Source organism: Cricetulus griseus, chromosome 3 (assembly GCF_003668045.3).
Source record: "Cricetulus griseus strain 17A/GY chromosome 3, alternate assembly CriGri-PICRH-1.0, whole genome shotgun sequence".
Lineage (NCBI taxonomy): Eukaryota > Metazoa > Chordata > Mammalia > Rodentia > Cricetidae > Cricetulus > Cricetulus griseus.
In genome coordinates, this window is record NC_048596.1 from 275,689,780 (window position 1) to 275,831,982 (window position 142,203).

Genomic DNA, 142,203 nt, shown 5'->3' on the forward strand with positions numbered 1-142,203 from the left:
CAATGGGAATCTTACTGATTTCCATTTCCGTGATCATGGTTACTCCTATTGGTAAAAAGATCTCAGCTTATATTCTCAGTATTTATTCTAACGATGTAAATAAGGGCATTCTGAGCTGTAAAGTTCTAAAACATGAAGTGTGAAATTTAAAGATAAATAGAGCACTTTCCCAGCACAGCTGGGGCCATAGACCTGCTTCCCAGGGGCTCTGGCTCAATCAGGAGTGCTCTTGGGGGCCTGCAGTTTGCAATTTGAGTGAGTAGCTTCATGCTGACATCCCCTTCCCAGACATACACACACACACACACACACACACACACACACACACACACACACGCATGCAACACTGCGTGCCAACATTGCCAAAGGTGCAGCAATGTTGAAAATGCACAGAAAATGCTTATCAACTGATCTTGAGGAGAATGTCTCTAAAGAGAAAACTAGACTAAGTGGGGAAAGTGTTGACACCACATGTTACCTGTGCCACAGGCGTCCTTGTTCCCCTGAAGGAACCCTCAGCAAACCTCAGTGGTCAGTAGGCTGGGCTGTTCCAGAACTGCTGTAGAATCAGGCTGTCTCAGGGCCTTAGAAGGCCGCTGGGTTTTGGTATTTGAGGAAGGAGATTTTGGGGGGTTGTTCGTTGTTTGTGATGTATTCTGAAGAATGTCATTTCCTACTTAAGGATAGCATGTGTTTCTACCCACTCACAGACTGCAGTTCCCAGAAAGGAGGCAGGCAGAGTTCAAGGGCAGGCAGGAGAGGAGATGGCCGCTGTATTTCAGAGGCCTGCGGTCAGTGCTTTGATGATAAGAGGGAAGGTATGCTCACAACATTTCCTGAGGCTTCCTCCTCCACTCTGCCATCCGAGAGCCAGGGTCTGGGGCAGGAGAAAACTCATTTAGGACGAGAGGCCCCTCCCCTCCCTTCCCTCATGCGTGATTTATAGGTTTGTGCAGTGAGGCTCAGTTTGTCTAGAAAAGCTTCTGCTGGGGACATGACATCTGTTCCTGCTACCATTGACAACTGGGTCACGTGACCAGTCCAGCCCTGTGCTCTGCTGTAGATTATTGAGAAGTGGGGCTGGGAGACCCCCACATCTGCCCAGGAGTCTCTCTGTGTAGAGACAACTGGGACAAAGAAGTGACAGGGACGGTTAAAACCCTAGGGAGAGAGTGGTGCTCCCAATGCCCCACACCTGGCAGCCCACAGTGCCAGTCTGTCCCATTCCCGACAGAAAAGTCAACGCCCCCCACAAGTACACATGCTCACACATCACCCCTTGGACTCTCAGAGAAAGTACAGAACAGTGAAAATGATGGAAGCGAAACCCAGAAGAAAATATCAGAAAACCGTTTATTGTGGTGTATACATTCTCTCTCTCTCTCTCTCTCTCTCTCTCTCTCTCTCTCTCTCTCTCTCACACACACACACACACACACACACACACACACACACACCACAGAAAAGGTAAGAGGAGATAGATTTGGATGTATTGCCTTTTCTTTTTATTTAGCGGGGAGGAGTTGAGACGGGGTTTCTCTGTGTGGTCCTGACAGTCTAGGAACTCACTCTGTAGACCAGGCTGTCCTGGAACTCGAAGAGATCCACCTGCTTCTTCTGCCTCCCAAATTCTGGTGTAGCACCATCAACCTGGCTTAATTTCTGAAATTTAAAGAGCTTCACAAAATTAAGATATTGTGTGGTACCTAAGCTCACCCTTGTAAGCCAGCACTAGGGAAACAGGGGCAGGACCATTGCTGAGAATTCAAGATGAGTTAGGGCTACATAGCAGGCCCTAGGCTAGCCTAAGCAACACCGAGGCCCTGTCTAAACCCTCCCCTGCATTGAGGTAAATTGCAAAATCAGAAAAATGCCTGAAATAGACATAACACAGAGTTAAATATGCAATATACAAAGAGCTTTTAAAAATAAGGAAGAGGGGCTGGAGGGGTAGCTCAGTGGCTGAGAGTGATTACTGGTCTCACAGAGGACCCAGGTTCAATAACCAGCATCCACACAGCAGCTCATACCCATCTATAACTATAGCTCTAGGGGATCCAATGCCCTCTTCTGGCCTCAGTGGGCACTGCACACACATGGTGCACTTAGCATACATGCAGGCAAAACACCCATAAATGTACAATAAAATAAGTAAACCTTTAAAATAAGTTTTAAAGACAGAAATCTGTGGTGATGTATTATTTATGATTTATAAAAGCTTGCCTGAGAATTCAGAAGGCAAAGTCATCCAAAAGCCATAGAAGGCAGGCACACACCTTTAATCCCAGGACTCAGGATTAAGAGGTAGACAGATCTCTGTTAGTTCAAGGCCACACTAAGCTACACGAAATTGATCCAGTCCTAAAAAGAAACAACTCACACAAAGATGATCTCAGCACTTAGGATCACATACCTTTAATCCCAGGACTCAGGAAAGGTATGTAAGACAGGAACAGGGTCTCAGAGCTGGCATTCATTCTCCAGCCACGTTGAGGTTAGGAAGTCACTGGATTCTCCAGCCACGCTGAGAAGAGGCAGCCATCTGAGGCTCGGTGAAGAGCTCATGGGTCAGCCCTTTCAGCCTGCACTAGAGGTGAGAGCTAGTGGCCAGCTGCCCTGCTTTTCTGATCTTCAGTTTGAAGCTTGAACCCGAACATCGGTCTCTGGGTCTTTTATTTATGCTGTTACAGATATCCCCAGTAATGAACTAGAGCAATAATCACAGATAAAAAGACTCAAATGACTGATGAACATTTGGAAACATTTAACTTCATTAATAATTCAAAGTTAGGTCTGTTCTGATGTGTAAATATTGCTTTTTTATACTTACAATGTTTGTGCTGACTTTGCAAAGCAGTTTGAAGGTGCTGCCCCTTCCCACTGGACAGAGTCCTTAATCCTGTATGGTTCAGTTTTCCAGGATGGGGGGATGGGGACTGGCCACTCAGGCCATTATGTCCCCCTTTATAGTTTTTACCTTGTGCATCTACCTCAGTTGCCTGATGACAAATGATGCATTTATTCCATTTGACATCCCATTGAGATGGATAAATATTTAATAAATAGAGTTCATATTCAGGATTTACTCTTAAGGGCTTTTATTCCATTTAACCCTCCTGATAAGCTTACAATATGGTCTTTGGAGCTCAGAGTGGTGACAGGTCTCCCAGGTAGCAGGCTGACGCTTTCCTATACCCGTCTAAACAGAAGCAAAGCCCCCTCCATCCTGAAAGAGGCTGTTTCCTCTCTGGCCTCAGGCAGCATAAAGCCTTCTTCTCTGGTGCACACCTGATCGTGGGTACATCTCAAAGCTATAAAACCAGCAGCTAAGTTAGAAAAAAAACTCACAATTCACTGGCTGGCCTTTCCTTTTAGGAAGCTAGTGTATTTCAGAATGCTACATACCACCAATGGATTCCCCGAGGATGCTTTCTTGTTTTTCTGGAAGAAACTACCATTTTTGTGTTGCTTGGTGTAAGCCAGGTAGATAATGCTGACTGGAGAGCCCTGCTAACTGAGGTTATAGAGCACATAAAAGGGTTTGAAGTGAAATCAAGCCAGTCAAAGCTATAATCCCAACCCTGGGAGTGGGGTGGGTAGAGGCAAGGCAAGCTTACGTTTGAGGCCAGCATGTGCCATAAGTACACTATCCCCTGCCTTTAAAGATAATCAAGTGAGACCATGTCGCTCCATGGGCTCCTAAGAAAGCAGGTAGGAGTTGCCAGGGTAAAGAAAACTGGTTCAGAGGCTTCCAGTTTGGGGAGAGGAGTGCGCACCGGCACCGGGGAACTAGAGAGGGCTTGAGTGACCATCTGTGAGTGTTGGATGCAGGGGATGAATGGGAAGGGCCCATGTTTGTGTAGAATGCAGATATTCTGTGTCCTAGCAATCAGCCTCCTCTGGTGTAGGACCCACCCAAAGCCCCTGGGGCAGCTGCTTTAAGGCTTTGGTATCCGGAAGGTCTGAGCTCCACAGCTCTGTGCAGTGCCTTTGAGCAAGGTTCCCAGTCTTACCCACTTCTCCTGTAAAACTGTGACGATGATGAAAAGGACTAATCTGTGGATAATGACATGAGTAAGAAAAATGTTTCAACACCAGTGAGATAGCTCAGCAAGAGCACTTGCCACCAAGTCTCAGGAGCCGAGCCCCTGGTACCCATGCAGGAGAGAACCTGTTCCCACGTGGCCCTTTACTCTCCACACACAAGGTAGTGATGCCATCTTCAGAAAGAATGGAAGATTCCTCCCACCCCCGGCCACCCAATGACACAGTCTTGATCAGGTTCATTTCCTCTGCCAGTTAAAGAATTGAAAGGTGGGGAAAAGACTGAAGCATGACAGGTAGCAGCAGGGAAATCCCCCGCACCACAGACAGAATGGGCAGCTGTGAGTGGCTCTTTTTGGGGGTGAGACATCAGGCAGACATCAGAAACACAGAGAAAAGGGCCCTCTGCAAATCAGAGGGGCTCAGAAAGCCAAAACGGCCTGTCTTCTCTTCCCGAGGGCTGGGCATCTCTGAAGAGTCTTCCTCCCTGATCTAGGGTTGGTCAGTTTGAAGAAAGCTAGGATGGTTGATTGGCCCAGAACTGCTGTGTGACATGTCCTTGAACTAATCCTTGTTGAGCTAGTCCCTCAGTGGTGGGCCAGCTGGTGAAAGACAAAAGCCCACATGATCTTTTTTTTAAACTGTCAGGCTTTTGTCTCAAGCCAAGAAGGTGAGGAAGAAGTCAGCCAACCTGGAAATTTCCCACCTTTATTACTTAGCTATGGTTCCTCTCACTCTGTCTACCAGGTATTCTCTCTTACTCCTAGTCTCTCACTAGTGTGTGTACACACACAGTAAATAAATAAATAGAAAAATTATTTTTAAAGAAACCTTTTTAGAATAGAGCCTGGCAGTATATATGTTTAATACTGATATTTCATAGACTTGACCATAGAAATGACCCCTTTGTTTATATCTTAATTGTGTTTTATACCTGAATTATTTTTAATAAAAACATTCTAAGCAGAAGTGCATATTTTCTGGGCTCATATCACAACATGCTGAGCACAGTGGATGGTTTTTGCTTACAAAAATGTTTAATATACATTGTTGTGCAGAGATGAGCTATGCAGTCTCTCCAGGCCACCACTTTGCAGTTTGTGACATGTCCTTCCTGGTTTGGGTTTTCCCCCAAGTGTCTGTCAAGTGTCACGGTGTAGGGATGCAGCATCAGGAGTTGTGATACTTGAGGGCAGCGGGTCATCTGCATGTGGCAACGTATTATTTATGAGTTTTTAAAGCTTGCCTGAGGATTCAGAAAGCAAAGTCAGCCACAGGGTATAGAGGTCAGGCAGTGGTGATACGTGCCTTTAATCCCAGCAATCATACTAGGTGGTCAGGCAGTGGTGACGCACACCCTTAATCCCACGACTCAGGAGACAAAGGCAGATGGATCTCTGTGAGTTCAAGGCCACCCAGGCCTACACGAGATTGAATCAGTCTAAAAGAGTAACAGAGCTTAAGCCTTTAACCCCAGGATTCTAGAGAGTGTTATTGTTTTGTTTAAAAAGAAGAAAAGAGAAATTGTTGAGACAGACATATTGACTATAAGTTTATTATAAGGCCCAGCAGAATGGGGAGACTAAGAGGAGGAACAGGGGTAAATGGCTGACCGCCATGGCCGGTCGCCATAGAGAGACAGAGCGGGAAACAGAGAGCGGGAACAGAGAAACAGAGAAACAGAGGAACAGAGAGCGTAAATGAGCAGGAGCCTATCTTTTAAAGGGGTCCTCTGCACCTGCGTGCAGACTTCTTCCCCATGGAACCTTGGGCTGACCAGGGTATTGCCTGAGTGGATTCCACCAGGTAACAGGGGCAGGCCAGCATAATGCCTGAACCTTTCAGAGAGGGATTTAAGACAGGAACAGGATCTCAGAGTTGGCATTCATTCTCCAGCCACATTGAAGATAGGAAGGCATTGATTGATTCTCCAGCCACGCTGAGGAGAGGCGGCTGTCAGAGGCTTGGTGAGAGCTCGTGGAGACAGGATCAGCCCTTTCAGTCTGAGGTAGAGGTGAGAGCTGGTGGCCAACTACTTCGCTTTTCTGATCTTCAGGTTGAAGCTTGAACCCCAATATCTGTCTCTGGGTCTTTTATTTATCGTGTTACATCTGCACTCAGGGTATCACTGTATAAACTGAGCACTGGGGCACCAGATGTATGAACTGAAGAGTGACCGCTCCAAGGTATGGTCGAGGGGAAGTTTTTTGTTGTTGTTGTCTGTTTGTTTGTTTGTTGTAGATACAAGGGAGAGTACAACCAGAGACATCTGGCAAAGTCCTGAACACAGAGAGAAAGTAGTAGATTGAGCATGGCCAGCAGACTGGAGTGGGCCTTGAGAAGGGGGATGGTGGTGGGGTGAGAGAAGAGGAGGAGAGGCCCAAGAGGGAGGAGACCGAGAGAGGGAACCAAAAGAGCGAGAGCACACCTGAAATGCAGGGTTACAAGGAGAAGGGAAAGCCACTGAGCTGGAGAGGTTTAGGGTAGGGGTGGAGCGAGGAGCTGAGAGGAGCTGAGAGGTAGCTGTGAGGACAGAGCGGGAGGGAGCGCTTTCGCTTTCGTATGCTAATAGGCACCATAGTTAGCCTTTTGTTTGTCCGTTTGGACTTGCTGGTCAGGCTCACCAGCCAATCTCTATGCCCCAGGCCTGAGTCCCTCCGCTATCCTCTTGACTTTAGCTGGTGTCTCCACTCTTCTCATGTTATCATTTTCATTTCCTCTGACTGAAAACCAACCCTGAGTTAGCGAGCATGCACTATTAGGCCAGCCCCTCCAGGTAGTTTGTATATTTATACCACCCAAAGGTGGACAGTATCCAGCGAGAGTCCTCGAGGAAGCTGACTGAGGAAACCCTTTTGCATCTCAACTCTTTAATACCCGGGTGAGTCAACCTGGCTAAGTCTCAGGGACCCTTGTGTAAAATAAGTTTCAATAGTCAATCCATTGCGTTTGCAGTTACTGGTTACCTGCTACAGGCTGAGCCTCACTCTAGGTGCTGGAGATACAAGGCAAACAGCCCTCCTCATTGTGTACATGGAGAAAGGTGGCAAAATATACATTTGGGAGTTAATTCCCGATTATGTCATCTGCTAAGTGGTGTGAGCACAGCCAAAGTGATAAATGTTGGCAGGCCACCTGTCTCCTGGGGTTATCAAGCCTGCAGATGGTTCACTAGAAGGTGTTGTAAACGTGTAAGATATGACATAAAATACGTTAATTCTTAGTGAACGGGAAGGTAGCCAAATGCTTGTATTACCAGCTGCTCAAGATTCTGTGCATCTCAAAGGGCAAGAGGTGTACTGAGGGGAGGAGGGCATTCAGTGGCATGAGCTTGAGAAATAAGGCGTTCAGTTGATAAAATCCCTTCAGCCTGTTTCCCCAAGTGAAAGGGGCAAGCTTTGGCTTTTGTCTTTCACAGAAGCTAGATGTGCTCCCATGAGTAAGAAAGTCTTTTGACTGACACCCTGCAGTGTCCTTGCATGGATAGACCTTCAGTGGCCCAGAGTGGCCCACCAGCCACTGGAAGAGAGCACTGGCCCCTCAGATGAAGTAAATCTGCCATGAGGGCACATGTGTTCATCTTGGCTTGGGTGTTTTGCTTTCCTAGCCAGACCTGGATAATCTTGGAATAGCTGGTGAAGCTGGTACGATTTCCCGAACAGCTGGGAAAACTGGGGCTGCTGGTGGCCATGCAGGTGGCTGGAGGCACTTGTGAGCCAGCCGCCCACCCCACCCCCAGGAGCTCAGAAACCACTGTGCTCGCTGGTCAGATTCTGATACTCACTGTGGTCTTGCCTGACAAAGGGTCTTCGCTATCACCCTTCCAGGGCTCCTTGGCCCCCTTCGTGGTCTCTCCCCGTGAGGAGCATGGGTCTTCCTGCCAATTTTTTTTCTGTAAGACAAATGCTAACATGTCTTCCCCAGCCATTTATAGAGGGGCATCACTGTAGATTCACACATGTTGTCTTATGTAGTCAGTTACCTCCACCATGAAGTCAAAGTTCCCGTTGCTTGCCTTACTGCCATACTCCCAGCATCAGGTACAATTCCCAACAAATACTGGCCTAGCCGTGCTTGGAAGAAGGGAAGGAAGGGAGATCAACGCATCACTTTCGTTTGATGTTTTAAACATAAAATAAGAACCATCTCCCCAGATACTATGAAAGCAATAAAATATGCAAAGCTGAAAGGACTGTGTGCTATCAATTCAATGATTATTCATCTAAACTATGAGCTATTAACTGGAGCTCTTTTGGAGGAAATGATCTCACATTGGATTGGCTTGCCTTGTTGTGATGCACTATGAACTAGAGCAGAAATCACCAGCAGATGTTTCAGGAAGCCTCAGGGGTTGACAACTGACTCTATTCTGTCTGGCCTAGGAAGCAGCACCATGAATGCAAAACCACAGTCGCCATGTGGCTTAGCTTTCTTCACAGGTCCCCATTACCAGGTGTTGGACCGAATCTGAACCTGGCCTGATGAGGCTCTGAAATGTAGGTTGCTTACTTTTTTTTCAGACCCTGTTTCTTCTCCTGTGTAACGGGATTAATATCTCTGACGACATTGGATGGCGAGAAACAGAGGTGGGTCCTTGTCCTTCATGAACCTGCATGAAAGAGTGTGAAGTGACAGAAGTCACAAAGGCCTGGTGACAGGGCATGCTCAGTGCTGTGCTTTCTTGTCCTTCATCTCTGTTTGCACCATGGATGAAGACTTCTAGGTTCACTCCTGTGTCTCTTAGCTGGCAGGACTTTGGACCGAAGCCACAGGCTCCTCCTGAAAGCATGGGCTTGGGCCAAGGGCAAATATGCAAGGGCCTCTCGGATACAGCCCACTCCCGGAAGCTGTGGGCTTTGAATGCCGTGCCAAACCTCCTTCCCAACTTTCAGCAGCAACTTCTGTATGTTCCTGAAACATACAGAAGAGAAGAGTGGTACACACACACACACACACACACACACACACACACACACACACACACACCACACAACCATATACATGCACCCTCCCTCTCCAGGATTCTGGCCTCTGGTCCCCATTCCTACTCCCTTTCTTCTCCACCCTCCCAGATCCGAGCTTCTAGGGGCCCCTTTGCCCTAAATTCCAGCGGGAAACAAACCAGCAGCCAGAGGTCTGACTTCTCCACCCCATTGGCACAGATTAGCCATCTTCCCCGAACACTTCCGGCCTGTCCTCTCTGTTAGATCTTTCAGCTTCTTCACGCTCCGTCTCTTTCAGCACAGACACAGGAACACCCCCTGGAAGAGAAGCAAGATGTAGCCAGCCAGGAGTGGGCAACACATAGGGGCTTTCTATGCCCTATCAGCCAGTGGGCGGTTGAGGTTTCCGGGAGGGTGGGTGTGGGGAGGGGGTCAGTGGGCGGTTGAGGTTTCGGGGAGGGTGTGTGGGAGGGTGGGGAGGGGAGGTGGGTGTGGAGGTGGGGGGGGGGAGGGTGGGTGTGGGGAGGGCTGCTGTTCCCTTCCTAGATGCATTTGTTCCTTCACTAAATTTAAGTCTAAAGAAGATTGGAGACTTTGATCAAGGATGAGATAATTAAACCAATGTACAACTTCAAGAACACAGGGAGGAAGAGAAATGCAGCTGCTGTCACATCAAAGTGTTTGATTGTGGAAAAACAAGAGGCCTGGAGGCTCTGAAGTCTGGAGTTGGGGCGCGGGCGGGGGTGGGGGGGTGCTTCCCTGACACAGAGCAGGGCATTTCACTCATTAGCTCTGTTGCTTCCCAGTCAGAGCAACCGAGGCTCTGCTGGAAAGGGAAGGACTGGCTGGGTCTGTTGCTGGATGGCAGAATGCGCCCGCCCAGTTCAGGCTCTGGAATTGTAACTGGTGTGGCTTGGCCTGCTTGCCTTCTCTGCCCGCTGTCTTCTGATGGCCAGGTAACCCGCTGCAGCCAGGCAGGAAGTAGCAGCCACCATGGGAATTTTTCTGTCTAGTGGCAGAGGGCTTTTGTTTTGTTTTCCTTTGCTGAGCTTAGCTTTGTTTTGTTTTTTCAGGTCATGCTGTGCAGCCCAAGTTGGCCTTGAACTCTCAATCTTCCTGTCTTGACCTTCCAAGTGCTGGGATTACAGGCCTGTGCCAGAAGGCCTAGGTTTGAAAAATGCACATGAAAGGAAATAGTGAGAAATGACTCTGCTTTCCAAGTTGGCACTTGGGGTGGTTTATGAGGAATGGAAAGTTCTTCAAGAAGAGCCTGTGAGCCAGATGGAGAAGCCTTTGCAGTGGAGTTGCAAGGAACAAACTCCAGTGTCCACTCCACCCATTCCTGTTCTCTTTTGGGCTTTCATCACATGCCTCTGGCTCTAGGGACATAAATCTCCATTCTGTTGTTTCTAAAAATATCACTTGGGAGAGTCATTGATCTTTGTGCCTCACTTTCTCGACTTATAAAATGGAGGCAAAGTTCATATCTGACAATTTCCTGGAGGAGTTATGTGAAGAATTGCCACAGTTAGCACATGGTAGACCCTTTATGGGCTTTAGTTCTGGCGAATTCTATTCCCCTTGTCACGGAAGGCACCTTCCTGTCTGTGTGCCTGTTAGGCAGTGGGTTCCCACAGAATAGGAGGGTCCCCTCTTCAGCATTTCCCATAAGGATCTTACCTAGATCTCTGTCCTCTGGCTATTTCAAACAGGAGAGATACTTCTAGGCCCTAAGGCCTGTTTACAAGTTCTCTGGTTTGGGAGGACATAGCCCTCTGCTGTGGTTCTAGCATGGCCATTAAAAATCTGTTGGAAGTTTGATCTCAAACATGGTGATATGGGTGGTGGCAGGCCTTTAATAGGTGTGGCCCATGACAGCCCCTCAGCCAATGGAGAAGCTGTCTCAGAAGGTGTTAGCATAGCTCTCATGGGACACGTGAGGTCTTTAGTTGTTGGGAGAGTGGGCCTGCCCTCTGACCTGGTCTTGTTCTTTCTGTTGGAACATGTGATCTCTTCCTTCCACATCGGCCTCCACCACTGTGATACCTTCCGCCGTGATGATGATCAGAGTCATCCTTCAAAATGACGATACAAACTGTCAGTTCTCAACGTGACAGAAACCTGGGAAGAGGAAACCTCAAATGATGAATTGCTCACACCAGACTGGCCTGTGACCTTGTCTGTGAGGAATTTTCTTAAGGGTAGGCAAAGAAGTGAGAATTTTAAACATTAGCAACACAGCTGAGACCTAACCCATGGAGACACACTTTCAGAGAACCCCAAAATCACAGGAGCTTGTTACATGGACTCTCAGCTATCTGAAGGGCCAAGGAGGAGAGTAAACAGTGCCCCCAGTGAGTCTTTCATCTTCACAACTGATGGTGTCACTGACATGGGAAACCAGAGAGTGTTGTGTGCCCTGTGGGGAGAGAGAGAGAGAGAGAGAGGGAGAGAGAGAGAGAGAGAGAGAGAGAGAGAGAGAGAGTTGGAGAAGGGATGTGGACTATCTACTGAGAAGGAAGATGCTATGCCCCCTTGTAAAGGAGAGAAAGGAGAGCTGCTTGACATAGCGGGTCTCCAGATATCTCTGTCCTGCCTCTGCCTGCCTCTTGGGTTTTCTCAGAAAAGGTTCTCAGATCCCCCCTCCCTCCCCACACACGTAGCTTTTTGTGGGACATCCCAGCCATTGTTGGAATGTGCCCACCGTCATGTGCATGCAGAAATCTTAAGGCCAGGCCAGGAATAGCGTTTTCTCTGTGTCTAAACATGCTCCTTGGTAAAAGCCAAGACAGCACCAGAACACAAGTGAGTGGTTCAGCTACTGCCAGTAGGAGTGAAGACTGGCTCAATTTTTTTGTTGTTGTTGTTACGGTATTTGGCAGGATTTCTCAAAACTAAGGATGCACCCATCCTTTAACTTACATCTTCCTTTTCTGAACTCTGTCCTGTGGGAGCATGCCCATGCAAGCACAGAGGCACAGGCACAAGCCTGTTCTTCACCCTATGCCAGCAATTCGGGAGGACTAGAAACAGCCATTGAGCTCACCCGGATCCACACATATGCACACATGCTCAGCGTGTCTGCCTTGCAATAGCAATGAAGAGCAAGACGAAGCAAAAGCCCCTGGTTGGAGCTGCTTATTATCACCCTGAGGATGGTTAGTGTGTAGTCCTTGGTAGAGGAGAGAGGCTGCAGGTACATGGTAAGAGAAAAGAGATTGCAAAGTGTTATGTGGAGTGACCTTAGGGGGTAGCAGATGCCTCAAAACGTCACCGGCATAGACAGACAGGAATATTTGTCCACTGCTGGTACCTTGAGGGCTGATGGAAGTCAGTAGGGATCTGGCCCTCTCCCCTCTCCCTTATCTCTTCCTGTGATGCTTGACTTCTGATGAACATACATTAGAGTTTTAAATTAAAAAAACAGGAAGAATGATTGAGGATGAACAAAATAGCAAATAAACCTGCAGGCTGGGGCTGTGTGGCACATGCCCAACCTGCAGGACATATGGAGAGGGGTTGGTTTCCGCTCTCCGTGGAGATCTCTGGTGGGCAGGAGGCATGGTTTGCCAGGACCTGGAGGCACAGGAGCTGAAGGGTCTGATTCTGATGGGGACTACAACACGCCAAGCACTGGCATGTTCTGCATTGCTCCGTGATATGGGAATTCTGAGCATAACATAGTGAGCCGGGCATCTGGATGCAGGGCCAGCCCTCTGCCTGTCTCTGTCTCTTCCCATGGATCTCTGGGCCAAGCCTGGCTCTGTTTTGTGAATGGATCTGTGTCTGAGCCAAGAGAGGAAGAGAGGCTTCCACAGGAGCCATCTCTCACCCAGGCTGGGAACTCCTGGCATCCGGGTCTTCAGTTCTCCCCTCCTCCCTGGCTTCCTAGAGATGCTTTTGTGCTTTCTCTGTGACCCTCTGATTCTTCAAGCAACTGAAGGTACCGTTGATCAAAGAAGCCTGCTCTCCATGGCTCCTTGCGCTCTGCTCCCTTCAGAGCTGTGGAAGCAGACTAGCTCAGTCAAGGTGGTTTAGGGATTCACTGCTCTCAGTTCCATAGGCTGGAAAGCTCCAAGATGAAGGCCCAGCAGACATGTGATCTGGTGAGAGGCATCACTCATAAGTGAAAAGGACGGGAAACTCTTGGACTGTGGCACTGAGCCTAATCCTGATGGAAGCTTCACGACCTAAGTTCCTCCAGGGGCCCCCCTTTTTATAACATCACTTTGGGGTGGTGGCATGAGGCAATATGGGAACTTTGAGGAGCACAAACATTCTACCCACAGCATCTGGCTGTAGCACGAATAATAAAAACCCAGAGACAGATATTGGGGTTCAAATTGAAGCTCAGATAAGCAAATCGGCCAGCCAGTAGCTCTTTCCTCTCCCAAGGCTGAAATGGAGATGCTGTCTTCCCGGTGACTGGAAACTGAATATCACATGAGACCCTTTGCTTCTTCCTTATACACCTGTCCAGTGCAGGAACTAAAGGCGTGTGGCTCAGGGTGCTCATGGACTCACAGACATCCATCTGCTTCTGTCTCCTGAGTCCTGGGATTAAAGGTGTCTGCCACCACTGCCTGGTGTCTATGGCTAACTAGTGTGGCTAACTTTGCATTCGGATCCCCAAGCAAGTTTTATCAAATCATAAACAATATATCACCACAGCTGGCTCTCACAGATGGGTGGTCTGGGTAGATCCTCTCCAACAAGACATGGGCTGCAGCTCCAGGGCCACTAAGCCCAGAGCCTCAGACGCAACTCATGCTTCTTCCCTGGTCACCTGGACCCATGGGATGTGTGAAAACTCTGTGGTTTCCTTAGTTCTGACCAAACTGAGAATGTCCATTGTCTTGGTTAAGGTTTTTATTGCTGTGAAGAGACATCATGACCATGGTGACTCTTATAATAAAAACATTTAATTGAGGTAGCAGCTTACAGTTTCAGAGGTTCAGTCCATTATCATCATGGCAGTGAGCATGGTGGCACACAGACAGACATGGTGCTGGAGAAGGAGCTGAGGGTCCTACATCTTTTTTTTTTTTTAAGATTTCATTTATTTATTATGTATACAACATTCTGCTTCCATGTATATCTGCACACCAGAAGAGGGCACCAGATTTCATAATGGATGGTTGCGAGCCACCATGTGGTTGCTGGGACCTCTGGAAGAGCAGTCAGTGCTCTTAACCTCTGAGCCATCTCTCCAGCTCCGAGGGTCCTACATCTTACAGGCAACAGGAAGTCGACTGCCACACTGGGTGGTATCCTGAGCATAGCAAACCTCAAAGCCCACCCCACAGTAACACACTTCCTCCAACAAGGCCATACCCACTCCAACAAAGCCACACCTCCTAATAGTGCCACTCCCTGAGAGCTTATGGGGACCAATTACATTCAAACTACCACATCCACCAACTGCAGACTGTAATTTTTTTTTTTTAGGGGGGGCACCACCTAGCTCCCAAATAAATACACAGGGATTTATTCTTACTTCTGAATGCCTGGCCTTAGTTTGGCTTGTTTCAAGCCAGCTTTTCTAACTTAAATTATCCTTTTTCTCTTTAACTATGTTTTGCCTCTGGGCTTTTTACCATTCCTTATTCTATATATCTTTCTTTCGTTCTTACTCCATGTCCGGCTGTGTGGCTGTGTGGCTGTGTGGCTGTGTGGCTGTGTGGCTGTGTGGCTGTGTGGCTGTGTGGCTGTGTGGCTGTGTGGCTGGGTGGCTGGTGGCTGTGTGCTGTGTGGCTTGTGTGGCTGTGTGGCCTGTGTGGCTGTGTGGTGTGTGGCTGGTGCTTGTGGCTGGGTGGCTGGGTGGCTGTGTGGCTGTGTGGCTGGGTGGCTGTGTGGCTGGGTGGCTGTGTGGCTGTGTGGCTGCCCCTGGCATCCTCCTCTCCTCCTCATTGTATCACTCCTTGCCCTCTTCCCTATATTTCTCCTTCAGTTTATTCTCTCTTCCTGTCAGTCCTGCCTACTTCTCTCTCCTGCCTAACTATTGGTCATTCTTATTAGACGAATCAGGTGTTTTAGGCAAGCAAAACAGCACAGCTTTGCAGAGTTAAAGAATGCAATATAAAAGAATGCAACACATCTTTCATCATTAAACAAATATTCCACGGCATAAACGAATGAAACACATCTTAAACTAATATTCTTAGCAGCAGACTGCAATGCTTCTGAAGGAAGGCTCTAGCAACCGAACAAGTGTACTTTCTGTCTGTCTGTCTGTCTGTCTCTCCTCTCTCTCTCTCTCTCTCTCTCTCTCTCTCTCTCTCTCTCTCTCTCGCTCTCTCTCTTCTGTCTCTCTCTACTTTCTGACATAGAAAAAATTCACAGGGTATCATGGGACACATGCTTGAATATTTAGAAAGCGATTGTAGCACAGAAAAAGCTATTACTAGTAACCCATGGATGCTAAAACACGCGCAGCCTTATAAATAACGGGCCTGTATTATGAGGGAGAGAGGCCATTTCCCCTACTGTAAGGAGTTGTTTTTCCTAGGAACAGTAAAGGAAGGAGCAGCAAGCCTTCAGAGCCATGTTCTCTCCCAGCATCACACAGGAGGCAGCCTTCATGAGAGCTGTTGATTACCGGCCACCCTGGGAATTTGGGCCAGGGTTGTGCGGAGGATGTTTGCTGCATTTCTTTATTTTAACAGGATAATAAAAAGATGAAGGAAGGAAGGAAACTGGGGCTCTGTGGCATCATTGCCCAACACGCATCCTGTTACAGGGCAGAGGAAATGCTTTGCATGGTGTCTACTTGGACCCTCAGAACTATTTTCTTTTCCGAAAATTCAAACTAACATTTTTATCATCCCAAAAGCCCAAATCCCCTGTGATTTCCAGAGTCTTTCAAATTTGCTTGAATTTCAAAGACAACTCTTCACATTTATGTTTAAAATAGGCTTTTTAAAAATCTGGGGCTTGTGAGATGGCTCGGCAGTTGGGAGCACTGGCTGCTCTTCCAAAGGACCGGGGTTCAATTCACAGCAATCACATGGCGGCTCACAGCTGTCTGTAACTCCAGTTCCAGGGAATCTAGCACATCACACATTCATGCAAGCAAAACATCAATGCACATAAAATAAGATAAATAAATAATTTTTAAAAAGTAGCAAATCTGTGTGATTCTCAGAGCCAATAGCCACACGGTAAGACATTAAAATTCTGGGATTTGGAGTCTAACAATTAACTCAAACTCACTTAAAAAATGTGACCTTGATCAGGACACGGTGGTGCACACCTATAACTCTCAACTACTCCAGAGGTGAAGACAGTAGAATCTCCGATGTGTGGCATACCTGGACCACACAGTGAGTCCCCATCTAAAAAAGATCTCAAGGGTCACCTCAGGTCACCACTGCTCTCAATCTCTGTTATCTGACTAAAATAGGGACAATAACAAAATGCTCACAACACATTCAAACTCGTGTTAAAAGTTCTGTGTTGTCTGCTTGTCTCATGGTTTCTTTAGAAACCACCAGCCACCCCTGAGCTTCTGATTCTAGATTTAGGACTTGGTGGTTGCTCCAAGTGTGGATTGCCAGAAAGTAAGGCGTCACTACAGGCACTGCGCTGTCATCCACAAACAAACATTTTAGGAGGGAGACTGAGATAGGATACGTCTGTGTTCTGAAGTCCTTTATGGACCATACAGTTAAGACCAAGGGGTTTCTGGCTAGAATTTCATGTAAACCCTGGCCAATGGAGCATGTCCCTCGAGGAGAGGAGGGGCCAGAGAGACTGTTGGCACAGGGACTGAGGCATCCTTGGACTCAGAGTCACAGCTGCAGAGCAGGGAGAGATGGACAGCTGTGGCCTTCGTAGTATATCACGCAAAGAGAGCATAGCATAGTGGTGTGGTCTATCAGGCGTGGGGAACGAACGACCAGGAAGAAGAATGCTCTGAGTCTCACTTCTCAGTGTTCAGTATCTGTCCACACTCCATGTGTGAGGAGACCTAGCACAGTTGGTTCCCTGCTGCTCTGTGCCCCAGGAAAGGGCCCTGACTGGCTCAGAGTTCTCTGGGATGGGACCTTGTTCATCTTATTCCAGTCACATCTACTGATGGCCCACTCTGTGCCAGGCCTGAGGTGGATTTGGGGGATGCCATAAGCAGTGGTGAACTCAGCCATCTACAGGCAGCAAGTCGACTCCAAGGCCAGTTTATGGGTTCTACCCACTAGCACAACGTGAATTGGTGTCAACCGGTATTTGGAACTAAGAAAAATCTGAGCTGTGCCCTAGTCTTGAGAAGCTCCCAGTCCCCGTGACAAACAGAGCAGGGTGTGAACAATGTCACTCCAGGGTTCCATCTGGGGTCTCTGAGAAGTTACCCACACACTGAGCGTCTAAGATGTAATTGGTGGCTCATGGTCATCTGAAAGGGCCTGGCACGCTGGAGAAATGGTGTGGATGAGGCAGTGTGAGCATCCTTAGGAGATGCTTTGGTTCCTGGTGGCAGGGGTCTGGCTAGGGTGTCTGAAGTGGCCCTTCAGCCAAGGGAGAGCATCGTGCTTAGGCAAGTGGGGTTTTCAGGTCCTCCTGACTGTTGGGCCGTTTGTGAACCTTTAAGGATGAAGCAGGGAGGCCGGGATGACTGGGGAAGCAGGGACCGCTGTGGTAATAGGAAGAAGGCTAGTACTTATGGGGAGTGGAAGAAACCCCAAGTCTGTGAAGTTCTGAGTGAATGTGTACCGTGGCTTTGGATATCGCCTCAAACACCACATCTTTAAAGCTCTGTCACCTACCTGTCCCTCACCTATCATCTATCTCTGCATCTATCATTAGCTACTGTCGTAGTCAGGGTTTCTATTGCTCCATGGAACTCCATGACCAAGGGCAAGTTCAGAAGGAAAGGGTTTATTTTCATTTCCACTTCCAGGTAATAGTCCATCGCCAAGGGGAGTCAGGCCAGGAACTCAAACAAGGCAGGAACCTGGAGGCAGGAGCTGGTGTGGAGACCATGGAGGGGTGCTGCTTGCTGGCTTATTCCCCAGAGCTTCCTTAGCCTGTTTTCTTATATATACCAGGACCAAAAACCTAGAGATGACACCACCCACAATGGGCTGGGCCCTCCCCATCAATCACTAATTAAGAAAATGCCCCACAGCCTGGTCTTATGGAGACATTCCCTCAACTGAAGCTCTGTTGCACAGAGTTTTCTTGTCCCACAGGCCCGGCAGCCCTGCTGCCACTGCAGCCCCAAATAAGCACACAGATGCTATGTTGGTTATAAAACTGTTGGCCGACGGCTAGGGCTTCTTATTGGCTAGCTCTGTCATAACTATTAACCCGTTTCTATTAATCTATGTATTTCCATGTGGTCTTATCTTATCTGAGAAAGGTCCGGACCTCTTACCCCTTTGTGGTCTACATGGCAACTATTCTGGTGGGCTCCCTCTGCCTACTTTTCCCAGAATCCTCCTCTCTCTTAGTTCTGCCTATCTTCCTGCCTTATTGACCAACAGTGTTTTATTTATCAACCAATAAGAGAAACATATATACAGAAGGACATCCCCCATCAAAGTTCCCTTCTCTCAGAAGACTCTAGGTCTAGTCAAGTAGACTTAAAACTTGCCATGTACCATTTACCTACCCTCATCATGCACATGCCCATGAAATTCAACATATTGTAAGCTCCTTGAAGACAGGAATCTGAAGTCTGCTGTGAAATAAACAGCTGTTTGCTCAGAGCCTGGCACATTGAAGTAGCTACTCTATCAAACTTTTGTTAGATACATGAATAAATGAGTGAATGAGTGAATGAATGAATGAATGAATGAATACGTACTTTCCAGATGTTCCCTTTCATTTATATACTTACAGAAGTTTATTGTTTGTTTTGTTTTTCCGTATCTGCCGGAGACCAGATCCCAGGCCAGATTACAGTAATACAGGAGGGAAGCAGCTTCCCACCCAGCCATCTCCAGTCTCCGTGTGTAAGAGCAAGCAGATGTGTGCTCCGAAAGCAGAGACTCCAGGCTGAAGGAGATGCTCCAGCAGGGGGAGTCATGAAGAACACATGAAGTGTGGAGCTGAAGGACAAGCGGTGAAGAGAGGAGCCGTGAGTGGTGAGCATGTGGTCTAGGGAGACAGAAGGAGAAGACAGAATGGAAGTCACGGGAAACCAGTGCAGAGGGGCCGGGAAAGCAGAGGAGAGACGCAGAGCTGAGGCGTGGAGCTGGAGGCCATGGCAGTGGTGGGACAATTCGAAGGGGAGGTTAGTGGCAGCGGGAGACACAGTCACAGGGTCAAGGAGGCAAGAGAGATGTGGCAAGATGTAAGGGCGAGGGTGGGGCAGCAGGGAAGGTGGAGAGGTGGAGATGGGGATGAGAAGGAGGAAAAGAACCTTCGTGTGAACTGTACATAACCATCAACACTGCTATTCGTGGGTGTACACACACACACACACACACACACACACACACACACACACAGACACACACACACACACACAGACACACACACACACACACACAGACACACACACACAGACACACACACACAGACACACACACACACACACACACACACACACACACACACACACACACACACACACACACACACACACACACACACACACACACACACACACACACACACACACACACACACGCACAGGCACACGCACGCACACACACACGCCTCTAATCGTCTTACTTGGAACAGATGAAGGGGAACCCATCTAGTTAAAGGAGTCTTCACTGGGCTGTAACCCTTTCTAGATTAACTTGTCAGTCCTTCAACAAGGGAGAAACAGAGTGGGGTAGACTCAAGTGCCTGCTAATTAGAAACAATGAGGATTACAATGAGAGCCTGAATAAACACAATAAAAGTGTACCCTGGACAGTATAGTTCAGTCTTGGCCATCCTCACTGGACAGGAGCCTAAGCGTCCAGACTGTCTGGTTCAATACTATGCAGACTCTCTGACTTCCTTCCTTCCTCAGGAAACCCAGACTGCTGCACACAGCTCAGTGTGCTCTTCCCTCTTCAAGCCAAAGAACATGGAAACATTGAGCTCCCCCCTTTGCCACATAACCCAGCCCTCTGTCACCCTCACAGACCCCAGGTCCTCCCCTCACCGTGACTCTCAGACCCCTCCCTGTGCCTCCTTGCATTCAGGCCGCCCCTTCCTTCGCTCACTCCTCATCCTTGGCCTGATGCATCCATCACACCACCATTTTATTTTGTCCTGGATCAAACCCAAGGCTTCCCTTGACAGACTCCCCAGGCTACGTACATGGGAAGAGAAGGAGAAAGAATTCTCAAGAGCGTCGGGCTCCAGGAGGAGGAGCAGTGGCCCCACCCACTTCTCATGTCCTCCTCCGTCTCTGACTTCCCAGTAGTAGCTGAGAGATGTTTGTAGCTGTGAGGCTGAATAGAGATGGAGACTTAGCCTGAGAACACTTCTCATAGTGACTTCCTCTTCAAGGCAAGCATGCTGTTTCCTAGGCAGAGCTGTCTTCTTGCTCCCAAGGACATTTCCTAGCTGGTCGCTTCTACTGTTAGGGTGCCAAGCGTGGTACTGTGTGCCAGGTCTGTGTGTGTAGGCACAGAGATGATCAAGCAGGGTTGAGGTCAGGTTCAGTGGAGAGTTTAAAAAGATAAAATAAAATGGAAAAAGAAAACCCATCCCTTTATAAGAGGCCCTTAGCTTTGAGGAACAATCATAAACTCTGAAAGCAGGCAAAGGGTCCTCTCAATAAAAACATTTACATTTGTAAAAGTGTACCCAGATTTGTGTGTCTTGTCAGTTCTCTACCATGGGAGGACCAGACCTTAGCTCCCAGTGGCAGGCAGTTGGGTACCTAATCCCTTCTTCATGCAGAAGGTGAGAGAATCCTGGCTTTGTCCAGGGTGCAATCCCCAGGTCCAGGCCAGAAGAAGGCATGTGAATGAGTGCATTTTCTGCCTTTCTCCCAGGCAGTCCCATGGGATATGAGCCCTTTCTCACTCGTGTAGTTGAAACTGGACTCTCTGGGATTTCCCTCTAGGTCACAGGTATGTTAGTGCTGTTCATGACATGGCCTAAGGGAGAAACTTGTCCCAGCTCCAGTGGGCTGACTCCTCACACAGGAACCTTCCCAAGTCACACTCAGGGATGACCCTTAGGGCATTGTGACAAGAGAAACCCTTCACAGGCACAGTACCAAGGACAAATTTACCTGAGCTCCAGCCATACTGAAGCACTGACATGAGTTCAGTAAATAAAGCCCTCAGGTCAAAATGAAAAGCAAGCCAACAGATCGGTATGTGGTGTCAGCAGGAACAAATGGTGCAGAGTGGGTTAGCTCAAGTCTTACCATTTACAGTGTTTGTAGCTAACTCCCACAGCCCCCACCTCATGCATAGAGCTTGTTTTGCTGTTTTGCTTTGGGGGTGTTCCTCCAGCACTTTTCCTTCAAGGTTGTTCTCTCAGAAGAATGGAAACAGCCGTTCAGTCCTTCCTTGAGGCATCCCTCTGCCTGCCTTCCCTGCTTCTCTCTCCTCACTCATGCTTTGTCCACCAGCTGGTGTCCAAGTAGGGGACCACAGCACAGCAGAGGAGCTTGCAGGCTTCAGGAAGGCCCACTAGGTGACTGATAGGTGACAGAGGATCTGGAGATGGCCTGAGCAGAAGTCACACGTAAGACAGTGGCACTGCCCCCGAAAGTTTGGATGAAGGCTTGTCTTAAGTAACTTCATCTTCCTGCCATCTCCCTCTCAGTCAGCACTTTCCCTGGTACCTCCTTCTCACTATAAAGGCCAGAAGAATTTGGTGATCACCGATGACACATGATTCAGGCAGGACAATTCCATGATGGCCTCAAAGTCCTGACTGACTTATCCTGTCCACTTCTGCAAGCTCCCTTGCTCTGCCTCCTCTGTCTGTCACCTGGAACTTTCTTTGATTTCTCTCAGTAATCACCATCATCCCTCATGTTGCTGGGGTCTGTGTCCACAGTCATCATGCTTAGAAGGCTCATCCCTATGCTACTCAACCATCCTCCTCCTTATTTACCCCTGTTTATTTCAGGTCTTCCCCTTATGCCAGCAGCATACCCACCCCTGGCTTTGCGGCTTCATTGCTCCATGATCCTTTTTATGCAGTGTGGCTATGTGGCCATTGCCCCGTTCCTCCAGCTGAGTTATGGAGTCTGGGGAGCATGTCTAGTGTTTCTTGTCATTGTGTCAGGTGTCCGTCACCACAATGCCACATAGTAGAGCATGAATAAAAGTATGTCCAGTGTGTGGACATCGCAAGTCAATGCGGGCCTTGTGTAGGGAAAGCTACCTGTAGGGAGCAGATCCCTGGCTCTGACTTTGGGTGCCGACCTAGCAATGGTGTCTGCTTCTCTCACAGCTGCCTCATCAGGACAGTGACCTGAGCACTCTGTTTCTGCATCAGTGCTTGGCTTTGGCCGTGTGATTGAAGTAGAAGCAGCCTACAGTTCTGGCCACAGCTACCCAAGTGAGGACTGATGTCCTCTTCCTGACAAACTGTGAGTGACAGAAGGTGGCAGAAGCCACTGCTTTCTTGGGAGGCATGAACTTCCACCCCACAGAGAGTGTTCTTTTGGGTAGTGGTGAACTACGGAGTTTCTCTTTAGAGTTCTAACTACCAAGAATTCTGAAAGGGCAGGAGAACGGGAAGGCCCTTCTGGAGGCTGTTGTTATTCTAGAAGCCTAGTGGCAATGTCAGCCCAGGGATCAGAAGGACATCACAGCTAAGGAAGCTCACATATCGCCACACCACCCCCTGGATACCCTTGTGATGTATCTCATTTGCCACCAGGAGCTCCTGTTCACCCTTCTCTCCCAATTTTAAGGTATAGAAACAGTCTCGTGTGAGAGCAAGGGGTGGTTACTGATGTCTTCTCAAAGCTTCTATAAGTCTCTAAATGGAGCATGCAGGAGCCACTTAGCATACAAAACTGAATCTAGAAACCGCCCTCCCTATTTGTCTAGCTGCGGGGGGTGGGGGTGGGGGGTAGCTTGCTAATGAAATGGTTCGTGATGATCTAGCAGGTCCAGCGCTTTTGGGGTCCCCAATTTGAAACATCATCTCATCATGAATATGAGGCTTGCTTGATACCAATTCTCTCACACCCTAAATACTTAGGGAGTCATGGATATGTGTGTGCACACGTGTGTCATGCATGTGTGTGCAAGCATGTGTGTGCACGTGTTTTTATTTACACATGCACGAATGCACCCATGCTTCTCGTTGCTATCTCAGTGATGATGAGATGAGTGGGGAGAAGGGGAAAGTTCTGTAGTTGAAAGGTTTAGTGCCACCAAAGGTGATTAGAAGAATAAACAGGGCGTAGGGACATTGTCTTAGGCAGAAGTAGAACAATCCGTGTCTGCCTTTTGTTGTAGTCTGTGAGAACAGGGCTCCTGAATGAATTGTTCTCTAAGCCATCCCAAGTGTCTAGCCGAGGACCTGACAATCAAATGTTTTATGGGGAATAGTGACTCATGTAGGACATTGCAACACCACAGATCAGAATAGAGAAGTGACTGAAGGCAGACAGGGGAGGGAGGCTCAACGGGAGAGATGGTGCCACTTTTAACTCACACCTTAGTTTCTATGAATAAATAGAGGAATATACAACACCATTTCATGACCATTATAGCTTCTGGCATATAACAGAACCTCATCAAGCGATCATAAGCAAGTATAAGCAGAAGTTTCTGTCCCACGTGGTCTGGCAGCTGTTTAGTCCCAAATAAACACACAGAGGTTTATATCAATCATAAACTGTTTGGCTGATGGCTCAGGTTTCTTACTGGCTAGCTCTCTCCTAATTATTAACCAATTTCTATTAATCTATGTATCTCCTCATAGTCTTGGTTTATCTTGGTCTTGGCTTACAGGTGATGCCTGGGTCTCTTGCTTCCTCAGCAGTTACATGGCATCTCCCTGACTCTGCCTACTACCTTTCTCTATCCCTGTTTGGATTCCCCATCTGGCTACATCCTGCTTGTCCATTGGCCAAAACAGCTTTATTCATCCATCAGTAAGATAAACAAACATTAACAGCACGCAGAAGGACATCCCCCATGAAGCAAGTAAAGTAAATGTTTTATAATTTGTAATCCTGAAGGTGGAAGCAGACGCCTGCTGCTTTCTGTTCTTAAGCAGGTCATCAGGGCCAGCACCACGCTGGTCCTCCAAGTTCACACAGACTCTCTGAGTCTGACAAGATAACCAGGCAGGGCTCCTGCTCCATCAGGACACATTGGAGTGGAGACATTTTGTGACTTTCTTACCATTTTGTTTTTCAAAAATCTGGGCTTTGGTGTTCAGCATACAGTGCAACAGTGCTCTGGGAAGTCAGGTTTGTGGAAGCCACACGTGTGACTGCCAGGCGTCATTGGTGCAGGTGGCCTCTCTTTGCTATGGAAACGTTACGTGGTCACTGCATGAGTCAAGAAGCCAGAGCTGACTTTGAATAGTTTCCCTAATTGGGTTCATCAGTCCCAATTGCCTCTAATGTGGTGTGATAGTAACACCCTCACATTGTCAATGATACACCCACAGGAGCATTAGCCACTGAGCAAAGGGGATGGATGAGTGGGTTTCACTGTGCCTTGAGATGAACATGTTGGAACACGGACTCCATTCACTTAGGGCCTTTAAAGCTTGCTCAGGGCCCTGGCCTGGCTGTTTGTTAGAATCAAGTTTATGGCCTACTTGCTCTGTATGACTTTGCCACCACCAAATGACATGGATTCTGACTACAAATTGCAATTATGTGCGTGAACGCATTTATTTATTTGTTCTTTTGCTTAGTAACCAATTCTTTTCCCAGCTCTGTTTGCAGAGTGGTGTGGCTCTCTAACATTCGTCAGATGATGCATAAAAGCCATGTGGTTGGGGTGGAAAGCTGACTATGGCTCTGTATTTGAGCCGAGAGGTTAGGCAGGGTGGTGCAGTGGTTAGACTCAGCTGAGCGTGAAGTCTGTCTCCACTGCTGAGCTACCTAGAGACGTCTGAGACCTGGCTTCCCTGAGCTCCCATTTCTGTGTCTGTGAATGGCTGTACAGCCATTGCATTCCACCACGTGACTGCTCTTCCTTTTACACACTTTCCAGGATACCAGCTATCAAGAGAAGATCTCTAAGAACCAGTCCGTCCTACAGAAAACCTGGAAAGAGATGGGTCAAGAGATGGGACAGTCATCAGGTCACCTGGTACTCCAACTGCAGGTGGTCGTGAGGTTTAACTTAACTCAAGTCCTCTGGAAGGCAAGCGCTCTGAACTACTGAGCAATCTGTCTCAAATGTGTCCCCAAAAGACACCTTTACAGCAAGGCCAAAAGAACCTAACAGAGCTGAGAGCCTACAGTCACAGAAATGTGGTGACTCTGACGGATTCTTAATGATTCGTGCTACAGTAGCCCTGGCTGTCCTAGAACTCACCCTGTAGACCAAGGTGGCCTTGAGCTCACAGAGATCCTCCTGCCTCTGCCTCACAAATGCTGGGGTTAAAGGCGTGTGCCACCACTGCCCAACTGTGCTATAGTTTCTTAATTAAAAAAAACAATAAAGATTGTGTTAGTAACTGTAACCGAGTTGTAAGTTTCCAGCGGTGTTCCATGAAGTATACAAGGTGCCAAAATGTGTGTGCTTGCTCAGTGTGAGACGACACTCACACACAAATGGGGGCGGGGCAAGATGTTACCTTATCTGTAGCTATTGCTAATTTTTATTCATAGGAATTCAAGGAATTTTGCATTTTCTCTAGGATTTAAAGTTTCTAATAAATATGCATTTCTCTAAAAATATGAAACTATAAATTTGGGAGAATTGATGTCTTCCTTCCTTTCCTTTTCTTTCTTTTTGAACAGGATTTCATTATAACCCTGAATTGGCTTTGAACTCATGGTCCTCCTGTTTCTTCCTCTGGAATTACCAGTTTGTACCATCACATCAGGTCCTGAAGGTCCTTTTCTGAAATCCATATTTCAGGAAGGGTTGTCTATGGTAAGTCTAATTGTGCTTGGCTTTCAAATGACTATAGTGAATAGTATTGTCATTTGGGGTTAGACCTTTATCGCAGGAAAAGTTCATTGCTTTGCATTTTCACAAGTGAATGGTCCAAACAAGGAGCTCCTTATCAGGACCAAGCATCTGCTCCATGGTGCACAGTTGCAGATGAAATGACAGGTTTGGTTTTCTCTTTTTCAGCTCTTACATGACATATTTGAGGAATCTGAAGACAAATCACAAGCAAGCATGCCCAGGAAACTGGGAGATGGGAGAATGGAAATGTCACTGGGCAGGAAAAGCTCCTTTGTATGATTTTGGACACCTCATCCAGCACAATCTCCATTGCTTAGCATGAGGCCTGGCACATAGGAGGCACTGTGTGTGTGTGTGTGTGTGTGTGTGTGTGTGTGTGTCTGTCTGTCTGTCTGTCTGTTTGTCTGTCTGTCTGTCTGTCTGTCTGTGTGTGACTGTGTGTGTGTGTGTCTATCTGTCTGTGTGTGACTGTGTGTGTGTGCTTGTCTGTGTCTATGTCTGGTGTTTCTGTATCTATGTGTATATCTGTGTATGTGTGTGTGTGTGTGTGTGTGTGTGTGTGTGTGTGTGTGTGTGTGTGACTGTGTGTGTGTGACTGTATGAGTGTTTGTGCATGTGTGTGTCTGTCTATGTCTGTGTGTGTCTCTGTATGTCTGCATGTCTGTGTGTGTCTGTGTGTGTCTCTGTATGTCTGCATGTCTGTGTGTGTCTGTGTGTGTCTCTGTATGTCTTTATGTCTGGTGTGTCTGTGTGTGTCTCTGTATGTCTGCATGTCTGTGTGTATATGTTCACGTGTTTGAAGGTGTGGAGGCCAGGGGTCGATGTTGGGCATCTTCTTTAATCATTCTCCATCGTGTTTGAGGCCAGGTCTCTCACTGTATTGGAGCATCTGATTCAGTTAGACTGCCTGGCAGAAAGCCCTAGAGATGCTCCTGTCTTGGGTCCCTCTGTGCTGGGGTTCCAGGCATGAACTGCTATGCTATCCTTCGTTCTTGACATAGGTGGGGGGGGGGGATCTGGACTTGGGTCTTGATGACTTTGTGCAAAATACTTTATGAACTGGGCCATCTCTCTAGCCCCGATGCATAATACTTTCATATTGAATGAGTCAGTGAGTGAGTGCATAAATGAATGAATGCTAAATCTAAGGACTTAATTTCTGTCCCAGGAAGAAGGGAGTCACACCCAGGTACATAGTAATTGAGGGCCTGCATCAGTTGTTAAGTGGAGCTTAATTACAGTGGGGTATGCAGACTTTGATCAAGTCTTGACCTGTGAGAAGTGAATACCGGCAAGGCAAGAACTGGATGTTCTCTGGGTGTAGAAGCGAGAGCCCCCGACCTACAAGTGGCAGAGAGAAGGGGAGGAACACAGATATGGCAGGGAAAGGCCTTTGTAGGAAATACACATTCCACTTGAGATGTTGGTTGATGAGGAGCAATTCAGTTCCCCAGCACTAGGCATAGCACCCCAGAAGTTTCCAAGGCAGAGAGATCAGGGATGAGAACACGAAGGCTCTGATTTGCATAAGAGCTTGTGGCACCGAGGATGTGAGGGATGGTGGGATGGTGCCCCTCTGGAATGGGCTGTGGGAAGGGTTCTAGAGTTGATCTTAAATGCAGTGAAAGAGCCTTGAAGGGCTTTCATTCGAGGGTGGCATCCTTTAAATTTTCAACGCTGGAAGCAGCAGACAGTCCGGGAAGTACATGATAGTGACCAGGGTTTGGATCTAGGGCTGATCGTCCACAACAACCATGGGGTGGATGGATGTGAGATAGTTCCCAAGTAGGACAGTGAAGTCTTGATGCTGTACTGAGAGCAGAGGGAAGCCATCTTGAACCAAGCGGACTCCAGCCACCCAGCAGCCTCAGGGGCTCTGCATCCCAGCACTTTCTCTCCCAGCCTCCCTCTGAGGTTCTAATTCCAAGCCAGGTACATACCACCTCATTACATACTAACAGTCATCTGCTTCCTTATTTAAGAAAAATGACCAGAAGAGATGGCTTAATGGTTGAGAGCATCCTGCTCTTCTAGAGGACCTGAGTTCAGTTCCCAGTACCCATGTTGGGCAGCTCACAGCCCCCTGTAACTCCAGCTCCTGGAGGGTCAGACGCATCTAGCCTCTTTGGGCAACTACACTTAAAGTGCACAAATCCATCCACCCCACTACAGTTTTAAAAAAACAAGATTGCATCTTTAAAAATGACCTATTTACGTAACAACTTTGATTTTATGTTTTATCTAATTTCTTATCCCTGATGCCTAAAGCATGCTTAATATCTGATAAGTGTTTAATAAATGTTTACCATCCTGTTGAATTTAGGAATAAATAAAAAATCAAGGCAAAAGCTAGGAGTTAAGCGTGGGGTGTTTTGGTCGTCGGTCACCACAGAGCAAATCCCTGTCTCTGTGCTGAAGAACCAGACTGGGTTTGCTCACCCGTGGGGCAGTGAGTGTGCTTGTGCACCCATCCGTCGGGTGGCTCCACACAGGAGCTGTTGGTATCAGCTCCACACCACTCCACGTGTCATTGGAAGACACAGCCTCCCTTGGGGCCCAGGCTGTCCTCAAACTTGAGATGTCCCTGCTTCTACCTCCTAAGTATTGGGATTCCAATGAGTGTCATGATGCCCAGGTCTGGAGCTGATCTAATGGGTAGCAAAAGACAGCATCAAACACATCAAACAATTATTGGATCGCATTTCCTGCCAAAGTCATCACGGCAAATTTGACTCCAAAGAGGCCAGGAAGCAAATCCCGTCATCACTAGTGGGAGATGCCACGGGCATTGATTGCATGGAGAGAGTGAGGACATGCAGATGTCACTTGAGTGACTGTGTGATAGCACCGCCATCCCCTGAGAGGGGGAAGACTGGAGCGGGACCAGGCAGCAGGGGCTGGACGTCAAATATCAGAAGGTCAAATCTGCACCTAACAATCCAGGGAGACTGCCGTGACACACTTTATAGGGGTAGAAGTGTAACTAGCAGAAACAAAAGGAGGCTGCAGGGGGCTGGGGAGAAGGCCCTGTGCATCAAAGTGCTTGCTGCTGGAAGCTGATGACCTGAGCTCGGAGTCCCAGAGTACACAGGGCAGCGCAACAGCAACAAAAAGAGACCCTGCCTCAAAACAAAAGTGGAAGGCAAGAACAGACTTCCAAGAATCGTCCTTGCGGCTGAAGTAGTTGGAAAGTCCAAGAAGGACCTTCAGAAGCCTCAGGTGAAGCTGCATCCACAAACTCAAAGAATCTGGCAGGAATTTGGTGCAGTGTTTTGTTCTCAGCTCTGCCTCTCTCTTTTGGCTTTGTTTCCAAACAGATTTCCTCCATGTGGTGTCAAGATGGTCCTGGTTAGCCCCAGAACCAGCATTCACAGCAAGAGACAGGGCTTCTTTCTCTCGACATCCAGACATCGCTCACTGACCTATGGGACAGTATGTGTCCATTAGTTTACTGTCTGCCAGTGGGCCATCCACAATGACGGAGATTGCTAAGGGCCTTTGGTAACTCCCTGGGTCAGGTGCTCACCTCTCAGACAGGCAGTGTGCACTGTGGTTAAAATAGGGGAAAAATGGGGTCAGAAGAGAGGTAGGAGGAAGAGCATCAGGAGGTAAAAAGGCGGAAAATAACCCTGCAACTACTACCCCATGGTAGGGAAGCTAGGAGGGGAGACACGTTTTAATGTCTGGAGTTCATTAGCCACATTCAAAATAGATACACGAGTTTAGGAATTGTGTGGCTTATTTCTAGATCAACTTGCCTAGCTTGTGCAGCTTCCTAAGAAAACACACTTGCCTCGTGTGTTCGAGTCTGTGTGTGTGTGCACGAATGCGTGTGAATTCTTTGTAACGGATGGTATCAGAGCCCCTCGAGTGAATGAGATTACCTATTATAGTACAGAGAAAAGACAATTTATTACCCTACAAAGTGAATACATTGTGCGTAACTAATGCATCTGCTGAGGATATTTTGGAATTTTCTATCAGCAGGAAATGGGTATCTTCAAAACAAACACCGTTTAGCATTTGCTCTGTGGCAGGCACTGTTCTGGGTGCCTTGACTGCGCCATGAGCTTAATCCTCTGGATGATTCTATTATGTTGCTACTCCTGGTATCTCCTTTTTATAAGCAAAGAGATGAAATTGACTAAGAAACCTGGTCAAGGTCAGCCCTCTTGTGATTAACATTGCACACAGTCAAAGGCCTTCCTGGAGACATGAGTCTTCTCTCCTTCCTCCTTCTCCTCAATCCTATTACACTCCCAGATTTCCACCTGCTGTTCTGGATTGGAAGTGAGGTACACATGTGGTTTGATTCCTGCGAGATGGCGAGATGGATGAGATGGCGTCTCTGAGGATGTAAACTGAGAAAGCTGAAGTGTGGGAGTTCGTGGAGTTCACTCGGGAGTATTTGCCAGCAGGAGACAGCAGATGCTGCCCCAACCAGGAAGAGACAGTGCTCTCTCCAAGCCCTGATGTGGAAAGCCTCTTTGTTTTATGACTCTGGGTGCAAGCAACCCTTTTAATTTTGTGTTTTGGATTCCGGCCATAGAAAGTCTTCTTTAATGTAGCAGATGGCTGGAGACAGGCAAGCCAGGTGCTCACATTCGACATGAAGCCGCCTTCCCCCGAGAGGATTGTCCTGATGCTGCTGCCGTGGAAGAGGGGGGAAGACTGTAACAACGTAGACACTCTCTTTGTTTACCATGTGTAAAGCTGCTGTCTTAAGTGTCTGTTAAGTATGTGGAAGTCAGGAAGAGTTTCGAGAATCTGGTGAAAGCCATGGACTTTTTCGTCAGAAAATCTGTACATAGGTACACACAAAAAATGTACTTGATGATTGCAGGGGCCTGTGGATTCTCTGTTGTCATTCCTGAAGCTTCAAAGAGTCTGCGGTTGGTGGCTTCCTGGGCTTTGAGCGGACACAGCTGTCATCTCTTCGTTTTCTTCTTTTTCCTCCTCCTCCTCTTACTGTGTTATGATTCCAGCTTCCAAGTTACGAAAAGAGATTTATCTCTGGGTTCCTTTTTATTTTTGAAACAGGGGCACACTATGCAGTCCAGGCTGGCCTTGAACTCACTATTCTCCCATGTCAGCCTATCCAGTGCTAGGAGTTCAGATGCGTGCTGCCAGACCTGGCTTACTGATTAGCGTGGATGCCTTCCACACCTGAACAGTAGAATTTTACTGGAAAATACTTTCAATTATTCTATAAAAAATCACTTTAGTGTGATCTCCTGTTGGTGTGACCCTTTGGTTTATTCTCTGTCTTTTTTAAGGTTTATTTTTATATTTGTGTGTGTGCATTTGCACATCTGTTTGTGGGTTTGTGCATGTAAGTGCAATTGCCCACAGAGGCCAGAAGAGGGCACTGGTTCCCCTGGAGTGGCAGTTATAGGTGATCGAGAGCCACTCCACTGTGTTCTGGCATCTCACTCAGGTCCTCAGGGAGAGGGGTTTGTGCTCCTAACTGTGGGCCACCTTCCCTCTCCTCAGGAAGAGCAGTTTGTGCTCCTAACTGTGGGCCACCTTCCCTCTCCTCAGGGAGAGCGGTTTGTGCTCCTAACTTAGGCCACCTCTCCTCTCCTCAGGGAGAGCGGTTTGTGCTCCTAACTGGGCCACCTCTCCTCTCCTCAGGGAGAGCAGTTTGGGCCACCTCTCCAGCCGGTTTATTCTCTTCAAAGAGAAACGTAAGGCTTCTTTTGACCATTTGTGCTGCACATGGCTGTGCTTCCCTGCTCTGGCCTGCCGAGTGTCTTCACTTGTCATTTCTTTGAGCCTTGCTGGCTCTGAAACTCTGCTTGGTTATCTGTACTTCCTACAGTTATTAGTAATAGGGTAGAGTAAGGCAGGGATCACCCTGCCAGCGGAGGAGCATGCAGAGAACTCTGAGTTTGAAACGGAGGTTTTACTCTGTCTAAGGACCCTGTCCAGAGAATGCATACAGACTTGGACATTGCTTCCTCCGATGCCTGTTTCTTTAACTGATTGAGGAAGGGAGGTGTTTCTGGGGGCTATGAAGATGCAGACATCACTCACGGATACTTCTGTTGGGTGACACCTCCAAACACTGAGTTCTTCTAGTTCCACTTGGTGTGTAGCTGTTATTAGTGACATTTTTCTGAGTTACAGCAAAGTTGCGGACTTGAAGTATTTATTAGTGATTTTCAACCAAAACCCATCTGGCCTTAATTGTTTTATACTTCAAAATAAAACTTAAGAAAATATGATCCATGTGTTTCACCAATTTTCCTGAAAATCACTTACTTCTTGGGTCTGGAAAAATTGAAGGTAGGAGTGGACATTGATAAACCCTTTAGGCTAATTCCATTTACCAAATGGCTAATTTTGTCAGCTATTGAAAATAATTGGAATTTAGGCCCAATTTCTTCCTAAAATGAACTTAATCAAATACAAACCATTTGGGGGTTGAGGTTTCTTTCCTCCACACTTTCACCCGAGGCTGGATAGTTCTCAGTAGAAAGAGGGCAGTCTAGACATTTAGGGTATTTTTATCATCTCTGAATTCTACCTGCTGCATTCCCGTGGCCACCCTGCCTGGAACAAAGAGAAAGTCTTCGAACCGCTAAGTGTTTCTTAGAGGGACAGTCATCCCTGGTTGGCAACTTCAGGCCTTAATGATTCTGAAATAGATTTCTCTCCAGTGAAGAAAAATCAAGCCCTGAAGTAAGTGTCAGATGATCTTGACCAGGTGACCATCTGAACTCAAAAGCCAGGTTTTCATACACCGTGATGTCCCACGGTGTGTATCTCTGCTCAGATCATCCTGTACTCCGTTTGTTCTTAAATCCAGATTACCCAAAGCAAGACTTCCTTATGCCTCTTGCCAGCCTGACATCTTGATGACTGGACAGTGAGTGGGCCCTCTGATTCTACACTCTGTTCTCTGGAAGAGTTCTGTTAGCTGTGAAAGTCTCCATACCTCCTTTCTGTGTCATTACCTCTTGCAACTGAAGGTCTAGCCTGAGTGCACAAAGCCACCTGGGAGCCTGGAGTCTAGTTGATTTGATTGCTACACAGATACACAGTGGAGGAAGTAAAACAGTTGGTTTTAGGGTTATTCACGTGATTCTGGAAAGGACTCCAGGCCTCACAAATTGTCCTCACAAATGTGCACAGGTTTGTTTGTGGAAGGATTTTTACTAGTTGTTTGTTCAACAAGGTCCTCAGCAAACACTGATTCTGAAAAAAAAAAAAAAAAAGGCATTCTCTTGGTATGGTTATAGGTTCTTCTGAGAGTTGTAAACTGGCACCAGGCTCCAGAATCCATGCCTTCCAAGGGCTGGAAACGTTAGAGACAACAACAACAAAAATCAGTAAGCATGACAGATAGTCAAGGCACAGAGAGTCCTCATTCACAAAGTTTATGATGTAGTAAAGAAGTTTAAGATGGAGACCCAAGATTGCAAACTGATGGCCAGCGGGCTAAACTGGAACCATGGGTTTATTTTATTTGGCTTGTGCCGTGGTGAGTCTTCTCAGCGTCAAAGAGAAGGGGAAGGGGAACCCAGGAGAGGGACAAAGAGGCTGATTGGCTAAATGTGCGATTTCCCTTTTGTATAAAAAGATATGTGTCCCGGCTGGAGAGATGACTCAGAGGTTAAGAGCACTGGCTGCTCTTCTAGAGGTCCTGAGTTCAATTCCCAGCAACCACATGGTGGCTTACAACCATCCGTTATGAGATCTGGCGCCCTCTTCTGGAGTGCAGATATACATGGAAGCAGAATGTTATATACATAATAAATTAAAAAAAAAAAAGATACGTGTCCAACATTTTTTGCAAAGCCAAAAGATCTGCCAATACTGGGCCCTTACTCCCACACCTATTCCTGCCGATGGCTGGCTACAATCAACAGCAGCTACCCTCCTGGGTGTAGGGGTGTAGGAATGCTCTTTGGTTCACCAGCTCGAACCCAATTCCCTTCTATCTCCATTTGAGACGTCTACATTTATTTAATCTCTTCCGCAGGGAAACAAGCCGTTGGAGCTTGAAACAACACGGAAACCGCCTCAATTTATGTATCAAGTGGCTTAGACCAGAAAGGTGGCGGTAAAGGTGACGAGACACTGTCAGATTTAGGATACACAGAATTTTGAATCTAGTGGTATTGGAGGATGGGATTACTTGGAAAAGTTTAAAAAGTAGTCCCAATTTATTTGGCAAGAAAAAGGTACAATCGATTTTGAGCACTTAAAAAAAAATAAAACGCCGAATTACTTAAAAGCTCTGCCTTGCTGCACAAACCGGGTGCCCTGGCACAGACGCCGCATGTCTGGGAGCGCTTTGGGGACTTGGGAGGGAAAGAGAAGCCAGGCCGCGGGAGCACGGCTAGCCCGTGGACAGTCTGTGCACCTCCACTTGCTGAAGCCCGGGACGCTGCCTGCTTCCAGATGTGGGGCGGTGTCCCTGAAGACACGCGGGCCGAGCTCCCTCCCGAGCCCGCATCTGCGGAGCATGCACCCCGCAAGCCGCGTGGAACCTGGGGTTTACACTGCACGTCACCGGGCGAGGCGGGGTTGCCGCCGAAGACGCGCTTCGACGCTGCCCGTAGGCTCGGGAGCTCCCCGGCCGTCCGCGGCGAGCGAGCACGGTCGTCCGGCTACACGGCGGGCCGGCGTCCCCGGTGCCACGCGCAGGCCTGCAGGGGAGCCAGGCCGCGGCCGCGGCCGCCGCGCATGCGCGGCCCTCCGCCGCCCCCTCCCCGCCCCCTCGTCATCCGGGTCCCGGGCGGGCGAGCGGGCGCCGTGCGCTTGTCCCGCGGCCGGGCTGCTAATAAAGTTGCGGCGCGTGCACAGCGCCGCGACGGCGTGAGGAGAGCGCGCCCGGACGGCGGGGAGGTGAGTGAGGGGCCCCCGGGCGGGCGGAGGCCTCGCGGGACGGGCGGCGGGCGGGCGGAGGACGGGCCGGGGGCGCCGCGCCGCGCGGAGGGGGAGGCCCGGCTGCTGAGGAGGCCCCGGCCCGCGAGGCTGCAGACGGCCTAGGCCGAGCCCGCGCCCCGCCGCTTTGTGTGTGCGCCAGATAAGGATCCGCGTGGGAATTCGACTCCGGCCCGACGCGACCCGCCCCTGCACCCGGCTGCCCGCCCGCCCGCTCGCCCTCCAGCGCCCGCCCGCACGCCCGCCCGCCCGCCCGCCCGCACGCCCGGCCGGCACCCTGGGGACGTCGCGGAGGTTCTCGCGCCCCGCCAAACTTTGTGTGAGGAGCCGAAGCAGCTTTTGTCCCGCGCCGGGTCCCGGCGGCTCACTTGGGCATGCGTGCCCGACTGAGTGCATCCTCCACCCCCTGCCCCTGCCCCGGCTCCCTGGCTGCGCCGAGCTGCGAGTGCAGTGCGAGCCTTGAGAACTCCCCGGTGGTCAGAGCATGCTCAGTAGCCGGGGCGTTTTGGTCGCCGAGGGAGCTGGCGAGCATAGTCGAGGTGTTTGGAGCTGTGCCAGCTCTCCGGAGCGTGCGTCCCAACTCCGGTTTGCATGGCAGCGGCGAGCGGAGCCCAGGCCAACCTGGAAGCCAGGCATGGCCGAACACTGCAGGCTCGATCCTTATCTCGGTTGTAAGACAGAGTTTCCTGAGCAGCTGGAGGTGGGGGCGTACTCCTGGCCGCCTTGGCGTTGCGATGGGTGTGGCGCGAAGTCTATCTTGTTTATCTTTCTGTGGAAAAAGTTTTGAAGTCTGGTGGAGTTTGTCACATCATGCCTGTTGCCTAGCGCTATCAGAGTGTGTTCCTACCTAGCAACAAGAGACTGGGATCCGTGGACTTTTTTTGGTTGGCTTTACAGAAGCTAAGAGAAAAGGAATACACGTGATGGTCTTTGCTTTCTGACAGGGTTTTTCAGTGCAGACCTTGAACTCCGGCCAATCCTCCTGCCTCAGCCTTCCAAGTGCTGGGATTATTACAGTGGCGAGCCCTCACCAGTCCGGCTGTGTTTTTCTTTTTCTTTTCCTTTTTTTAAACAAAGGGTGGTTGGATTTTCTTAGGGTATGAGAGTTACTGTTAGCGAGTTAGCTTTTAGTTTTAACTTGAAGACCCAGTAGGTTTAGTAACACAAAGTAGTTTAATGTTTCTGCTAAATGCCAATCCATAGTGCCTGTTGTATTGAAACAGTTTCACACTCAACTGCTCTGTCATGAGATTTATGTTTCAGATTTTGTAGTTAGTAGGTCATGGTAACAAATTACATTCTTTTACCCATTTGGTAACATCCTCCCCACCCCCCAAAAATGAACCCTGACATTATAAAAATCCAACACAACTCGGAAGAAACAGTTTAGCAAAGCCTAACCTTTATAAAGTTTGTTATATTACGCTCAGAAAATTGTTTTTGTAGCCAGGCATGGTGGCCCACACCTTTAATCCATCCCGGTACTTGGGAGGCAGAGGCTGGTAGACCTGAGTGAGTTCCCAGCCAGCCAGGGCTACATAGAGCCGCCTTGTGTGAAAAGACATTTCTGTCTGATTGCTTACCTGTGGTCTCCGTGGCTCCCCCCTTCCCTCTGCTGACCTCGGACTTTACCACTTAAGCTTCTGCTGTGTCTTTGTTGCAAATGCCATTCATTTTTGTCACTTTATTTAGTTCATAGAGGAATCTTCTCCACTGACTTCCTTCCTTCCTTCCCTCCTTCCCTCCCTCCCTCCCTCTCTCCCTTCCTCCCTCCTCCCTCCTCCCTCCCTCCCTCCCTCCCCAGACAGGTAGCCTAGGTCGGCCTCAACCTTGCTATGTAGGTCTACCTCTCTACCTCTCAAATGCTAGGATCACAGGCCTGCACCATCACACCGGGTTGCTTATTTTGGTTGGCTGGCTTGCTCTTTTTGCCTGCTAGGTTTGCACACCCTACCCCACCAAACACTCAGATTAAGTTTTCCATGCATCCATGGGATATGGTATAGTTGAGAGAAGGAAGAAAGCAATGAACTTGGGGGAAAGTAGAATGTTTTTGTAGATTCTCCTCAGATCTCTGCGTACCTGGTTCACTGTGGTGGACTGCACAGAAATGGGTAGATGGAGGTGTTGCCTTTCTTTTCCCTGGCAGAGTCAGCCATTAATTGCAGTGTGAGACAGGCAGAATGTTGCTAATGAGGTTTGAATCAGATTGTTGTATGTGTTGGTTATGTAACATGTTGTGAGAGTGTTATTAAAAGTTGCCTTCTGTAGCAAGGAAGAGAGGCAAGTAAATTCTGCTTACTCTCTTCTTGGGCTTTAATTCCTGGCTGAACCTGAAGGCACATTAGACTACAGCTGTAATTATACCTGGGCAGCCTGTTTCCTGTTTTTATGATGGACCCAAACAACATGATTTGCAGTGATGAACTCTTGTTCTTTGTGTTAAACAGGCAGCATGGTTTCCCTACTGAAACAGATTGGCAGTTCAGTTGAACAAATTTCATTTTAGTGTTTTGAGGATAAGGCAGTAAAATTATAGTGTTTTACTTCTTAGTAACTTGTATCAAAAAGATTTAATATAAAAATCACTTTTATATGCATATTCTTTGTTTCTTGTGTAAGTTTTAATTTACCAGTAATTGCGTGAATCAAGAAAGCTCTGTTGTTGTTTATAACTTATCAATGTTTATTGTTACCACACGTATATGTTGGTTTGGGCAGTGAGACTCACATCAGGGCTCATTCAGAGCCTTCATTCCCCTGGTTTATCGTTGTCTCCACGTTACATTTGTTTCTGTTCTATGTTCTTACCTGCTAGTGCTTTGTGTTAAGAACGGGGTATCGCTTCAGGTGTCTAGGCACCTGAGGGTCTGTGGTTTGCCAGCGTGCCTTCAAGAGGTCAGGCATTGGAGAAGAGTCCCTTCCTGAAATGGACAGTAGTCGCCTGAGGGATGATTCTTATCTTCACTAGGTGTCATGCTGGAGGAGAGCTGAGAAAGTAGGATCCAAGGAAGCTGTGCTGCACAGACAGAGTCAAGGTCCTTTCTCACCAGAAAAGATGGTGATGAAGGCCTTTCCCCTCAAGCCCCTGGAAGTTGACGTGTGCCTTTTCACACCTGGTTTTTCCACTTCTGAACTTAGTAGAAATATTAGCAATTGCCACTACCATAGATCTTACTTTCAGCCGAAACTTGAATATGGTGTGTATGTTTACTAAATGAGACGTCAGCATTTAGAAGTCTTTCAGAAGAGTTGTTAAAAACTAGATTGTTGTTAGAATCTCTCATTTTTCAATCATTTATTATATTGATTTTTTTTTTTGAGGCAGGGTCTCACTATGTAGTTCTGTCCACGAATCACTCTGTAGACCAAGCTGGCCTTGAACTCACAGAGATCCACCTGCCTCTGCCTCCTGAATGCTGAGATTAAAGGCGTGTGTCACAGGTCACATATTTTAAGTCTTTATTGTTTCATAAACTGGGAAGAGGTAATTATACAATAGTAAGACTTTTTTTAATAATTTATTTAACTTTATTTTTTGTGCAATGGTATGATGGTGTCAGATCCCTGGAACTATAGATACAGACACAAGTTGCCATGTGGGTGCTGGGAATTGAACCCAGGTCCTGTGGAAGAGTAGCTAGTGCTCTTAACCATTGAGCCATCTCTGCAGCCCCAGTAAGACTTTTCGTAATCAGCTAGTTCTGGGCTCTTTGTGTAGCTTTGATAGATGTGTGAATTTGTCCACACACATACCACACATACATCAACACACGCTATTTTTTTTTTTTTTTTGCCTGCCAGCCAGGTTGGAGGTTTTGGTTCTATTTTATCAGAAGTATTTTCAGTAGCTTTTTTCCCTGCTTTTATTTACTGTGTCTTAATTTTGTTGAGTTTTTTTTTTCTTTTTCTTTTTTTTCTTTTTTTTTTTGGAAGAAAGAAATTCCTTATTAGGACAGTTCTCTTACATGATCCTATAATTTTACTTCACTAGTTACTGTTGTTACTGTCTGTTTTGTAGTTAGGGTTTGTTCTGAATCCTTTGTGACCACTGTCTTTGCCTGTATTGTATCAGTATGATACAATACAATGCCTGTATTGTATCGTATTTTCTAGTTTGGAAGTATTTTGATCACTTTTCCATCTGATTTCTTATTTCAGCTTTGTTACACTGAAAGTAATGAAAACAGTGACAGCCACAAATATCAGTGTCCTTTCCACTGTCTAAGAACATGCTTCAGGGTGCTGACACTGTCAGTGTCCTTTCCACTGTCTAAAAACATGCTTCAGGGGGCTGACACTGGCAGTTTAAGTTTGCTCTCTTAATATATGTGTGTTCATAAGGTTTTTGTTCTTCCTGAAGTACTGGGGTCTGCCTTTTTTCCTAAGTGGTGGGCTGCATAGCTTGAGGTCCAGTTACCCTGGTTTGTTTTCCTGGGGAGAAGGGACACTGCAGAAACACGTCAGTGCTGTCTGCTATCTCTCCATATTTGCATCTTCCTGTTCTCTTAGGTGAGAATCTAGTCAGCTCATTGACTGTTTCCACTCTTCAGCGTTGAGTGCAAATTAAATGATGGCCAGAACAGTTTTGGTTTGTTGTTTTCTTCTTTCCTACTAAGTGGGTACTTGTACTCTCAGGTGCCCATAAGGTCTGGAGGACAACATAGCCAACATTGGAATGGGTGTTGTAGATATCAGCTAGTTTTTTGTGCTTTAGAAATACATAAAGAGCAACAGTGATTTTGTTGTAATTGAAAGGATAGCACTGTGAACTAGACTGGCCAGCTCTGTTGCTGGCCTTGTGCCTGCAAGCCTGTACAAGCACAGTCTGCTTCTAGTGGTAAGGCAGGGAATCCCGCAGGCTCTGTAAGGGTGAGTGAGACATCTAGTTCAGGCTCTCCTTAATTAGAGGACTCAAAGAAGCAGCTGAAGCTTGAAGAGTGATTACAAACTGGGAAACAGAAGTCTGGATGTGGGCGATTCAAAGGAAGCATACCTGGGGAACAAAGAGAGTGAGCAAGACTATGCTTCCAGAAGTGTCAGGACCCATGTTCACCACCAAGGGCTGTGAGAGCTCTTCAGAACTGCAGATGTGCTTCTTAAATGTGATTTTTATGTATGTAAGTGTTTTCACTGCTGTACTTGCCTGGTTCCCAAGGAGTCTAGAGGATGTTGGAACTGGAGTTACAGTTTGGTTGTGAGCTGCTGTGTAGGGTGCTGGGGATTGAACCTGGGTTCTCTGCAGGAGCAGCAGTGGCTGTGCCATCTCTCCAGCTCATTTTGATGTTTTGAAATTGGGAGTTAGAGTTGAGGAATGTGGTGAATTTTGCCTTTCTCTAGGAAAACAGTTGGAGTGTCCATGTGACCTTTCTTCTTTTCAGGTGTCCCTGTGAAGAGTTGGATTTCTGAATCTGGAGGAGCTGTGGATACTTGCTTTCTGTTTCTCGGCTTTTCTGCCAGCAATCATAGCTGCAGCCTACCAGTTCTAAAATAACGGTATACCTGGCTTTAGTATTGTGGAGGCAGTGGAGGTGGGTGTTGTCCCTTGTGAACCTTGGTAGCTACTGTTCATGTTAGAACCAAAGGGTAAGAGGTTTTTAAAGTGTCATCCTGGCTAACCTTGAAAGTTAAAGCAGCTGTGTACTTGCAGGTGGCTTGCTTATAGCTGCCTGATTCTGAACTCGTTGGTTCCCAAACTTGTTACCTAACCTGGGATTCCTATTGGAAATGTGGGGAAGTTTTGTTTTGTTTTTGAGACAGGGTCTCACCGTGTGGCCCTAGCTGGCAAAGAAATCACTGTATAGACCACGCTGGCCTCGAGCTCACAGAGTCCATTCTGCTTTCTGAGGGCTGGGGTTAACACACCCCGCTTTTTTTTTTTTTTTTTTTTTTTTTTTTAAGATCCCCCCCCATGTGTCTGTGTGTGTCTTTGTGCGTGGCCATAGGTGCCTGTGGAGGAGGCAGAAGAAGCTGTTCTATCTTCTGGAGCTGGAGTAGTTAGGGTGTTTGTGAGCCACCTGCTGTGTGTGAGGCTCTCCAGCAAGAACAATACTTGAGCCTCTGAGCCATCTTTCCTGCATGAAGATGCCCATAAAGGATTTGGGGGGGAAATGGTATTGTAATGCTGCCTTTCATAAGAGAATTCATACATGTAGAAATGTCTGTGTATTTAAGGAGCTTTCTTAACCCTCGTTTAACATCTGAATATACATGTAGGTGAGTAATTCTGATTGTGAAGAGTAAAGGAAACTTTTGTCACGTGATGAACCTATCTCACATCTGTAAACTACAGTTAAAGGAGTCTGTGAAAGTGAGTTGAATAGAAAACCTTGAAATGGAAGCCAGGCCCTCTGCACTGGACGCAAATACTCCACGTGAGACACTGTATAGAGCTAATGCATGAGTCAGGGGGGTAAGTAACATAGGCTTCCATTCCCAACCCCTGGTGAGGGCCGAGTTGAAGACTAGCCTGACAGCACACTCGAGTCTGTGTGAAACCATCAGCTGGAGTTGAAACTCAGATGGCATCAAAAACCCAGTAAGGATGATGAAGTGCCAAGGGAGATGCTGACTTTCTCTTCAAAGGTGAATAAGAAACCCTGTAAATGCAAGGGTTAGGGAACAGGCATTCAGCCACACCCCCACATCAGCAGGCATCAAGTCACTCAGGAAAGTGAGGACCCAGCTGTTAAGAGTTGGTCTTGGGATGTGGCACCCTGGCTTTGTGCTTGGGAAGCTTGTCATATATGGGTGTTTGTGATGGTGACTTGTGGGGTCATTGTGGAACATTGGTTTGCATGGGGTGATGTTGTCAACAGAGTTTGCTTTGTCTGTAAGCTTTGGGGGAAATTTGAGGAATTGTTTTGCCTGTCTTTTATTTTGGGTTGAAGAAGTAAGAGATGTTGGAGCAGAAAGTGAAGGCGCTGCTGTTGGCAGGAATTTAGAAGTTTGACCATGAACTCTGTCTGGGGGAGGGCGTTGGAGAGTGGTTCTGTTGGTCAAGATGAGGGAAATGGCTCTGTGAGGGAAAAGCTTGAGTAGTCAATCTATGTCAGTATGACTTCATATGATACTCGAGTCTTGGAGCTTAGCAACATTTTCTTCATGCATTTAGTGTGTACGCCATTGAAGTCCTGGTCTTTGTTTTTCTTCATGCATTTAATGTGTACGCCGTTAAAGTCCTGGTCTTTGTTTAGACTGCGGATCAGCCTTTCCTAAGTGAGTTGGTGACAAGCCCCATTCCTCCAGTTGCAATCACTATTGACTCTTGTTCTCACACAGCTGCTATCTCTTCATCGGGAATCCTCTGTCTGCTTCTCACCAGTGCTGTCCTCCTCTCACTTAGATTGCTTCAGCTGTCAGCACACTATAGCCACAGATCTCCTTAGGGTCTTTCTTTGCATTGCCTTATTATAATGGTTCCCCTTGTTTCCTTACAGTTTTGGTTCATTTGGTACCAGTGAAGCCCAGCCCAGTCATCTAATTATAAACAATACCTCTCTTCACACTTCCTATTAACCCATCTCTGTCCCCCCTCTCCCACAATCTGATTTTATTTTTTCCTTTCATAGCAGTTTTGGATTTTTGGTACAGGGTGTTGTTAAGTAGTCCTGGCTGGCCTGGAACTCACTGTGTAGATCTACTCAACTTTGAACTTGTGGGCAGTCCTGCTGAGGATATAAGCCTTCCTCCATATTCTGCCAGCTGTTGCTTGTTAAAAGTCCTTTTTGTGTGCGTCCCACCGCTGGGTTGTAAGTTACAAGAAGACAAGGGTTTTACCACCCCCCACCTCCGTTTCTCTGTATGTCCCTGACTCTGTAGACCAGACTAGCCACAAACTCGAGATCCACCTGCCTCTTCCTCCTCAGTACTGGGATTAAAGGTTGTGCCTCCAAACCCCTTTCACTGTTATGTTCCCAGCTCATAATAATGCCCTAATTGAATTAATGTTTTATTATTAGTTTGAATAAACTATGTATGTAGTAAATGGTAACTATGAAATTAGTGGGTTAAAGAATTTATTTTTAACTATTAATTTCGTTTTTAATTATCTTCCTTGGGATGACAGCCAAAGCTTAAGTCTGAGATAAGAGATGGAATTTAGTAGTTAAAAACTGCATTTGTAAAATCAGAGAACAAAGATAGTCTATAAGGAAATGTGGTTTTCAAGAATTGGGGTGAGGGACATTGTCTCTGGAGCTTTACTGTCTTGAGGTGTAGCACCTCATTTGTAATGAGGATGCGCTGGAAGTGCTGGGAGCCTGCTCAGAGGCTCTTTCTTGGCCCCTCTTTGTTTCTTGACACCTCACATGTATCTAGAAAGAATTATATAGTTTACAGATGAACTAGTGTCTGCTATGCTAAATTATTCTGAAAGGAGATTTTGGACCACCTGCATGATTCACTTTCACACTACCTTTGCAAGTGACGTAGAAAAGGGGGCCCTCATTTTCTCCTACAGCCTTGTGTAAGGAACAAACTGCATTACCTGGCTCAATCCGGTGATTCCTTGAATGTCGAGTGGCGGCTCCTACATAAGACACCAATAAAGGTCTAAGGTGATCCCTGATGTCTTCAGAATCAGGTGGCTCCTACATAAGACATCAATAAAGGTTTAAGGTGATCCCTGATGTCTTCAGAATCAGGTCCATGCACACAATTTTATTTTCCTATTGGTTTAGGATGCAGTATTCACAGACATATTTTCCATTCTCTTCTGATTGATGTTTCTTAGTCTAGAAATTTACGTATCCCTAAATAAATTAGAGGGAATAATTTTGGAATAGGAATGTCTTCTGATAATGTAAGTGTTCTTAGTGAGGATTTTGAGATGACTATGTCTGTACTTAGGTTTTAAAAAGTTACATTTTTCCCCTTCCTCTCAGAAATACATGTTAACTAAATTATTTATTTACTTTTTGTGCAAATGCCCAGCTATATCTTGTACAAATGTCCAGCTATATCTCCACCCCAGAAATACGTTATCTTTTCCTTTCTGAAAAAAAAGTACATGTGCGCGCACACACGTGTTTGAGTTGTGTACACATGTGTCTGCAGGTATGTGTGTACATGTATGTGTAAGTGCACATTTATTATTGGATGTGTAGTCCTAAATGAAAACAAATACTATTTTTCCTCTGGAATTTACATTCTCTTGGGGCAGATAAATGTAAGAGAGATGGTATACCTTAAGTCTAATAGGGGAGTTTCTCCTGGAGAAGAGGTGTTTGATTTCAAAGAGATGTATGTGAGAACTTTTGTGATGTGTCTGTAATGTAATGAATTTGCAGTACATGAACACATGGTTTCTCTCTGCCACTTTCTCTTGTGCTGGAGATCAAACCCACCCCAGCCTTGTGATGGCTCTTCGTTTTAGAAGGTTTTCACGTGTAGCTGAGGGCCAGTGCATTTCTCCAATTTCTGAGTGATGTTCTTAATTTAGTTCAGTCACTAGTAGGAGCACTACAGAGGAATTCCAGGGAGTTTAACACATCCAGAAGTTTCTGTATCCTACCATCCTGGTTTTTGTTTTCCAGCTCTGACAGAAGAGCTGGGCGGTGATGGCACATGCCTTTAATTTAATCCCAGCACTTGGGAGACAGAGGCAGGCAGATCTCTGTGAGTTCCAGGACAGCCAGGGATACACAGAGAAACTCTACCTTGAAAGAGAGAGGGGGGGAGGGGGAGGGAGGAAGAAGACATCAGTCAAGCTGTATTATTAACATATCAAGATATCATATATATATACATATATATATTATATATCTTCATAAGTCAGAGATAAAATACACAGTGCCTGCTGCAGGCCATGGTTTTATAGTTGGAGTAGCACGTGTTTCTGACTATTCTGTTGGCTGTTTCTCTGTGCTTGCTTGGATTATGCTGAAGTACTCCAGAGACTGCTTGTGGTGGTTTGAATAAGAATGGCCCACATAGGCTCATATATTTTGAATGCTTAGTCACTAGGGAATGCCACTGTTTAAAAGGATTAGGATTAGAAAGTTTTGGAGGAAGTGTGTCACTGAGGGTAGGCTTTGAGGTTTCAAAAGCCCCATACCAAGCCTAGAGACTCTCTCTTTCTATAGATAGGAGGATCTGACTCTTAGTTACCGCTCCAGTACCATGTCTACCTGCATGCCACCATGCTGCCTACCATGATGACAATGGACTAAATCTCTGAAGCTGTAAGTAAGCCCCAATTAAATGCTTTCTTTCACATTAATTGCCTTGGTCATAGTATGTCTTCACATCAGTAGAATAGGCACTAAGACAGAAGTTGGTACCAGGAGCGGCTGTTGCTGTGACAGCCTGGCCATGCTGCTTGCTGTCAGAATGTGGACTTCAGGGCTTTGAATGAGGAATGCAGTTGGACACTTTAAGTGGGGCTTAATGGACCATCCTAGGAGGAGCAGGGAAGACAGTGGTGCTGAGAGGGATGTAGATCATAACAGCCCAGCTTAAGGGGTTTCAAAGAGGAGGATGAGTAGTTAAGTCGCCTGGAGACCATTCTTGTGATATTTCGGGGAAAAAAATTGTAGCTGCTTTTTGCCTCTGTCCTTATAAAATGCTTGAGGTAAATTGAAGACTTTTGGATCTATGGCTTTAGCAGAAGAGATTTCAAGGCACCCTAGCTATTGACGGTGTCCTTTGGTTATTAGTAATCACTCTTATGCAGATCTATAATGACAAGGAGAAGGCTGGACGAAGAGAAGTACAAAACATACAGTTTGAGAAGGAAAGGAACAACAGAAAGTGTAATGGGGGTAAAAAGTTTAAAGAAAAGCCTGATGCTAAGTGCAATAACCTCAGGGCAATAACCCACTCAGCTAAGCTTCCATCGTGTGAAAAAGAATTAAAGAAAAGCTTCAACGTGAGGAAACAACCTAAAACAGAATGTAATTGAAGGAGGGGACCATGTTTCAGCCCTAGCAAGTAGCAGAATTTGGCAGTTTCAGCCACAATATGGAATCTCCCTCCACAGCTAAGGAAAGCTGTTGAGGCCAGGTGTGTGTCAGGCATGTCCCTTCAGAGAGGCCATTGTTTGAAGTTGTGAGGGTAAAGCTTGGTTTGTTTTGGAGACCCCAAGATGCTGGAGATGCCAGAGCCATGGTACACCTACAAAGGAGAGCTTGTAATGGTGTAGACCCAGTCCAGGAGAGGGAAATACGTTTGCAGTCAACAAAGCTGAAAGGAGTTGTAGCTGTAAGAGTGTTTGACATCAAACATGGAGATGCAGAGTTTGGAGTGTGCCTTGTTTGGTCCAGTGTTTCCTCCCGTTTGGAATGGTAACATATATGTTGTGCCATTGTATGTTGGAAGTATGTGATTTGCTTTTGATTTTAATTTTACAGAGGGTTACAGTTAAGAGATTGCCACAAGTCTCAGAAGAGACTTTGGACTTTGGATTTTTAAACAGTGTTGAGACTGATAGACTGGAGACTGGTGAAGCTGGACTGAATGCAGTTTTGCATTTTAACAACAGCTATAAGCCTATAGGGGCGAGGGAGTACAATGGTGGTTTGAATAACAATGGCCATTAGAGGCTCCTATATTTGAAAGCTTAGACACCAGTCAGTCGCACTATTTAAAAGGGTTCGGAGGTGTGGCCTTATTGGAGGAAGTGAGTCACTGGATGGGTGAGGTTAAGTGGGTCTGATGGCAAACAATGTAATCACGTGTAGACAAAATGGTTGTCTAAGTTTTTGGCAAGACAAACACAGGGTGGTTCAGGGAGATAGATGGGAGCCCATCTTCCTCTGGGAAGCGTCCCAGAGACCCAGAAGCCCCTGTCCTTTCTGTCTTTCTGGGCCTATCCTGTGTGTGTCCATTTCTGTGTGATAAATTTGCATACGTATTCTGAGTTTTGTGAGTCACTCTCAGATTAGTCAAGTATAAGCAGCATAATGAAAATCACTCCCTCTGAGATTTTAGTTGACCTCAGAGGAAAGGGAAATCTATGGTTCTGAGCCCTAAACCTGGCTGTCGTCTGGGACAGTGTCACTGTAGTGACTTCTGCAGCTCTGCTTGCTTGGATTGTGAGGAAGCCCTGTCCCATGCTTGGTGACCCCAGTGTGTGGGTTGTAGGATGCACAGAGGAACTTGATGACTTTTCTCTGCACACAGGAAGAGCTTTCATTTCCTGCCGGCTGAGTACATATGAGGGAAGAGTGGGTTAAAGTGATAAGATAGTGAGATCTATTGTGATAAATGTTGTAAAACCCAGTTTGAAGTTAAACATATCGAAATATAATTCTTGGTCTCTTAAACTATATAATCCTACTTTAAAGCAATAAACAATATTTTAGAGAAGTCAAAGAAATATAAAAATATTTTTTAACATAAAACATTAAAGAAAATTCTCTGAAGTAGAAGAGCCTGGCATTTGAGTGTGCCATGCCATGAACAATTTTAAAGATATAAACAGCTTACTGAAATGTAATTTATGTGCTGAACATTTCACCCATTTGTAAAGTGCAATTAATGAGATGTTGATTAGGATTTACTACAAGGAATTTTAGGATATCCAGTAATAATCTTAGAACATTTTAATCTCTTTCACACAAAAAGTGTGCATTAGCAGTCAATCCCAGCTGCCTCTTTCTCCAGACCCTGCTGACTCCTGGTGCACACGGTGTCTCTGGGTTTCCCATTTGTTTCATAGAGGCAGTCTTCTTTCATTTAGCACTATGTTTCAAAGTTATTCCTGGCATCAAACTTTTTTTAAATGCTTCATTTGACTTTCTTCATACCTGTATTCCACTTCAAAAGACAAACCTAAGAATCAACCTCTTGGACTGATGTGTGTGACTATGTAGAAGTGAAGTCTGCCGTGTGCCCCATTAGCATACTGCCGTGAATGTCAGCAAAGCAAACTCTCCCTTACCTGGCCTCTGGCAAAGGTAGAGCAATGATTGTACACTAGGGTGATGCCATTAGGTGAGAACTTCGCTTCATGTGGTCAGCTGCCACAGAAATTCCCACTCAAAACTCACAGCTCCAAGTCCATCAGCAGTGGTGGCCCTTAGGTCAGCGTCACCCCTTCCACAACAGCAGGTAATTATAGTCAGTCAGGCTTGTTGGCAGCAAAGACCAAGCCTGAGTCTTTGTGTCCATCAAGTTACAGGCAGTTGTGAAGCTCTAGATGTGCTGAGAACCAAATTGGGGTCCTCTGCAAGAGCAGCAAGTGCTTCTGAGCCCCAGCAGTTGCATTCTTAGGAAAGATCCTGAGATTCTTGAAATAGCTGTGCTCTTTTTAAAAAGTGCAAAAACTTAACCTTGTGAGTAGCCACACTCCTGCCGGTTGCCAACAGTGCCGTACTCTCTGTGCCTTCTAATGGATTGTAACCTTGGCGACTGTGGAGAGAAGCTCTGCTGTGGTGTATGACCACTCTGTGACAGTGGTAACTGGTCAGGAAAGTGCTTATTTAAAGTAAAAGCACTGCTTGGATTCTTTTTCTTTTTTGTTTTAAGAATTAGGAAATACTCCTTCAGTAGAGCATTTTAAAATTTATTTCCTTTTATTTTGTCTGCATATGTCTACCTGAGAGTGTTGGGTGCCATGGAACGGGAATTACAGACAGTTGTGAGTCTCCATGTGGATGCTGGAAATTGATCCCCAGATCCTCTGAAGAGCAGTTAGTGCTCTTAACCACTGAGCTGTCTTTCCAGTCCCCACTTCTTGGGTTTTTTTTTTCTTTTTTTTCCCTGTTTTGGTTTTTGGGGTTGTTTTTGTTTGTTTGTTTGTTGTTGTTGTTTTGGTTTTTGGGTTTTTTTGAGACAGGGTATCTCTATGACAGAGCCCTGGCTGTCTTGGAACCCGCTTTGTGGACCAGGCTGGCCTCACACCACAGAGATCCTCCTGCTGCTGCCTCCAGACTACTGGGATTAAAGGGGTTCACTACCACACCTGGCCACTTCCTGGATTTTATTGTGAAAAGAAAATGCTCAATTTGGGGGAAGACATTAATTATAAACATGCATTAATTATTATGATAAACAGTGAATGGATCAATGTGAATGAATAGATTTAATTTTCCTCACAGAATACTTAGCAAAGCATCCCTCAACATAGCATTTATAGCATTAGCATTAAGTCTTTTTCAAAAATGTGTACAACATCAACAGTCAGTTGGTGTTTATGCTGCTTGCTGTGCTAAGAATGATCACATCTTTTATTTCTGAACTGGGAGACACTTAGGTCCCTTGTCAGCATGCAGAGAATGAACTTGGACTAACCTAATTGATAGTAGGACACTGAGTATTTCATGTGATGAAGCATACAGAATTTACAGGTATTGTAGCCTTATACCATCACCCAGGTTAGGTACAATTTCAAGTCCCACAAAGGACTCTTGGGATTCCACTCAGGGCCAGTGGAGGTCTCTAAAGCACTCTTAGTTTTGGCTAGTTTTGAGTGTTATATAATTGTAATGATCTATGTATTCTTTCTTCATTTTTATATCTGAAGTTCAGTCATATTTTGTGTCTGGAGTGATGTATTATGTCACTTGAATTTGTTTCTGGATTTGGGGCTTTTACATACTTGGACATATGCCTGTCTGGTTCACAGCATTCATATATATTGGACATATACCAGGAAATAGAATTGTTGGTTTACAGGGATCATTGTTTAGCGTTAGTGGATGCTGCCGGACATTTTTCAGAGTGACTGAACTGCAATATAAGTGAGTCCCATTTGGTCTGTATCATCGTGAATGTTTAATTACTCCCTTCTTCCTCTTTGGCATATTAAGAGCCCTTTGGGCATAGAGCTTGTGGTGGTATAGCTGGGTCAAATGGTAGTTTGATATTTAACTTTGATCTTTAGGAACCTCTAGTGATTTCCATGTGGCTGTACCAGTTCACATTCCCATCTGCAGTGAGCAAGGGTTCTTCCTTCCCAGTGTTCATTGACAACAGCCTTTCTGTCTTAGTAGGGTAGAATCACCAGGTAACTTAAGTTTGTATTTCCACGATGGGTGAGGATGTGGAACACTTAATCAAACATTTGTTGGCATGTGTATTTCTGCTTTTGAAAACTGTCTATCATTTCACCAGCCCACTTTTTGATGGGGTGATCTTTCTGAAGTTATTATTTGCAGCTCATTATTCTTGGTATCAATCCCCAGTCTGCCGTGCACTTGCAGGTCTATCTCTTGTTTTGTAGTCTCTCCTCACTGTGCTGATTGTTACCTTTGCTGTGCAGAGCCTTTTAATTTCACAGCATCCCATTGGTGAGTCCTTGGGAATGTTTCCTGTGCTGTTGGAGTCATTTTAATCAAGTCCTGCCTGTATCTATATCTTGATGAGTTTTGTCTCGATGGTTTCCTCTAGCAGTTTTAGAGTTTCGGGTCTTGCATTAAGATCTTTAATCCATTTTGAATTGATTCTTCTGCATGTTGATATGTAAATTTTCTGTGCTATTTGATGAAAAACCTTTCTGTCTTTGAGTATATCATTGGTTGTACCTGTGTGAGTTTATTTCTGAATTCTGTATTCTACTCCATTGACCTACATGTCTGTTTCCTGCTGGTATCATACACATTTAGTTCCTCTGACTCTATGGTATAATTTGAGATTGAGTGGCTTTTTCTGCTTAGGGTCCTTTGATTATTTCAAATCTTTGGCATTTTGGTGTGAATTTCAGGATCATTTTTTTTTATTATTTTTGTAAAGAGTGTCATTAGAATTTTTATGGAGACTTGTGTAGTATCTGTAGATTTGGGAAGGGCGGCAATAGGGCCCTTTTTGCAGTATCTTGAGGCTGTAACTATCTATTCAGTTTCTTCAGTGTCTTTATAGTTGTATTTTTAGAGATCTTTCACCTTCTTAGTAGGTTTATTTCTCATTTTCTTAAAACTATTGTGAATGTTTCTTTCTCAGCAAGTTTGCTGTTGATACAAAGAAAGCTACTGTTTGTATTGATTTTGCATCCTGCTGCTTTACTGATGGTTTAGAGATACAGAAATTTTTCTGGTGGAAGATTTAAAATTTCTTAAGTATAGGATTGTGTTGTCTGGAAATTGGGACAATTTGACCTGTTTTTATTTGTATCCTTTTCATTCTTTCTCTTGTCTTACTTGGCTAAGACATTGAATGTTGTATATCACAGAAGTGTGGCGAGCATGCCCTCTTGTCTTGCTCTCAGCTCAGAGGAAATGCTCTGAAAATTTCCCACTTTAGTAGAGCGTTGACTCCAGGTCTGATGTGTTTAGTCTTTGTTATGTTCAAGTGTGTTCAGGCCTTTACTCTGCAGGGATGTTGTACGTTGTCATCTCTTGAGGTGATTGTGTGGTTTTTGTCCTTAAGTCTTGTATGCTGTGTTACATTTAACACTTAAATGTATGTTATTGAATCATGCATCCTGTAATGATACTACATGCATTCTTAATATGTATTCTTGAATTAGGTTTTCAAGAATTTTGAGAATTTTTGTCTAGTGTTGAAGGATATTGGTTTATATAGGTTTTTGTTTTGTTTGTTAGGCTCTTACCTGGTTTTAGTTTCAGGTAAGACCTCATATAATGAGTTTGTAGTGTTCCTTCCCATTCTTGGTTAAAGCAAATGGACAAGCTTTTTTCTTTTTTCTTTTCTTTTCTTTTCTTTCTTTCTTTCTTTTTTTTTTTTTTTGAAGTTGGCTTTCTTTTTCTAAGCATTGTCCTGCTATTTATTTCACAGTCTTACTGTTTGTAGTTGGCACTATAGTGATCTACAGGTAATTTTACCCACTCTTAGCACTAAAGCACCATGGCACAGACAGAGCTTCCTCTTGCTATTTCCAAGGACTTCTTGATAGAGCATCTTCCTTAACTAACATGTTTAAATATAGAAGCCAGTAGTCAAATAGTCTTTATAAAGTACAAACCGACATTTTGAGGAGTTGAGTAACATTTTGTATCTCTTCAGCACTCCTCATTCTAAAAATAGTTGACACTTTCCTGGTAGTGATATGTGTTAGGCTGTGTTTGATACTCTCCTACATCTTGTGACCTCTTTGTTTTGTTTTTGTTTTTCAACACAGGGTGTCTCTGTGTAGCTTTGGCTGTCCTGAAACTCACTCTGTACATCAGGCTGGCCTCGAACTCAGAGAGATCTGTTTGCCTCTGCCTCCTGAGTGCTGCTTATGACAACTCTTATCTGGCTTCTTTCCGTCTTAGATGACTCTTTAAACCTTTGCTTTGCTGCTGAACTATTTGTGTTCTGAACAAGGGAGTGAGTGGCTACAGGAATTTTAGAGCTATTTTTATTTTCTGGCTTTATGCATTTTGTTTTACTTTGAATACTTTTCTACTTTTATGATAACACTTTTCAGTTACGTTGATTAGTGTTCTTAGATTGAATTAGGCTCCTTTCCCCGTCTCTTTCAGGACTTGTCCGAATGAAAGAAGCATATGGCACCTGTGAAGTTAAATGTCTCTCCTCCTCTCCACTTGGGCCTTCCGCTGGAGACCTGCCTGTGACTGCACCTGTGACCCACGCTTTTCCCGTCTACTGACTTTGGTTACAGGAAAGCCTCTGAAGATTGCTGTCAAAATCTCCTGACTTTGGTTACAGGAAAGCCTCTGAAGATTGCTGTCAAATGACGTCAATGGCCAGCTTGTTTTCTTTCACTAGTCCAGCCGTGAAGCGATTGCTGGGCTGGAAACAAGGTGATGAGGAAGAAAAATGGGCAGAAAAGGCAGTCGATGCCTTAGTGAAAAAGCTGAAGAAGAAGAAGGGTGCCATGGAGGAGTTGGAGAAAGCCTTGAGTAGCCCAGGACAGCCCAGCAAGTGTGTCACTATCCCCAGGTCCTTGGATGGACGCCTACAAGTTTCTCACAGGAAAGGCTTACCCCATGTTATATATTGTCGTGTTTGGCGTTGGCCAGATTTACAGAGTCATCATGAGCTAAAGCCATTGGATATTTGCGAATTTCCTTTTGGATCTAAGCAAAAGGAAGTTTGTATCAATCCGTACCACTATAAGAGAGTGGAGAGTCCAGGTAAGTTTTGCCCAACTGAGAAGAATTAAGAACAAACAAAAAAACCAACATGTCTCTCCGATTTGCACATAATTAGGCTTATTATGTCAGCCTTTGTTAAAGATTTCATCTTAGGAATACTGGGTTTTAAAGTTAACATTTTTTGAACATTAAAACTCTTGATTGGCTGTTGGAACTCACTGTCTCTAATAACACCCATTACTTTTCTGTGGCCGACATCTCTGTCATGCTAAATACATGTTCCATGTTCACACTAGACCCTACTCCCTCCTGTTTGTTTGGGAGCTTTGTTGTCAACATATCAACTATTTTTCTGGCTTTACATCTTCCCTGTCTACAAGAGTCTGTCTTTTTCATTAAAATACGTTTACTTTTTGCATGGTGTGTGTATGACAGCATATGTGGCAATCAGATGACAGTTTTGGGGAGTCAGAAAGTCTTTCCTTGATCTTACTCATTATTCATTTTTCAATGCCCAGGATAATACTCTTTACTAGTTGTTAGTAGATATAGTGGTCAGTATTTTTTAGTTTTTTTTTTTTTTTTTTTTTTGTGAATTGAGTTATGTAAGATGATGTCTTAGTCCCTTTATTGCTGCTATAGCAGAATACCACAGCCTGGGTAAGTTCATTCTACTGAGAAGAATTAAAAAAAAAAAAAAACCCACATGTATTTCTCTAATTTGCACATTACTAGGTTTATTGGCTAAAAAGTTACATTAGCCTTTGTTCAAGATTAACAGTAGAAGTCCTGGAGCATAGAAAGTCCAGGATTAAGTGACTGTCTGGAGTGGGTCTTATAACTAACTCTACCACAGAAGAGTATATGAGTGTGAGTGACGGAGAGGATAGAAGGAGGCAATAACATATATAAAGAAGCCTAGTTCTATTTTTCCTGTGGTGCCTGGGATCAAAACCAGAGTCGTGTGCATTTTAGGGGAGTGCCCTACCATGGCGCTACACTCCAGCCCAAGCAACCTGTTGATGTAAGAACAATTCCACCTCTACAGGGCTACAGTCTCGTCACCTTTTGTAGGCCCCATCTCCAAGTACTGTCATGTTGGGAATTAAGTTTCTGGCCCATGAACTTCATAAAATTTCTCAAAGCAGTTAGGTTTTTTAGTTATCTGTTGCTACACAATAAATAGCCACATGTGTGGTAGTTTAAGCATAGCACACATTTACTACCTTATAGTTTCTGGGGGTCTCTTGTGAGTTTCTCATCAAGGCGTCTATCACAGCTGGGTGCACTTCAGATAGGTAAGGGGCAGTTACTCTGAAGCTCACTGTGATACTGACAAGACTTAGTTCCTGGACAGGCGGTTGGCCTCTGGCTGACTGTCAGCTGGAGACTCCTCCACTTGCTTACTGTGTGGCCTTCTGCATCAGTAGTTCACCTGTATATTTGTTCTCGTCTTTTTTTTTTTTTAAAGATCTTTATTTATTTGTTTATTTATTATGTATACAACATTTTGCTTCCACGTATATCTGCACACCAGAAGAGGGCACCAGATCTTATAACGGATGGTTATGAGACACCATGTGGTTGCTGGGAATTGAACTCAGGACTTCTGGAAGAACAGTCAGTGCTCTTAACCTCTGAGCCATCTCTCCAGCCCCTGTATATTTGTTCTTATGCTGTCATTCCCTTTCACAATGTTACATTTTCTCTCTCTACCAGACTATTCCTGAGAGCATGCGTGCATGTTATGTTTCTTCTTCAGAGCCAGTAAGGGCGTTTTCCTGCAAGAGGACATTGAATTCTTAGGGAGCATGACCACACTGCTGGTTAGGAACAAGTCCTCAGCTGTATGCTGAAGGGTCAGGGTTGTCTGAGCACATGAGTACCGAGAGTGTCTTCCCTGCTGGAGGGGTTGTGAGCCTGATGTGCTTGAGTGTGGAAACTGGTTACATTGTTGGTTAGTTGCTGGTTCATATTTGACAGGGGTCTGTTTCTTTGGAAGCCCAAGGAGAACCATGGTAATTTTACTTATAACATCTGAAAAAAGATGAAATAGGATACTGGAAATATTAGTGGTATGTACTTAAAATTAAGGAAATAGTTAACTTTACTAAAAACCCTGCTCAGGAGGAAAATGCACAATATACTTGGCTCCACAATGGGTTTTATATGTATTTTTTAGGAATATATAGCATGTGGGTATGAGTGTGTATAATACATGTATATGTAATAAACATTAGATACCAACTGAACCCAAATTTTAAAACCACGTGTTTATGTGTGTGGGTGCTTTGCTTGTATCGTGTGTGTGCCTGGTGCCTGAGGAAGCCAGAAGAGGGCATCAGATCCTCTAAAAGTGGAGAACCAAACCTAGGTTCTCTTATAGACAACCAGTACTCTTAACTGCTGAGCCATCTCTCCAGCCTCTTAACCCAGTTTTCAATATATTAGGAAAATAGAAAGGGCTAGAATAATATAAGAAAGATGCCTCGGTCAGTAGTCATAGCACTTGGGAGGCTGAGGAAGGAAGATTACTGTGTTTGAGGCTAGTCTGTGCAACAAAGGACCCCGTTTCAACCCCTTCCCCCACCAACACAAACAGTTGCTTCATTTGCTGTAAGAGCAAGTCTACTAATGATGTCATAGATCAGTAACATCAGTATAGCATAGTGCTCAGCAATGCAGAGTCAACAAGAGCCGAGCAGAGTTAAAATGGAAAAGGGCTCGAAACCGCTTGCATATTGCCATTTCTTACTAAATATGTTGAGAGAGCAGTCTTGCCTCTTTAACTCTCCACATATTTATGTGAAAATAAAAAATTATAATCATTTGCATAGACAGTATACAAATGAGAGGGAAAGCGAGGATTTTACCTATGCCTTCAAAAATACCTTGGCTGAACTGAATTTTTTATTTTACTGTTTTTCAGATTGCTAGGTAGCTAAACATAAATCCTTACTGTTTTCTCTTCTACTCTTTGATGGCAGTTGCCTCATCTTTGTCTAGCAATAGCAGTTATTAATATACAATAGAGCAAAAATAATTGTTGTGACTTACATACTTCCTATACTAATTCAGTAAAATTAAGGTAGCAGTACAAAATACTGACCACAGACAGGACCCTCTGGTTTCTTATGTGTGTACATTGTGACGTCAGAGAGGGCAAGTCTGACCTGGTTGACATAGATACTTGATTCTGTTGGTGCTGCATGGTAATAGAATCAAATTGAGTTCTGGTTTTTGTTTCTTTGTTTTGTTTTTCTGAAATGGAGTTCATTGACAACTAAAAGAATGTTGTAAAATAGGCGATTTGGTATGTTTAGTTTCCTACAGAGGAAAATACAGCTACTAGTCATTGTAGTTGAGGTCTTTAGAGAAAGTAGACATTTGAAAAAAGGAAGGTACTGATTTAAACTCTGAGCGGTTTCTGCATGTGTCCCGGTAGTCATACTTAGAGGGCTTTGCACTGTGGAGGGTTGTCCTTGATGGAGGAGAGCTGTGCCAGTCTCTAAATGCTAACCATGAGCTCTTATGCTCACAGTTGGGAATGCTCTGTTCCCAAGATACCACACTCGCCTCAACTTCCCTCCCTAGTCTTAGCCTCTGTCTAGATCAGTGCCTAGACCACCTTACTGTTTCCTCCTCCTGTGAAATCCTGTTGATCTGTTTGGTTCCCTGCTGGCTGGGCATGCTCATTTCTTGAATTCTCATTAATTGCTTTAAATGCTGCTGCTTATGGCTGCTTTTAAAATGGCTTGCATGGAGAATGGCTCCCTTTCTGAATTTCTGCTTCAGAGTCCATGCAGGCTGAATGCTGAAGGGCTTTGGATTAGTTCTGATGTAAATACAAATTCAGATTCCACAAAATAGCCTCCCCAACGGTAAACTTTAGTTACAGCTTACATGAGTCTTTCCCAGCAGCCCCCTAGGGTTCCTGACTGACTGAGTTTTGTTTTTCTTTCAGTCTTACCGCCAGTGTTAGTGCCTCGTCACAACGAGTTCAACCCACAACACAGCCTTCTGGTTCAGTTTAGGAACCTGAGCCACAACGACCCTCACATGCCACACAACGCCACGTTTCCAGATTCTTTCCAACAGCCCAACAGCACCCCTTTTCCCTTGTCTCCTAACAGCCCCTATCCCCCTTCCCCCGCCAGCAGCACATACCCCAGCTCCCCAGCAAGCTCTGCACCAGGAAGCCCATTCCAGCTCCCAGGTAAGACTTCACTGATATCTCTGGGAATTGTTGTAAGTGCTGCTCTTTGAGTGAGCTTGCGTTGATAACATTTCCTTTAAGAATTTATTTCCACAAGAACTAGAGTTTATTTTGCAAGTTCCATTAGCATGAAATACCCATTGTTGCTTGCTGTTCAAGTGACCTTTGAAGGAACATAGTTTTAAATGACACTGAAGAATGAAACGATGCCAGTAATTAGAAATGTACCTGCTGTAGTGTGTGCCATGGGTGACCTGTGACCTCAGGTTGCTGTGCAGCAGTGCAGTTTCTTTGAACACAGATGTCTTTAAAACAAAGGAAAACCACTTGACCTTGGGTTCCATTTTAGTGTTGACCCTGGTATCCTGAGTTACTCAGGGTCTAAGTAAATACAGGCTTGCAGCAGGTATGCAGGAGACGTGTGTGCTGTCTTTCCTGCTCTGCTCTTGTCCAGTGTCCTACATCTGTGTGTGCAGTGTTCAGCAATGGATCCTGCTGACAGCCTTGTCAGTTTAACATGCTCTTAGAGTAACAGCTTCATTTCAGCAGAATGAAGAGCGTAGTCTCTGAGGAGTGGCTGTGTCTCTTTCTCTTCTGTTAGCTGATACGCCTCCTCCTGCCTACATGCCGCCCGAGGATCAGATGGGTCACGACAGCTCCCAGCCCATGGACGCCAGCAGCAGCGTGATCCCCCAGATCGTGCCCAGCATATCCAGCAGGGGTGAGAAGAAGCCTCACTTTCTCTTTTGTTGGTGCTATTTTTATTTCTTTTCACTTCTTGGCCACTTTACTTTTTTGCAGTGCTAGGAATCCAATCCAGGGCCTCCTACTCTAGGTAAATAACTCCCACTGAGTTAATTTCCTGATCTTGGCCGCTTGTGCAAACACCTTGAGTGGAGTATGATTGTAAAATCAACTGTGTATGCAATCCAGTAGCTATGACGTTTTGGTTCAAAATGTAGTTTAAAAATACTGCTATAACCTTTCCCAAGAGATTTCCACCCCATCCTGGGCTCAACATACCTCTATTCTTATACAGATGTTTTTCTGAATGTTTCATAAAAATAGTCATGGGGACAGTGAGATGGCTTAGTGGGTAAGAGCCCTGCTGCTGAGCCTGATGACCTGAGTTTGTTTACCGGGAGTCACATGGTAGGAGAGGAACCCCCTCCCAGATAAATAGATGTAATATAATAAGTAGAGTTGTATATCATACCTTTAAAAGATTCATTTATTTTTGTTTTGTGTGTGTGTTTTCTGCATGGATGCGTGTGTACCACGTGCATATCTGTGGAGGCCAGCAGGTGTCAGATCTCCTGGAACTGGAGTCACAGTTGTGAGCTACAGTGTGGGTGTTGGGAACTGAGCCCAGATCTAAACCACTGAGCCATCTCTGCAGCTTCCGTGTATAATCTCTTACATAGTGTTGTCAAGGTCACCTGTGGGTATAGCGGTAGTTAGCAGACACTTGAACTACTTGTAGTTTTGATGAGTGTGCTGAGTAGCAGTGCTCTTAGGAGCGTGGTGTGCAGTATTTGTGTGAACATTGTTGTTTTCCTCTCTTGGGTAGATGTCTATGAGCAGAATTTCTGGCTCATATGATAACTGTAGCCATTTGACAAAAATTGCCAGACTTGCAAAGTGGCTGTGCCAGTGTCTGTCCAGCTTCTCCATGGCTTCCTAGTACTGTTACTGTTTAGCTTTCTAAAGATTATTGCACTTCATGAGTGTGAAGAACTCACTGTGTTTAATTTGTACACCCTGTTGAGTAATGATGGTGAATATTGAAGAATTTCTTTCTTTGGTGTTACTTTTTTTAAAATCTTCTGCCCATTGGCTTGGGTATGTCTTTATTGGAGTGTAGAGTTTTTTATACATTCTGGAAATGAACCACCCCTACCCTTTGTTGTGGTGTGATTTAACCCAGGTCACAGTGGTGGCAGTATATTAATTGTTTGCATGAAGAAACACTGTTCTAGATTAGTTTTTCTCTATTTAATTGGCATCTTATTAAAAATCTCATTGTGAACTTGGTTTGTTTAGAGACTTAATTTTGTTAATCAGTCTTTTATAACTGTACTGGGTAGTATCGGTTACTAAATTTTATAGTAAAGAATCTGTATCCGGTTTTTTATCATGGCAAAGTGCTCATAGCATAAACATTACCATCTTACTACTCTGAGTCCACTTCAGCGACAGTAGTCACACTCTCATTATTGTCTCATGACTTCATCATCAGCACCGTTTTACCTTGTGAAACCGATTCTCTATCCATTAAATAAGTCCTTACAGTCACTTCACCCTTCACCCCTGTAACCACCATTATTCTGTCCCTCTATCTAATTTTGATTACCCTTAAGTACCTCATATAAGTAGAGCCATACAATACTTGTTTATTATGGCTAGCTTATTTCACTTAGCTCCATACCCTTGAGGCCCATGTATGTTGTTGCATCTGTCAGAGTTTCATTCCTCAGGTGAACAATACTCTCTTGTGTGTGCCACCTTTGCTTGCCCACTCTCCACAGGAGGTGCTGTGCTGGTCCCATTTTTGCTCTGCTGTGTAAGGTACAGCCAGCACATTCAGAGGCTGGTTGGTTAGAGTGTTCAAATTTTGTGTGTCTTTGCCTGTTTTCTTTCTAAAATTAAAAGATTGAAGTCTCCAGCAGTTAGGGTAGACTTACCTATTTCTTCTTTCAATTCTTTTGATGATTGCTTCATATGTTTAGGGACTCTTGTCAAAACATACAATTCAGTAATACTAAATACATTCAGCATTGTGCAGCTCTTGTCACTGTTTCCAGAGCTTGTCATCCTCCTATACAGACTCCGTGCCCATTAAAGATCTCTTCATTTCCCTTCCTCCAGCCCCTGGTCAACAGCAGTCTACTTCCTGTCTGACGTTTCCTGTCCTGGGTATCTGACCTAGGTGGACTCTCCAGTGTCCAGTACCGGCATTTCCAAGGGTTCCAAGTGTATATTCAAATCTTACTCCTTATTAGGTCTGAATGACATCTGTGTTTGTTCCTCCATTTGTCTATTTATGAATACTTGGCTTTACTCTGCTTTTTGACGGTTGTACAGCAGACTGTTACTTGGGTCTCTGTACAATCCATCTGTCTGAGTGCTCTATATATTTGGGAGTAGAATTGCTGTTATACACTAATATAACTTTTATATTTTATATATATAACTTTAGAAACCCCCAAACTCTGCACAGAGCTCTATCCCTGTGTTCCCAGGGGTGCTGCATAAGCTATCGAGTTCTCCACATCCTCACCAGTTTGTTTTCTGTGTTTGTGTCATTGTCCTTGCTCTCCTCATCACCTTATAATGGCTGTTCTAATGGCTGTGAGGTGTGGTTTTAATTTTCAAATAAGAAATAGCGTGCCCCGCCCCCCCCCATGATGTTAGCACTCTGGTAATGCCTTACATTGGCACAAGTGTTTTACAGATCATATGCTGTCATTTTAGGGTTAGGGAGATGTATGTGTTTTATATTTGTGATAATAATCCACCGCTAACCCCATACCTGATGGTTAAAAAAACTAAAATCAGTAACAGGACACCTCTGCAAGTATTCCTGGTTTGCTTAGACCCTCACTTAGTTCTTTAACCCGTCTTTTTGTTTAGAATAATGCTACAGATATTTACATAGTTAAGTGTTTTAGTTACTAGAAAAGAATTTTATTTGACTAATTTAAGCCTGTATTAGTTTATGGTAGACCTACTTCAGAGGTGCTATTGCGACTGCATTTGGAATTGTGTCTTTCACAAATGATGTGTGGAACCCCTAAGCTCCAGTATGGTTGTATGTATAGAGATGCGGGCTTCGGGGAGGCAGCCAGGTCTAAATGAGGTCATATGGATGGGGTCCTCCTGGGGAGGTGAGTGGGGTCTTTATAGAGTCCTGGAGCACAAGCCAAGGGCAGGTTGTATTGGCAAAAAGCAGGAGGATAGCTGTCTACAGACCAGGACATGACCCCTCATTAAAACTAAAGCCACCAGGAGAAATAGAATTCTGTTGCTTACATCACTCCATCAGTGGTGTTTCCTAGAGCATCCGACACCACCTGAGACAGAAGTTGTGCCTTTGTTTAGATCTCTAAAAATAAGGGTGTGGTTTTGGAATCAGTGGACTGGAGAAAGAGCTAGTGAAGTGACAGATAATGTGGAGTGAGGAGCCCTTGCGTCCCTTAAGGGACACTTGACCTTCATGTGTAGAATCCAGTGCCGAGGCTGATGCTTCTGCACTTTGCAGCCTGAATGAGGCACACGGGTGATGGAGGAATGGCTTCCTTGTAGCACACTGGTGGGGACTTGGTTGGATTGTGTTGATGTTCTAGTGTTTTGTGGAGGGTAGAACTTTAGAGATGCAAAATCAGTTATTTAGCTGTAGAGATTCTCGACTGGTTTCTCCTGATTACTAATAGTAAAATATGAAAAGAATGAAAAGAAAGATTAAAAAGGGAACAGTTACTTTAAAAAGAACTTAAGATTTCAGAGGTTGTTTTCATCTCATACACATTGTAAATACTAATGTGTGTTTGGAGGGACACTAAGGATTTGTTTACGCTTGATAGTGTATTACTATGGGTGTGACGTAGGGACCTGACGCGTCCCCTCCATCAGGAACAGAGTTAATTTGAGAGGACAGAGTAAGAAGGCTGATAGACTTATGAGACAGTACATTTAAGCTATTTGGTTGTAAGACGAAGAGCTGGTCCTGAGGGTGATTGTTTTGTCAGGCTGGATGAACTAACAGGTGAGGATGCGTGGTCTGCAGGCATAACTTAATGCACAGTTCAGCCGTGTTACAGCTGAAGAGGCATTTTCCTTGAGAAATCTTCTCTAACTTAACTATGAACCTTACAGTTTTTGCTGGTATGAATTAAGTCTCTGGGGACTTGGGAGGTGGGATTTATGTATTTTTTGCATGTGAGACAGTGGTGAAATAGTAAAAAACCTAATTGTTAGTCTCTCCGATTATGTTGAAACCTTAACTCTCAGTATAATGCTGCTTAGAGATAGGGCCCTTTAAAAGGCAGTTAAGTTTAAGTAAATTCCTGAGATTAGGTTCCTTACATAATTAGACACAGAGGTCAGGGAGATGGCTCTGTGGGTAAAAGCACTTTCTTGGGCAAGCCTAATGACTTGATTTCAGATCCCTGGAACCACCATACCAAAAACTCTAGCATGTCTCTGTGACCTCAGCACTTTTCCAGTGAGGTAGGAAGTGGATGCAGCCTGGAGTGTGTGGCAAAGCAGAAATAAGAGAGACCCTGCCTCAAAACAAAGTGGAAGGCAAGAAGTACATGTGTGTGCACGTGAGTGTATGTGTGCGCACACACATAGACACACAGAGTATGCCCTGAGGTAAGGCCTTATGAGCACACAGCAAGAGGGCAGCTCTCTGTTTATAAACCAGGAAGTGAGTCTCCACTAGACAGCGCATCTGCTGACACCTGATATCTGAGCCTCTGGAATAAACTGTGAGACATAATTGTGATGACTTTGTTATTGTTGTTTTGTTTTGAATTTAAGCCATTCAGTCTGTGGCATTTTATTACAGCTATCTGAGCAGACCAAGATGAGTTGCCTTGGACTCTAATGCAGGAATGTCAGTGAAATTTAAATGAAGTATCTATTTTCTTTGTCATGTAATGCTTGGCTAGGCTAAATGGTAAATAAATAGTCAAAGACACTGGCGGGTCAGATAACCAGTTACTAAACTTCCTTTCTGCTTTCAGATGTCCAGCCTGTTGCCTATGAAGAGCCCAAACACTGGTGTTCAATTGTCTACTATGAGCTAAACAACCGAGTTGGGGAAGCTTTTCATGCATCTTCTACTAGCGTGTTAGTAGATGGATTCACAGACCCTTCAAATAACAAAAGTAGATTCTGCTTGGGATTGTTGTCAAATGTTAATCGTAATTCAACTATTGAAAATACTAGGCGACATATTGGAAAAGGTAATCTTGTCACTTCATTCCTTTGAATTAAGTCCTTTTCTATTTTTTTGTACAAGTCATTGCAGAAGGTACTGGAAACATCCAAAAAAATCTCAAGGCATGGCTTTTACCTCAAGTTGCAGATGTTAAAGAATGTGATCAAATAAAGACTCGACCAGTCCTCTCTTCTTTATCCTGTTTGGTTTTTCTTTCTAGTACTGACTATTGAAGTCCTGTTGTCAGCTTCTTCAATGTTTATCCTAACAGTTAGGGCAGATTAAGTCAGGGCCTAAGTGGAATGTCAGAGACACAGGGATTCACCTTGTTCACAGCAGTGTCCTCAATAGCTAGAACAATGCTTGGCTCATAACATATTACAAAAATCTTTGCAAAATATATGCATGTTGGTGAAGGATTAGAAATGTAAGATTATTGCATTTGGAGTGTTTTCTGTTCTGAGATTAGCACAGTATTGGGAAGTGGAGTTTGAGGCAGAAGTAGACGAAGAATATCAAGAAACTTCATTCAATAGAGTTCACTTATAATCTGCCAGGGAATGTAGTTGCTAGAAAAGTATAGTACTTTGCGTACTGCGTGGAATGCCAGTGTCACACATGAGAGGCGGCCACCTCCGTAGGCTGCTTTGCATGTCTCTTGAACAGTTTTGCTTTTACATCGCTGCTGCTCTGTGCTGCTTTGACTCGAGTGTTAGTCAAAGATAGTGACAATGGCAGATAATAATTGTGATAGGCTTTCTTATAGGAAAGATTCAGAAAAACAAGCTGAAGCTGGGTGAAGTCATTCACACCTCTCGTCCCAAGTCTAGGCTAAGGTCACGGTGGGTCCCAAGTTGAAAGCCATCCTGGACTACATAACAAGACTGTCTTTAAAAAAACAACAAAAAAACCCAAAATGTTTTTGAGCAGTTTCTACTGATTTCATTGTCAACTTGTCCTGATCTTTTTTGTGAAATGTGTCTCTTTTGTGTGTAGATCTTCCAGTCCTTCCTTTCCTACTACAGTGAAGATAATTTAAGGGCTTCTCTTTGGTCAATGCTAAGATCAGTTTTCCCTTATTGGCCAGTATTCCCACTCTGCAGTCTTTTGAGCCTGCTCCATTTGTGTTTACTCAGAAGCAAACCTCGGTTTTTAATACCATATGTTGACACAATTCTGTTAATTATATTTGGGCAGAGATTTGCATCTATGTAGCTCTTGCTAAAAGGCTGTGTGTGTGGTCACGGACAGTAATGGCAACTTGTTCGTTGAGAGTGGTCAGTATTCTCTTATCATCTAGAACATGGCATGCTGTCCTGTGAGTAAGGCAAGAGTGTGTGCTTCTGAACAACGGTGACTTATTTAAAAATAAAGCAAGGTTTCCGCCCACAGACGCACACAAACATACTATATAGGAACATACATGTAATTTAACCTGTGCTGCACGTTTAAAAGGATATACACCAAGTTCAGAGCAGTGTCTACTTAATGGGGATGGAAAACTTGAGGTAATTCTTAGATACATTGGAGAAGTATCTGGTGGGTGAGTTAGCTTTTCAGCAGTTTAGCTTAAATTTTACTATTAGAACTGCTTTCTCATAGCTTTTAAAAGTATATTTTTAGAAAACTTTTAAGAAGTTGCATTATATTATTTTGTGTGTATAGGTATTTTACCTATGGGTATGTCTGCACTACATGCATACAGTGCCCTCAGAGGCTATAAGGAAAGGGATCTCCTGGGACTAGAGTTTTAGATGGTTGTGAGCCGCCATGTGGGTGCTGGGAATCCAGCATGGGTCTTCTGCAAGAGCAGCCAGTGCTCTTAACTGCTGAGCCTTTGCTTTAGGTCCAGGGAGGGAGGGAGGGAAGGAAGGAAGGCAGAAAAAAAAATGAATCTGCCATTTGAAAGCTCTTTCTGGAGAAAAAAAAAAAAAAAAGGAAGCTCTTTCTATAACCTGAAGTCAAATATGTGTGTGTGTATTTCTGTGGGTGATGGTTGAAATGCTGTGGTCCTCTTTGCTAACAAGCAGTGGAAAACGTCACTAACTTACATGATCATGGTAACTCCAGGCAACTCTTTGAAAGCACTCATAGAGTGAATTTTTAAAGAGCATCTTTTCTTTGGTAGAGAAACAAAGATGGTTGGAAGAGCAAACGTGAACCGTGGGAGTAGACATTTTAATCACCCTGCCAGTTGCAGCCCTAAGGATCTTTCAGAGTTAGGCTGATTACTTTTGGCTGCTGAAGGCCATCTAGTGGTGATTGTTGGCGTTTGCTGTGCATTTCTGGGTGCTGTGGCTGGCTGCACGTCTGTCTCTTACAGTGCATCACTCCGCCTTTCTCGGTTGCCTCTCTTTCAGGTGTGCATCTGTACTACGTTGGTGGGGAGGTGTACGCCGAGTGCCTTAGTGACAGCAGCATCTTTGTGCAGAGTCGGAACTGCAACTTCCACCATGGCTTCCACCCTACCACTGTCTGTAAGATCCCCAGTAGCTGCAGCCTCAAGATTTTCAACAATCAGGAGTTTGCCCAGCTTCTGGCTCAGTCTGTCAACCATGGATTTGAGGCTGTGTATGAGCTCACCAAGATGTGCACCATTCGAATGAGTTTTGTCAAGGTGAGTGGTTTGATCTATAATATGACTTCATGCAGTATAAAAAATTATTAGATGAAGATAATCACTACTTCTGACCCGATTTGTTATATTTTAAATGAAATTCTTAAATTTAATATTTTAACCAAATGACAGGCTATTTCATTTTGTAATCTACACATAAAATCCTTGATAATTTTGATATTAGGTAAGGATTTTAAAATATTTCAGTTAGGAGACTAAATTATTGGTAAGCATTTACTATTGAAATTGCATTTTGAGTGCCTCACATTCCATCACAGTGACTTGGGAGACTTAACTATGGTACTAACTTACTTTATGTGGCTCAGCCCTGTGCAAAGGATTTAGAAAGCCTGTCACTTACTTTGTTTCATTTTGGTTTTTCAAGACAAGGTTTCTCTCTGTAGCCCTGGCTGTCCCGGAACTCACTAGACAGGCTGGCCTTCAGCTCATAGACATCTGCCTGCCTCTGCCTCCTGAGTGTTGGAATTAAAGGTGTGCGTCACCATCACCTGGCAAGAATGTCATTATCATTTACAGCCTGCTTTTATTGAACATTTCAAAGATTGTGTCTCATTAGCAAAATGAGAAAATCATAGTGGTGGAATTGTGCACGTGGCGCTGTTTCCCCTGGTCATGGAGGGTTAGTTCAGGAAGAGCAGCAGCTCATACAAGGGCGAGTCTGTTTGCTTGCTCATTTTTTGTTTTGCTTTTTGGCATTTAATCCCAGTCTACTGTTTTTTTGTTGCTTATCAATTATCTGAATTTACTTTCTGTTCCCTCTTTTGAAATGTGGCTTTTTTTCTATTTATTCTCCAGTTGCTCTGCCTGCACATTTCTCTCTATAACCTCTAGTTTCCCTGAGGCAAGGACTAATCAAAAAAACTGAACTTGATAAATCAAGAAAATAAAAGTAAAAAAATAGATCAGTTTTTATCTGGAATTTACTTTATCTTATTAATTTCTCATCTTTAAGGATAATGCTTAATGTGATTACTACAGAAAATAAAAACAACAGAAGCCCCCCAAACTCTTAAAAACCTTTTTTTGTGAGAGATCATAGTCTGTGGCTTTTGTAAAATTTAAAAACATTCTAAAATAAATATATTTGGCCCCATGGGTCTATATCAGAAATTTTGTTATTTATTAAAAGTTTATAGCTTTGAATAATGCAAGGATTTTCTTTTAGTATCGTGGTGAATGGTGATTGGTTTTCTGTAGTTGTTCAGTTTAAGTATGTTTTTATTGTTACAGTTGGCGCAGTCTGCTGACTGTTGAAGAGGGTTTGACTGGCTTTCTGTCCATTTTCAGGGCTGGGGCGCAGAGTACCATCGGCAGGATGTGACCAGCACCCCCTGCTGGATTGAGATCCACCTCCATGGGCCGCTCCAGTGGCTGGATAAAGTCCTTACTCAGATGGGATCGCCTCTCAACCCCATTTCCTCTGTCTCATAGTGCAGAAGCACTCTTCAACTCTATCTTAGCGGACTTGTTTTAATTTTAGAGGAATTTCCAGTACAGATACTGTGAGCTGATATGGAAAAACAGATATTATGGCTTATTTTTTCTACATAATTGTGACCAACACATTTGTATTTTGTGATGAATTTACATTTGTTTGTATTCATGTTCGTTGTGATTAACTTTCAAAAGTATTGTAAACAATGTTGAGTATTTTGCCCCCATTGAGAAGTTTGGCATTGACCTTAAACTGGAACATGCTTGTGTTTATTGTCCCAAGAGTTTTTAATTTGTTAATTTTTTACAAAGTAGTGCATCACATAATGAAGATTTATCCTGTAAGAGGGCAAAAACACACAAAAACTCCTAGGTGATATGTTTCTAGTAATTTCTTTGTCCTATCACCTTTGAAAAAGCATCGTACATTGTTTTGCAAAGACATGGTAGAGGCTTAAAGGAAACTGTTGACTCTAATTTGAAGGACACTGTGCACTCCTAACGTGACGTTCAGTGACAGCAAGATGGTGGATTTCTAGATGTCATACAGAGACATTTAATATAGCTAAGTGTTTGTCAATGTAATGTGACTTTGTGCTATATATCATTTGTAAAACATTTCCTTTTTAAAAATCTCTATTATATGTCGTTTACTCAAGTTTGTCATAAGTTTTACTTAACAGTTACAGTGTGTGCACGGCCTTGTTCAGCTGTGTTTGCTGCTTTGGGCCAGTGTTTCAAGAACTCTAATTTTAATGTGCATTAATCTTTTCATTTTGCACTTTTATGGGTGACAGGTTTTAGTGTAACCTCTGGTAACACGCAGTCAGGTGATCTGGTCTTAGATCTTCTCTTTCCCTCCTTGGCACTCCTTTGCATCAACACTGCCATTTAGAGACTACAGTTGTAGAACATGATGCTTTGCTAGCTTTTAATTTTCAACCTAATTTTGAAGGTGTTATTCTGTAGCTCCTACCAAGGTGCCTGCTAACTCCCTACAATGTTATGGGTGTTATTAATGTTGAAAGGCCATGTACTTAATACCACTGCTCTTACACCAGACTTCTCATACAAGGACCTATGCAGTGTAGCCGTCAGAGGCTTTTGGTTGGGCCCCGAGGATGAGGCTGCTTGCTGGTGTGATTGTGAGTGAATCATCAGAGGGGTTGGGACAGCTCATTTCAAACTTCTGTAACAAAGAATGTAGACTTGTCTCTCTTCGTGCCGGTGCTCTGCCTTTTCTTTTTTATCCTTTTAGAATCCACATCGATGCTAGTCTCCAGAACACCGACTTCTCAGACACAAGACGGGGGTGCTGTAAGACACCTGCTCAGTTCCCTATGCCGTTGGCCTTAGGACCCGAAACCACTTTCTAGGGAGCAAAGGAGATGGATGGTTGCGGCCTAAGAATGATCAAGAAGAAAGCGACCTGATTTCCCTGTCAGAATGAGAAGCTTGGTTTTCTAACGACATTTGATTCTGCTGCTGAGATTGTTATTTTGGTTTGACTTTTTATAGTGCCCTTCCTGCCTTAATGAGGAAGGCATAGCTTTTTTTTGGGGGGGGGGAGTCCTTTTGTTTTCTGTGTCGTTATTTATTGCCTCTCAGAGTATAGTCATTTGGATGGCTTTGCTCCTTCAAAGGAAGTGCTTTGCTGGGTCTTCAGTATAAGTATTCCATAGCATATATTTTCAGATTTGCAGAGTGTATCAGCCCCATGAAAAAGAATATCTGCTTTGTAATTGTTCTTTTATTTAGCAGGCTCATGGTACAGTCTTTAAGAGCAAGGTTGTAGGAAGCCGTCTGGAGTTGAATGCTAGGTCCATGTCAGTGAGCTCTGCTGAAGTCTGGAAGCAAGTGCCTTGCTCATTCCTTTCTTTACCAGGGGGGTTATGTGTTGTTTCTCCAGAGTCATCATGTCACAGCCTTCCTGGTTGCAGGGTGCTATGTGATCCGCCTTCTGTGGAATGGCAGGACTAAAGCTCTTAGCTGTTCAGAGTTTCTTGGAGAAGTACAAATCTGTTTCTTACAAGATGTCAACATCCCCTGTGATCTGTAAATGAGCTCCTCTAGTGTCTAAGGATATACTTATGTCTGTGTAGAAGAAGAAAGTGCTCATAAGGTAAAAACAAAATGCATGCATCTCTGGCCTGCCAAAGGCAGTACTTCTAAAGAAGCTATTCGAGAAAAGTGTGGCTCTAACTTGGTGTTTGGTGCAGGAAATGTTGGCCATCAGACCCAGAACAGCAGCACTGGTACAGTCCCTCTGTGATGAGTCTCATGTGGTCCAGGCTGGCATTCAACATACGAAGTTGCTGAGGATGGCCTTGAGTTCTGATCCTTCTGTGTGTACCTCCCAAGTGTTAGGATGACAGACACCCACCATCATACCCAGCTTCTGTGGTGCTGACGATCAGACTCAGGACTTCATGCATGCTAGGCGCGTGCTCTGCCAACTGAGTGACATCTTTAGTTCAGTGTTGACATTTTTAGCATGCAAAATACATTAATATATGCCAAATAAAAAGATAGATTTGCAAATAATGAAAATTGCCATCAGTTTGGTGGATTCTGCAAATGGCAGAATCAGAATCTCAGTCACTAGAAAAAAGCAGTACCTGAGAGGTCCATTTGACTAGTGTATCTATCTACAGGGTAGCATGATGGCCTGGTTGTTGTTAGCAAACTAAATTTATTACCTGTAAACTAGTAGGCATGCTGTTGGCCTACCAGAACCACTACTATACTTGAGAGAAAATTGTAGGAAGAAACAAGTTTTAAAATAGCAAACAAATAGAATATCAATCTTTTTTTTCTGTAATGTTTCATGGTTGTTGGTATGAAAAAAGTTGTTGTAGAAGTATCTGGGTTGCTTATGAGACCAGTATTAAGATTGCTAGATATAACCCTCAGCCAGCCACACTAATAATGCAGGTAGGAAATGTGCCGTTGTTTATAACGATTGAAAGTTAAGACACCTTTGGGGGATATAAATGACAGTGACATGGCAATATGAAATATATTGTCAAAGTAAAACCTGGGGGGCTTACCTTGCACAGCCTCTCTACTGCCTGAGAGGACCTGTGGGAAACAATTCCTTCCCTTGCCAGTAGTGCCTTTGGGAAGAGAGAGATATAAAACAATCTTACTGTTGGAGAGAAACCGAGACAGGTGGGCATGTCAAGTTTTGTGCTTGCACTCCAGAGAGCACCAGGGCGGCTCTGAGGGTCCTATCTCCACGTCCCTAGTCATTTCCCTTGGAGTACTTGGGTCGTTTTCCTATCTCATTAAAAGTTGTGTCTCTTTTGCTTCCTGAAGATGAAAGACTCTTGAAAATCATTTTTTATTTATTTCTTTGGGTTTTTTGTTGTTGTTTTGAGACACAGTCTCTTTGTATATCCCTGGCTAACCTGGAAATTACTGTGTAGGCTAGCCTCAAACTTGGGGTAATTCTCTTGCCTCTGCTTCTGAAGTTCTAGGATTACAGGCATGTGCCCCAGGTATAGTGCTCTCTGCTGGTTTGTAAAGTTCAGCCCCTGCTGATGGTTTGCATGGAGACCTTTGAAGTGCTCCGAACCCCTTTCTTTGTCTTAACAAGTCAGTCCTCTGCTACCTGGGGTCTCCGTAAAAATGTGTGTTCTCTGTGTACACAGAGCTAAACAAGCAGACAGCTTTTAAAGTAGGTAACCTGTGGGTTTAGAAGCATTTCATGATTTTAGGGGAGGGAGTTTTCCTAAGTGGTGGTTTATAGGTGGCCCCAATACTAACTAGGGTGACCTTTTGAAGGTAATGGCCAGTTAAGTGGCTGTTACCCTCATAGCAGTAGGGTTTTATCTTTTGGAAGGTACCAATTCTTCGAAGTTTTTCTTGTTCAATAAAATGCATGTATAGGAAGTGAAAGGCATGTGTTGTACACTAGCCGAGCATTCTGTCTGCTGGACACACACTTGGGCATAACTGTTTGTCGTCAGGCCGTGTGTCACTGGGTCCTTAGGGAAAGGAGGGTCTTTCCTGGTTGGAGCTGGAGCTCAGTGGTGGATAGAGCACGTCCCTAGCAGGCATGAAGCCCTGTGTTCAGTCCCCAGCAGTGCACAAAACCAAATGAGACAGATACAGAACACAACTGTACTATAATTGATGTGGCCACCCACAGCTGGATGGCATGCCGGAACTGAGGACAGGAAATTCATAGTGGCATTTTTAAAAAGTGGGAATGCCTGTTAAAACATTTAGCTGGTGACAGTTGCTGTTCAGCGATGACCTCTTTCTTACCCTGCAAAGATCCAGTCCCAAAGCCGACTTTGCCCTCAGAAGAGAGAAGTTTGTGTAGTCCCTGTCCAGGTAACTTAGTTCTAAATTTTAAATTTAGTTCTTAGTTTAAAATTTTTAAAGTCAACATAAACAGTTATCATTTAAGGAGTTGTTTGAAGTTGCTCTTTTTAAAAAGCTCTGAATTTTGTGTGCAGGTAGGATGCCTATCTGCTCCCTCCCCAGCTGTAGGTCATGCCTTTGTTACTGTGAACTGGTGTTAGGCCAAAGAGTTAGTCCCAACTCCTTTAGAAAGGAAGTCTTTTAAGTCGGTCGGTTGTGCTCTTCTGATACCATTTGCAAGGCCAATGCGTTGGCATTGTCATAGGAGCTAAAGCATGGCTGTTGGCCATGGTAGCCTCTAACATGGCTGCTTAAAGATGCAGTGTAAGTTTATTTAAATTCGGGTAAGACTATAATCATGGAGAATGCATAGCTTGTGTGCACCTGTCTGCCTTCCTCAAGGAAGTGATCTCATGTGGATGGTGAAGAGCAAACCGATGACTGGCTGCACTGTGGTCTGCTTACATGTATTGGTCCTGCTTCTGTTCCTGTTGTAGAAAACGAAACTAGCCGCACGCTTCAACTCTGCTACTTTTGATACTTACAGAAATGTATTAGGTTTTGCTATATTGTGCTTCTCAAAGCCATAACTCTTAAGAAATTTGTTTTTGCATATTGTTTGCTAATACTTTATTTTAATAAATCTCAAAATTTGCTTGTGGCGTCTGTTTTTGTTTATTTTCTGGTACTTTGCCCTGATTCATGATTCATATAGTGGCGACCTAAGGACGGTGAGATTTTCATTGATGCAGAATTACCAGTGCTGTCAGCAGAAGATGCATAGACCTCATGTGTGCCCTCTAACCACACACACACACACACACACAGACCTCATGTGTGCCCTCTAACCACACACACACACACACACACACACATGAGTTGTGCTCAGGTAGTTTTGTCCATTCCTTTTGTATGGGAGTTGCTGTCCTTTTCTTTTTTGTGTTATAGGGAGTTCCTGTCTTTGTTTTTTGTGTGTTTTGTTTTGAAGAAATATTAAGGCCTATTTGGTAGTTTAATTCAGTCACTGTTTTCTAGATCTCTAAATGAGGGGGCCTTGCTTATAAAAGCCAGCTGTACTGAGTCCTGGGCCTCTGGCTCTGTGCTCTTCAGCAGGATGCTTAACTAATCTGTGCCTTAGATTCTGCATCTATAAAATAATACTTCATAGAAAAATGAAGCAGTATAAGTCAAAGTGTTTAGAAAACCGCTTGGAATAAAATAATCATTAAACTATCTGTTAAGTTTTGTTACTTTGATTTAAAGCAAGTATTTCTAGTACTATTTGACCTTGACCTTAGTTGATATACTGTCAATGGTCTACACTAGCTAAGCTTAAAAAAAAAAAAAAAACCTTTTAAAAGTTACTTATTGTGTGTATACGTGTGTATGGGCAGTCATGTCATAGTGTGCTTGTTGAGGTCAACACAACTGGGTATTCTGTTCTACCATGTGGATCCCAGGTAGCAAACTCAAGTCCTCAGGTGTGCAGCATGTGCCCGAGCTCTCAGGCCCAGCTAGTGATTCTTTTTTTGAGTTTTGTCTCCTTTCCTTTCTTTGGTAACCAAAGGCAGACTAGCTACTGTAATCCTCGTCTGCTGTGTGCCTTCCCTGGCAGCGCCATGGCCAGCCAGAAGGAGAAAACTTCAGTCTAGGTTCTTTATGGCAGAGAATAAAGTGAAAGAGCCCAGTATTCTCCTCTTTAGGGACAGTGCTTTCTTAGAGGAATTCCTGCAAGCCAGGCAGTGCATTACTTGACTTTGTTTTGTGGCAGTCTCTGGTTGGGTTCGAAGCACGGTGCACCATGACGCTGGCTTCTTGAAGCCTGATGTGATCAGCGCTCATGCTGGGAGGACCCAGACAGCGGGAATGATGAGCTGCAGGCCTGCTGGATGCTGTCCATGCAGGAGACAGCGGTGTTCGCAATGTTAGTTTCATAAGCATGCCTGAGAAGGCCATGGACAAGCTGGCAGTCCTAAGAGAGTTCTATTTAAAACTATGAATATATGCTGGAAAGAGGAGTTTTCAAAATACCCCCCCCATTTAAAGTACAACAAGATTTTATTGAGTCTAATTAATTATTTTTTCATTTCCTTTCAGCCTTAGTCTTCCCTTTCCATTTGCTGCCTTAAGGAATAAGGGATCGGGCAGTGGCAGTAGGGAAACCTAGAAGATAACCCGTGGGCATCTTGCCTCCTCCAGGCTTAAAGGTATTTAGACAGGACAGGGTAAGTGGGTTTTGGCCAGTGTTCAGGACGCTTACTCTGTGTTGAATTGAGAGGCAACTAAGTTTAACTCCTGGCGAGAGCAGTTTATTTGTGTCTGGAGATGGGTTGTTTATTTTTTGTTTGAGCCAGAATCTCATGTAGTCATGTTGCCAAGGGTGACCGTGAGTTCCTCACCTCTTGCCTCTAGTTTCTGAGTGGTGGGATTACTGGTGTGGCCCATCAGGCAGTGGCCATCAAGCCATGTGCGTGCCAGGCAGACCCTGCTTCGGCTGAGCTGTACCTACCCCAGATGACTTGTCTTCATCCCACCCTTCTTCATTCCATAAACTTTATGCATCTCGTTTTAAGGAGAAATTTAACAGCACAGAAAAGCACACACTAAAACTCTCAGACTAGTAGCTAACCACTAGACATTTAGGTATGTGCTCTAATTGTCTGTTCAGGTAGACACCCGCTATTGGTCCTTGGCTTCCTTCGACAAATTCATAACTCATCATGGGTGACACTCTGTGTGTGGGGGGGTGTTCCATGGGTATGTAGATGTACATTCACCTACGCAAACTGCAGATTGATCTTGGCTGTCTTCCTTTGTCACTATCTACTGTTGGGGACAGGAGCTGGACCTCACCTCACGGTTTGACTAAAGTGGCTGGGCAGCAAGCTCTGGGATCCATCTGTCTGCCCACCAGTACCGGCTCTCTCTCTCTCTCTCTCTCTCTCTCTCTCTCTCTCTCTCTCTCTCTGTCTCTCTCTGTCTCTCTGTCTCTCTCTCTCTCTCTCTCTGTCTCTCTCTCTCTGTCTCTCTCTCTGTCTCTCTCTCTCTGTCTCTCTCTCTCTCTCTCTCTCTCTCTCTCTCTCTGTCTCTCTCTCTCTCTCTCTGTCTCTCTCTCTCTCTCTCTCTCTCTCTCTCTCTCTCTCTCTCTCTCTCTCTCTCTCTCTCTCTCTCTCTCTCTCTCTCTCTCTCTGTCTCTCTCTCTCTCTCTCTCTCTCTCTGTCTCTCTCTCTCTCTCTCTCTCTCTCTCTCTGTCTCTCTCTCTCTCTCTCTCTCTCTGTCTCTCTCTCTCTCTCTCTCTCTCTCTCTCTCTCTCTGTCTCTCTCTCTCTCTCTCTCTGTCTCTCTCTCTCTCTCTCTCTCTGTCTCTCTCTCTCTCTCTCTCTCTGTCTCTCTCTCTCTCTCTCTCTCTCTCTCACACACACACACACACACACACACACACACACACACCTGGCTTTATGTGTGCGCTAGGGATCTGAACTCAGTCCATGTTCTCACAGCACTTCACTCACTTACCAGCCCCAGACAATGAGTGGTGCTCTACACCCCACTTCTCATGTGGCTTCTCAGAGAAACTGGTTTGATGTCAATTTTTCTTTTTTTAACTTTTATTTTTGAGATTATAATATAATTATATAATTTACCCCTTCTCCTTCCAAGTCGTCCTACAACCCTCTGCTTTCCTTCAATCTACGGTCTCTTTCCTCATTAGTGGTTACTGCATGCTTATATGCATACACAGACACATAGTGTTCTCCCAGACACAGCCTGCTCGCCTGTACAGTGTCACCTGCGTGCCTGCCTGCCTTCAGGGCTGGCCACCAGGCACTGGGCCACCCACCCGTTGGTGTGCTTCTCCCAGGAAGACCCCTCTCCCACCCTCAGTATTGTCCAGTTGCCTGTCGTTCTCTGTGTGGGGCTGAGGCCTCACACTCTTTCATTATCTACTTTGGCATGTCTGGTGTTGTCCTTGTTGAGTTTATGTTGATGCAGCCATTTTGGTGAGACTTTTTAGTATAGCGTTGGTGCAGCAGCTATGAAAGTCAGCATGGAAATCTTTCAAGTGAAAAACAAATCTCCCGTGTGCCCCAAAGACTCAACACATACCATGTTCATTGAACATGCTCAGCCATGTTCATTGCTACTCTGTTGGCAATAGCTAGGAAATGGAAACAGCCTAGATGACCTTCAGCTGATGACTGGATAATGAAAATGTGTGTGGTCCCTAGGCGCTATGGAATACTCTTCAGCTGTAAAGAAAGTCATGAGCTTTCCAGGTAGAACTAGAAAAGATATTGGGTGAGGTAAACCCAGACCCGGAAATAGAACGTCCAATTTTCTTTCTTGGAAGCTCTTGGCTCCAAATCTTCAGGTGGGACATATCATGGAGTAACTGCAGAAACCAGGAAGTAAGTGGGGACTATTACCAGAGTTGGGGGAGCAATAGGGAAGGAAATAGGTACATGTGATCTGGTTGGGAAGGGGGGGTGTCTCTGATTGGGGAGGAGCAAGGGAGATGAGCGATGGAAAGGAAAGAGGTAAAATAACAGTAAAGATGTCTGAAACAATGATAATGAATCATCATTACCTTAGAAAGTCTGTAATACATGTAAGTTTACATATAAATACATTATTTAACCTTTAATCCCAGCACTTGGGAGGCAGAGGCAGGCAGATCTCTGTGAGTTCGAGGCCAGCCTGGTCTATAGAGCGAGCTCCAGGATAGGCTCCAAAGCAATACAGAGAAACCCTGTCTCAAAAAAAAAAAAAAAGAAAAACAAAACAAAAAACCTGAACAAACGTTATTTAAGTGAAAATTTCTCATTTGGGCTGACAGTGCTCCCTCCAAGAGCCAAAGACCATCTGACATCCTTCCCACCCCTCCACCCCCCACGCCAGGCATGAGAAGACTTTTTTGAGTTGTTGGTCAGGGTGTCCAAGAGACTCCCGAAACATTACAGGCTATTGCTGTTACCTGCTTGGCTGTGTCAGCACTTATGAAGACAGACCTACTTCCCCTGTTGGATCAATCAGTTCCCAAATCTGCTGAAGACGTGCTGACAAAATACTGAAGCCGGTGCGATTTTAATACTGAGTTCACCTTTTAAGTAACTTAATAAGACAATTTTTAGTTAAATTGAGTCTAGCTCAACATCATTAGAGCTCATCACCACATCTCAAAGGGAAATTTGGCTAAGAAATTGCAGCACTTAATCTATTCTTTGTCTTTGAACCCTTGGGCCTTTGCCGTGATGTAATCAGGTGCTGTAACTTGCTTAGCTGACCTATAAAATTAGCAGTTGAGTTGGTACTTTCACCTTTTGGCATTTGGTGTTCTCTCAGAGAAAGTAAAAAGGACAGGAGACCAGAAGAGACACGCGTACTCTTATTTTAGAGCTTAGAGGTGAATGCTGTCTTATCTTTGTACTCTGGCCTAGGCCGGGGAGGTTCTTCCTCCCCAACGCTTGCACATAGGAAAGGCCTTTCGTGGCTCTCAGATGGGCTACTGCACAGGAGGCCTCTGAGAGCTAGATTAATTTTGGTGGAGGTTATGTGGGTGATAAAGGCCCAGGACTTGGACAGCTTTGTGTCAACATTAGTTCAAAAGTGTAATTAACAGCAAACATTCTACAATTAATCTCCTCACACTTCTGCAAAATGTGGTTTTTCATTAACTTAGAATGAGTTAGGCCAACTGAGCAATGCCAATGAATATGAAGAAAAATGCAAATACTGATGATGTGAACTCAGCTGCAGAGGCTCCTGAGAATCGGTTAACACTGCAGCCCACCTCCTGCCCTCTATACACCTGTGTTCCCTTGTCTAGCCTGTCTATTTCTGACCTTGAGCAATATAATTCAACTCATATTTGAGAACTTATGTGTCATGTGGATATACAGATGAAAAATTCTTCCTTGTACATCCTGTTTCTTACTGATGGAGACACCAGACAGGTAAGTAAACTGTATGTTTACTGGTAAGTGCTAAGGGGAAATCTCTGGGAAGGGACAGTGGGGAGGAACGAATTACAACTGTGGATGTAGTAGCCAGGAAAGAGCTCAGTGAAAAGCTAATTTGGGGTTAAAGTTCAGGGGGAAAAAATGAAGTCAGTATATGCCATGGATTGAACTGTTTGTTCCAGGCAGTGAAGAAGACGTGGGGACATCACTGCTAAGATCTATTCTTTCCTGAAGGAAGTGGGGTGTTGACAGCAAAAATAAGACACACACTGATGTATAAATTTCGTGCTCAGTCTTCATAGGTGATAATAATAACTCAAGTGTTACATACAAGAGACAGGAAATGCTAGTTGCTAACACTGGATTACCACCTTGGGAAATGGGCTGCTTGGAAGATCAGCCAGTAAGGGAGAGTTCAACTCTATTTTGTCAGATACAGGTTTAGTTTCAGGTGGGAAATCAAAGCTAAGTGCACAAGTAAAACTCTTCTACCTGCTTCCCCCAGTGTAAGTAACAAATGCCTACTGAGTGCTTGTTTGGTATCTTTAAAAATGCTGGGCATCTGGAAGACATGGGTGCAGTTTTGGGGAAGAAAAAGGCTAGCTATAGTCATGTCATAACTCTCATTAGGGACATAAGAGAGGAGGAAACACCAAGCTTGAAATGACCACTTTCAGAGTGCAGAGTGAGGAAATGCAGTGCTGTGCTTTCCTAAGTGTGGTTTGTTCTTTTCAGTGAGCTAATATCCTTGTAAGTCATCTTCCCGATGACTGGGCTCGCCCAGAATAGAACTGATCAGTTTGGGGAGCTCAGGTTTGTCCTTTTGACAAAGATTGGAAACCAGAAGGATGAGAAGACATTAGCCCGAGGGGAGAGAAGGCAGCATAAGGCAGAGGGCGCCTAGGGACTCAAGGGTTTCAAGTTTAAGAATACGAGGAAGCCAGGCTGGCTGTGGGCTAGGTTTTAGCCCTTGTAGGCCCAGCTGTTTTTAATCAGGAGGGAAAGGAGAAGCCCTTGGAGTAGGAGCAGGGACTGGAAGCAGATGCTGCAGTCTGACGTCAGATGGGAGGTAGATGAGAGGAGGGCGCTGTCGGGCTTTGCGGTTGAGTGGCAGTAGTGGAGATGAGGGGCCTGAGGGGGTGAAGGATGTTTAGCAGATAACACATGAGCACCCTGCTTTCTTTTTACCCTTGGGCAGTCATGCTGATACAGTTAATTTCAAGATTGAGAATGCTGAAGAACCCTTAAACAGAGAGAAAGGTGATGGTCTTAGACTTCTTGAGTTTTCCTGTAAGATGCCCAGCTGGGGAGCAGAGCAGCTCAGCTGTGGTGGGAGGGTCCTCTGAGGAGTACCAGAAACCATGGGAGTAGATGAGGTCCAGCTGCCTCTGGCTTAGGCAGACCTGCTGGAAGTGCAGACCCCTGTCTACTTGGTCCTGCATGCATGAGAAGACCCCAAGTCTCTTGTGGAAAACCATCTGTGTCCTGCTGTAAGCACTTCTTGAGCCAGCATCCCAGCTAACCACAGCAATAGCTCACACTCAAGTCCTTCCGCCATATCCTACATGAGCTGAGCACTTGACCTGAAAGGACTGTGTTGAAAGTCCCACAAGGTAGGTGCTTCAGAGGCTCACGGGTGTGATTCAGGTATAGTGTGTGATAAGACCCAGGTCACCACTGGCTCTTGGTCCCCATTGTTGTCACTCCCTGGTTCCCATCACCTGCAACCCCATGCTCCTGTCACTTGCTGCTGCTGCTTCCTGAGCAGGGGGTACAAACGCCTGCCCATGGCACAGTCACTTCCTATTTTCAGCCTGCCACGCCCATCTCTCTTAAGGTGTTTCCATTATAGTTTGGGTTAGGATAGCAAAGACAGAAAGGTGTGTGAGATTGCTTCTAGCATCTTGACAGCCACCTGTCGTGACTGTGGGCTGCCGGAATGAAATAACATATTCCATAGATTGATTAAATAGCAAATTTATTTTCCATAGTTCTGGAAGCTAGAAGTCCCGCTGGAAGAACCTGGTTAAGTCAGTTTCTGATGAGGGTTTGTAGATGGCTGGCACCTCTGTATGTGCTCACACAGCCTTCTCAGCTACGGGGAACGAGGGAAGGATGAGGGAGGGCTTCACCAAGGTCCACTTCCCTGCAAATGCAGCCGTTCTGGGAATCAGGACCTCAACATAGGAATTTGGGGAGAACATACATATCATTCAGTCCACGATACTAAATTGCAATCACATTGTAGTCCACTTGCTTGCATATTACCAGAGGACAGATGGGAACTCAGCCGCATCCTGCTGCTCCTGGAGAATCCCAGTCTAACATAAGAAACGTTACTGCTCAGCTAGCCCAACACTACCCTAGGAAATGGAATGGAGTTATTCAGAACAGCAGTGCTGGCACACACGCTCCTTCTGACTCTGCTTGCTTTCTGGGTTTCAGATCCATGTAGGCCCAATGATCTAAGAATGTATTCCAGAAGCATCTATTGGAAGTAGCCACAGATGTGTTCCAGCTTGTATCTGTCTTAGCACCTTTTGTCACCTTCCTCAATATTCTATGACGGGATCCCAACCGTACTGGATCACTGTGGCTACAGCTGATAGAGGTCTAGGAACCACAGGTGACTGACTTCATAGCCAGTTACTCTGTCCAGTTCACTGAGGGTCCAGCCATCACTTTTTCTTGTGGCCACAGAAGTCTGGTGAGCGCACCCTGTCAGGGAGTCAGCTTCCCCCCTCAGCAGTGCTGCCTCAAGTCTGAATAGTTAACATTTGATAACTCATTCTGTGCAAGCATTGCACAGGCTGTTACACTGGTTTAGTGTGCTACCTGGCAGAGCTAGGATAACATACCCATTTCACAGAGGAGGCCATGGGACAGAAGATTAAATAGTTCATACAAGGTCATATGGCTTTTGAGAGACAAGTTGGCATGGAAAGCCAGAGGGTCAGAACGGAGTCTGGACTCTGACTGAATTAACACACCACCTTCAAAGCTGACCACTGGGATATAGTAGAGGAAGGTCCTGTCCCTCCATGCCATCCCTACCCCTTCTGTTCTCCAGCCCCAAGCATGTGATTTTTGTGCATCAGCTAGGGGTTCATGGTTTACTTATCTATGCTCATGGAGTCTTCAGTGCAACCACGTTGCATGTGGATTAGCTGGGTTATCCATACCAAAGGCTTAGAGATCTTTGGCTCCATTTCCAAATAATAACCTAAAGTGCTGTGAGCAGATGGTGGAGTGGGGAGCTCTAGAGCCTGGCTGTGTCATTATCCAAGCCCTGAGCTATCCTACGTCCCCTCCTGCAACCTCCCCAGCTTCCTAGGATAGGGGTAGGAGGCATGATGGAGAGCCCTGCTAGTCTCCCTGGGCCTCCTGTTTGGCTATCTGAACGTGTCTGAAAACCCCTATAAACGTTGCAGAATTCTCTGTGTGTATGCATTTGGGCCAATGGGCCTCTCCTGGTTAGATTCTCAAAGCTCCCATGACTCCAGCATGGCTTAGAATTAACTGGATTAATATGTCAAATTCTTCAGTAGAAAATGTCTCTTAAGCTCAAGTGAAGTGAACTTCTTTAAGCCAAGTGGCGCCTGAAGTATCTTACACACCTATTACGATAACGCCCTGGCTCGTCATGGTAGCCCATGCCTTTAGCCCATGGTCGCCCAAGGGGCAGGCAGACTTCCTGAGTTCCAAGCCAGCCAGGGCTGCAAGATCCTGTGTCAAAAACCAATCACCTCCCTGGAATTAGGATAACTTTGACCCTATCTCCTCACTCTCCAGTTCTTTGTCCTCATCCCCATGCGTCTCTTCCTGGGGGGTTCTCGTGGCTGGCTTCTCTCTGCTTGGGAGGATGCTCTGTCTTCCCCTTCAGAACCTACCTTCACCAAGCCCTGGCCCTGGTTCAGGAGCTCCAGGTCCAAGACAGCTCTGAGAGCCAAGGTGTGAAAGAAGGACCTGCCTCGCAGAGAGGGTCTCCATAGGGTCCCGGTAGCAGGAATTTATCCAGTTATCCCTGGAGTCTGCCAAAAAACAAAAACAAAACACTTTCTAGAGCAAGTAAAATGCTGGAGGAAACCAGAGAGGAGCTGGTATACTCAACTCAGCCCTGACCCTGGCAGGCCTATGCCTGCTGGGTGTGAACCTGCTCGCATTCCATTTCCAAAAATGGTGTGACCAGTGACCAGTGTTCTCAGTGCGGGTTTAATTTGGTGAGTTTTTATTGTAGAAATGTGGTCCGTGGAGGCTGGAGGTGCAGACTCTCCGTTGCAGCACCCAGTGGCTGTGACCATCTGCCCCTCCAGTGGCCTCCTTGGCCCCTGTTCTTAAAGGAAACTAGGTACTTGACCCCAGCCAGACACAGTGAAACGTTGCATCATTTCTCTATCGGATCACCGGGGTCAAAGAGCAAGAGCTGTGGTAGCAGGGAGTCCAGTCAGGGACAGGCAGCTCCTGGTTAGTCCCGAGCTCGCAGTGCCTGCTGCGAGCAAAATCAGGAACTCACCAGGCGGGCCAGGCTCCTGCGCCCCGGTGGGTACTCCTCTTTCTGGATGGCTTCCTGGCAGTATCCGCTGTAGGTGGCAGATGGGGGACTCGCCTGGGGAGTACTTTTCAGGTACCTGGACCAGGTCCCCACGCAACCTCAATGGCTCTCCCGCCATCTCTTATTCTTCAGGTCCGAAAGGGTCTTTAGGTCTAGGCGAAGTGTTCCAAGGGCCAGTGACTCCGGAGCCCACCCTGCTCTGCTCTGCGAGGCCAAGACCAATCGCCCCGCGGCCCTGATTCCGTCTGCTCTATACCGGCCGCGTCTTCCAGGGCGCACGGGCATCGCGCAGTGAGCGGTCGTGGGGCAGCGCAGCAAAGGCCGAGTGGCGCAGCTGGCAGCCGATGAAAAGGACGACGAGAGCCACGGACAGCAGCAGGAGGAAGAAGAGCAGCAGGTAGGTGGGCAGGTCAGGCTTGGTGGCCGAGCTGTCCCGAACGCCACGCGCGGTGGCCAGTTCCAGGGGCAAAGCACCCTCCGCCTTAACAGTGGCTCCGGGGGCCAGCGCGCCGCTTCCCGCTGCCTCCGGGCCGCTGGTGGCATTGAACACGTCGCCGTACATGATCCGCGGGTCCCGCCGACCCGGCAGGACCACCTCACTTCTGCTGCAGACCAGCGGTGCTCAGAGCCTCCATGATGCTCCCCTCCTGCCCTGCTGCGTGCACCTGAGGAGGAATTGGTGCCCCTCGGGCAGCGAGGTCACTAAGACCACGGCCGGGGCGCGCGGGCGGGCGGGGGGGGGGTGTTGTCCAGATGTTTAGCCGCGGGGACCCAGGCACCTCAGCCGTTCCGCTTCTAGTTGTTGCTACCAGGACAGAGTCCTGAGCCCCTGGCCCATCTGGCGGCTTTTCTGTCCCTCTCCAGCTCCGGTGAGCTCCGGAGCACTGCTGGGCTGCAGCGGCTGCGAAGGGAGCCGGTGAACGCGGCAGCAACTCTGTGGGGCTCTGCGCTGGGCTTGGGGTATCGAGGATCCTCCGCTTCCCGGGTCCCAGAGCCTCGGGTCCTTTGTCCAGCACCCGGTGTGCAGGAGCCTGTCCTAACACCGCTTCGCTCCTGCTGGAGCTGGAGACTGAGCTCCTAGCGCTGTGTGTCCTGGGCGGGAGGCAGGGAGGTGACAGGATTTGCTGCACTGCCCTGAGAAAGGCTGCTAACCAATGGATGAGGATCAGAAAGAATGCGGGCAGCATTGTGACTGCTGCCTCTGTCACTCACCAAGGAGGGCACTGAGGAGGGGAGGGGAGGGGGGCGGAGGAGCAGAGAAGGCCAGCAGGGGAGCGGGGGTTTAATCCCTCTTCCCGGTTGCTTCTCCCCTGTCTACAAAGCCTCACACCTGGGATTGAAGAAGCTGGGATTTGAACCCGGGATATTGCACCGTGAGTGGCCTCTCCTGGCTGAGTGGTTTCTGGTAGCTGCTGTCCATGTCTCTAACTACACTTTGACTAAAGGACATAGCTTTCAGGGTTCATGTCCCACGCTGCAACCTGTCATAGTGTTGTGGCAGCTCTGCCTACCCAAAATGGATCCGGAACCCAGGAAGGATGTCACTTGACAAGGTTGTAGTGCAAGGGAGCCTGGGCTCAGTCCCCATCTACCTTTTTTTTTGGGGGGGGGCACACAACTGATTTATGACCAGCTACAGGCTACTGGACAGAACACTCATTTAATGGGTGAGGTGATTAGTTTTGTCAATTTGACACAAGCTAGAGTCATGTAGGAATCCCAAGAGGGACCCTCCACTGGGGAATTGACTGGAAAAGGCTCTGTGGCCATACCGGAAGTGGGCTGTCAGTGGTGGCAAGTCCTTGCTTCATGCATGAGCCAAACACTCAGCCGCCACACTCAACAGGCAGACATTCAATAGACATGGGCCGCCTTTGACGTTACTGCCTTACTGGGCAGCAAGGCCAGAGCCAGGCGCTTCGGGTGAGAGGCACAGGACCTCAGCGTGTGCAAGGGCAGGGGCTTCCTTGAGTTTCACACTGGAGAAGTCTCTGTCACTCCTCACCCTAGGGCCAGCTCTGTTACCTCACCAACAGTGGGAGATCTTTCCACAATCGCACATTCATGTCCGTGTCTCTCTGCTCCTTTTTCCTCCCCACATGAAGAAGCAAATACCTCAGGAAAACCTGGGCTGTCAGCTGAATAAGCCAATGGGAAGAGGAGCTTGCTAGTTTTTCCACTCTCCCTCTGCACACTGGGCTTGGCCACAGGCAGTGTTGGAAGAACAGCCAAAGCATGGCAGGCCAGAGGTCATCCTCATGAGTCCCTTCCTCAACTGCCTCTTCAGCCTGTCTGAGTTGACATGGTGGCCCCAAGTGTTGAGTGGAACAATGGGCTAAAGTGCTCCAGTCCCACGTAGCGGACCCTGGGGGGCCTCCCTGGACTAGGAGGGAGGACACGATAGGGACTCAGCACTGTCCACACCCACTCAGTTGTCACCCTTATCAGCCTTAGACCTGGCGAGCAGCCTGTGTGCTTAAAGGACACAGGCCCCTGGGCCTCCACATTTGGCTACTGTTTAGACCATCAGCTCACTTTTCAGATGGCAAAGCTGGCCCTGGGAGGTGCCAGAATTTATCTTTGTCAGCACAGGACACTATCACTGGCACAGAGCCACAGTAGCAGAGGCAGGAGGCCTTTCTCTGTAGCCTGACCCATTTCTTACTGCACTTGCAGGGGAAATGGGATCCCACAGGGATGCCAAGCCAGAACCGGCCTCATAGACACCTCATCCACCTGGTGTCCAGCATTGGGGCTGGAGGGAGGTTTCGTTCTGAGTCTTGTGTGGCTTCAATGAAAGGCTCTCCTGGCTAGGTTTGGGGCTTGGCCTGGAACACTCTCCTGAGTGCTGTATGGGAAGTGGTAAAGCCCACTTTTCTGAGTACCAGCCTGGCTAAATAAGTGCTCAGGCTTCATGCATGAGCCAAATACTCAGCCGCCACACTCAACATTCAATAGACATGGGCCGCCTTTGACGTTACTGCCTTACTGGGCAGCAAGGCTTCCTACCGCTGCGTGGGCAGCTCAGGGGCGGGGGGGAAGTCCTAAGTGGCATCCTGGTCAGGACAATGCCTTTGGGCTATAAAGGGAAGCTTGGTAGCAGACATGCTATCATGTCTAGTCATGCTCAGGTAGAAGGTTGTGTTCCTAGTACATGGCTGTGGAGCATGTGTATATAAAGAGTGTCTGGTGTGAAGTGAGGGGGGTCCTGGAAGCACCACGGGCTCCTGGTGGGGACAAAGTCCCCTCTCTATGCTGTGCAAGGGCTCTCACCTGGCCCTGAAGGAGCTGGCCACCAAGGTCAGGCCGTTGACTTCACTTGGTCATTCTCATGGCAGAATGGTTCTGGTAGGTGCTGTTCATACCTCTATCCACAGAATGAGCACAAGGCATGGACTTCATGGTTCGTCTTGCACCCTGCAGCCTGTGATGACACTGTTGTGCCTCTGTGTCCCCCAGGCAAGCAGTGGGGCCCAGGAAAGGGGTTGCTTCCAAGGTCACATGGCTGGGTTGCTGTATGAGGGAGCCTCAAATTTCACAGCCTGGGAGTACCCACCCAATCTATAAAAGAGCATGTCTTTGGCTTTGACAAAGTTGGAGGGCGTATGCTGCTCTTTCTGGAGAGTCCTCTGGTATTGATGGGGAAGCCACAGTTTATTTTCTGAAAGATAGTCAGAGCCCTGAGAGGGTTGATACGTTCCCTGCACGTCCCCGGGCAGGAAATTAAACAAGGCTGGTACTGAGTAAATGCGAGATGAAGTTTACACAGCTCTTTATACAAGCCAGAGTGGCCTTCCATTAGGGAGCTTTGTGTGCTCACACATTTTAAGTCTTTGGAAAGATTGTAAGAGGGGGGCTCAGAGGTCACCTTTGACCGGCAGAGGTCACAGGGCTGTGAGCTCATAAAGACCTCTCTCCCATTACATAGTTTGTTGAGTAACATGAGTGTCTTTCCTGATGCCTGCCTGCAGAGACCCAAGGGAGGCGAGGTAAGGACCCCCTCCTGCCGTCACAGCCATTTGGCAGCTGTTGAGTGGAAACTGGGGGAGATGGGGAGCACTGAGCCCCAGGATTTTATAAACTTTGCTGAAAATGGTGTGGTGTGTGTGGTGAAGCCATTTCTGTTTCTTGTGAATGTTTGGGGAATCACTATGAAACCACTAGAGTCAAACAGAGGCTGGGGATGAAGGTCAGAGGTAAAGAGACTGTGTGTGTATGGGGCAGGCAAGTTCATACTTCCCTTCTGAGTGCTGAAGATACCCTTCTTGCAGAACATATTTTTGTTTTGGGGGTTTGTTTGTCTGTCTGTCTGTCTATCTAACTATCTATCTATCTATCTATCTATCTATCTATCTGTCTTGGAGATAGGGTCTCTGTGTAGTTCTGACTATCCTAGAACTCACTTTATAGACCAGGCTGGCCTACAACTCAAGAGATTCATCTGCCTCTGCCTCCCAAGTGCTGGGATTAAAGGCATGCACAAGCAACGCCCGGCCATTTTTATTTTTTTTTTAACCAGTATCTGATTAACCCTGAGGACAAAGAGGAGTAGCTATGTTTCTGGCATAGTAAACCCCATTTTCTTTGGGACTCCTCTCATGCTCACCAAGCCCGGCTCTCCGGCCTGTTGCCTATTCTCGTTTGGAAAACTGTTTCATTTTGGAGTGTTGGGGACATTTGTTGTTTATTTCTTAAAATGACCATTCTAAACTAGAGCGAGGTCATCAGCCACCATGGTTGTCAAGATTGTTTGTGAACAACAGCTGCCTATTTCTAGGGGTGCAGTTTGGTTCTTCTGGGGGCAGCTTCAGCAACACTGCATTCACTGCCTAGTGACGTTTCTTCTTCCATCCCTTGATTTCTTTTGATTATGAAGAGAAAATGCTCCAATGCAATGCTGTTCATGGGGACCTCTGAGAAGCATGGGGCACCGTGATGAATGTGCTGGCAAGGAGCCACTGCTGTGACCCTGGAAGGAAGAGCCTGAGAGGAAGCACTTCAGAGTGAAGCACCTGCCCACGGCCCAGGCCTGGGGGGAGTTCCCAAGCAAACACGCACGCCCCATGGGAGCCTCTCTTGAGCTTGCTGATTCCTCAGAAGGCTCCCATTCTTTTGCTCAGGCTGGGGCTGGTGATCCTTTGTGGTCTGTGGAGTTCTGGGAGAAGACACAGGAGGCAGGGGCTCACTTTTCCTCAGAAGCCTTCTCTGAGCCTTACTCCAGCCAGCTGGCCCTTCCTGCCTGCCCTTCTGAATCTTGCTAGTGTCTGGGCTGGGTAAGCACCCCCTTGTGGTCAGTGTCTCCCCTTTTCTCTTTTCTGTTTGGTGTTTTAAGGCATGGTCTCACACTGTAGCCAAGCTGTCATTGAACTTGTGACACTCCACGTGCCTCAGCCTCCCAAGTGCTGGGAGGTTACACAGGCGAGTGCCTCACCTGGTTGAGTGTGCCACTTCTGTGGTCATTAGTGTGAGGTCATGGTGAATCCCAGGCTTCGGTCCTTGTTGGGCTGACCACTGCTCCCTCCCTTTCCTATTTTTGCTGGGGTAGCTTCTGCCCAGGCCCAGCCTGTGTTGCTGAGCATGGAGACCACAGCAGCTTCCTGCCTTTGCTGTTCCCAGGGCCATTCTCAAGGTGGGACTAGGTCGAGTAAAGCCTGGAGTTTGTACATCTAGGGGCCCTCTCTGAGCATAAGACTCAGGACTCGGTTTTTAAGTGAGCATTTATTTAGTACAGGAAACAGAATCAAAGTAAATATTTTAAAAATCTAACAGAGGCACCAACTGTGAAAAGAACAGCAAACTAGCTGACTTAGTTTTGAGGCCTGTGGTAGTTTGAATGAAAATCCCCCCACCCCACCAGGCACATGAGGACTGGCACTATTAGGACCTGTGTGTTGGAGGAAGTGTGTCACTGGGGGTTGGCTTTGACGTTTCAGATACTCAAGCCAGGCCCAGTGTCACTCTCTCTTTCCTGCTGCCTGTTGATCCAGGTGTAGAACTCTTGGCTACCTCTCCAGCACCATGTCTTCCTGTGTGCCACCATGCTTCCTGCCAGGATGACAATGGACTAAACCCGTGAACTGTATGCCAGCCCCAATTAAATGTTTTCTTTTATAACAGTTGCTGTGGTCACCATGCCTCTTCACAACAACAGAACCCTAAGGAACACAGGACCCCAGAAGAAAGACCTGGAAGGAACTCCTTTAGGCTGTGTAATAAGCTTCATGAGAGGTGATGGGACGGTCCCTGCGACCTTCAGCCGGCCCACCCTGTAGCAGAGACAGCATGAACTGGAAAGACACTTGGCCTGCTCAGTAGAAGGCTAGGGTGAGGAACTCAGTGTCTTGTCTCCGCTGTTCCACACCACACTTGGGTCAGCCGTGGGGGCTGGCGCTGGTCCAGGCGGCAGCAGAACAGGCTGGAGCTATCGGCTGCGGGCTCTCCCCTCAGGGGCTCTCCCCTCAGGGGTAGTCCCGGTGGTGCAGAGGCAGGGGCCCTTCCTTTGCTCACATTGCTCCAGAAGACGAGGCCAAACCTCCAACCCTGGCTTCCACAGGAAACTTTTCAGTGGGAGTCCCTGGTAGCAGGCTCTGTGGACACCAGTCTGATTACTTGGGCAGCATCTGCTCTTGATACCCAGCCCCCAGTCTGTCAAACACAGAGCAGGCATAAAGAGGGAGAGAGCCTGTTTGCAGGAGGATATTCATTTAGGACTTGAGACTATGGTTTTTCCCAGCAGCTTGGTTTGTCCCCCATAAAGCGACAGTCAGCCCTTTGTATCTGCATGGGCAGATTCAACTGGATGTGGGTAGAAAATATCCAGAACAAAATGCTGTTTCTGTATTGAACAAGCTCAGCCTTAAAAAAAAAAAAATTAACTCTGTGAACAGTACAGTATAATAGCTAGTTAGGTAGCAAGGGCATTGAGTTAGGATTATAAATAAACTATTTATAGTTTATAGTATGCTGTGCACTTTGTGCAAACAGTGTTCCATCTTCTACAAGGACTTGGGCATTCAAGGATTGGGTATCTGAGGCATCTTGGAGCTGCTCCCCCTGGGAGAACGATGATGATTGTACAAGGATTTATTCTCTTCTGTCTCATAAGTCCCTCTGTGGGGCCAATGACCCTCTGCTCCAAACTGTCCCTGTCGCCATAGTCTGAGAGGGACGGCTTCTATCTCTTCCCTTTCCCTCAACCATGGGGACTGTGCTGTCCTTTCCCAAGGAGAAGTTGCAGCTTATGTGGACCTGCAACTATGGGTAGGGGCAGAAAAAGCCCCCTGACCAAGGCAGCCATGCAGGGTTGTCAAGACCAAAGGGAAGCTATTCCTGTCAGCCTTGGCAGGGAGGGAGAGAGGGACACACAGGCCCATGGCCTGACTTGTGATGAAATGTGGGAATGTGTGAGTGAGAAGCTGTCCTTTAGGTGGCATTTTCAGATCTAAATCAGAAACTCCATCAGCACTGCCATTTTGTGATGAGGGAATCCTGTCCTCCTCTCAGTTCCCAGCAAGGACACTCAAACTCCATCAGCCCTGCCATTTTGTGATGAGGGAATCCTGTCCTCCTCTCAGTTCCCAGCAAGGACACTCAGGCTCTATCCTGGGGGTAATTTGTAGCTTCCCCATATCCCTGCTCTGCTGGGGGAAGGGCTTCTCCCACCCCTGCCCAGAAGAGTCTGGGTTGTCTTGTCTGGGGCATGCATGGAGATGTGGGCTGCATCCCACAGTCCAAGGGCTGCTCTGTGGGAAACCTTTCAGGCCACACTCCCTCATAGACAGTGCTGAGCCCTCAACAGGGAGCTGTGGGACCCAGCAGAACTCAGGGAGTGAAGGACATGCAAGATAAGCCAAGCCGTCTTCCAGCCTTGATCTTCCACTCCTGATCACCCACCCAGGTGAGCAACCTGGAGGGCTGGAGTAGCGTTCACCAGCTGTGGTCACAGTGTCTCCTCCTGGGACCTCCTCTTATCCCTGTCTTAGTTTGCTTTCTCTTGCTATGATAACACACGGATCAAAACCAGGAAAGGTTTTATTTGGCTTACGGATTACAAGTTATAGAGGGAAACTGAAGCAAAGACCATGGAGGAATCCTGCTTGCCAGCTGGCTCCATGCTTGGTCACCCTGCTTTATCATAAAGCACAGGCCCACCTGCCTAGGTGTAATACTGCCTAGAGTGGGCTGAGCCTGCCCACATCAACCACTGATCAAGAAAATGCCCCAGATGTGCTCACAGGCCTGTCTGATGGAGGCAGCACCTTAATTGAGGTTCCGTCTTTCTAGGTAACTCTAACTTGTGTCAAGTTGACAAAAAGCTCCCTTGCTTGGTCCTAGTCAAGATTTAAACCTAGCATTTGGAGCTATGGATGGTGTGTGTGTGTGTGTGTGTGTGTGTGTGTGTGTGTGTTACAGACGGCATGTGCATGCATGGTACTGGTTAAGCATGAGCCACGGCATCCTTGCATTTGCTGACATCCAAGATCCTCCCTGGTAGCCAAGAAAGCAGTCAGACTGACTGTTCAGCATCAGCTGTCCAGGGCAAGGGACAACACTGTACCACTCAGCTGACAGAGAAGGTGAAATGGTGGCTTTTATGTGTCGGCTGTCACAGCATGATGAGCAAGGAAGGGCAGGGCTGAGGCTAGCAGTCCTCCTCTTTGGCATCTTGCTTCAACCCCGCCTTTTTGCAGGTTACTCTGTCCCGTGCACACACCGCTTGACCATCCTGACAGCCCTGAATGATGGCAACATTTCCCATCCCTGAGGTTAGGAGCTGCTCCCCAGATCTTGGGGAGGATACATAGAATACGGTTGGTTGGGAGATACAGGGGCCTTATATGTTGGTTGGTCTGTGACAGGAGACTGAGGGGTTCTCTGCCTTAGGACGGCTAACAGGAACCCAGATAGTAGGGAACTCTGGATGCACAGAGAGAAAGTACTTCTAGACAGATCTGCAAGGCTGCAGAAGCCTTCAAGAGTATGGCTGGCGCTCCCTAGCACACAGGGTGTGAGGTGTTGGGTTAATTCCACAGCTTTCTTTACCTGAGTATTCCGAGGCTTTAGTTGCAGCCTCCAGCTGCTGGTTTGGAGACTTTGAGGTCAGTGCCTGGAAAAGAGTGGGGGAAAGGCCAGCAGTGTTTTGAGGAATGTTTCCCATGAGGCTGTGGGGGTGGGGTCCATGTAGCCGTGGCCTGCAGGAGGGACTTGAGCAGCATGGGTGGATGGAGGTACAGACAGCGGGGTTCATGAGTGGGAGGTCCTCTGTCTGGTGCTCATGTGTCAGTCAGGCCCTGGCTAGAGTGCAATACCAGGACACACTGAGCTGGGCTGAGATGTCTACGCCTCAGAAATGGAGCAGAAATGGAGCAGGAGCTGGGGCTCCAACCAGAGATCAACCAACAGAAAGAAAAACAACCTTACATCTTGTAGCCAATAGTTCCATGGATTAAGATTTATATAAATATGCAAAGACAATGGTAAGCCAATGCCTCCTAGATACTATCCCGGAGTGGATGAATTCAGAGAGATTTCCTTTTTCTTTGAGTGTTAAGGATTTTGGAAATTTCTCCAGTGACCATGGTTTGCTTTTTGATGAACATAATATTTGAAGAAAACAGCACACACCAGAGCAGCTAAAGCAATCTGCTTCGCCACTTCCCTCCCATACTGGGGTCCTCATTCCTTAAGTGCCCCATCTGTGCCTCTTTCTCCTGCCCCTGCCAACCTGCAGAAGGCAAAGGCTGGCACGGGCTGGGGCTGCAGGGAACGAGTCTCCTTGATAGTGCCAGAGCCACTCATCATGAAGAACAGTCTTAGCCCTCTGCACCCGCTGCAGAGGATGGAGCCATGGGTGCAGCCTTGCCATTTAGGGTTTGGGGAGAAGTTCTCTCTCATCTGCCATTAAGAGGGCTGGGCGAGGGGGAGACTGGGTAGGGACTTTGCACACCATCCACACTACCAAATAGTCTCTGGCCCTGTGGAGCCTTGGCTCGGAAAGATCCTTCCAAATGGCAGAGGCAACAGAAAAGGCCCCCACCAGCCCCCACCTGTTTGGAAAGGGAACAAATGATGATAAAAGCTTGCAGTATTGCTTTAAGGAATTCCCGCCAGGGAGGGTTGGGGATGAAAATAGAAGTGGGGACAGGAGAGGGAGGGTTAATGGGCTAGAGGGAGAAACAGGCTGATTATTAAAGACAGAATTATGAGTGCTCTTTAGCAACACAGCTCTTGACACAGATCGGAAGTGACTGTGTTTCAGTCCCCAAGAGGAGGAGAGAGCAGGTGAGGAGCCAGCCATCCCCCTCCCCACCTCTATCCCCTATTCATGGTGGTGGGGAGAGGTATAGACCTCGCCAAGCCCAGCTACCTCAGAGCAGGGTGTTGGGGATGAAGAGCTCCCCTCCCCCAGCCGGAGGTGCCAGACACTTTGGAGGCTTGGTTTGCAGCCCTGGCAGGTTGTCTGCCTTGGTTCTGAAGCTCTGATATCCTGCTCTGCAAGTCATAGGGACCCTCGCCATGTCCTAGGCGATAAATGACATCTCTTTAACTCTAAGAAAGGGAGAGAAAATGCACACACAGCTACTCCAGACATATGCTTTGTGTACTGCCCCTTTCTCATGGCTCTGGCAACACCCTGGGTGTGGGGATGAAGGGTGGCGGGCTAGGCCACCTGGCCCTGGCTCTTCTTTCCTTACTCCCTGACTTTCCTGCTTGCCCACTACCTAAACCTCTTTCTAAAACTCCATCAGCCCCACACTGGTCTGCCTAGAGACTGGGCCAGGATCGAGGTCCAGCCCCTTCAGCACCACCCTCCCCCCCAGGACAACCTGACAACTATGCCATCTAATGAACTTTCATTTTACAAGTGGTGCCACTCAAAGGGACACTTGCCCTACTTAAGCTCCTTTTATGAAACAGGAACAGCAAATTCTGATCTGCCCACTCCTTTGGCTTGTTGTTGGGACTAAATGAGACAAATGGTAGGAAAGTTCTCATTGCCGTGTGGGAATCTAAGGGAGCGTCATTCTTGTCTCTTGGACAACACATTAGCCTGCTTTCCATCCAGTATAGCTGAGTGCTTGGGATGATTCTCTTATTTTAAAGGGTTTATTTTGGCTCAAAGTTTGGAAAGTTCTAGGACATGAATGGATCATTGATTGCACTTTAGGAAGTGTGTCAAGGCAGCTCATCATGATGGGAGCATGTGGCAGAGAGAGCCACTTACACAATGAGCAGAATGAGGCAGAAGAGAAAGAGGCAGCAGCAGGGTTCCACAAGCCCCGACAAGGACATACCCCAGTCACCTCAAGACCTCCAACTAGAGCCTGTGTTCTACCACCCCCAATAGTACCACTCTGGGGACCAAGCCTTTAAAACATGGCCTTTGGGGGACATTCTGTAAACCATAGCAATCGGCAATTCTTGTTTCCTTTTGCTCTGTTTACTGCGGTGGCCTTAGCTCTCATTGACATTCCAGGGCTCTTATTACCTGTCCCCAGCCTTGCTCTTCTGTCTAGTGAGACAGCAGGAGTCCATGCAGTCCTGCTAGTGTTTCACACAGTGTGCGTGAGCTGAGGTGGAGATGGAGAGAACTGCCCGTATCAGCCTGTTCGACAAAGTATGCATCCTCCTGTCTGATGGCCAAAGCTCTGCTTGGTGTGTGTGTGTGTGTGTGTGTGTGTGTGTGTGTGTGTGTGTTTGTGTGTGTGTGTAAGAGAGAGAGAGAGAGAGAAAGAGAGAGAGAGAAAATGAGAATGCGTGTGTGAGGGAGAGCATGTGTGTGAATGTGTGTGATTGTGTATGATCATGTGTGCATGTGTGAATGTGTGTAAGCATGTGTGTGGTGATGTCTTGGTTGTACAAATAAAGCCTGTCTGAAGATCAGAGGATGGAGCTTGTCACGAGCTAACCATAGGCGGCAGGAGGTCTGTGCAGACAGACAGGAAGTGAGATGGCTGGGCAGAGAGAGGATATAAGTGGGAAGAAACAGGAACTCGCTCTTTTCTGCTGAGAAGCTAATGAGGTAAAGGTGACTTTGGCTTGTTCCTTCTTCTCTCTGATCTCAGCATTTTCCTCTATGTCTGACTCCAGGTTTTTATTATTTAGACCAATTAAGAACTCCATTTACACATGTGTGCAAATGAGTGTGTTTGTGTGACTTTTTTTTTTGTGTGTGTGTGTGTGTGTGTGTTGGTTTTACTGGTGTCTAGAGACAGGTTTCTAACTGAAGAATGGCTGGGCCGGGTAGATCGGAAGCCCTGACTACAGTTTCTATAGCGCCTGCTGATGTGAAGTCAGTGGATAATGTTAGTGGAGGCAAAGGTTCATGAATGCATCATTATTTGAAGATTTAGTAATGAGATTGCTTTTCTACAGACAAGTAGCTGAGTAAAATAGTATGGAGACAGGATACAGCTCAGTGGTACAGTATTTCCTTAGCATACAGGAGGCCCTGGGTTCATTCTGCAGCCACGAGGAAAGGTTCCTGGGCTATCCTTCAGCCTCTTTGTTTTAATTGTCTGTTACTGGGTACCGTCTACCTTAAACACAAGTTCTTAAAACCCTACACATGTATTTATTATATGTAGGTATGTGTGCCTGCATGAGTTTATGTGGACCACGCATGCGCAGGCGCCCTTGGAGGTCAGAGAACCTGAAAGTGGAGTTGTAAGTGGTTGTAAGCCAGCTGATGTGGGCGCTGGAAACTGAACTCAGGTCTTCTGCAGGAACAGCGTGCACACACTTTTAACCACCGAGCCGTCTCGGATCCTCTGGCTGCCAAGGCTCAGCTGGGTGGTGGTTCTGCTCTCTGGGGCTGGATCACTTGTGGGTTGCTGTCAGCTGGGGCTCAGCTGGGCTGGAAGTTCAAGAAGCCCCCGTCTGTCTGTCGATGTTTCTCTCTGTGGTCATACTCCATGAGGTATGTGAACTTATTTACAACACGGTGCTTGCCTGCTGTAAGGCAAGCCCTGGTTTTCATGAACTCATCAAACTATTGCTCCTTCTATATTTGTGAGTGTCTTATTGGCTAACACAAATCACGTGGTTGGTCCAGGCATGAATGTGCAAAGGGATTCATGGCATTTGAGAAATGGAAGGTAGGTGTCATTGGGACCGTAGACGCTGCAGTCCGGCACAGCCATTTTCCTCTTTCTTGAGAAGTCACCCAGACACTCCACAGAACAGATAGCACAGCAGTCATGGGAAACATCTGAGTTTCTGGCCGCGGAGCTTCTGCCTCAGAACAGTGTGCATCTTTCAACTGGGACTCAGGGCTGACACCCACCCCTCATGTCCTGTTACGACTTGCCAGAGGTCACACAAACCCAGGCTCCTTGGCTTTGGATGTAAACTCCACTGAGGCCCATCATGAAGATGACACCTCTAAACATCCTGGGGGAACCTGCAGGTGTCTGCCACCGGGTGGACCTGTATGGAGTCACTTTTCTCTTCACCTTCCCCCACCTGTCCTCTTCCCTTCGGGTTCTGTGTTGGGGTTCAGCAGTTACAGTCCCACCTTCAAATACCCCCCCCCCGTCTCTGCTGTAGCGGAGCAGCATGGTGTCAGGTACAGGTACATGCAGCAGACTAGAGTACATGTCTTGTCTTTTTGGAGAGTTGACCTGTGGATAGCTGTGCACAAAAGCTGAGTGCGGATTGACAACACTTAGTTAGTGTTGCGGCTTGAATGAGAAATGTTTCTGATAGACTCATGTATTAGAACACTTCATCCCCTTCCTGGTGGAGCCTTTAGGAGATGCAGCCTTGCATCTGGAGGAAGCAAGTCCCTGGAGGTTGGCAATGAGAGTTCATAGTCAGCCCCATTTCTTATTCAATGGACCAGCCAGCTTTCTGCTCCTTCCACGGGGCCATGCCTTCAGGACTGCAGCCCTCTAGAGCCAGAAGACAAAATAAACCCTTTCTTCCTTAAGTTGTTTTGGTCGTGGTGTTTTATTTGTTTTTGTTTGATTGTTTTTTTTTTTTTTTTTTTTTTTTGAGACAGGGTTTCTCTAAGTGCCTTTGTAGACCAGACTGACCTCGAACTCACATAGATCCTCCTGCCTCTGCCTCCCGTGTGCTGGGATTAAAGACGTGCGCCACCACCGCCCGCCTGTCATGGTGTTTTACAGCAATAAAATCTGATGCACTTGCTATCCTCACAGTCTGTGTTCTTCTGTTTCCCGGGAACTGTTCCCACATGTCACCTACACACACGTCCTCTACGTCCCATGTTTGGGCAGGAGGCAGACTGCAAGGTGGGCATTTGTGAGATGCACTGAGAATCTGTGTTGAATGGCTGGAGGCGCCATCATTTCCTCCCTCTCCCTGCAGCCTCAGTGCAAGTCAGATCATGCCCCCTTACACTGCATTCAGAGACAGACAGGCAGGCAGACAGACAGACAGACAGACAGACAGACAGACAGACAGGCTCAGGAATCCCAGGACATCTCTGAAGGAAAACTACCACGGGGTGTATGGCCTTTCTGAAGCACATAGCAGTCAGTCACTGTATCTACACTGCTGGTGACAGATGACAATGACAATGATAATGCTAAGTGTCTGCACGTGAAGCCGAGGTCAGTGAGGCTACAATAGAATGCTTGTCTTCAGCAGGACTCCCTGGCCTGGCTTGGTGACAGCTACTTCAGTTCTGTAGATCTGGAATGCAGGGGAGGGGGGTTCTACTTTGCTCATACCTTGCTGGGGTCTATTGATGCAGAGCTGAAACCCTGGAGTCTGTTCTCTGCTATCACTGAAGTGACCCAAAGAGCCACGTCCTCTGCTCCCTCAAGTCTGGGCATTTGAAAAGTGGTGAGTCCGAGGCGTGGCGGCTGTCAATCTGCTCCCCATGGTGGTCTTGCGGGGCGGGAGGGGGGTCATGGGGGCAGGAGGGGGGCTGTAGATGTCCCCAGAATCCAATATTTGTTTGTATTTATGTAATGCCAATAGTTGACTCCATCAGCCTGTACAAAATGAGGCTACATAGGTCCTATTTATAGCAACAGCCAGAAATTGATCATCCACACAGTGTCTTCTGGTTATTTCTGGAATATCCGAGGACCAATCCCACAAACAAGGGTCAGAATGTGGTCACCATGCCTGCATCATTTCTGACTCTCCTGCTTTGCTTCCTGTGGGGCACCTCCATTTCCAGATAGATGCCCCCACAGGGGCCAGAGCCAGAAGCCTGAACAGAGCAAGACAGCTCTTCTCCTAACCCTAAGGGGCCCAAATAGCCAGGCCACTGAGCAGTCCCTCAAGTCCCTTGCCTTGCACACCCTCCTTGGTTCTCCTTGTCTGCTCAGAATTCATGAGCCCTCAAGAAGAATAGAGTGTGTGAACAGCTTCCGGCCTTGATGTCTCTTAACTGTGGAAGCTTGAGACCTAGCCCAGGGAAGGGTGGGAAGGGAGTGAGGGTGATGTTTCTGCATCCACCAGACTCAGGACGCCCACTGCAATTTAGCTCGAACAAAAGTGGCATTTGGTGATGAACTAAGAAGTCACATGTGACAGTCACCGTACGGAAGAGCTGGAAGAGCTGTAGGAAGCAGGGCAGCAGGGGTGGGCTTTACCCAGGGGTGAGGGCACTGCGCCCAGTCCTCCCTCCTGCTCCCCTCCCCTCCGCCGTCCTCCTCCTGCTCCTGCTCCTCCTCCTCCTCCTCCTCCTCCTCCTCCTCCTCCTCCTCTACAGCTCTTTTCCCTCCAGTTCATTTGTAGACAGCCGGGGAAATGTGATGCGTGTTCTTCTGTTCAGCACCCCCGTGGTCACCCTTGTGTGAAACTCGAGGCAAAACTACAAGTTGCCTTGCTTTTTTGGTCAGCTGTTGACAGCGTGGGGAGGATTGTGCCTTTGGTTGGCCGCACCGGCATCAGGTACTGGCATCTGCTGGCTGGGGCGTAAGGCCAGTATCCCATGCCCAATGTCTGCTTTCTTGGTGTCTGCACCTGCCACATCTCACCTGATTCTTGCGTGGAAATGACGTGGGTGGATGGGTTTCCCCTATTCCCTGCCTGTCATGAGAAGGTGGGAGCCACTGACATAAGCTGGTGGACCAGCAGGTGGCTTCTGCTTGTCAATTGCCCAAAGAATACATCGGCCTTTAGCCTGTCAGTGTGGCTGACACCATACCAGTGGACTGTGCTCATCCCACCTCTCTGATTCAGACACACGAGGATCTGAGATCAGTGTGTTCAAATTTACTTTTATAAGAGAACACCAAGAGCTGGAGGAGGCCCCTCCCCTTCCTCCTCTTCCTCATTCTTCACAGGTACAGGGCTAGGTGCCCACTGGCACGCCTGAGCTCTTCCTGACTACTTCCAGTGAGTAGAGCTGGCCCAGGTCTACTCCCCGATCTCTAGGGTACCAGGACACCCCTCTTCCAACTGGGCCTCCCTGCCTGCTGCCTTGGCCTCTCTGTGCTCCTTGGTGGCTTCCAATTCTCTCTCAGGCTGCTGGAAGGCACCTTGGGGTATGCCAGAGTCCAGAAATAGTCTATTGCCAGCTCCCCCAAACTCATGTTTTCCGAAGCTCTCTTTTCTCTGAAGACTCAAGCCTTTGGGAATCCCAGCCCCACTTTAGTGTCCCCCCCCCCCGTGCTCCTCCCCCCACTTCCTGTGCCATACGTTTTCTGAAGCAAGGGAATAGGTGTTTGTTAGAGGAATAGTTAGTGGGCGGGTAGTGTCCCCATGGTGTTGTCAAACCCCTGTGACTCTTTCTTGGGATCAGTGAGGGTGAGTTAGCTGAGCCTGGGAGCCCACTGGAAACAGCTTCATTGAGTTCCAGGACAAAGAAAGTTGGCTTAAGTCTCCCTCTCACAAGTTTCCTTCTTTCTCCCTGCAGGAGGCGAAGGGAGGAGCTAAACAAGAGGGGAAGGTGCGCCTGCCTGGCTGCACAGGTAGGTCAGAACTCCTCGGGCAGTCTCCCAGTGCCATCCCTCTCCACTGCAGTTCACGAAGCAGTAAAGAGCCCTCGGAGGAGTGACGGTCCATGAAGCTACTTGTTTTCAGGGTGTCACAGCCTTCCCAGGCCTGCCGCCTCCGTGTGAGGAACTTCCCTGGAGTCAGACCTGTCAGGGACCTCACTGCGAGGGAAGGAGGTAGTCTTCCACAGGCAGGGTGAGGGCACGCTTGTCAGCCGCAGGCCCACGGCTAATTGGGGGCTTTGTCTGGGAAATGTCAGTAGGACTTGTTGAGTCCCATTAGAAGCCATTGAAAGTGACAAATGACGGAAGACCTCCACACTCACTCTCTGCTTACCCCAGAGGCTTGATTGGGAGCCCCCCCCGGGGGGGGCAGGGAGTGGTGCCGTGGCTGGGGAGGCAGAGGGACATCCTTCAGACTGCAGGGAGTGGGGCCACATAGCTCAGCCACAGCTGGACAGAAATACAGCAGGGCATGGCTTGCCTTTTCTGCAAATGCACAGAGCTTTTCAGGGTCTGATGGTATGCCTGCAGGAGCTTCAGACATCTGGGGCCTGGGAGGACCCTAGCAGGGCTTCCCTGGGTGCCACTCTTTGGCTCTAGTCTAATATGTAATGGAGACTAGCTCTGGGTCACTCCTGATCTTCCTTTTGGGCAGTCGAGACAGACACCAAATGTGCATTGCATACTAAACATACAGGAGACAGCATGGTGACAAGTGGGCAGAGCTGCAGGGGACAGGCTGCGCAGCTCCCGTGCCTCTGCCATGTGCTGTGTTTCTGTTTCCTTCTTCCCTGTCTGGCTTGGTGTTTACGTGAACTGCTTCCCCCACCGGCACTGCCAATTTAGTGAGGGTCACAGGCACAGGTGTGTCAAAGGCACCAGGGGGTGTCACAGGTATGGGGGCCACAGGCGTGGGGTGGGGTGCACAAACTCAGGCAGGTGAGGAGCTCACCACTAAGCTCCAGCCTGGTGAGCTCCGCCAGGCTTCATTCAGTCCCAGGCTGTCCTCTTGAAAGCAATCTGCCCCCTCCCCTCTCGCCCATCTGGCAGCCATCAGGCCACTCCTGGACGGCTCTGAAAGCCTAATGGATGGTATCAGTCTTGGTTCCAGTTTTAATTCTACAGTGGGGCTTGTTTTCCTTTGTCTCTTCGAGGAGCAGATCTGAAGCTTAGGTTTTTTAGGAAAAGGGTGTCACACAGTTTGAAAACAGAGCTGCCAAGTGCCTCCGGCTGAAGGCAGATAGGGAAATGGAATGCTCTGCCTCAGACTCGTTTATCAGAATTCTGAGGACGATAAGTGGGAGATCTGAAAGGAAATATTCCAGAAACACTGGTAATTTGTCCTCTCCGGTCAGATCATTTGCTCTTCCTACCAAGCGTGTGTCTCTCTATCCAGAGTCCTGGCTGGAAAGGGACTACTGGGTCCTAGCCAGAGACTGAGTAAAGTCTTGCTGCATGCAAGCATTCATCTTGTGTGGGCTCGGGAGCCTGAAGGATGATGACAAAGAGGAAGGCATTCTCTCTCTGGAGATCAGCACACAGCCTAAAAGGCACCCACAGACTTGATAGTTCTACTTTTTAATTTATTTTTGCCTGCATGTATGTTGGTATACCACGTGCATGCAGTACACGCAGAAGCCAGAGGAGGGTATCAGATCTCTAGATTGGAGTCACTGAAGGTTGTGAGCACCCATGTGGGTGCTGGGAATCCAACCAAGGTGCTCTGGAAGAGCAGCTGCCGCTCTTAACCACTGAGCCATCTCTCTAGACCCAGAAGTTCTTTGAAACACACCCACAATCCCTCTACCGTCCCCAGGTTAAAGGTAGGAATTTATAATTGCTAAGTGCCCATGGGTTACTGAGTTTGCATCGTCTTCAAGGCCTGGGTTGAGGTACAGGTGGGGCTGGGAAGACTTAGATATGGAATATTCATTGCAAAATCTTCTTTAGCTGCCTATCTCAGCAGCCAGAGCCCAACAAATGTTGACTTCCCTTGCCCTTCCAAATGGGGCAGATTTGGCAAAATGGCCTGGATTAGCAATAAGTGGGGATGTGCCATTCCTGCATCCCTGGGTACTGGGACCAACTTCATTTCTATTCATCACTTCATCCTACCTGCTGCTTTCTTACAGCAGAGTTAAGCAAACAGCTTTTGCAATTAAGTACCTTAAATGAAAGTCTGATCTTTCTGCATATATGTGCACATGCTCGCTCCTGGACTTAAGGGGAGTACACACAAACCCATCATGAGTTGAAAATATTCTAAGACAAAATGCATTTATTATACCTACTCTACAGAACAGCAGTATGGACTAACCTGTGCTCAGTTGGCCAAAGCCACCTACTGGAATGTCTCACAGGGTACCTGTATCCAAAAATACTAGCCACTAAGTTCCCTGTAGGGTGTTGCCTGTCGGTGCATATGATCACATGGCTGCCTAGGAACAGCTGCCACCTAGCACCTCAAGCTGCTATCATACTGTGCTGTGTCAATAACCCAGCAAAACCCAAATGGAGAGTATGGTTCCTACCGAGTGAAGAGCTTTGACAACATTGCAAAGTTGAAAAATCATCCATCACTCAGGTTCACACACACACACACACACACACACACACACACACACACACACACACATATAGTGCACACCGGCAACTGTGTGTGGATGTATTTGTGCATACATATATCTCCTTTTTCTCTTTTTCTTTCAGAGTATCTTCCAGATATTTGAATTTGGAAACCTGACCCTTCTAGGGTTGCTGTGAAGATTTGGGGAACTGATGCATGGGTGCACATGAGCACTGATACATGGGTACACATGAGCACTGATGCATGGATGCACAGGAGTACTGATGCATGGGTTGCAGGAGCACTGATGCATGGGTGTGCAGGAGCATTGATGCATGGGTGCACAGGAGCACTGATGCATGGGTGCGCAGGAGCACTGATGCATGGGTGCGCAGGAGCATCGATGCATGGGTGCACAGGAGCACTGATGCATGGGTGCACAGGAGCACTGATGCATGGGTGCACAGGAGCACTAATGCATGGGTGCACAGGAGCACTGATGCATGGGTGCACAGGAGCACTGATGCATGGGTGCACAGGAGCACTGATGCATGGGTATGCAGGAATACTGATGCATGGGTGCACAGGAGCACTGATGCATGGGTGCACAGGAGCACTGATGTATGGGCTCATAGGAGAACTGATGCATGGATGCGCAGGAGCACTGATGCATGGGTGTGCAGGAGCACTGATGCATGGGTGCGCAGGAGCACTGATGCATGGGTGTGCAGGAGCACTGATGCATGGGTGTGCAGGAATACTGATGTATGGGTTCATAGGAGCACTGATGCATGGGTGTGCAGGAGCACTGATGCATGGGTGCACAGGAGTACTGATGCATGGGTGTGCATGAGTACTGATGCATGGTTGCACAGGAACACTGATGCATGGGTTACAGGAGCACTGATGCATGGGTATGATTAATAATCCTGAAGCCGGTGCACAGTAGGCACTCGGTCGGTTGGTCACACTCTGGTCAGCATCACCAGCCGTGTTTCCTTGAGACCAGTGGACTCTCCTTTAATCACGCCAGCACATTGGTTGGGGCTGGGCGCCATCTGGTGGCTGCTTTCTACTCTCACTTAGGTCCCTGGGATGTGAGGCCCCTTTTCTGGCCCGGTTGGCAGGCGGGCGGGGATGCTCCAGAGGAGGGCTGGGAGCAAACTTGCCATTTCCCTCACCACTTCCTTCCTGACCTTGGAGAGGCTGGGCTCAGGTCTGGGAACGGGAAGTGGGACTTGGCAGTGAAGGTAGGAGCCAGGAACTCCCTGGGGGTGGGAGGGTGGCTGTGGACTCTGGGGTTTGGTCCCATTCTCCCAGACATCCTTGACTTTGCGGGTCCCCAAAGCCAGGCCCACCGCCACAGATGGGCCAGCAGCACACTCTCAGAAACCCCCAGGCTCTTATGAGGTAATTTTATTTCTTCTCATTTTAGGTAAAAATAGTAAATACAAGATAATCTTAATAAAGGTAAAAATACATTATTTGGATTTTGTTGTTTCTAAACAATGACAACTTTTCTCTACAGTACAATTTTTGATTTAGTGTTTTTAAACTTTTTTATATAAACAAATAGAACTATTTAGCTATTAGGCTATCTGGGTTCTCGTCTGGCACTTGAGTAGGTCACAGGCCACCTCCCCATTCCGAGTGTGTGTGTGAGTGTGTGTGAGTGTGTGAGTGTGTGTGAGTGTGTGTGTGTGTGTGTGTGTGTGTGTGTGTGTGTGTGTGTGAGTGTGTGTGTGAGTGTGTGTGTGTGTGAGTGTGTGTGTGTGTGTGTGTGTGGTGGGAGAATGAGAAGGGACTCGCAGGACTGGGAGGGTTGATGCCCCAGGACACGGCTGTCGTCCTGAGAGAGGTGGGAGGGCACACTTGTGCATCCAAGATGGCCTTTTCCTGCCTTGGTCTCTCAGGTGTGTCTGACGGCACTGCCTCCCTCCTTGGGGTAGCTGTCCTCTCCCAACAGTATAGTTTCACAATCCTGGGCCCAGGCAGGTCCTGGGCTAAGAGCCAGCCACGTGCCCAGGGCAGAGCCCTGGGATCCCCTTGTATCCCAGGGGAGTGGGGTGGACCCCTCCCCCACAGGGCTGTGACCGGATGTTCCAGTCGGGCTTTGGAATGCTGGTACAAGTCACCGGTGCCTCAGGCACTAAATGTCCTTGCCCTTGTTCACCCGAAGGTGGTCCTTGTTTAAGTTCTTCCCAAATTTCTCACTGAGTTGTTGGATCAGGTCTGCCAGCTCGCCCGTAGCTTGCGACTTCTCTTCAAGAAGCTCATAGCGAAGGCTGGAGATGTCTTGCTTGATTTCTTTGAGTTCACCTGAAAGGACAGAAGAACGCGTCCTGAGGATGGACTCGCTGACAGGAAGGAGGATGGACTCTGCTCTGGTGGATGAGGTTGGGGAGCGTGCTAGGATCATGAAGAGCCCACAGAACTCCAGGGGAAAAAGTGCCACCCAGCTGCTTACAGCCTCCCCTCCTCCACACCCCCCCCCCCAATTCCTGGAAACCCTTTCCCTTCACAGCTTGGAGAGGTGGCATTCAGGGCTGCAAACTTTCTGGCAACTGTTTCACACACTGCTGGCTCCAGTGTTGGTCTCAGAGCCCTTACAGGTAGATGTCAAGAGTGAGCAAGAGGCTCTCTCTGCTTGATTCTGCGTATCTGTGCACCCGAAATCAGGGCTCTGTACAATGGGCGCAGCCCCAGGGCTGGCCAGCTGTTGTTCCGTTTGCTCTTAGAAGCAGCCCGATCGCCCCAATTCCAGCCTCCCTGATGCCTACGGCTGCCTCCTCCCCTAATAGGGGATCACCAAGCAGCCACTTTCATTTTCTGTTTCCATAGTTACCCTCATGGTTAGAAGGGGTCTGGCCTGTGGGAATCTCTTTATTAAGCACAAAGGTTCTTTCCTCATATTTTAGACAGCAGACTAAATTCCGGTGGGAGTCCACTGCTTTCGAGTGTATTATTCTTATCTCTTACACAGGTGTGCTAAAATATATGAAGTGCAGAGCTCTTACACACACAATTACATCCCCTATTTTTACTAGGGGGCTTCACTAAGCCCCAGGCTCAAGGTATCATTCAAGTTAAAATGGCATGGGGCACCCATCCACAAACTGTCATGTCTGACACAGTCACACACCCCTGCGGCTGGATGACATGGTACCTGGTGATCTCATAATTGGGGCTCACAAGGAGAGGTAAGTGAGTGAGCTCAGCGTCTTAGCTCTGTCTGCTCAGCAGCTAGATGGGGCATTGCTGCTTCTCAGGCTCTGTGCTGGGTACCCCAAGATGAGGCAAAGTGTCACTCAGCAGATGTGCTCTTTTGATAGCCCTTGTGGCCCTAGTCGGGGGAGGCAGGATAACCCCACTCATGGACAAGGGACTTTCTGGGTAGCAAATATTTATCCTAGGTGTGTTGTGTGATTAATAATAAGGCATCCGCCTCTTGCCTAAGAATCCCTGCTGAAAACAAACTGAGAAATAACTCAAACCGTGAGAGTGTGCACGGGAACCACCTGCTGCTGTCTATTATCTAAAACGGAGACCGAGGGCCCGGCCCTGCCCGCCACAGACGCTTCCATCTGCACTGTAACCAGCGGGAACTGAAGAGGGAGGGCCTCCGAGAAACACAGCGGTTGTCAGTCTCAGAACCCCGAACAGAAGCAGGATGGGCAGCTGGGGCTGAGCTAGTGGCAGGTTCTGGAAATGGGGTTCAGACTGACCCTTCTGTAGGTAGATATGCCCACACAGGAAGGTAGGAGTGGTGGGCTTCTAGGCTATCCTGAATTCACAGGGCTCGAAGCCAACTGAGGAGGATGCCATCACTGTGAGAGGTGGACTAATGTCCCACAGTGATGTCCATATTGTCACAGCTGGTGGCTGGCCTGAGGATAGGTCATGTCACACGGCAAACAGGAACTAAGGTAACTCGTGGAATCATGTGCTAACCAGCCGGCTTTAGGAGAGTCCTGGATGGTTCAGGAGCCCATCTATCACAGTCATCGTTACAGGAGGAGGAGGAGGGAGGAGGAGGAGGAGGAGGAGGAGGAGGAGGAGGAGGAGGAGGAGGGAAAGAGGCAGGTCAGGGTGGAGGTGGCAGTTGCCAGACAGGAGAGTTGGGGCCCCAGGGGGGGGCCTCTGGGTTTTGGCTCAGGCTGGAGCAGCTGCTGCAGCAGTGAGGGAAAAAGGCCTTGCTCTCCCCGCCTCACAGGACTGCATATGCTTACACTGAAGAGCAGGGGCTTCTCCAGAAAGGACACAGAACCCCAACTACACCACAGTCCCAGCCCCCAGAGAACCATGGTCGACCCCTGACCTGCAAAATTCAGAATGAGATTGCCTCAGAGTGAGTCCTCACGTACCTTCGTTGACTTCGTCATTTTCTCTGTCTACCTGGGCCTTCAGCACGTATCTCTTTATGAGCCGCTTCATGATTTTCTGAAACGATAAGCACAGAAGGGCTCAGTGGCGGTATAGCCAGCAAGGGCTCTTTCCCTCCTACAGCCCAGGAGTCAGCACTGGACACTAGCAGGCTAGTGCCTCTCTCCAGGGTGCTCTGCCCAGTGGAGAGACTGACAGAGCTCTGCTTAGCCTCCATACCCCTCAGGAAGCGTCTTATGGTCACTTCCCGTTGACAGGAAGCCAAACCAAGGAGAGGGGGAACCGTGGATATGCGGCTGTGCTTGAGGCCCTCGGCCCACTTTTGTCCTGGCCAGACAGGGAATGCTGGGAAATCTTAGCACGTCAGTGCAGGTGACTGCAGCCTTAGAGGTGACAGTGAGTGGTGTGCTGGTCGTGAGAGCCACCAGGGTCAGGTTGGAGGAAGTCGGCTGCATCTTTGTAGCGCTGTTGCCAGCGTCCATCAACCACACTCTTAGGCAGATGGAGGAGATGGAGGAGAGACCACTCCCCAGATGTCCGCAGGTCTGACCTGTACCCCCAGTTATGGTGGAGCAGGGGCTTTGGCCCCAGCTTCCCGATGGCAGGAAGGTAAGTATTCCTTAGTGAACAGAGCTTGAACCACGCTGAGGGGACACCAAGAATAGCACCGAGTGTCAGGAAGCCCAGAGGAGCTGAACTTTGGATTTTGCCAGCTAGTTGTTCAGGGTTCCTGTGAAATCACAGAGTTTAAAAATATTCTGGAAGCTGAGATTTCTGACTCTTTCTCGAGATGAGAAGCATGGAGGAGAGGGAGCCAGAGTTCCCTGCTGCTAGAGCTGCCCTGGTCAGGAGCCCATTCACCTGGCCACACCCAAAATCAAGAGGACACAGCAGCATCTTCTAGAGTTCAGATGCCTGCAGTGGTTCAGTCCTAGATTCTCTCTGACCACAGAGAAATGGAACTGAGTTGTATGCAAAGTGCTAGAGGCTTCAAGGGATTTCCTGTCAGCTGATGGTTCTCTTCATGCCCTCAGCAGGGGTGGGGTGTTGGTGGTGTGTGGGGCTGAATTGGTGGTGGTGGTGGTAGTGGTGGTGGTGTGTGGGGCTAGCTTGCCAAGGAGATGTCTCCAGACTGGGGTCCCAAGATTTTTGCATGTCCTGAGCTAAGTTTCTTTCACCCACAGCCCTGGGTGAGCTTAGGCCAGTGAGCCCTCCTCTGCCTGAGCCTGTGGGTCCCCCACAGCTCATTAGCAAGCTGCCCCCTGCTGGTCCTCATTTGGTGGGTGTTAGCCCTGCAGAGTCGGAAGTGTAGCTCATCCTTTTCTCTGGGACATTCTTCTAGTCCAGGAAGCAGGTTATCTACACCACAGGACTGTGTACCCACCTCTTGGGGCCTTCAAAGGAAAAGCAAGCCAGACAAACACAAAAATAAAACCTGCCCTTAATTGGTCCTCACTGAAGAAAATGGAGTTATCTCTGTATCTGTTAGTCTAGGAAATTAAGTCCATTCGTCGGCTGCACATTTTTAGGCTGGCCCAAGAGAAAGGGTTACGGTTAAAGTTAGTTGCCTTTCAAGGCAAACCTCGATAATTGAGTGTCCCTGCTGGGTGCATTCCTGTAAGCCTGAAATGCCAACACTCCCGGAGGAGTCTGAGACAGGAGGATGGTGCCGGTTCCAGGTCTGGGCTAATGGTGAGACCCTGTCTCAGTGAAGCAAGCAGATGGCTTCCCCACTTCCGCTGTCATGAGCGAAGGAGTCACGATGGATGGAGGGTGACGATGCAGAGCCTGAAAGTGAAGGGGGTGAGTGGCCCCTCTTTGTGGGGGCAGCAGCCATCACAGTCCTGCCTGGCTGGTGGTTAGTATCTGCTGCGCTCTGGACTGAGCCACACAATCAAACGAGTCTCTAAAAATATCCTAAGGGCTATGCTTATGACCACTCCAAAACATGCTTGCCAAGCTCCATTTAGAACTGATGAGATCCAGCTCACATGCATCTGGGAGGAGGGGGGGAGGAGGGAGGGGGAGGAGGGAGAGGAGGAGGAGGAGGGGGAGGAGGAGGGGGGGGGAGGAGAGGAGGGGAGAGAGGGAGGAGGAGGGGGAGAGAGGAGGAGGAGGGGGAGAGAGGGAGGAGGAGGGAGGAGAGGGAGGAGGAGGGGAGAGAGGGAGGAGGAGGGAGGAGGAGGGGGAGGAGGAGGAGGAGGAGGAGGGGGAAGCAGCAGCAGTAGCAGAAGCGCTCAGACGTGCATGCTGCATCATTAGTGTTGTTTGCAAAAATGATCTCACTTAATCTCCCCAGAAACTCAGTGATGGAGTTTGGGGGGGAGGGGGATTGTTACAGATGAGGACTTGAGGGCTAAGGGTGTGAGGAACTCTAAGGCCACACAGGTGGGGAGATGGGGGGGTGCAAGGTTTAGGTTTAGCCAAAATGGAAACCAGAGCTGCATTAAAAGGCTGGTTTCCTGGTGGTTGGGCAGTGCGGAGCTTGTCTGTGAACTGGATTCCATTAGGCTTGGCTGCCTCGGCACGTCTTTCATGCAGAAGGGGCCTTTTTAGGTGTCTGCAGATGGGCAACCTCACAGTGACTACTGCAGAGGGAAAGAGTTGCTGGCCCCAGATTCTTTGGGCTTGAATACACATGGCCCATTCTTGGTTACTAAAGTGCTTAATCTGAGTGGGGTTTCTGCAGTCTTGGGGGTTCAAAGGCTAGAAAATCAAAGATTTGCTTTGAAGCCCTCAGTCTACATTGGGGCTGTAGAGGCTTGATGTACAGACAGACATGGATTAGAATGACAGACATGGGGGCGGGGCTGTGACCTTGCTCCTCATCCCAAGGTAATGAGCGCCCTCTGGGGGAGTAACAGTGGGGCTACAGACAATCCTGGAGACTATGTCCTCATGTGGCTGAGTTTCTCTGGTCTGTGCATGGTAGACAACATGGGATCCCCAATGACAAGATGCTGGGATTGCCACCAGGAAGCATAAAATGGTTGGCAATATTCTCCTTGACAGTCAGGCCAGAAGGTTCTGGGGAAGGTGGTCATCACAACTTCCTCTGTTTCACTATGTGGGTGAGGGTGGGGTGAGGTGGGATGAGGGTGGGGTGGGGGTGGGGTGAGGGTGGGATGAGGTGGGGTGGGGTGGGGTGGGGGTGGGGTGGGGTGGGATGAGGGTGGGATGGGGTGGGTGAGGGTGGGATGAGGGTGGGGTGGGGGTGGGGTGGGGTGAGGTGGGGTGAGGGTGGGTGGGGGGGGGTGGGAGGTGGGGTGGGGTGGGGGGGTGGGGATGGGTTGGGGTGGGTGGGGTGGGTGGGGGTGGGGTGGGGTGGGTGGGTGGGGTGGGGGTGCTGCTTTGGTCTGGACTGTAGACAGCTCCTTGTTTTCTTCCCCGGGTCCTGACTTTATGAAGCTGCACTCTCCCTGGCTCCTGGCCAGGCCAGGCGGGCCCACATGCCTGTAGCTAGCATGAGGTGAGTCTGTTTAGTGATGTTACAGCGTAGGAAGACTGTGGATGCAAACGACGTGCACAATGAGTGAGAATGGGTTGTCTCAGAGGCTTGCAACCAGGCGCAAGGGAAACACTTCCCCAGCACAGACTCCGGGGGTCCGTGGCCTTTGGGTGCTGGTGGGAGGGGACACGATCCTGGTTCCCGGGGGACGAGGTGGCCAAGAACACGGCCCAGGATGAGAGCACATGATTTATAGTGGAGAGGGGTGGGTGAGGTGAATGCAGCCAGGGGGAAGTGATGCTGCCCTCCAGGAGCAGAAAAGCTGGAGCTTTCTAGGAAGGTGGGCAAAATGGAGCTTGGCAGAAGCCGCACGCTATGGTCCAATGGTCGCGTTGGTGAGACCCTGGACAGAGAGAGCAGGGCTGGCAGCTTGTCTGTCACATCTCACAGCATCAGACAGCTACAACATGCCGCCCCCCTGGGGAAGCCAGGCCTGCTGTTACATGCCTGTAATCCCAGCATCTGGAAAGGGGGGGCAGGAGGGACAGGAGTTCAAGGAGAACCTCAGCTACATAGAAAGTTCTCAGCTAGGTTGAGCTACACAAGGCCCTGTCTCAAAACAAACAAACAAACAACAAAAAACAACCAAACCACTGCCTTCAAATAGCAACAAAATTAATCCTCTCCCCCCAAAACAACCCATAGTAAGGAGACACTATGTCATAAAGCTAAGGTCTGTTTGGACGGTGGGCTGTACTGGATTCTATGGGATACTTAGGATCCCGCTTGTTTCCTCCCCTCGGTGTGTGTTTTTGGGGTCTGTACCCCTAACTAATTGACTCTTGGTACAGGCCACATGGCAACTCTGAGAGGAGGCACACCTGGGCCGTGTCATCCACATATCCACATCATGATTCTATTCCATTGTTTGGTCTCTTGGACCTGGAGCCCAGGTTGGAAAGGACCTAACTAAAGCAAGCAGCTGAGGGAACTAGTAAGTCAGTCAGACTCCAGGTGGCTGCCCTGGTCTGCAGGAACCGCTTTTTCCCACCACACAAAGTAGAAGGACTGAAAAGCTTAAAACCCCAGGGAAGAGACAGCAGGAGCCAGGCTCAGGGGCCTTGTGATGGAGCAGTGTCCTGTAGTCTGTGATTTTACAGGACTTCTGCCACAGGGTGCAAGGCTGACGACACAGTGAGCTGGCTGCTCTGGGGAGGGCTTGGAGAGCAGGGAAGGGGAGATAGCCTGAAGGCTGCAGGCTCTGCACATCAAACTGCTGTGGGGCGGAAGTATGCAGTCTGGAAGGCTCCCATCAGGCCCACAAGCCGGAAGTAGCCTCAGATTCATCCTTTGGCTTTGCCTGTTGCAGCTGTCAACAGGACACTGATCAAGGCTGGCTCAGGCTCCTTGTCCTCACCTTGGGTTTGGAGGTTTAGACAGATCCCACACTGGAGACCACCAAGCTTCAGCAAGGCAGGGGCTGAGGGAATTCTGAGGGAGCACTAGCATGACAGGCCAGTGCCTGGGTAGTGTGCTGTGGTGACAGAAGTGACCTGAGAATCAGGTGGTCACAATCAGCTGTGAGGTCTAAGCCAAGGACAATCAGTTCTGTTATCCATAAAATTTGCTGGAATCTGGGGGGGGGGGCAAACTACTAATTTCCAGCCTGCTTCCAGATGATATTTGGGGTCATCTCAAGTTTAATTTAGATCCTGAATAGATGACTACAACTCAGAAAGATGCCCAGATACACAGCCCCACTGGTCCAGAGTGACCAGGTGCAAAAAGCAGGGTGTTCTCAGTCCCACCGCTGTCCCTTATCTCCCTGTCCCCAGTGCCTTTGTGCTTGTCTGTGAGGACTACTTGAATAAGTAGCCGGGGTTTTTTCCTCCAAGCTGACAAAATACAAGTGAACAAAGCTTCCCAAGGTCATCCCTAGGCTGAGGCTGCAAACCAGCCAGTCTCTGTCATCACAGCAGGGGTGCCTGGGAGATGTAAGGCAGGATGGACAGAAGCTGTGGGGCTGGTAGGATGCATGGGACAGCTGTGAGGCTGGTTGTGATTCATCTGGGTGCAGGGCATTCACAGGCAATCATTCTTCCTTTATCTCGGTGGCTGGTCCTGTCCAAGACCAGCAGTTTCTATTAGGAGTTGCTATCTTTTCTGTGACACAGAAAATCTGTGCTCTTCTCGAAGAAGCTGAGAAATGGGGGCCCTCCCCTGGCAGAGGATTTAGCTGGTGAAACAGCTCAAAGCAGATCAACCTGGGCAGCCCCGATTCTGCACACGATTAATTTCAAGATTTGCCCATTGCCAATTTTGAGCTCATGTCATCTGATAAGACTCAAGTGCTCTCAGGGATGAGCTAGTTCTTAATTGAACAATTAAATCCTCTCTAGTGCACCACTGGCTTCTGAAACCCAGGCGAGGAGATTCAACTAGAGACCCGTGTCTGGAAGATGCCAGGTCTGTAGCCGTTCCCTGTGGGAAGGTGGCACTAGGGACATGTCACCTTCTCACCTCAGCCCAAAGTGATAACCAGGATAACATCACATTACAGCCAGAAGGAATTATGAACAAGAATGAAGCTGCTCACTGCGGGGAGTGGGAGGCAGGGAAAAGAATGCCCTGCACGTTCCAACAGATAACTGATGGTTACCATTCATCACGGCTAGGAACCCATTCAAACCGGAACAGAAGGGTTAGCCTGGTTCCCAGAAGGGATACGTGGATGGCAAGCATAGAGAGAAGGCTTCCCCCAAATTTCTGTAGCAAGCATTGACACAGGTTGGCAGTCTAAAGAGGACACACTGGGAGTCATGGAGGTGCCACTCCTTCCCTGGTCCCCACCCAGCATCAGTTCCTACCTCCTGTGCGTTGTGTTTTTTTTCCCCCATTGCTGCTCACACACCCCAAGTGAAATGGCCATGCCTTACATCTGAATGACAGGCATGCCCTGCGTCCTCCTTACTAGTGTGTCTGCCTAGTCACTGACGCTGAGGACAGTGTAGTCATTTCTGTCCCCTGCCAAGTTACCCTCCTCTCCTGGACCTCAGAGAACACGGGATACTATTCCCATCCTGAGTGGCGGGCTCTGCCTTCCTTCTGACTTTGTCTTCTGCTTTCCCCTGAGGTGGAGGCCTTTGTGATGCCCGGCCCTTACCAGGAAGGTTCCTTTTCCTGGCTGAGGTCTTGGCCAACATTCCTCTCCATGAAGATGTCCCCACCCAACCCCCCCCACCAGGCCTTCCTGGTTTTCTCCAGTTTTAATTGTACTCTTTATTTCTTGGGCCTTCTATCAGTTTGATGCCATATTTTATCATCTGTGCGTTTATTATTTGTCTCTCCACCTAAGTAGCCTGGAGGTGCCATTGCGGTAGGAACCCTGTTGGCACCCTCGGTAGATGGCACAATGCCTGCCACAGGGCCGGCGCTCTGCAGGGAGGGAACAGTGTTCTGTGTTGTCACAGCCGTGTAACTGAACCCATCTTAGTGGCATCTACGTCTGCCCACGCTTAGGTGAAATTACCTGGTATCTGGTGGGTTTGCTGAAAGTGTTGTTTGCTGTCAGATTTTCAGAATTCCTCATGCCCGCCTGGTAGCGAGTCTTCTAGAACAAAGAAAGAAAGATGCATACATACATGGCAGGGCTCAGAGCGATGTCCAGATACAAAGGCAGCCTGCAGGGAACCTTCTGGAAGTGGGTTTGGAAATGGCTTGGCTTCCTAGACTGTTGCTTTTGGGAACTGGGTTTCTGTAGGATTGTCATAGTAACAGACCATTGTTGGCCATTTGGTCTAGGAAGTCCTGAGTTTTGTGTCTTTCTTCTGGAACTCCTCAGAGGCTCGGCTAAGCCAGTGAACACTGAGGCCCCAGAAGTGTTCAGGGAATCTGTTCTCAGATCAACCTCTGGCTACTTTCTGTAAAAAACTATACTACCTCCACATGCTCTAGGGCAGTGGTTCTCAGCCTGTGGGGTCAGTCTCCTCTGGGAGAGGATGTCAAATCACCCTTTCACAGGGGTTACCTAAAACTACCTGCATATCAGATGCTTACGTTATAATTCGTAACAGTGGCAAAAATAACAGTTATGAAGTAGCAGTATCGATGAAATAATCTTATGGTGGGGGGGGTCACCACAGCATGAGGAACTGTGTTAAGGGGTCTTGGCATTAGGAGGGGTGAGAATCACTGCTCTATGGAGTCTGCTTTGCTGATGTCTTGTCTTTCCAGGCAGCAGGCAGCTTGCTGAACTGTAAGTGTCTCTGAGGAACTTTGGGACATTCTGCTGGGTGGACGCTTTGCTGAGGTGCCTGATAGATTCGGCAAGGCAATGGCTCCTTGCATCTCCTAGCTCACTGGCTTGCTTTGTACCAGGGGTGGCTGTTGGAAGGAAGGAGTCAAACACACAGCCCCAGCCACACTCCCCTCTGCCTGTCCTCGCCCTGTGCCCCCCCATGCCCCCCACTCCCCCATGCCCCCGCGCCTCCTACCCGGAATTTGGAGTTCAGCATGCCCATTTCCAGGTCATTCTCACAGCTTTTGGCCTTGGATTTGCAGAGCTTTACGAGGCACATCTTGATTCTCATTATGAGATAATAAAAGGATTTTGGACTTGGCACTAGGTTAAAAGGAGCAGGTAGAGTTCTGCCTTCATCGAAGTAAGAAAGCCAGAGCTTCGCTCGAGCAAATTTCCATTCCACGTCCGCGTCTTCCTGTGGAACAAGGGAATCAGTCACATACCAGAGGCCACAGCTCAATGCCTGGGCAGTGTGAGCAGGGTCTGAGTCTCCAGTGTTTGAGCAGATCGCCGGACAGGACTGGAGGGCTGTGGATGCGTCTGTGATGGCACAGGACAGGGCTATCTATCTGTAAGGCCAAGTACTTTTGAAGCTCTCTACCTGCCTTGGCATTCACGGTGGAAAAGCCCCAGCCAGGGCTAAGTTTTCTGCCCCCTCACTGGCGCACCCACTCGCAGCAGCTCGTAAGAACTGTTGCCACCGCAGCTTTGTCCTCCTGTCCTTTGACTTCACAGCTCTGGTCACTACAGCATCAAGTTAGTCGTCTCTTAGCGGAGAGTCACCCTAAGGCCTAAGGCGATGGGGTTTAAAATCATACATATGTGGTTTAAAAGTTCCTTACTAATTACATGACCCGAGCTGGGAATCACAGAGCGTGGGTAACACTGCCTCCTTCATGTTGTTCAGAGGCAGGCATCAGGTGTACACGCCAAGGCACCGTGAGCCCATCAAGGACGCGCCTGTGCAAGCCTGCTGGGGTGGACCACTAGGGTACAAGCCCACAACCAGCAGGCTGCCTTTGCTTTCTGTTCTAAGCCTCCACATTTGACCTGTGCACACTGGGGCAGGACAAGTGGATCTTGTAGACTCGAAACTTCATGAGGATGGGGTCAGTCCTTGTGTAGCAGGGAGACTGGAAACAAGAGGAAGGCTGGTACACTGGTAAGAATGTGGTGTCTAGAGACTCCATGGGTTCAAATCCTGGCAAGGTCCTTACAAGTTACGAAAATATGGTATCTGACTCAGTCGTTCTGGTCCTCTGTTGTCTCCTTTATAAAATGGGAAGAGTACAGTAATCTCCTGCATCACAGGCAGCCAGAGGAACTAAAGGAACTGTGCACTGTCTAGAAATATCTTTTATCTCCATAGCTGGCATGGGCCTTGTTGTCAGCTGCCAGTCACAGCAAACAGTACAATCCAAGCTTTCTAAGGAGGAAGCATGTCTTTGGAATGCTTCCAATCAGCCAACAACCCACCTTGGACTTGATCAAGAGATATGCCAGAGCTGAAAGATGATCTGTGTTGAGGCTGGCCTAGCCTGGGGTTCAAAGTCTGTTCGGGGCTGAAATTAGAGCTGGATAGTTCTCAACCTGCTTGGGGAGCGGTGAGGTAGGGTGAAGAACCGGTAGGAGTCAACAGTGGGCGAGGGCTGAGGAGTGTGAACCACTGGTGGCAGAGCATTGTGAGAGCCCAGTGGAGACAGAGTTTTCTCATTTTTAAGAGAAGATTGGTCAATGGACTCATTTAAATGCTGACACAAGCCGGGCGTTGGTGGCTCGCACCTTTAATCCCAGCACTCGGGAGGCAGAGGCAGGTGGATCTCTGTGAGTTCGAGGCCAGCCTGGTCTCCAGAGTGAGTGCCAGGATAGGCTCCAAAGCTACACAGAGAAAGTCTGTCTCAAAAAACAAAACAAAACAACAACAACAACAACAAAACCAGAAAACAAATGCTGACACAAAAGATCAGGTGGAGAGCCCCATCCTCCAGCCTCCAGCCTCTTTCCCTTGCCCAGTGTACGCCCCTGCAGTGCGGAGCACACCACTGTCTCCCCTCTCTGTCCTGAAACATGCTGATCCAATAGTGTGGAATGATCTTTCTGGGAGAGTAGGCTCCAGGCTGGACAGTGTCCTCTTAACACTCACTGTCCTCAGCCCTGACCCCGCGGCTCTGGGATGGGACTGTGTTTGCAGACAGAACCTTTTAAGAAGGTGCTTGAGGTTAAATGAGGTTATGAAGGCAGGTCCCTGACAAGCAGGATTGGCAGAAAAGCCACCTAAGGACACAGCTGGAAGGCTGCTGTCTGGACGCCAGGAAGGGCGGCTTCGTGGAACCATCTGCACAGACATTTAGATCTTCTAGCCTCTAGAACTGTGAGGTAATAAATGTCTGACATTTAAGCCACATAGACTGATTTTCCTTTTTTTTTTTTTTAAATAAAAGCCATATTAAACTAACTTCTTTATTCTTCTGTATGAGAACCATGAAAATAATCATTTCTTATCCTTTAAGTGAAAGACCCCTGTCCCTTAGCCCTTTCTTTCTCAAGTTTGTCTCCTCTTCCTCCTGTCGGCGGCTTCCCCGATCCCCACCCCCGGTGGCCTTTCCCCGCCCGGCCCGAGAACAAGCACCGGGTGGGGCCGGCCCGAGAACAAGCACCGGGTGGGGCCGGCCCGAGAATGAGCACCAGGTGGGCCAGCCCGAGAACGAGCACCGGGTGGGCTGGCACGAGGGCGAGCACCAGGTGGGTCAGCACGAGGACAAACACCGAGTGAGCCGGCCTGGAGCTCTGCCCCTGAGCCCCCGCCCCGCCCGAAGAGAAACACTCCGTCCCAAGGTCTCCGCCCCCAAGGTCAGCCATCAGGAAAAGGGGGGGAATTGAGTCTGCTGTACCAGACACCAGACCTTGAGAATATGCTGATCTGGAATGGCTCTGTGTCTCATTTGAACCATCCAATGGAAATGATTCTGTATTTCGCCTCATTTGAAAGACTCTGTGTTTCACCTCATTTGAATAACTCTGTACTTTGCCTCATTTGAATAACCCTGTATAGCGCCTCATATACATTGACCAATGGGAATAGCTCTGTATAATGCCTCATTAGAATTATCCAATAGAATCCTTGCTCCTAGCTTGCGCCTTTTTTCCTATATAAGGACCCCTTTTCCCTTGGCTCGGGGCGCTTAGCCACACAGAAGCTAAGTCGCCCCAGGTACCTGCGTCTCCAATAAAGCCTCTTGTTTTTTGCATCCAGTTCGTGGCCTCGCTGATTCCTGGGTGTGTGGGTCTCCCTCTACGAAAGTATCCCTTCGGGGTCTTTCATTTGGGGGCTCGGTCCGGGATCGAGACCCGCCCAGGGACCACCGACCCACGTCTGGGAGGTAAGTGTTGTGCGGATCCGCTGTTTTGTCTTGTCTGGTCTGAGTCTGTCTTGTGAATTGCGCTTGCGTTTGTAGTATACAGCTGTGTACATTTGTAGGCGGATCCGAGGAGGGACTGACGGGTCCGAACTCCCGACCGCGGCTCCAGGAGACGTCCTGGTAGCGTTTGAAGCCCTCAGGAAGAGGGATTTGTATTTTGAACTTGGGAAGCCCTCAGGGTGAGAGATTTGTACTTTGAACTTAGATCTATGACTGGACATTTTCCCAGTCTCTTTGGAGAAGGCCCTCGGCTTGAGGGATTTGCAATCTTTACTGGGGACGAGGAAGGAGGGCCCCCTTCCTCGACTCTCTCTCAATTCCTTCTGTCGACTCTCTGTCGAAACCGCGCTGCGAAAGTCTGTTCTGTGTTATTCGGTCTTTGTCTTGTAGCTGTCATTTGTGCCCTCCTAAGCCTAGAAACTATGGGGCAAACTGTCACCACTCCTTTGTCCCTAACACTCTCCCACTGGAAAGATGTACAGGAATATGCTCATAACCAATCTGTTAATGTGCGTAAACGCAAATGGATTACTCTTTGTTCTTCAGAATGGCCGACCTTTGACGTAGGCTGGCCGCGAGATGGTACCTTTAACCCCCAGACTATATTCCAGATAAAAGAGAAGATTATGGATCCTGGACCACACGGGCATCCCGATCAAGTGGCTTATATCGTCACTTGGGAGGCTTTGGTTCAGGACCCCCCTCCCTGGGTACGTCCTTTCTTACATCCCAAGGGCCCCTCTCTCCTTCCCCCCTCTAACCGCTCCAACCGACCCATTCCTTCGGCCCCTACACCTCCCACTCCTTTGATTCCTCCCAACCCCCCTTCCCATTCCAACCTTTACCCTACCGTGGTGAAAGACACTAAGGCTAAAGAAAAGAAGACACCTAAGGTACTCCCTCCGGGAGAAGACCAGTTGGTTGATCTATTAACGGAGGAGCCCCCGCCATATCCGCCACTGCCGCCCCCACCAGAGGCAGAAGCGGACTCCGCCGCTGCCTTGGCGGAAGCGGCCCCTGACCCTTCACCAATGGCTTATCGACTAAGAGGTCGTAGGGAGCAGCCCGTTCCAGATTCAACCACTCTGCCCCTCCGAACTGGGCTGAACGGCCAACCTCAGTATTGGCCATTCTCAGCATCGGACCTCTATAACTGGAAAAATAATAATCCTTCTTTTTCTGCAGACCCCGTGAGGCTGACATCTCTCATAGAGTCGGTACTCACGACTCACCAACCCACCTGGGATGATTGTCAGCAGCTTTTGCAGGTCCTTTTAACCTCGGAAGAGAAACAGCGCGTGCTACTAGAAGCACGAAAAAATGTCCCAGGAGTAAACGGGCAGCCCACCCAGCTACCCAATGAAATTGATGCGGCTTGCCCTCTTGAAAGACCTGAATGGGATTTTACCACCGAAGCAGGTAGGACCCACCTGCGTCTCTATCGCCAGTTGCTGGTAGCGGGACTCCGGGGGGCAGGACGCAGACCCACTAATTTGGCCCAGGTGAAGCAGATAATACAGGGTGCGGAGGAATCACCTGCCGCTTTTCTAGAGAGATTGAAAGAAGCGTACAGGATGTATACTCCCTATAATCCGGAAGATCCAGGTCAGGCCACCAACGTTTCTATGTCCTTTATTTGGCAATCAGCCCCGGACATAAGAAACAAGCTTCAAAGGCTAGAAAATCTACAGGGATATACACTCCAAGATTTGTTGAAGGAAGCAGAACGTATTTTTAATAAGAGGGAAACACAGACAGAAAGAGAAGAACGTTGGAGGAAGGAAACTCAGGAGAGAGAGGAAAGACTAAGACAGGAAGCTGAGGAAAAAGAGGTTGCGAGAGACCGTAAGCGGAATAAAGAAATGAGCAGGTTATTGGCCACAGTAGTGACAGGCCAGAGACAGAATAGACAGAGGGATGACAGAAGGGGGCCCCACCTGGACAGGGACCAATGTGCTTACTGTAAAGAAAAAGGACATTGGGCAAGAGAATGCCCTAAGAACCCCCGGGCCAAGCTTCCACCGCCAAGGGTTTCTGACCTCCTGAACCTAGAAGATTAGAGGAGTCGGGGCCAGGAGCCCCCCCCTGAGCCCAGGATAACACTGCAAGTCGGGGGGCATCCGGTCACCTTCCTAGTCGATACAGGGGCACAACATTCCGTTCTGAATCGGTCACCCGGACCCCTGAGTCACCGGACTGCATGGGTACAGGGAGCTACAGGCGGAAAGCAGTACCATTGGACTACAAATCGGCAGCTCCAGCTCGCGACCGGTAAGGTTATGCATTCTTTCCTCCATGTGCCAGATTGCCCCTACCCCTTACTAGGACGGGACCTATTGACCAAATTAAAAGCTCAAATACACTTTGAGAGGTCAGAAGTCAAAGTCACAGGGCCAGAGGGAATTCCCCTTACCATCTTGACAATGTCCATAGAAGATGAATATAGACTCCATGAAAAGAGGACTAATTCGAACAATCAGGAAACCCTTGATCACTGGCTTGCGGAATTTCCCCAAGCCTGGGCTGAAACAGGAGGAATGGGCCTTGCCATTAACCAGGCCCCAATTATAGTAACCTTAAAAGCTGCCATCCTTCCTGCATCCGTCAGACAGTATCCAATGCCTAAAGAAGCCCGCGAAGGAATTCGGCCACATATTAAAAGGTTACTTGAACAAGGGATTCTGGTGCCCTGTAAATCTCCTTGGAATACACCCTTGCTACCCGTTAGGAAGCCGGGAACTAATGACTACCGGCCAGTGCAGGACCTGAGAGAAGTCAATAAAAGGATAGAGGACATACACCCTACTGTCCCCAACCCTTACAATTTGCTGAGTGGATTGCCACCTAACTATACCTGGTACACAGTCTTAGATCTTAAAGACGCTTTCTTCTGCCTCCGCCTGCATCCCACCAGCCAGCCTATATTTGCCTTTGAATGGCAGGACGTGGCCCTTGGAATCTCTGGGCAGCTGACTTGGACTAGGCTACCTCAAGGGTTTAAGAACAGCCCTACCCTTTTTGATGAAGCTTTACATCAGGACCTGGCAGAATTCCGGGTTAGGTACCCCGCTCTAATCCTCTTACAATATGTAGATGACATTCTCCTGGCAGCCAAAACCAAAGGGGAATGCAAGGAAGGCACTCAAGCCCTCCTCCAGACTCTTGGGAGCCTAGGGTACCGGGCATCCGCCAAGAAGGCCCAGATATGTCAGAAACAGGTGACCTATTTAGGATACAAGATAAAGGATGGACGTCGATGGCTAACGGAAGCCCGTATGCGAGCCATCTTAGACATTCCCACCCCACAAAATCCCCGCCAACTGAGAGAATTCTTGGGAACGGCAGGCTTCTGCCGCCTATGGATCCCTGGGTTTGCCGAAATGGCGGCTCCCCTCTACCCCCTCACTCGGCCAGGGGTTGCTTTTAAATGGGAAGAGCCCCAAAAGAAAGCCTTCACCGACATCAAAAAGGCTCTCCTTGAATCACCAGCCCTGGGTCTACCGGACTTAGCTAAGCCATTTGAACTTTTTATAGATGAGAAGGAGGGCTATGCTAAGGGAGTCCTCACCCAAAAACTGGGGCCTTGGAGAAGGCCCACTGCATACCTCTCCAAGAAATTGGATCCTGTGGCATCGGGATGGCCACCCTGCCTTCGAATGATTGCTGCTATAGCCCTGCTGGTAAAAGATTCTCACAAGCTAACCTTGGGGCAGCCTTTGACCATACATGCCCCTCATGCAGTAGAGGCAGTCATCAGACAGCCTCCAGACAGATGGCTTACTAATGCCCGAATGACTCATTACCAGACTATGCTGTTAGACAAAGACCGGGTCCACTTCGGGCCTTTGGTGACTCTGAACCCAGCCACCCTGCTCCCCCTCCCTGGGGAGCCCGAGGCTCATGATTGCTTACAGGTATTGGCCGAGGCCCATGGAGCGAGATCCGACCTGACTGACCAGCCTCTACCTAGCCCGGACCACATCTGGTTCACGGATGGAAGCAGCTTTTTGCATCAAGGAGAACGAAAGGCGGGCGCGGCAGTCACCACAGAGAATCAGGTCGTCTGGGCCCAGGCACTCCCCCCTGGAACTTCCGCACAGAGGGCAGAACTCATAGCACTCACGCAGGCTCTAAAATTGGCAGAAGGTAAGAGGCTCACCGTGTATACAGACAGTCGTTATGCCTTCGCCACTGCCCATATACATGGAGAAATTTACAGACGGAGGGGGCTGCTTACCTCTGAAGGGAAAGACATTAAAAATAAGGAGGAAATCCTCGCTCTCTTAAGGGCTCTTCATCTGCCCGCTGCCTTAAGTATCATACATTGCCCTGGACACCAAAAAGGGGATTCTTTCGAAGCAAGGGGCAATCGAAGGGCAGACTTGGCTGCCCGAGAGGCGGCCCTGACCACAGACACCACTAACCTCCTGGCTCTAGAGCCCACCAACGACCATCCCTTCCCCTCATGGGACTATGAACAAAGAGACATCCAAACCCTAGAGAAATTGGGAGCCGCAAAGGAACCAAACGGGGATTGGACTTATGAAGGAAAGACTGTCATCCCCTACCGGGTAACCAAGTACCTAGTGACATTTTTACATAAGATGACACATCTGAGCTCCAAGAAGATGCGGGAGCTCCTCGAACGAGAAGAGGAATTCAATTTCCTTTTGGGGAAGAACGATATTCTAAAACAGGTAACTGAGCAATGTGATGCGTGCGCCCGAGTCAACGCATCCAGACTGAAGCTTCCTCCCGGGAACCGGGTCAGAGGCTACCGGCCCGGAACACATTGGGAGATAGATTTCACTGAGATTAAACCAGGAAAATATGGATACAAGTATCTATTAATTTTTGTAGACACCTTTTCAGGATGGGTTGAAGCCTTCCCTACTAAACATGAAACAGCCAAGATCGTTACTAAGAAATTGCTTGAAGAAATCTTTCCCCGTTATGGGATGCCTCAGGTATTGGGAACAGACAATGGGCCCGCCTTCGTCTCCCAGGTAAGTCAGTCAGTGGCCACCTTGTTGGGGATTGATTGGAAATTACATTGTGCTTATAGACCCCAAAGTTCAGGACAGGTAGAAAGGATGAATAGAACAATCAAGGAGACTTTAACAAAATTGTCGCTTGCAACTGGCACTAGAGACTGGGTCCTCCTACTCCCCCTAGCACTCTACCGCGCTCGTAATACCCCTGGACCACATGGGCTCACACCCTTTGAGATCCTGTATGGAGTACCTACTCCTATCATTAACTTTCTTGATCAAGATGTCTCAGATTTTGCTAACTCCCCTTCTCTCCAAGCTCATTTACAGGCCCTCCAACTAGTACAACGGGAGGTCTGGAAACCCCTTGCTCAAGCTTATAAAGACCAGAGGGACCATCCCACCATCCCCCATTCCTACCAGATCGGGGACACTGTTTGGGTCCGGCGTCACCAGGCCAAGAACCTTGAACCCCGCTGGAAGGGACCCTACATCGTTTTGCTTACCACTCCCACCGCACTCAAGGTAGACGGCATTGCAGCTTGGATACATGCTTCACATGTAAAGCCAGCCCGACCCACCGATTCAGCCACTGCATCAGAATGGACCGCACACCGCACTCAAAATCCTTTAAAGATAAGACTCTCTCGTACACCCTCCTGTTGATTGGTTGTCTGTTTACCCCCCATGTAGCAACTAACCCCCACAGGGTTTATAATATCACCTGGAAAATAGCCAATCTAGGGACCGGGGAAATAGCCAACCTCAGCACTTATATAGGGACTCTACATGATGGGTTCCCTCCTCTCTATGTCGACCTATGTGACTTAGTAGGGTCTGATTGGGATCCCTCTGACCAGGAACCATTCCCAGGGTACGGATGCCACCACCCTGGGGGAAGGATAGGAACAAGAAGCAAGGATTTTTATGTTTGCCCCGGCCATAAACCAACTCATGGCTGCGGGGGGCCGCAGGAAGGGTACTGTGCAAGATGGGGATGTGAAACCACAGGGGAGGCTTACTGGAAACCCTCTTCCTCTTGGGATTTCATCACTCTCAAACGGAGGGAGATCCCAGGGTACGCAGGGAAAGGACCATGGAGATGTGGGCAAAGAGCCTGCGGACCTTGTTATGATAGTGCCGGAGGGGGAGGTTTTCAAGGCGCCACCCCCGGAGGAAAATGCAACCCTCTCATCCTAAGGTTCACAGATGCTGGAAAAAGAACTACTTGGGATAGTCCTAAGGTCTGGGGACTCAGGCTGCACCGAGCAGGGAAAGATCCGGTGACTTTATTCTCCCTGTACAGACAAATTACTCCCCTAAGCCAACAATCAGTCGGGCCAAACATAGTAATAGCGGACCAGAGATCCCCAACCCATTTTCAAGTCCCTAAACCCCCTACCGTTCCTAAAGCTATCACTCCTACACCAGGTGCTGTCACCTTCTCCCCCACCCCAGATGCCCTAAACATCGAGATAACCAGAGACCCTCCAGGTACCAGAGATAGATTATTACAATTAATCCAAGGAGTTTACCAAGCCTTAAATTTTTCAGACCCCAACAAGACTCAGGAATGCTGGTTATGCCTAGTTTCCCGGCCCCCATATTATGAAGGCGTGGCAATACTGGGCAACTACTCCAACCAGACCTCAGCACCTACCAGTTGCGGAGCTGCTATGCAGCACAAGCTCACAATATCTGAGGTCTCAGGAAAGGGGCTATGCATAGGCAGGATTCCTTCCTCACATCAAGAATTATGTAACCAAGTAGAGCCATTATCTCAGGACAGCCGATACCTTGTTGCCCCTTATGGAACTTATTGGGCTTGCAGTACTGGGTTGACTCCCTGTGTCTCTACCACTGTTCTCAACACCACCATTGACTTTTGTATATTGATAGAACTTTGGCCCAAAGTCACATACCACCAACCTGAATATGTTTACAGCGTACTAGAGAAATCAACCCGATATAAGAGGGAGCCAATATCCTTTACCGTGGCCCTATTATTAGGAGGAATAACAGTGGGGGGCATAGCAGCCGGCATAGGGACCGGAACCGTTGCCCTACAGGGAATTAATCATTTTAAGCTTCTACAACAAGCCATGCACACGGATATCCAGGTCCTAGAAGAGTCAGTCAGTGCACTCGAGAAATCCTTAACATCACTCTCTGAGGTGGTCCTGCAAAACAGACGGGGATTAGATTTATTATTTTTACAGGAAGGGGGGCTATGTGCTGCCCTCAAGGAAGAATGCTGCTTTTATGCAGATCATACAGGAATAGTTAGGGATAGCATGGCCAAACTTAGGGAGAGGCTAAAACAGAGGCAACAGCTATTTGAGTCTCAACAAGGATGGTTCGAGGGATGGTTCGCTAAATCCCCCTGGTTGACTACCCTTATATCCACGCTCATGGGACCTCTGGTTATTCTATTTTTGATCCTCATATTTGGTCCCTGCATTCTGAACAAACTGACTCAATTCATCAGAGAACGACTATCTGTTGTACAGGCCTTAGTCTTAACTCAACAATATCATCAGCTAAAGCAAATAGATCCAGAGTATCTAGAGACCTCTGAATGAAAGATTCCATTCAGTTACAAGAGAAATGGGGGAATGAAAGACCCCTGTCCCTTAGCCCTTTCTTTCTCAAGTTTGTCTCCTCTTCCTCCTGTCGGCGGCTTCCCCGATCCCCACCCCCGGTGGCCTTTCCCCGCCCGGCCCGAGAACAAGCACCGGGTGGGGCCGGCCCGAGAACAAGCACCGGGTGGGGCCGGCCCGAGAATGAGCACCAGGTGGGCCAGCCCGAGAACGAGCACCGGGTGGGCTGGCACGAGGGCGAGCACCAGGTGGGTCAGCACGAGGACAAACACCGAGTGAGCCGGCCTGGAGCTCTGCCCCTGAGCCCCCGCCCCGCCCGAAGAGAAACACTCCGTCCCAAGGTCTCCGCCCCCAAGGTCAGCCATCAGGAAAAGGGGGGGAATTGAGTCTGCTGTACCAGACACCAGACCTTGAGAATATGCTGATCTGGAATGGCTCTGTGTCTCATTTGAACCATCCAATGGAAATGATTCTGTATTTCGCCTCATTTGAAAGACTCTGTGTTTCACCTCATTTGAATAACTCTGTACTTTGCCTCATTTGAATAACCCTGTATAGCGCCTCATATACATTGACCAATGGGAATAGCTCTGTATAATGCCTCATTAGAATTATCCAATAGAATCCTTGCTCCTAGCTTGCGCCTTTTTCCTATATAAGGACCCCTTTTCCCTTGGCTCGGGGCGCTTAGCCACACAGAAGCTAAGTCGCCCCAGGTACCTGCGTCTCCAATAAAGCCTCTTGTTTTTTGCATCCAGTTCGTGGCCTCGCTGATTCCTGGGTGTGTGGGTCTCCCTCTACGAAAGTATCCCTTCGGGGTCTTTCATAAGCACAGGGTTTACCAGAAAGTGTGAAAGGCCCTGCTTGAGCTTCTTCCAATGCCCTGCCTGTGGCACCATCCTTGGCAATCCTTTTCCACCATTTTCCCTGCACGCTCCCATTTGTATTGTCATATATGTATATAGGAGATTTGCCTGTTTCTATTTGGAGAAATGCAACTTGCATTTTTTTCATTTAATAATACCTGAGGAATTTCCTCATAACTGACAAAGCATAAGAAGAAGTTATAAATTGAAAAAAAAAAGGTATAAATTGGAAGGAACCCTGTCTGTCACCTTCTTCCCCTAAGTCTACCTGCTAACAGCAGGCATCCCAGGGGGGTCTTTACTTTTTTCCTCTTAAAAAACATGTATGTGTGGGGGTATGCATGTGTGAGCATGGGTACCAACAGATGCTGGAAGACAGCATCAGATCCCTGGGTGCTGGGAACAGAACAGAACTCTGGTCCTCTGCAAGAGTAGTACCCACTCTTAGTCTCCGAGCCATCTCTCTAGCCCATCTTCCCCACGGTCACCTTGAGAAGGTTTTTCTTTTCCAAACACATGTGCAATCACAAAGGGGGATGAACGTATATCCCTTCTACCCCTTCGTCTCCTCGTCCACAGGAGAACGCACTGTTCACATTGTGCTGCAACTTGCCTCTGCTTTTCTCTTAACACCAGGGCTTGGGGGGCTTCACAACCCTCGTTTAGCTAAACTCCCCATCTTTTCTGTTTGCTTGTTTTTGTGCTTTTTAAAAGATTTTATCTGTTTATTATGTATATAGTCTTTTGCCTGCATGCCAGCAGAGGGCATCAGATCCCATTTAAGGTGGTTCTGAGCCACTATGTGGTTGCCAGGAATTGAACTCAGGACCTCTGGAAGAATAGTCAGTGCTCTTAACCTCTGCGCCATCTCTCCAGCTCTGTTGCTTGTTTTTAAGACTTAGTCTTGCCATGTAGTGATGGGGGTGTCCTTCTGTAGGCTGTGAATATATGTTTCTCTTATTGGTAGATAAATAAAGCTGTTTCTGTCAATGGACAGGCAGGATTTAGCCAGGTGGGAAATCCAAACAGGGATAGAGAAAGGTAGTAGGAAGAGACAGGGAGATGCCATGTAGCTTCTGAGGAAGCAAGATGCCCCGGGCTTCACCGATAAGCCAACACCATGTGGAGATACACAGACTAATAGAAATGGGTTGATAATTAAGAGAGAGCTAGCCAGTAAGAAGCCTGGGTCATCGATAAAACAGTTTATAATTAATATAAGCCTCTGTGTGTTTATTTGGGACTGAACAGCTGCGGCAGGACAGGACAGGAAGTCCATCTACAAGGTAGCCTGTGCTGGGCTTGATCTCCCTGTCTAGCTTCCGAGTGCTGAGTGCCGGGATTACAGGCATGTGCGCTGATCTTTTAAGACACATATTGTACTTATTTATTCTTTTGTGTGCATACGTTCTTGGTGTGCCACATGCCACGCTGCATGTGTAAAAATCAGAGAAGAACTGGTAGAAGTCAGTTCTCTCTTCCCCGAGGCGGTGCTGGGACTGAACTCAGGTCATCAGGCTTGGCAACGCGCTCCTGTCCCCACTGAGCCATCTTGCTGCCCATCTCCACCGGGCTTTCTTTTTCTTTTTTCACTAAGTTACACAATCCCGTTGTTCAGATTCATCACAATCAACTTAATTTTTATTATTGCCCATTTGTGTTGTTTTTAATTTCTTGATGTTCTAAGGAAGGCTAAGCCAAGTGCTCACGGTTTGTGTAATTAGGATCCTAGTAAAGAATCTGTTGATACCTTTTGTTTTCTTGCAGTGCTGGGGATTGAACCATCGCTTTGCCAGGCAAACGCTGCCACCGAGCTGTATCCCCAACTTCTTTATTTAGTAGTATCTCCTTCCTTTCTCCCCTGTATCTCCCCCGCTTTCTACCATCACTGGGGACCCTATCCAGGGCCTTGTGCATGGTGGGGTAAGTGCTCTGCCACTGTCTCTTCCTCTGGCCAAAGGAGAATTCATCTTTAATGACCCCAGGCTTCCCAATCAGACTCTCTCCCTTTCCCTTTGAGTCTTCTGTGGCTGGCTGCACTGACCCCAGAGCATGGTGATCTGATGACTGTCTTAAGTGGACTTTTAACACTAAGAAATTATTGATTACTCTGTGTGTGCGTGTGTTTGTGTTTGTTTTTGTGTGCATGTGTGTGCACATGTGCGTGTGTGTGTGTGTGTGTGTGTGTGTGTGTGTGTGTGTGAAAGCATGTGCTATGGCACACATGTGGAGGTCGAGGGACAACTTTGTGTAGGTTTTCTTTTTTTTTTTCTTTCCACTTTCATGTCGGTTCTGTGCTTTGAACTTAGGTCGGCAGGACCATATAGCAAGTACCTTGACCTGCCGAGCCATCTCACCAGCAGTTACCTGTTTTGCTTGTTTGTCTTTGCCTGTGTGTATGTGTAGGGAGACATTGCATTGTGTGTCTGCATGTAGAGGCAATGATGTTATCTTGGGGATCTGTCTCCAGTCTGCACCATTCTCTACCTTATTTGGGGGAAGATCAGGTCCCTCGCTGAATCTGGAGCTCACTGACTAGCTGGCTGGCTGGTTTTGCTTCCCAGAGCTGGGATTACAGGCATACGCCACCGTGCCTACGTTTTTACATAGATTCTGGGTCCCGATTCAGGTCCTCATACTTGCTAAGCAAGCACCTTGCCCTTGGAGCCACCTCCCCAGCCCCCATTCTCTGTTTTTTCTTGTCAGCTTATGAGCTCCTTGGGGGCGGGGACTTATCTGCATCATCTCTGTAGTACCAGTGCTCCACCGCACAGGCTCTGCACACAGTAGGCTCTTAATAAGGAGCATGGGGCAGGCAGAAGTGATGGGGGGATGTCCTTCTGTACATATGTTTCTGTTATTGGTTGATGAATAAAACACAGATTGGCCAGTAGCCAGGCAGGGAGTATAGGCGGGGCTACCAGATGAGGAGAATTCTGGGGAGAGGACGAAGAGAGGTGCTGCCAGAGAGACACCATGTAGCTGCTGGGAAGATAGGATGCCCGGGCATTTCTCGGTAAGATAAGGCCATGTAGAAAAATATAGATTAGTAGTTATGGGTTAATAATTAAGAGAGAGCTAGCCAGTAAGAAGCCTAAGCCATTGGCCAAACAGTTTATAATTAATATAAGCCTCTGTGTTAAACGGCCGTGGGACCAGGCAGGACAGAAACTCCGTCAACACAGAAGGGAAATGGACACATAGCCACTCTTATGTGCCGTGGGCATGCCGTCTGAATGAGGCGCAATCCTGGGTCCTTCTGCTCTCACCAGGCCCTTCCATGTGGTGGTGGTGGCAGCAGGGCCTGGTGACAGACTGACAGGAAACTTCTTCCAGCATGGTCCAGGAAGCATGTCTGCTCCTGTTTCAGCTTCATATGTAAGACAACAGGCGTGTCTGCTGTCACCACCCTCTTTGCTGAAGTGCTGTGATTAGCCCAGGGAGGGAGAGCGCCAAGTTGGCTTACCTCGATTTCCTGATAGGAGTTGTTGATCATGGCTATCAGCATGTTGAGCAGCACAACCACCATGGTGACGTTGTAGACGCCATACAGCACGTAGCCAATGTTCTCAATGAATTTGTGGTCGTATTTCAGCACCACCGAGATCACCTCAGACAAGCCAAATATGGACCAAAACAAGGTTTTAAAGCTTTCTTCAACTCTACGAGGAAACAGATGGTCCTTTCATGAAGCCTAAACCAGTTTATATTTTTAAAATTAAAATGCCCCCCCCCCCCGCCCCGCCTCGCAGGGGTGGGGCTGTGGTGGCTGTCATGCCTACATTCCAAAATACTGGAATACTAAGATTTCTGAGAAGACTCAGCGAGACTCTTACATGGCAATTTCTTCCTTTTAAAATTCAGTTTTGCTGGGGCTCCTGGCTGAGACACTGTTTTTATCCTGCTGTAATTAATCAGACGTCTAAAATTAAACGTGGGGCAAATGTTTGCCCTTGAGTCTCATGAAAGCATGCTGTCCCTTCAGTGGGCTCTCATACGGCTCTTCTCAGGCTACACGGCCTGGTCATGACGTGTGTAGACAGACTGAGCTGGCATTGCCACTTGACACTTTGGGCCTCATTATACTTGGTGGCAGCTGGTGGCAGACTCATGTTTACGTCCATCTATGTGGCCTTGTTGGAGGAAGTGCGTCACTGTGGGGGCGGACTTTGAGGTTTCCTATGCTCAGGATACTGCCCAGTGTCTCAGTCAACTTCCTGCTGTCTGTAAGATGCAGGACCCTCAGCTACCTCTCCAGCACCATGTCTGCCTGCACGCCACCAGGTTCCCACATGCGGATGATGGACTGAACCTCTGAAACTGTGGGTGGCCCACCTCAAGGAAATGTTTTCTTTATAAGAGTTGCTGTGGTCATGGTGTCCCCTCACTGCAATGAAGACCCTAACTAGGGGAGTCAGTTAGAAAACAGGCCAAGGGCAATGTCCACATTGCTCTAATTCTACAGTTGCCACATCTGGTAGGTGCCATACATGCTCCAAAGGCGGGCCAGGGAAGACCTGGCCTTTAGCAGGTTGCTCTTTGACCCTTTGAAGTTACTGAATACGGTGGTTTCAATCCCTGTTCACAGGCCTAACCTTCTGGCTATGGTTCTGTATATTATTACATAGAATCCAATAAAAGAGCAAGATTGTGGATGGGTGCCTTAGCATATGCTTGTGTATTAGGGTTATAAAGTTCAACTCCTTAGTCTGCACCCAAGTTTTCACCAACATTATAAGACAGGACTTTTCTTTTTTTCCTCTTTAACATTCAGATTTTTGACACCCACCCACAAATGACCAGGATTAACTTGAGTTTACCCCACCCCACCAGAGTTTCTTAAGCACTGAAATTTATTTGAGAAACTGTAAAAAAAAAAATGCTAGTTTCCCAACTTGGACTAAAAATCCAGTCTTATCTTGCATGAATTTACAGCTCCCCTGCATGTGAGAATGTGGGGGTGTCTAGGTGTGGGGCGGGGTTAGTGTGTACAGGGGTGTCCGTGTGTGTGTGTGTGTGGTGGGGGTTAGTGTGTACAGGGGTATCTGTGTGTGTGTGTGGTGGGGGTTAGTGTGTACAGGGGTGTCCATGTGTGTGGGGTGGGGGTTAGTGTGCACAGGGGTATTTATATGTGTGTGTGGGGGGATTAGTGTGCACAGCCAGCTGTGTGGCTCATTCCCTGTGCATCCCAGAGTCTGAGAAGCTGGTATTCCACGTGAGTTTGCATTGCTATTGCTTGACTTTTATTTAATCAGGAATTCAGTAGCAGTTCTCACTATGTAGCCTTGGCTGCCTGGAACTCACTATGTAGATTAGGCTGACCTTGAACTCAAACAGACCTGCTTGCCTGTGCTTCTGCCTTCAGAGGGCTGGGGTTAAAGGCATGAACCACTATGCCTGGCTCGGTAGCAGGGTTTGAAGTGAAGACTGGATACAGAGCCATTTCTGCAGAGCTCTGGGTCCCAGTGCTCTTCTAGATAGGGACAAAGGTTTTTTATACAAGTTGTACAATCCATTTTGTGTGAAGACATGGTGTTACTGTGCATGAAGTTTCCCTGAGGTACCATTTCCCACCATGAAGGGATTACTGCTGTCTCCTACTGGAAAGAAACCATGGCACAGAGAATCCCAAATGATGGGATGAGCCCCAGATCCTAAACTGGAAAGAGCCAACAGTTCTCTATCTCTTGCCCAGTTGTCCCTTCTCATAGGATCCAATGAAAAGTGCCAAGCATGCTGTGTGAGGGAGAGCTGGGCAAGGGCTGTGCACTTGTCTGGAACAATAGAAATGGTGGTTAATACTTATGACAATGAGATGTTTCACCCAAACTCATTTTCCATTCTTTACCCTGGATCACCCCGCAGGTCCCCAGTGAGACACTAATGAGGTCACATGGAACATATTCAGGACCAAGCATTTACATTTCAGTTAGGGAAGATGGCTCAGATCCATCATGTGTGGTTGCATCCCCATGATGCTTGCCTCTGAGCCCTCATCTAGTCCCAGCTCATTCATCTGGGCATTCTGTCTGTAACCAGAGTTGTCCACCTAGCAGACTATGTTCTGGTAGTATGTTCACAGTGTGGTCTCTTGGTAAGTGTGTTCACAGTGTGGTCTCTTGCTGTGTTCACAGTGTGGTCTCTTGGTAAGTATGTTCACAGTGTTGTTTCTTGGTAAGTATGTTCACAGTGTGGTCTCTTGGTAAGTATGTTCACAGTATGGTCTCTTGGTAAGTACGTTCACAGTGTTGTTTCTTGGTAAGTATGTTCACAGTGTGGTCTCTTGTAAATGTGTTCACAGTGTGGTCTCTTGGTAAGTATGTTCACAGTATGGTCTCTTGTAAATGTGTTCACAGTGTGGTCTCTTGGTAAGTGTGTTCACAGTGTGGTCTCTTGGTAAGTATGTTCACAATGTTTCTTGGTAAGTATGTTCACAGTGTGGTTTCTTGCTAAGTATGTTCACAGTGTGGTCTCTTGGTAAGTACGTTCACAGTGTTGTTTCTTGGTAAGTATGTTCACAGTGTGGTTTCTTGGTAAGTTTGTTCACAGTGTGGTTTCTTGGTAAGTTTGTTCACAGTGTGGTTTCTTGGTAAGTATGTTCACAGTGTGGTCTCTTGGTAAGTATGTTCACAGTGTGGTCTCTTGGTAAGTATGTTCACAGTGTAGTCTCTCAGTAAGTGTGTTCATAGTGTGGTCTCTTGTGTGTTCACAGTATGTTCTCTTGGTAAGAGTACTCACAGTGTGGTCTCTTGTGTTCACAGTGTGGTCTAAGTGTGCTCATAGTGTAGTCTCCTGGTTAATGTGTTAAGTGTGTTCTCCTGGTAAGTATGTTCACAGTGTGGTCTCCTGGTAAGTGTGTTGACAGTGTGGTCTCCTGGTAAGTGTGTTGACAGTGTGATCTCCTGGTAAGTGTGTTGACAGTGTGATATCTAAAGTAACAGCTCAGTTCTCATCCTGACCTCAATCCAGGGTGTTTGACATCCTCTGTACAGCGGAAGGATTGACCTCTGAACTTCCACTTAGCCTTATCTCTAGGGATTAATTACAAGAGTCCCAGACTCTTAGGGATTGCCAGAGTGGAAGCCTCCTCTCCAGAGGGGTAATCCCCCACCCCTGACTGGCTGGGAAGGGGCTTAGCTAGATTGTAACAATTTCTTCCTGGCTCTTGAGGAAAAAGTTTGCGGCTCTGTCTCCTCTTTGCATGAGGCAAGATGAGCTGAAGTAACAAACAGATTGTCTTTCAAAGAGAAGGTGGGCTCACTGATCAAGTCAGGACATTAGAACCCATGTAGGCTGGGCTTTGTATCTGGACCCAGCCAGCTGCATAGGGAGGGGCTCCATAGTGTACGCACTGGGAACAGACTAGTGTTTGCTATTATTATTGGAAGGCGAACCTTACTGGCTGATTTATGGCAGATTATCTAGGCTTAGTTGTGAGTGGTATCATATTTTATCTAGATTGACATAATCTGAATAGATGGAATTGAAAAGTTAAAATTGGAAAAAATTCCTACGGCCAACACTAGCATATGATGTTGTTGAGAATTTGCTAGATGATCTTGGCTTGGGGAGAGTTTCAGAAACTATGAATACAAACATCGAGAGATCCAGTTACAAAAGAAATTAGCTCCCGAATGTCAAAAGCACAGTGAATCAGAAACGAGTGGGAAAAGGACAGACACACTTGAGTCTGCAACGTCAGCCAATGGACACACTCTAGTTTGCAACGTCAGCCAATGGACACACTCGAGTCTGCAACGTCAGCCAATGGACGCACTCGAGTCTGCAACGTCAGCCAATGGACACACTCTAGTTTGCAACGTCAGCCAATGGACACACTCGAGTCTGCAACGTCAGCCAATGGACACACTCGAGTCTGCAACGTCAGCCAATGGACACACTCGAGTCTGCAACGTCAGCCAATGGACGCACTCGAGTCTGCAACGTCAGCCAATGGACACACTCTAGTTTGCAACGTCAGCCAATGGACACACTCGAGTCTGCAACGTCAGCCAATGGACACACTCGAGTCTGCAACGTCAGCCAATGGACACACTCGAGTCTGCAACGTCAGCCAATGGACGCACTTGTATCTGCAACCTCAGCTGATGGCTCAGAACCTTCCCTGTCCGTTTGACCAGATGCCCACCTAGAAGCCCCTTAAGGTAGGAAGGTTGTATCTGGACTCATGGCTTGGGAAGATATCATGGTGGCAGGAGAATGAGGCTGTTTGCTCCAGTCTCAGTGGTCAGGAAGCTGGTAGGGACACAGATGAAGCCCGGGTCATTTCTCCAGCCAGCCCCATCTCCTAAAGGTTCCATAACCACCTACACAAACACATGAGCCTGCGGGTCGGGATATCTAAATTCAAACCATACAGCCAACAAGACAGTCTCACATAGCCCAGGCTGGCTTTGAACTCAATATGTCGCCAAAGCTGGTGGCCTTGAACCTGAACCCACTGCTTCCACCTTCCCAGTGCGGGGACCACAGGTTTGTGCCAACATACTTGGCTTCATAACACTTCTATGAAGCAGTATGAGACCAACAGACATTCTAAGAAAGAAAAGGGTGTGTTTGTTGGGGAAGTGCCAACGAAAAATGTATGCTTTTTAAAGTGCGAGAGCTTTACAATCGACATGAGATGCCATCTTCAGTCTAAGGTGTGGCAGGAATAAAAGAAAGAGAAGAAACTCAGTCTCACTGCCCTCAGTGGGGAACAATTTGTGTTACTCACATCTTGGAAGCCTACATAACATATCCTTAGAGAAAGAGTGGTCTTTGAATCAAGCCAGGAAAACATCACTGATCCCAAGGGCTTGGGCCCTTCAACTAGCCCCAGTGCCCCGTGAAAGGATGGAGTCTTCATCACCACCCACCATTTATCATCTAATTACTAGAGACAAGGTCTCACAATGTATCCTCGCCTGGCCTTAAACTTGTGGGTTTCCTTTTCCCTCAGCCTCCTGAGCATGGCCATCATAGGTTTGAGCCCTTCTGTCTGGACCATGCCTAGAATTTTCAGGATCCACAAGACTCAGGACAGGAGTCGAAAGGTCTATCCTCATCACCATCACCTGTGGTGATGTGTTATTTATGATTTATTAAAGCTTGCCCGAGGATTCAGAAAGCAGTCATAGAAGCTAGGCACACACCTTTAATCCCAGCAGCCAGAAGCTAGGAGGTGGTGGTGCACACCTTTAATCCTTGGACTCAGGATTAAGAGGTAGATGGATCTCCCTGAGTTCAAGGCCACTCAGGGATACAGGAGATTGAATCAGTCTAAGAGGGTAACAGATCACACGCCTTTAATCCCAGCACTAGAGAGAAATAAAAGATAGGAGCAGGGTTTTCAGTATTGAGCAGGAGGCATTCATTCTCCAGTCATATTGAAGATAGGAGCCATCATTCTCCAGCCACTCCTAGGAGAGGCAACAGGGCCAGCCCATTCAGCCTGAGGTAGTGGTAAGAGCTAGTGGCTATCTTGCTTTTCTGTTCTTCAGCTTCAAATTTGAACCCCAATATCAGTCTCTGGGGTCTTTTATTTTTTCATGTTACAGTCACCATCTGGAGCTGCCCTTCAGGAAGAAACCCCTGGGGCTGATGTAATTGATGCTTACTACAAAGCCTCTCATAAGAGCTCCCATTGGCAGCTGGCTACTCCAAGGCCACATCTGGGGTTCCTCATTGTCAAAGGTGGCAGCTGCTGGCTCTCTAGCCCCCCCCCACCCCAGTGGCTTTGGGGATGGAGTTCTGGGGTTCCTCAACTGTGCCAGTCACAGACATCTCCACAGAGATAGGTGGTAAAAAAGCAGGGATTCGTATACATTCTAGATGTGTGCGTGTTTAAACACATCAGAAAGCCTGTTAGGGTCAACTGTCAAATGGACAGAATGATGTTTCATTGCTCACTTGCTAGGGAAGATTAAATGAGCAACTTGGTAACATGTATAGTGAGCACACGCTAGTCTTTTGATTCATTTTCTGGTTTGTTGAGCTCTGAAAGAAAGAAACCTAGAAGGTGCTAGAGAGAATGCTGTCAAGCTGTAAGCCAGATGCTGCTGAGGCATGCCTCTATCTTGGCTGGGAGCACTCACAGCCCAGTCAGCTCAAAAGGCCTCTGCCCACTGAATGAAGTTAATCATTTAGGTATTATTGATTTTCCTGCACAAGCCTTGTTTCCCTTCCTATCTGCCAGATCACTACAGATGCTTTACTTGGTGCAAATTATCCCTCTGGTTCCTCCATGCCCAAGCTGCCTTTTTTTCTGACTTCCCTTTTGGTCCTTGACTTGCGGTGGAAGAGACTGAATTGAGTCAATAGGCCACCGTAGCATGAGAAGTCCTCTTAGCAAAGTGGAGGCGGTGAGAGCCTGTGAGTGGTACTGAATAGACCATGATTCACCCTTGTCTCCCAGGGCGGGAGTGCGTGTGGGAAGGTTGGGGCTGATCTGTCAGGCAGAACGAGGTAATCAGTTCTCTACCAGGTCTGTCTCGCCTGGATAATGAGGCTCTAATCACAGGTTTTCTGAAGAGGCAGCGTGCGTGCGACTCACAGAACAAACTGATCAACAAAGGCTGCAGTTTAGGGTGATTGTCAGGAAAATTGCTGCTTCTTCAGAACGCCACAAACCCTCCCCACAACTGTTCAGTGCGGTTTAGTTACCTACCCAAATGTGCAGCTAGCAGGCTAAAATTAAGTCAGAGGATCAGAGCTTGGAGGGCTGTTCTTCAAGTGAAGATGGCAATAGCTGTGCCCTGTTAAGAGTTCTGCCAGAGAGCAACACCCGCTTCCATCCAAGCAGGCGGTGGAGGAGGCTGCTCAGAGTGGAGAAGGCTGTTTCTCTCAACACCCTGCTGTTGGGGACCCAAAGCAATCACCAGGCTTGAGGAGGGTGAGGGATGATAGTCAGATGTCCAAGGAAGTCTGTATTCCTGCCAAGCTCCTCTACCCCGAGTTCCTGCCTCTGCCTCTGAATCACCCACCGTGTGATTCTATCTTGGTTCCCAAATGAGGAGTTGGGAATAGAGACTTCAGAAGACAGGACTGAGCTTGGGGAGGAAGAAATTGTCCAGCTCAGCAGACGGAAGCAGCTCAACAAACTGACCGTGGTGTGTGTGTGCACGAGCGAATGGATGAGTCTGTGCTATGGGCTTTCCTTTCCTGCTCACTGGCCTTGCTGCTGACAGCCATCAGAGTGCAGGTTCTTAAGCCAGTCAAGCTGGGGTTTGACTGTTTCGTTTTTGGCCAAATAACTTAGGCCCTCTTTCTTCCTAGCCATAGCATGGGAAAACAGCAGCCTATATTTTGTAAGGTTGTTGTGAAGTCCACGTGAATTAACATGAAGCTGTGAGGTGTACAACACGGTTAGGTATGTACCAACTGGGTCCCTCAGTGTTACTCACTTTAGGACTAGCAGTTTTCTTTCATTTTTCTTTTTCCTTAATACCAATAAGCAGTAACATCTGGGTAGAAGTCTCTGGAACCTAACAATGAGTTTGCAATAAAAAAAAAGGATGCAGTCCATCTCCTTTAGTGGCTTTACGGGTGTCAAGGCCTATCATTTGGTCAAGTCACGGGGCAGTTGAGCTCCTCACACTTGGAAAGCTACCCTGCTGTGGTCCGGTTACTTCTTACACTGCCACCTTGAAAACAAGAGTTTAAACGATGACAACAACAACATCCCCCCAAACCCTTGTCATCTTTTAGTCTGCGGTGGAGGCTTTAACATTTCATGTCATGAATGGACAGAGGAGCATTCCAAACCAATGCTATACAATAACAGAATGTTTACTCTAAAAAGCTTTGTTAGCCTTCTAAAATAGTCCAGGAGGAAGACTCTCTTAGGTAGTAGTGAGCCATGCAAAGGGAAGACTTTTTTTTTTCCCCAACTTAATGTTAACTGTAGTTGCCCACACTCTCTGAGTCTGAGCAGGGCCCCATGGTTGACTGTGTGACACCCCCATTGGTCCCAGAACTTATCTAATAAAGTCTTTTGTGCATCAAACATCTTACACCTGCTGTGAATGTGTGAAGTTAAGGGAGATGGTGGTAACCTTGGAAATATTATAAGGTTTGATTTTAAAACTCATCCCTCAGAACTGCTGATCAGACACACCATGTTCCACCCCTGGCTGGCGTCCTGGAAAACACCTGCCCTCCCCCCCCCTTGAGGCCAGGCAAGTTGATTCCCTCCCATGTTGCCCGTTTACAAGTACACTCACCAAGCACTGTACAGATACAATGGTAGCAGCCAAGGACCTGCATGCCATAGGGGGCCCTTGCCCTTTCCCTGGCTTCTTGTAACAGGCCACTCTCTGATATAATCCAGTCTTGGCTGCCCCGCAGGACCTACACACGGCCAGATCCTTGCATCTCCCCCCCCCCACTGCAGCCTCTGTCTGTCTGTCTGTCTGTCTGTCTGTCTGTCTGTCTGTCTGTCTGTCTCTTCCCTCTCTCGGCCTCTCTCTGGAGCTGCTTCTGTCACAGTCCTCCTTGAAGCATGTTTCTTCACTCTCATCTTTCTCACTTCCTGTCCAATCTCCAGCAGCCGGCTCAGGCCGAGTCCAAGTCTCCATCCTTGCCCCTCTAGCCCACCTGTCACACAGCTGTCACAGCATCCTTTCTGAAGCCATCGCCGAGCACGTCTTCATCTTTATAGAGGCCTCATTGGAGATTCTCAACCTCCATCAGGACACACGAGACCTTCCATGACTTAGTTTCTTCCTGACTACCTTGTGTAATCTTTCCCATCTCGCACAGGCGCTTGGCTGTTTGTAGTTCTTTGGGGATGTCCTGCATAGGCTGGGCCCCTTTCTGGCTTTCTCCCAGAACTCTCCACAGAGCCATCCCTTCTAGGAAGCATTTCCCTAGCCGGCCAGACAGCATCCAACACTTCATCCCAGCTGCTGCCCAAACATCGTTTGCTGTGATCATACGGTGTCACAGCTTCTGCTCACCCACTCCTCCCAACCCCACTGGCTTATGAGTCCTTGGGTGGAAGGGAGTCTTGTATTAACCTCCAGGGCTGCAGGGCTAACGGAGAACTTGACAAGCAGTGGTTGTCCCATGACCGTCTGTTTAATGGTGGAGATGCCTGTGTTATACACTGAGAGCTGAGATGTGCCAAACTGTTTGGTTTTCACTGATGAAGTCCTGCACAGTATGCTAGTCTTAAGAATTTAGTGCCACAGTAGAGCAAAGGGACAGGCTTCACACTGAAGCATACCGTGTAGGGTCTCTACTTGTATTTATTTCTGCTCAGAAGGTGGACTGGAAGTCAGGAAGAACAAGGTTCATGTCCACTTCCTGGCTCTATGATTTTGGGTGAGTCCAGTGCCAGCTTCTTCTTCTTCTTCTTTTTTTTTGGAAATTGTTATCTTTCTGTCTATGATATAGGTTAAATGAAAGGGCTGTGATTAATTGCTTAAGGCCTGGCATTCCTATCTCTTATTGTCTCCCAAAGGAGCCAGAGTACATGAGGCTCAGGCTCAGGCAGGGTGGGCCGTGTCTCCAGGTGTGGTGGGCATATGTGGCAGTCTGCAGGGTTCTCTCCATCTGCCCAGTGCCCCTCAGGACTGCAGGATGGACCTGTGGGAGGCAGAGTGTCAGTACCATCTGCTCCTGGGCTGAGGTGGGGCATAGGAATTCTCTGTTAAGGACTATGGAAGTTTCCCACAGCTCTCCTGGAAAACAAGAGCTTCTAAATTTGCCCAGCACTTCTAAAGTTCCTTCCATTAAAGGAATTCCTGGGGAGACAGAACAATTTTAACAAAGGCACTGGTTTTGATTAGATGCTTGCTATGATGTTCCTTCCACAGCAGCCTATGGAAAAGGTTGGCTAGGGTCATTCCATTTTTTTTTAATTTAATTTAAATTGTTTTTGAGGACAGAGCCCACCCTTAGTCTTCTAGCAGGGTTAAGTGGAGGGAGCCAAGCTCACCTATGGGGAGACAGTGAGCCATTATGTATTCTGTGAGAGAGCCCTCTGCTTCTGCTGAGTTGCCCACAGCTCTGGCCCCTATCTGAGCGTTTGTCTGGTCACATGATGCATCTATTGGTGGTGACATGCAGCCTAGGCAAGTAGGAAGTTATGCCGAGTGTCTGTGTCGGTGCAGTCTGTGATGCTCCTACCCTGGCTGAGTAGCCCAGGATACATTTTCCTTCATCCACGTGCCATTACGTAAGGAGGGCACACATCCGCTCAGAAGCCTCTCCCAGTATTATTGCATGTGTGAGCCAAGACCTTTTGTCTCTATTTTTCTAACTCTGTAACAAGAGTGCTAGGATGCTGGCATTTCCATATCATTCTTAAGCAGAATGTCTTTGCTTTATGTAGTTCATGCATTTCGATAAAGCTGACTCTAAAACAAATCTCCAAAAAGCAAGCCTAACTTTGTTGACTTCCATGATATAACAAAAATAAATATCCCTAAGAGAACAAATTCCTACTATTCTAAACTGAGTTTTCTTAAAGGAGGGGTGTTCTCAGCTATGTTCCTCTTGCCTTCCTCATTCATGCCTTGGATACTCCGAGATCCAAAGAGCACATGACAGGTCTAAGAGTCCCCATTCCTCTTTTTTGGCCATTCCAAGTTTTTTTTTTTTTTAAACAGGGGTGGTTTACAGGTTACCAGTTGCCAGCAGGCACGGCATCTGTCGTGTCTAACAGGTTCCTGTTGTGGACACACAGGTCTGCTCCTCCCTCTTAGGAATCCCCTGCCCCAGAAGCACTTCTGTAAACCACTGAGACCTTCCAGAGGACCGCTGGTTCTGGAGTGGACATCTGAGAGATTATGCACATAGGATCTGACTTCAGGCCTCACTCCTGCTGGACCTGCACCATCTGACGCCTGTGTTGAGAAGAGCATGCCCTGCCAAACAGATACGCAGTCCACCAGACTCCTCCATTTGGAAATGAAGCTCACAGAGGGCATCTGTTGCATCAGTGCGGTGATAAAGCTGGATGAGGTCCACACTGTGAGTGTGTCTGTATGCGCACATGTCCCTGTGCACGCAGATACGTGTGCGCTTGCACACGTGCATAGGGGTGGGGGCCGAGGATGACCTGGGTGCTATTTCTTGGGAGCTGTTGACCTTGGTTTTGGAGGCCGGATCTCTCACCGACCTGGGCTCATGGCTTGGGCCGTTGGGGAGCCCCGGGGACCCTCCTGTCTGTGCCTCCTTACCTCTATAAGTTCATTGTCTACTCAGCTCTTTTATGTGGGTCCTGGGAACTGAATACACGTCCTCACAAATCATCCTCCAGCTCTAGATTTACATGGAAACAAAACAAAATCCTTGTGGCTTAATCCTGTATCAAAATCTTAGTGGATCCTTCAAAAAAAAAAAAAAAACTTTTCTCTTTGATACTTCATACACTGCGTATGGCACATTCGGATCTCATTTGCACCCCAACTCCGTCTTTTCTCCCTCACCCCAGTTGACGCCTCTTCCTCTCTACAGAAAGACTCTTACACATCGTTTCATTTGTTTTTGTCTTGTGGCCCACCAAGTTTAACCGGGGCTGGCCGCATAAGCATGGGTGTAGAGCTGCCCATTGAAGGCTGGCAGACTCACCACTGACCACTCCTGACGACAGTGACTGCCCCCAACCCCGGTGTCCATTAATGGTCTCCTCTCTGGGGAGGAGCAGGCTTTGTTCATGCAGTGTTCTGGGCCCTGCTCTTCAATTCCTATAATTAAATGACAAGAGGTGGGGTCTAGGAAACCTTAAATTTAGCCACTGGCCCTGGTGATCCTGATGTGGTTTGGGGACTGCTCGTATCAGCTAAGGTGTTGGGTCCTTGCTCATACCTGGAGACGGACTCATTCGGCCTCTGACATTTTTCTAGACCTCACTGTGGTCTGCTGGATGGAGCAAATGGGAATCAGGGGGAAGGGTGAGAGGTCCTTGATTCAAGAACTGAAGTACCCTGGGGATTTAGTGAGGGCTGGGGCTGCAGTCCACAGGGAACCTCACTTTCCCTTTTCTTCCCAGGACTCTCAAAATGGATGTCACACCATTAGGACAGCACAGGACTTAGTGAGATTCAGTTAGGACTGGTTCTGTGAGCTGGACTTGAACCTCACCCCAGCGTGAGCAGGGTTCCTATGAGAAGGCTCCCTGTAGGATTTTACCAGCTGCCTTCTGAAGCCAACCCCTGTGCAGCTGTTGGGAGCCCCACTTTCCCTAGGGTGAGATGGCTCTTACCATGTGTTTGGACCCAAATACCCTTCTGTAGGATTGCGGCTTTTGAAGACCATGGATGCAGAGGAGAGGAGCCCCATCTTAGCCTGAAACTTTAGAATCTACAAAAAGAACTACTTCTGTGTGTGTGTGTGTGTGTGTGTGTGTGTGTGTAAGAGAGAGAGAGAGAGAGAGAGAGAGAGAGAGAGAGAGAGAGAGAGGGAGGGAGAGAGGGAGGGAGAGAGGGAGGGAGAGAGAGATTTGTGTGTGTGGAGGGAAGGTAGAGGGAAGACCCAGCTGGGCGGGCGGCCTGGGGATGCCTGCTTTGGAGCAGTGTGCGCTCCAGTGAGGTTTGTAACTTCAACACCAGCAACACTAATGCCACCTGACTCCCCCAACACACACACCTCCTTGATTCCCTCGTGGCATTCTTAATGCCAAGGCTGGTCTCTTGGGTGCAACATGCTTCATCAAGCAGTCAAAAGGTAAGAGATGACATTTGCAAAAAATCCATTCTTTCTTCTTTCTGCTTCACCGCTCTATTGACTTTT

General features: G+C 47.5%; 4 protein-coding genes and 1 long non-coding RNA gene across 9 annotated transcripts in view; 2 read left to right on the forward strand and 3 right to left on the reverse strand.

The window, feature by feature from the left end:
- Positions 1-29,901: 29,901 nt before the first annotated feature.
- LOC118238621 lies at positions 29,902-34,660 on the reverse strand. The gene is made up of 2 exons (XR_004769428.1): positions 34,251-34,660; positions 29,902-33,214 (listed from the first exon to the last, which is right to left on the reverse strand). It is a non-coding gene; the product is annotated as an uncharacterized LOC118238621 (long non-coding RNA).
- Positions 34,661-34,732: 72 nt separating this feature from the next.
- Positions 34,733-72,112, forward strand: Smad5 (SMAD family member 5). 5 transcript variants are annotated; one of them, XM_027409737.2, is made up of 8 exons: positions 34,743-34,870; positions 40,291-40,440; positions 52,276-52,890; positions 56,816-57,067; positions 57,669-57,788; positions 62,818-63,039; positions 65,375-65,631; positions 66,940-72,112. In XM_027409737.2, the coding sequence occupies exons 3-8, from the start codon at positions 52,488-52,490 to the stop codon at positions 67,081-67,083; spliced, it is 1,398 nt and encodes a 465-aa protein (XP_027265538.1). In that variant the 5' UTR covers positions 34,743-34,870; positions 40,291-40,440; positions 52,276-52,487; the 3' UTR covers positions 67,084-72,112. The 5 variants fall into 5 exon arrangements, with proteins under 5 accessions (XP_027265536.1, XP_027265538.1, XP_027265537.1 ...); XM_027409736.2 differs by having other exon boundaries at positions 40,291-40,405; XM_027409735.2 differs by lacking the exon at positions 40,291-40,440 and having other exon boundaries at positions 34,733-34,870.
- A 10,106-nt stretch (positions 72,113-82,218) lies between these two features.
- Positions 82,219-82,530, reverse strand: Smim32 (small integral membrane protein 32). The gene has a single exon (XM_035443048.1). The coding sequence runs from the start codon at positions 82,528-82,530 to the stop codon at positions 82,219-82,221; it is 312 nt and encodes a 103-aa protein (XP_035298939.1).
- Positions 82,531-103,605: 21,075 nt separating this feature from the next.
- The window catches only part of Trpc7 (transient receptor potential cation channel subfamily C member 7), a 156,662-nt gene continuing 118,064 nt past the window's right edge, over positions 103,606-142,203 (reverse strand). Inside the window, exons 11-15 of the mRNA XM_027409603.2 lie at positions 128,930-129,125; positions 113,781-114,002; positions 112,817-112,897; positions 105,821-105,896; positions 103,606-103,775 (exon numbers count right to left, since the gene is read on the reverse strand). Coding sequence (XP_027265404.1) covers positions 103,606-103,775; positions 105,821-105,896; positions 112,817-112,897; positions 113,781-114,002; positions 128,930-129,125 — 745 coding nt within the window. The remainder of the gene's footprint in view (positions 103,776-105,820; positions 105,897-112,816; positions 112,898-113,780; positions 114,003-128,929; positions 129,126-142,203) is intronic.
- LOC113835055 (bromodomain-containing protein 4-like) lies at positions 117,021-119,459 on the forward strand. Its single transcript, XM_035443004.1, has one exon. It carries the CDS (start codon positions 117,216-117,218, stop codon positions 119,064-119,066), a length of 1,851 nt encoding a protein of 616 aa, XP_035298895.1. The 5' UTR covers positions 117,021-117,215; the 3' UTR covers positions 119,067-119,459.

Bases quoted from the DNA above. Each gene is read 5' to 3' on its own strand.
- LOC113835055 (XM_035443004.1), top strand. From the start codon at position 117,216: ATGACTGGACATTTTCCCAGTCTCTTTGGAGAAGGCCCTCGGCTTGAG.
- Smad5 (XM_027409735.2), top strand. From the start codon at position 52,488: ATGACGTCAATGGCCAGCTTGTTTTCTTTCACTAGTCCAGCCGTGAAG. The intron at 57,789-62,817 runs GTGAGAAGAAGC...TTCTGCTTTCAG, and splicing joins GCCCAGCATATCCAGCAGGG to ATGTCCAGCCTGTTGCCTAT. The intron at 65,632-66,939 runs GTGAGTGGTTTG...GTCCATTTTCAG, and splicing joins TTCGAATGAGTTTTGTCAAG to GGCTGGGGCGCAGAGTACCA.
- Smim32 (XM_035443048.1), bottom strand. From the start codon at position 82,530: ATGTACGGCGACGTGTTCAATGCCACCAGCGGCCCGGAGGCAGCGGGA.